Source organism: Numenius arquata, chromosome Z, assembly GCF_964106895.1.
Source record: "Numenius arquata chromosome Z, bNumArq3.hap1.1, whole genome shotgun sequence".
NCBI lineage: Eukaryota > Metazoa > Chordata > Aves > Charadriiformes > Scolopacidae > Numenius > Numenius arquata.
The window spans coordinates 45636044-45780222 of NC_133616.1; the positions used below are offsets into that span (position 1 = coordinate 45636044).

Here is a 144179-nt window from a genome sequence, read left to right on the forward strand (position 1 = left end):
GCACTTTGCAGAGAACACTGTCCTGTGAATGCTGCAGTATGGAAAAAAACCTGAGAGCAGTTTTATTTTGGAAACATTTTCAACAAGAACTAAGGAGTTCAGGAAACATTGCTGTTTTCCTGAGAACATAGAGTGCGTTCACCATGAATCACTAACTCTCACTTGAGATCATCGTCAGTTTCATAAAAGCAGAATTATAGAACAAAACATTTTACCAACAACTTACCAACCAAGCAACTGGGAACAATTTGCTTATAAAACCAAGTGTAATTTGGGAGAAAAACTAATCTTCAGCCAGATAAACAACAAGATGAGTGAACTGCTTTAAATGACGTAGGTCTCTTGTTAAAGAAGGTGCTCAGAACAAAATTTTCAACTATGTTCAATATTTCATGTTATGTTCTAAAAGGTTAAAATTTCCAAACAAAGGATTATTTTCAAATATATATGAGGCGCAGGATATCCTTCAGTAGATATTTTTCTACCCTTGGTAACCTGCGGTGTAAGATGTTAATTAAAGTCTGACACCTGGATAAAGATCTGATTTGTTGCCTTAATAAATAGATGACATTAAAAATCTAAACTTTCAATGTTAGTTTTTGAAGAAGTTCATTCAGCAGCTTCACAGTCCTTTGGTTTTCTTCTCCATTATGGTTAATTCTGTATGCAGTACGGATAAGAAGACTACAAACTTCTTTGCTGGTATCAGTTGCCTCAGTAATCTGAAGCGAAACAGAGAAAAAGGGAAATAATGCAATTATGTTGATAAGTACTGAGAAGTCTCCATTAATATTTGCAACAAAACCACAGATTTGTTCCTCACCACTGAACACCTGAGATGCTCTAAGTTCAAAAGCAACTTCGCCCAAGGCATCTCTTTTTATACATCTTGGTGGAACTGAGCAACTTTGAGGTTTCTACTGTTCTTTCAAATTTAAGTGAAGCAAATCAAGATGTCAAAACGTTTTAAAAGGAAACACAAATGATCAGACAGTGTAACCACTCAGAAGTTATCTCCGTAGAAAACAACTAAAAGCACATGAAGGTTTTGGGTGGGTTTGGGGACTCAATTCCATTCTGTAAAGCTATCAAAAAGTAAAAATAAATCCCTCCCCCAAAAGATGACAAGTACCAAAGACCCTAAGTTGCAATTTTTGCAGATCAGGAGGGACTTGACTCCATGTTATCTTTGCTGTGTTAATCCCGAAGTTTACTATGCTAACCAAACCCACCACTGCCATGCATCCCACATTGGTTTCATACCATTCTGCCTTTCATATATTATCTTCAGGCCTTTTCAGACCACATGGAGCGCCTACCTACACATTAATAGTTACACATATACAATCAAAATTAATCAGACTGACATACTCTGGCCTATGACAGCTCATAAGCACCCTGCACTGGGGAGTACTCAGAGTTTTAGAAGTTAGTTATATTGCTTTCTATAAAGAAACAAGAAATTGCCTTTGGTCTTCCTGAAGAGTTTGAAAGCAACACACTGGTATATTACAGCATCACTGCTCAACAGCCACACTCCTCAAAAAAGAAATACTAAAACCAGTAGACTGTAAAAGTACATACAACTCCCCTAATTTTATCATACATTCTTATGCCATGAAGAAATTCATTATTTGTGAACTTAAACCTAAAATGATAGAAATATCTTAACCCTTCTTAAACAGAAAAATGTTATGTCTAGTCAGCCAGAAAGAATAACCTCTAAAACAGTTTTTCCATTCCATGTCATGAAATCAGATTTCATATACCCTATACACTGCTGCAGAAAGGAAAAACTTTTGAAGCGCTAAAACCACACACTGAACCAAGACCTGTTGGCACATGAAGCTTGTACTTCTTAGAAGTTTTGTATTTAGAGAGGAATAAATTCCTAATCTCATCCTGCAATAGCACTATTTATCTTGAGAGACATAAACACATTACACTGTTTGCACCAATACCTGAAGGCTCTCATGAAGAATAGCAAGATATTGTGGGACACTTACAACATTTTACTCCTCTTCAGCTTTTTTCACACACTAAGTGATGCTCTCTCAGGTCTTTGTTCTTTTTTTCTCTCAATTATTATATCATTTTCTTCTCTGGCTTTGCTAAAGCACCAAGCTTATGCCTCATCAATGCTAACACTTAGTTACTAGCTGGTTTAAAACAGAGAGAAGACAGTTCTATCATCTCTGCAGCAGCTGGATAATTAAGGGAGTGACCTGTAACTGGGAAAAGCAAAATGTTTGCACATGCTATCTATGACAGGTGTAAATGAACTGTAGGCATTCCTTAACTGCAAGCTACTACTCTATCTCTGCAACTGTATAGTCAGGACAATAACCTTTTCAGAGACATCTTGTCAAGAAGTGTCAATAAGTAAAATATTTTGACTGTAGCTGAAATAGATATGTAGCAGGTTAGGCATGACTAGGGCAATTATGCCTAGTCATGATCTTCTTTAATTCTCTGTTATGCATTTTCTTTATTAAGATGTAGGAACTTAAATCCAAAACAGTAAAAAAAATCCAATATATATTCTACTTAAAAACTGAAAAAAAGGAAGAAACACTCACATGGTAAATAAATTCCTGGGCAATCATATGTCCACCAGAAGAAAACAGCAAAAAGTTGGTAAGAAGGTGTGTTATAAGATGCTGGTTACAACATTGCTCTGTATTTGTTACAGTGTGTACAGCAGCCTCCAGATCTTTGATGGAAAGGACTGTACAGCTGAAGAGCATCATTAGATGATTGTAGACTGCTTGAGCTTCCACCTGCAGAAAACAATTTCAATGATGCAGGATCAGAGAAGAGTAAAGGTCATACCCTATGGTATTTTTCCTTTGGATTTATTCACTAACAGGAAACCAAATCCTTGGCGGAAACTACCCAAACATTAAAAGTGCTTCAATTTAGGCAGCAAGGAGAACAGGGAAGGAAGGGCTGTACGCATTTCTTTTATACCTATTCACACACACAGAGGTGGACAGAATGGATTTTTAAAGTTTCTTTGGTCTTACAAACTAAGCAGGCAGGGCATCAAGCCAGGATTTGACCTTTTTTAATAATAAAAGGAAATGGAGAAACTCCCTCAGCAGAACATGGTCAGATTTTTGCATTGTGGGAAAAAGAACAGAGGCTCCTCAAGGGCTCATTTCAGTATTGCTGCACAAATCAATTAAATCCCCATGCAACCTGACCTCGGCTGATAAAATGTTCTGGTAAGAATGCAGTTTTTTCCTTCTTCCTGTGTTGTTTGTGTAACTTATGGTTTTACCTTTTAAGTTAGCCAATAAAAACTAATTTTTACCAGGAGTAGGAACAGAAGATTTTGGCACCTACACAATGGAAAAAGAACTATAAGCTACTATTGCAAAAAATCCTAACAATAATTCTGTTCACTATATTAAAAATAAACCAAACAAACTGGTAGAAAAAAACACAAATGAGTAAGTGCAGGAACAATGGAAAAATATACCACTGCAGACCCAAAGGAAAAGGACACCCATTTCTAAACAATGTTCATTAGGACAATTTGATTCAGTCATTTACCTGACCTTGCTTTTCTCATCCCTGCCGTATTAACAATGCCACGTAAAATAGTCTGAAAAGTCTGACAATTCTTCAATTATGTCCACAATTACATGTCAGGCAGCAAATGATACCAGAACCTAAAGGAAGGTAACTGGAATTCTTAACGATTCTTTACCCCTCTGCGCATCCTGTTCTTGGTGTGCCAGATACCATGTACCACTGGAGACTAATGGTAGCAGGCTCTGCTCTATGAGCTCATGTGCCCTAGGAGACTGATGCTTAGTGGCAAAGTTCGTATGACCAGCCTCCAAGTTTTGTTCCTCCAATGTTTCAGAGTCTAAACGTATGAAAGGACTCCAACAAATGAATAAATATTGAGGAGCAAAATACTCAGTCCTGCACATATAAGTGAAGTCTAGTGAACAGCAAAGGTGGCCATTTTCTTTTTTAAATAATTTTAACCCTATGCATTCCACTCTTGCTGATATGTAAGCTCCTACCTAAGGTAAATACTGGGAAGACAAAATCCTAAGTCATGAGTGCAAGCCTTTCCACACAAAAATATGCTGCATTAAAAGTCCTCCAGCCTGGCATCTGCCAGAAGTTCCCATTCCATCTTAATCCTCAACTGGTGAAAGGTGTAGGAGTTGGGGAGAAAACCACTCCATTTGAAAGAGCTGAGAGCTAACCTGCCAAGTTAAAAGAAAAAGCAAATATCTAACTAAGGGCAGAAGCTTTGCATGAACTGTGGGAATGCTTCCGAAGTAGCCTGACCTGTGAGAAAAAAAGATGTCTTACTTGAAGTAACTAAAGAAAAGAATCATAATGAACTGAAATATTAAACCTCTGGGAACAGACGAGTAACTGCAGGGACTGTCAGTGGAAGTTTTTTTTCTCACTAAAGTTTGTCACACATTATGAGAGAATAACAAACTGATGGAATAGGGGACACACAGAGATGATTCTATACATGGGACAATGTGATTTCATTCTGTGCTGCTGGAGTTAAAACAATGTTCCATACGTAGATCTGCACTTACAGCTCTTCAGTTTCATTCACTCATGTTTATTGTTCGAGTATCACGTTCTTTCCCAAAACTGCATTCTGAAACCAACCCTGGTTTCCTTACTTTGCTGTAACTCTAACCTAACTCTGCTTAGCCAACATCCCACACCCACTCCTAGACTATAAGAAATTAAAGAGAAAAAAAAACCAAAACAGTGATTGGGTTGTAAGTTTGCATTTGTAGTGCCACGTGGGTGGTGACAGGGGAGGGGAAGAAAATAAAATATTGCAGAACACACTGTTGTACATTGACCATTAGATGTAAAAAAGCATGATGTTTTACTAGTGTGGTGTACTGAGCTACATTTTTGTATCAAACAGAATTAAGGAAAACTAGAGACGGTGCAGCCAGATTTTGAATCTGGGCTTTGTACATCAGATTGCTTGGGCTAGTTCAAACTTGCAAAATAGGTCTAAATTAAAGGCTTTCGTGTATCTGCATGCATACACAGACACACAGGACTCTTAGAATCATAGAATGGTTAGAGCTGGAAGGGACCTTAAAGATCATCTAGCTCCAACCCCCCTGCCATGGGCAGGGACACCTCCCACTAGAACAGGTTGCTCAAAGCCCCATCCAGCTTAGTCTTGAACACTTCCAGGGATGGGGCATCCACAACTTCTCTGGGTAACCTGTTCCAGTGCCTCACCACCCTCACAGGAAAGATTTTCTTCCTAATATCTAATCTAAATCTCCCCTCTTTCAGTTTAAAACCATTACCCCTCATCCTATCACTCCACTCCCTCATAAAGAGTCCCTCCCCATCTCTCCTGTAGGCCCCCTTCAGGTACCGGAAGACCGTTATAAGGTCTCCCCGGAGCCTGCTCTTCTCCAGGCTGAACAATCCCAACTCTCTCAGCCTCTTCATGCAGTACAGTGTCTGAGGTTAGAACACAGCTTTCTTCTGTTAGAAACCTAGCATGTGGGAATATAACATACTTGTTACAATCTCACATATGCCAAAAATCAGTAAAGATATGTAAGAGAAATCAGAATAGAACAGCATGGTTACGATTCAGGACTGTGGCTGGTAATTATATTTACTGCTTCGACTGCTGTTGTGATTTCTCTTGGGTTTCCTTCTCAGGAATTGGGTTTCCTTCTCCTTCTTCTCAACACAGGAATGCTGAATTCTGCCATACAGTGATTTAAAAAAATGCCATTCCTAGAATAGTTTTACTTGTGACTAAAAGCACTCAAGATATCCAAAAGAAAGCGAAGAAGGTGCTAATCTACATAATATACTTTAAAAAGAAGAAAAATGTTTTCTAAATGTCACCAAGAAAACCCACAATAATAATCTTTCAGCTTCTCCACTGCAACACAATTCCCAGGAGACCTTGTAAAGCCAATACCTTCTCCACTGTGGACCTTTCATTTTTCTGGTGTGCACTACTTATTTTATAGCAATATGATATAAGCAGGCTATTGACTGCTAATTGCTAGTTACTATCACTGCATTACTCACCATTGTTTTAGTCCTTTGTTGATTTTCATTCTGAGGACAGTAGTAAAATGCCAGTAGCCACAGCAAAGCATCAGGTTCTACAGGAGCCTTCAGTAATTGCTCGGCTGCAATATCCAGCCATTCTCCAAAACGAGCAACCAAAAACCAGATTTCAAAAAGATCAGCAAGAGAACTGGAAAATAACAAAGATACAACTAAGTATTTCTTGTTATTTAACATTTTTAAATGCTTTAAGTAAACTGCAAAAGGTACTGGCATGAAAATAAAAATAATTAAACTTCTCTTCCACAGATAAATGCCTTACCTGCTAAGCATACAGCCATGTACTACTCTATTATCTGCAGTCACTATCAAATGAGACACATCCAGTGCTACTAAACAGATGAACTTTGTCAGTAGAATAGACAATAGACTATCCATAATGCTAGTTTCTAATAAACTGTGATGAAATATTATGTATTAAAATATACATCATAAAATTAAACCTTATCATTTATACTCTCCAGTTTAAGGATTTTCAAAACTTTTAAGTCCTATCTCAGGTGTTGTATTCTAACGTATTGTTGCCTTCCAGTTTCTCTCTTGTGTTTTCCAGATTATTTTCAAGTTTTTGGTAATTCATGAGGCACATATTTTATGGTAATTCATGAGGAATTACTTTTTCATGGACTAAATGTGAAGTTTTTAAGGATATTCATCTGCCCGCTCTTAAAATTCAGGTCCTCTTTAATGAAAGTTTTGAAGGTATTTACAACTGGATTACTTCAGTCAGAAAAAGAAAGGTGAGAATAGACCACAGCTCATCTCTTCACTTTTTCACATGTGCTCTTCTAAAGTTAAGACTAAAGAAAAGAGAAATAATGGGGAGATGCAAATTCATGGTAGGTGTCTCCAAAGCAAAAAGTCAAACTGAGTGCAGAAGGAAGGACAGACAGAAGGACAGCTGGAAGAAGATTAAGAACCAGGAACAATTATTCCTATTAAGTTTGGCAAAAGTTTGAAGAATTAGAGGTTTTTCTTATGTTTTATTCCTGGGGACTCCAAGAGCTGCTGTACCACCCTTCCCAGGAAACTCTGAAAGATCTTAGAAATTTCAGGAGTTGATGAAGTTGTCTGAGACCATCATATCATCTGGGGAATGATAATTGGAATAAACTGCTTTATCTTTAAGACTTTCTGAAGAAGTGGGAAGCACAGTTTTGTGGATGAAAGTGTGATGTGTGCAGATATTATTCTATGTCTGGAGGACAGTGGTGACTGATATTGTCTACAGGTGTCCCAGAAAGTATCGATCCTGTAAATTATATTTGCCTATATGCCACAGAATCTCAGGGTCTCAAAATCCCATTCCTAGGACACAAATCCACCACATCAGTGTTTTTGGATAAGCATGATCACTGACATCAGACATAAGAGGTTGACATAGAGTCATAGAGAGAAAATAAGAGTACTGAGGAGATTGCTATAAAAATCACCCTTGTTGATATTTCAGAGCTTTTGGAGTGGCAGCAGCATGGCTCAGACTGTGGGGAACTAGAGATGTATGACAAAACCTGAGACTAAAATTCCTTAGCTAAAGGAACATAATCAGCACTGGTAAAGCCTTTGAAGATACTAGCATCTGGAAATGCAACATTAAACACCTTTGAAAAAACAAATGTGATAGTGACCAAGGACAACAGTCCTCCCTTCAGCAAAATAATCTACTTATCTGACCATAATTCAATGCTGTGACAATGTAAGTGGATAGGCTAGCTCTGAAACCCAGTCATCAAAGATGAAATGTAATTAAAAGTTAATTACTGAGAACAGATAACTATACTTATGGTAATATTGACAGTACTTAGGACTGGAAGTGTTCATAGCTCAAAAGGAAATACAGGTCCCTAAACTTTAAGCATTAAACTAATTTTAACAGGTACTTAGCAGAATAGAATTCAATTCTTTCCTGGAGAGCCTAGGCACCACTGCACTTACAACTCAACATAACTCCTGTACCATCACAGTGTCTGGTTTGGAGTCGTGTACCCTCCACTCCTTTCCGCATTGTTGTTTCTGCCTGCTTTGTAGTGGTGCGTATGCCAACTGCTCCACTGTCATTGCCAACTGTGACCCTTCACTTCTTCTGGTACTTTTCCCCGCAAAATGTACATCAGTTGATTTCTGGTTTAAAACGTCACATAATATTTACTGTTCACTGAGATGACTACATATAACAATAAAAAATGGCACAGAAGCAATCTGTTAATCAGAAGCACACAGAAAGCACCTTGCTGTAAGACTTACATTTGATGTAAAGTAAAACCATTGAAAAACAAGCAACATAAACAGAGAGCACTGATTATATGAAGCAAGAGGATATGCTGTATAGTAGTATTTTTGCTCCTCTGTTAATCTTACAAGGTAGAAAGTATGCAAAATGAGGAATAAAGCAATAAAAGAAAACTGAATACAGTTTCCTCACGGATATTAGTATTTGAAACATTAAGCCAGATCCATTTTCTTTGTAATGGAGAGTGGTTTGTTTGGTAGAAAAAATAGTTGTTGCATGAGTTCTAAAGGAAGTAAGAGGATACTCTGGCAAGTACAATACTATTCAAACTAGCGTACTATCAAAGCAAAGGGGGGAAAAGACAATATAAGCCAAGAAACGGCTAGGCAACAAAAGGAGAACAGACATGCTTCTATTATTGTAACACATTATGATTGATGATATTTGTTTTATTTGTTTGTTCTAAGTTTGAGTTACTGTTTCTTTAAGAAGTAGGGTCAGCTACTGGTCACACTCCAAGGGCAGAAAAGTTTGACAGACTCCAGGGATGAACAGGTGAGACAGCACTGAACTGCAGCTCATACAGAAAGTGAGAAGCCGCCAGCAGACAGCCCAGCCTCAGAGGGAACACCAAAAAGCTTTTTTCTGCCACTCAACAGAAATAAAGGCTCCCATGAGTTAACTGAAACCAAGCATGGATGCAAGTATCTGCTTTCCAGGAAACACGGGGGACAACTAGGTATCTTGTTTTGCAAGTCGATCTGCCCAAGGCATTCCATATTTCTATTGAAATATTTCAAGTTTTAAATCAAAATGAAATTGGTTTCCTTGAATTTAAAAGCTGTTCAATACTCTTTGGAAATCTTGGATCTTGGAGCAGATCTAAGCAGACTCATATCCAAACTCTAGATGAGTCAGGTCTCATCATGCACCTGATAAAGAAAGAATTACAGGGCAGCAACAAATAGAGATGTATCTTTTTTCATTCTTTTCATATAGTCCTAGAGCATCTACTACCAAAGCAGAATTCATGCAGACAAACACTATCACTCATTACAGAAACTATTTGGACATAAAAGGCTAAGGGTAACAGGTCAGAAAGATGGCGTGTCAGCTCAAAGAGTAACTGAACAATGATACTGCAGTCTAGCGGTCCTATCTTTATGAAAAAAAAAAAAATAAAAATCAAGAAGTTTGACGTTTGGATGTTTGCACAAGCTTGCAGAAAGCCAATACAATAATCTCCTTCATAAAACAGTACCGCTCACAACAGGTTCTTTCCAATACTAGCTGCTTTTCTGATTGGAAGAGTTGTCTTATTATTAAATCCAGAATAATTTTTTAAAGGTTTTGGGGAAAAAATAGGAGCGTAGGCAAGTAAACATTTCTGTTATAGAGCTAGCCATTTGCTGAAATGAATAGAACAACAAGATTTTGTTTACCCACTGGCTTATTGGTCAGGTGTACTGGTGCTACTAAATTCAGGTTCTTAGTAATTTAAGTCCTATTCTTTAAAACAAAGCTCTATTTAGGTAATAAGAACATGATGAAAATGTTCTTATTCTTATGAAATAGCCACTAAAGACTTCAAATGACATGACTTTTCACAAAGTAACATATGCAAAGGACAAAAAGTTAGAAAATAAAATACTGCTTACCTAATGTTTGTACCTTCTACTAATGCTTTGAGCATATCCGAAATGTGTTTCAAGTGTTGAGAGCAGTGTGTAGTTGGCAGCTCTGAGGAGGGAGGATGAAAATAAAACTCTTAAAAGTCTAGTCTGCCCGACTGGAACAGAATAGTGAAATTAAACATATGAAGCTAGCATTAAAATTTGTGCAACTTGATTCAGCTGTTACAAAGCATTAAAAAATTAATTTTAAAATTTCCCAGTTTTCAACAATACCTAGTACTGTGTTTCTTAGAACAATTCGTTTACAAAGCCATGTGAGGAAGTACAGCTAGGAATATTCAAATGAGGCTGATATACCCTTGTGTAAATGCTACCTCAATATTACTACATAATCAGTGGAGTAATACTCTCAGAGGCTCTTGTACTGAGCTGAAATTATTGCTCATGAAAAATTGTACCATATTGAGCAGTGGTGTCTTGATCTATAGAAATGGAAAACCTGAAAAAAAATAATATGCTTGCCATCTGAAAGATAGCAGAATTCAAGCTTCAGGGACAAACGGCAAGGCTACTTCTTGTAATATACATATGAACCTTTTCATAATGACAATTACTGACATTGTAAGATGAGAATATTTAGGTTTGTTACAATCTCAGGAACTTGTCTTCATTCCTACAAAATTATGTACTCTTTGTTGTTAACTTCTGGTTTAGTTTTCTTTAAAGGTACATCTGTATTATTGTTACATAAGAATTAGATGTTCCTGCAAAGAAATACACTTAAAAAATATTATGAAAATTGCTAACTCAACACAGCCTGTTTAGGAAATAGCAAAATTTTGCCTTCGTTCTTTTTAAAGTTATTTTAGGACATATACAGAATATGCAGGTTGGCTAATGCTGCAAATATTTCATTAATAAACTTACCAAAAGGATGTCTGAGTAAAGCTGTTACAAGAGGCTGGTGATGGTAAGGGAAGTAGGCCTTCAGTGGAAATTTATGCTAAGATACAAAATCATTATTTTAAGAGCTTTCTGGTCAGTTTACAAACAAACCCACCATGGACAATCTTATGTAAGGTAATAATACAGACTGAAGCAAAAGAACACAAAAGTAACTCTACACTTAATTTTAAGATTTTGCATAAAGAAAGAGGGGGGATATTTAGGAAAAGCTTGCTTAGAAAAAGTGATTATTTATGGATTTTTTAAATAAATGCATTAAAAAAGATTCAGAGTATGAAGAAAATTACATCTTAATATTCTTACACTTTTTCCATGTAATCACAGAAGTCTTCACTTTTAATATTCAGAGGTTAAAAGAGACGCTAATTTGTTTAATTTCAGTTACCAGTGTAAACAAGTTCAGAGATCATATTAAACTAGGAACTAGTAACAGCTACAAAATCTGAGGGGGTGAATGGAAACCTAAAATTCTTCAGATCTGATTCAGCACACTGTAGGGTAACGCAGATAACAGACTTGTCCTCTATCTGGGTACATGCAATTTGTATACTGAGAACATTGCTGCTTGTGTAATTGAGACTAGCAGCAGCATTCCTTTCATCTTTTTGTTCTGCAGACATCTACTACAGGCATGTCTAATGTGTAGCATGCATGTGCAAGGGCAATATGAACTCCCTTTAAGGTGGATCATGAGACGGTGGTAATCATTGACACAAATTCTAGCTAGAGGCCAGTAACTATCAGTATAACCCATACTGGGTCCACTCCTGTTTAACATCTTCATTAATGATCTGGATGATGAGGCAGTGTTCCCTCAGCAAGTTTGCTGATAACACAAAACTGAGAGAAGTGGCTAATATGATATGCCAGAGGGTTGTGCTGCCATCCAGAGGGACCTTGACAGGATGGAGAAATGGGCTGACAGGAACATCATGAAGTTCAACAAGGAGAAAGTATGAAGTCCTGCAGCTGGGAAGGAACAATGCCAGGTATCTGTACATGCTGGCAACCAAACAGCTGGAAAACAATTTTGTAGAAATGGACCTGGGGGTCCTGGTGTACACTGAGACAAATGTGAGCCAGCTATGTGCCCTTGCTGCACAGGCAGTGAATGGTATCTTCAGCTGCTTTAGGCAAAGGATTGCCAGCAGGTCAAGGGAGGTGATGCTTCCGCTCTCCTCAGCACCGGTGAGCAGCCATTGCAGCAGCCAAACATGGTGTACTATGTCTGGTTCTTGGCTCCTTAGTATAAAGGAGAGATGAACATACTGGAGAGAGTTGTTCAACAAAGGGCCACAGGATGACTAAGGGACTGGAGCATCTCTCCTATAAGGAAAGACTGAGAGCTTGGAGAAGAGAAGGCTCCGGGGGTTCTTATCAATGTATCTAAATAACTGAAGGGAGGGTGCAAAGAAGATGGAGGTAGGGTATCCTCAGTGGTACCCAGTAACAGGGCTAGAGGCAATGGGCACAAACTGAAACATGAGAGGTTCTATGTGAGTATCAGAAAACTTTTTTTTTTTTTTCTTTTTTTTTTACTGTGAGGATTATCAAGCACTGGCACAGGTTGTCCAGAGAGATTGTAAAGTCTCAGTCCTTTGAGATATTCAAAAGCCAACTGGACATGGTCCTGGGCAACGGGTTCTAGATTGCCCTGTTTGAACTGGGGGGTTGGACAAAATGACCTCCAGAGGTCCCTTCCAACCTCAACCACTCTATAATTCTGTCATTTCAGTCTTCAAGTCTCCATACCAATGGCCTTAGAACTCTTCTATCTCCTGTCTTTAGGAATACAAGACTATTAAGCAAATAGATCATCTCTTGAAACACAGACTGGGAATACAGACTCTATAAAATGTGATAAATTTCTAAATCCAATGAAGACCGTATTTAGTAACTCATTTCTTTTGGGATATACATGCATGCATCTTATAAACAAATGGAATGACACATTCTCTCTCTACTCACTTTTTTGCTTTGTAAGCAACAGTTAATTGAAATTACAGCACACTAATATATAGTATTCTCAAACAGTCTATGTATCACTGGTATGGTAAGACTCTAAAATCTACCCGTCAAGTGGAATTAGGTTAATTAAAAATTAATAATCCCTATACTAAAGTATGTACATAGCTAATTAGTTTGCACCAAAAATCCCCATGAAAAAGCAGTCCTTGACACAGTTAGTAGTAGCCAAGACAACCCACAGCATGAGTTACATATGAAAACAGTATTGTAAAGCAAGTGAAAACCAGTTTTCAGCATACTGTTTAAGCAAAGCAAAAAATAAATACAAAAACAGTATTCTAGGCAGTTCATTCCTTACATAAGCCATCACAAAGTGCAAAACAAGGTACAAAGAGACAGGACAAGTTTGGATGTGGCTGGTTATATTAATCATCATGGTGTATAACAGAAAATCAAAGTTGAACAGTGGCTTAAAATGTTTATCCAGCAATTTAAAACAAAATTCCCAGGTGAAAACCACTGATAATTCTGAAATTCTCAAGGTTAAATAATCCTGGAGGAATTTATCATTTCCATCAAACAAAACCATGAACTTCAAGTTAATAAATTTACAAGTAACATGACCCAAATATCCTTAGGTCAGCTTTCACTACCATCAAAAACTCGAAGGAAATCTGCTTGTATAAAACATGGATCTCAGTACACTCATTCTTAAAGTTCTTATTCAATGACTACACAGTCTTCACCATGACTACACATACTCCAATTATATCTTTTTCTGTCTCCCAAAACATAGCTAAACCCTATAGCACTATTTTTTCACACTCTGAGAAACCTCAGGACCAGGGCAGCTGCCCCTGTGAAAAATCACAGTTTAGCGTAAAGTCAGGTAAATTGCTCTTATGTATTGGTTTCATTCTGTAATTTTATTCACAGGTGAAAATGTTTGAACTGAACTTTGGCATGTATATATAGCTGTAGAGAGATGCTATTATTCAGCTTATTATACTTAGTCACCATTCTTAACAGCAGAACTGTTCTTTTCTTGTGAAATTTCATATCTTCTCACTGAAAAGAAACATTAAGAAATAGATCGTGACTAACCTGCTTGGTTTCATTCTGATGAGACTGAAGGAAGAGCTGTGTAAACACCTGTACTATGGTCAAAACTTCTGGAGTTCCATCAGTTTCCAGCAGTACGTTCCTAAGTATTGAAAAGTTAGATTACGACAGATCAGATAATTGGTCTGCCCATGACACTACTGTTAACTGAAATGAAGAAAAAAAAGGTACATTCTTTGTATGCTGTAGATTCAAGCTGTGTTTGAGCTCATTATGCCAGTGTGGAAACTGATAGAAATATTAACTTTGCAGGCTTTTTAGATTTCATTTTTATTTAAAAAACCCCAATATATGCAACTTCTACAAATAAACTAGGTTTAGTAAGTATATACAATATACATGCAGACACACACAATTTACCCTACCAACAGGGGAAAAAAGTGTAAAATTAAAAAAGAGACTACCACAAGTTTATTAGGCAAATTTGGCATTTGAACATTCTTACTGTGTTCAGAGCAACTATTCCCATACCTACAGTTAAGCATACTTTAGTCTTTGTGGGACTGCATCCCACAGGCATCTCAAATTAGATAGAAAGTACAGTCTAGTACAATATCCCAGGATATGTAACCAGAGGGGAAAAAAACCCCACAACCCCCTCCAAAAAAAAACCAACCTTACTTAAGCTGATCAAATTTAAAGGCTACATATTAAAAAATTACAGAAAAAGACTGAACTTAAATAATACAGCTGCTGTTCAGTTGCTGTGACTCCTTAGTGATCATTAAGCAATGAATCAGAAGCACAAACAAAAGTGAGTGCATACCAAAGGTGTACTTTAGATCAGTAATTGCTACAGATTTTAGTGACCAATGCATTCCAATGTGCTTTCAATGGTGACATTATAAAATCCATTCCAGAGGTTCAGGAAGGTGAACACTTTAACCAGCCTTCCATAGGGCATAATGTAACCTTGAGCAAATGGTGCAGAAAAACATAAGGGCAGCAGAGTGTAATTTTCATTCTCTTATTTGAGAGGCATGTAATAGTAAGGAGAAAAAATGTTAAAAGTAAGCTGCCACTGAGATACAAGTTTTTTATTAGATAGTTTATTCTTTCCATAATGATCTGAAAGAACAGCTAACATCTTACTGTAAAAGAGACATTTCACAAAACTATAGGCACATATAATCACTAATATAAACACAAGAAATGGTACACAGAAACTGAAGACAGTCTAGGTGTGTGGAGTTATGCATAGCCATACTTAGCAACAAAATAAGCTTCTACTTGGGAAATAAAAACCCAAGTTAATATTCCTAAGAATATTATCTATTCCTAAGAATATTATCCTAAGATAAAACAATTTAGTACAATCAACATCAATAAAAGCATGCAAGTAGCAGGAAAGCTTTTCCTGAAAGAGAGACAATGCTTAGATCTATGCTTCTAACAGAATATTAGCCCCCAAAATAAAAGTTTTCTGCCAAGTGCAAAAACATAACACAGTTTCCAAGCAATGAAGTACAAGTTCTTTATCAACAGCTCTCTAAAATCTCACATGTGACTACATCTGGAATAGTATCTTAGTGTCTGCACACCACTTGATAGTTGGAAGGATGTCAGAGAAATACAACAAAAATGAACACAAAGCTGCAGAAACCAAATGGTCTGTAAAAGCCAGCTAACATATACAGCTTCACTTAAAACCAAGAGGACCTACAACATAGTATTTTTAAAACATATTAAGGGTTTAATGTCAACAATGTAGAGGAACAATCATTAGGTAGAAACAATGGAAAGCAAATAAGGGAGCAGAAATGAGGACTGAGAAACAGGAAAACAAGACGAATTTCTAAGACGATTTGGAACAAGTGCAAAGTTTTATTAGGAAATACTCTGCTTGACAAGGTTCTGCATTATCTGAGATACAGCACCGCATCCCTTTCTACTGTCTACCGACAGAAAGGGTGCAAAAAAATTATGCAATCTCATGTCATTTTTAGAAAATATTTTATATACCATGACCCTAAATAAATTTTGTCTCCCTATACCATCACAATATACAGCCTCCAGCCTAGGACATTAGTACAGGTCTGTTGAAGTCACATCAGTTTTCAAGTGCATTTTGCTTTGGGAAAGCAACTGGTCTCAGCTCTTCAGAAAATGCTATCTGTGCTCAGACACTGGACCACCTCAACAGAAACGACTGCTGTAACAATAGCTGCTGGGTGGTTTCACTCTCCCAGTACAGCAGTCTACACTTTCTACAGCAAAGACATGCACACAGACATACAGATGCTCCTAAACACTTGCATCTGGGAGCCCTTTTTTCTTAAGAAGGAAAACACTTGATGAACAATGTCAGTCACTAAACACATTATTGTTGTATCAAAACTGTAATACTGATAACCCTGGCAGTAGATTTACTTAACAAGAATGATAAAATAGTAAGTCAGGTGAAACGAGGAGAAAAAGCCACTGAAAACTGAGCACAAAGTTCTGGAAGCCCCCATGTGGTAAACAATACCTATTGCTCCAAAATAATCTTAATGCATTCAAAATCAAACTCATTATTAACAGGCAGATCAATAGTTTAATGCCATTAAGAGCATATCTGATATCAACCCTGAAGACTTAACATGATGTAAAAGACATCCGACTGCAAAAGTTTTAGCTAAATTCCATCTTCATTGCCGGCACAGGCCAAGCCATTTCAGCATTTCTATTTTACACCTCAAAATCATATTTCAACTACAAATCTCTACTTAAGTAGAAAATAAATTATAATCTTTAAAGACTACAATACAATGTGGTCAACTGTATCAATTATATTACAATGTAACTTTTATGTAAAGTTTACAAGATTTTTAACATTTTTCATTATTTGCAGTATATTACACAGAAGGGGACACTAAGGCATACAGCTAAAGAAAGACATTCTGAAATTATAATACATCCCAGATTATAATACTGCTTCGTCTCATGAAGAAAACCTCAATGTTTAAACTGATCATTTGAAACACTTCCCGCTGTAATTTCAAAACTTACTTGAAAATTTCATTAACAATTCTGAAAATGGCAGGATGGCTTGCTGCTTGTGGCTGTTGATAAGCAAATGAAAGAAAATTAGTCATTAGCAAGAAGCAACTCAACTGCCATTATATAGTTTACAGCTTAACTCATGGATGCTATTACACTGCTATTACTAAACTGTAAATTTCAGATCAACTCTTACTAAACCTTCAGGTTTTCTCAGGATTAGGTTCTTCAAAACAATTATGTCAGAGTCATGGAAGGAGATCACAGCAATACCAAGCAGGCTAAACAGCTGATAAATGCAAATACCTGGGATCCCAAACTGTTTATGACAACGATCACTAAAAATACTAAAGGTGGCAGATAGAAAGAACAGGCTGCTGCATGCAATTGCTGGAGGCAAGAGACAGGGAGCAGATTTACAAAAAGCATTTCTCTCCTTCTCACAGACAATCCCTTTTGGATATGCTTTGAAATTCTTGCTACATTTTCAAAATTAAATTCCAGAAATTGAATTTATTTTATCACCTTTGTCTTTAACACTACACATTTTGGTCCAAGACATTTTTTCACAGTATTATCTTCTGTGAATTTCAGAGTTGCTAGTACAAGCTAAATATCTCAGTGCATCAAAATTATTTTTTTTTAAACTAGTGAAGATTTTTATCATGCTACGACACAAAAGACTGTTTAAAGAAAGTTGTTATGTTAAACATGCACTAGTAATCACACTACTTTCTAATCCCATATTCTAAAATTCTAAGATTTATTAGCCTTTTATAGAGCTATATATAGAGCTAAGAATGAAAAACTACTTACACATTCCCCAAAGTCTATGTGCCTAAGCTAAAAAACAAATTCACATTTTCTGTTTCTGAAGTTAGCACCTGAAAATTTGATAAGAATATAGTTCTTAAACAATCTAGAGTAATGCATGTTTAATAGCATGCATTCGATAAACTTCAGGAGGCATGGAAGGAATAGTGTTTAAAAATTGCATATATTCTAACAGCTTTAAGTGCCTGACACACTATTCCAAAGAAAATATTTATGCATTTGTTTCAAGCTAAAAAGTACCAAATAGAATTGAATTTTTTCCTTTTAAATTGCACACAGGCAGAATGAGAACTTCACTTTATATGATCGCTAAATGATAATCTCAAAAAATAAAGAGACAACCTTTAATACAAACTGTCTAGAAAAGCTTCTTGATTCTCACAGTTGTCTTTGCCATACTGGAAATATTAGGTGGCACCTCATTTTCGTGTTTTACCACACTTTTTCTCTGTCACATGGTTGTAGCTAAGTTGTCCTATTGAACGTATGCCATCTAGTGTTCGAGAGTTTTTGCAGCCGGCAGTTCGGAGGTGTGAAGAACACCATGCAGCTTGGTGCAAAGCTGGTCTCCAAACTTCCACTGCTAGAAGGAGAAAGCTGGCTGGTTGAGACAAAAAGGACACATTCACCTCTTTTTTTTTTTTTTTTTTAAAAGGAAAACTTGGACTAGACTATCTTCAGAGGTGCCTTCCAACTCCAACCATTCTGCAGTTCTATGAAAACAGTGGAAAATGAGAAGTATGTTTTTCAGTCCTGTGGGCCAAATGGTTGAATTCAGCCATTTCTCCACTGTCTTTTCAGATACTCTGCCTGCCTTTGCATACATACCTCTACGATGACCTACCGACCCACTGTTGCTTAAGACAGGTTGAGTGAAAACTAGAAAATGTCCATCATTGCCACACAGATCAAGATCAAATCATAATTCTTTTGAACAAGAGCAAAATAAATATACTGTATGCAACAATTAAAAACCCTCCACCCTTTCCTGCCAGACAGCAGCAACCTACAGTACTCACTAGAAGAAACCACAGTTAATAGCTGCTAGTATTTAAGCTACACTACTGAAAGCAATCAGAATTTAATCACTGGTATTCAAAAGGGAAAACATAAAAAACCACAAACCCCACCACTGTTACCTAATTCCACAAGATTTTGATCAGTGGACTGCATGGAATTAATTTGCAAGCACTCAATGTAAGAATGCTATTATAGCGCAAAAGTCTCCAAGGCAATTTGAAGATGCGCCTGTTAAGTAGCAGAACTAGAGCACAATTCTCCTGTGTCCAGGAGCAATTCTGGAGTTTGGGGGGACTACCAATTTCAGGAGGGATTCTCATAGGGTTTTCATTTTGTGGCCATTATCTCATTTTTTTGAAAATGAAAAGGCATTTTACAGTTTAATAACTGTCTGCAACTATGCAATATTTTTCACAGAAAGCTCAGCAAACCAAACATACTATCTACCAGGATCTTGTTCCATCACTTTTAAAACATGCAGAATACGTATGGCACAACACACACTAAATCGAAAAGAGCCAAATACAGGGAACTGGAGCTGCAAGTGTGGTATCATGATTACCTATTTTAAGAATTTGTGCCTCTTCAGGAAAAAAAACCAAACACATGAAACTACTGGGATGTTTGAAAGAAATAAAATAGAAAAACACACTGTAACATAAAGTATTACATACACAAGTTCTATAGAACTACACTACTTTTGTATCTGTATTATCAGAATGAAGAATCCTAAACAACTAAATTATAATATGAAGCCAGAACTGAATAAAGACATAAGAAAAATACATTTGTATCTACAGGATTCAAGTAAATGGCACAAAGAGGAGTATACTAATAATCATATACTGTGTTTTATTCACATCATAGAATGCTCTGTAACAAGCGCAAGTAAGAGTAAACATAGGGAAACAAATTGTGCCCAAGATCACTCTGCAACAGATTTGAGGTGGTAACACCATAAATACCAGTTCTCTTCATTTCCAGACTCAAATGCAACTAATTGCACACAACATTTCTACAGTTAAACACATCTAGCTTTAAGAAACTACTACACGGCTGTATTTCAAATGTTATCTGTATTTCCAAATTGTATATTTACCTGCATTCCTGAATTTTATATTTACCAATTAAAAATAAGAAGTGTCACAATTTTTTTCTAATACTAAGTGCCAAATATTTTTTTTTTAAACATACACTTATTTTGAAAGCACAAATATCTTTGTACAGAGGTTTAAAAAGCTCCTGAATTCATCAACATTATGAATAACTTAGTGTGCACTATTTAAAAAATTTTACCATAACAGCACAGGTTTTGAAGACAGGCAATACTGAGAGGACTAACTGTAACTTAGCTGGAGTGTATTACAACAAGAAAAAAAAGCTTCTCCTTTTCCCTCTATCCTTGCTCCTTTCTCTCTTGTTAACGCCATTGGCACAGCTCCCAGTGACAGGTGAGTGTGGATCCAGCTAGACTCAAAACTTGGGGATAGGGCACAGCAAGAGGGCAACGCAAGGGCATGGGAACCAGAGCAGTCTCCAGCTTGGTATCCTGTCAGTGAATGCAAGAGTCACCATATCACCCACTAAAACGGTATTTGCTCTGTAATGCTGTAGCAAAAATAACAAGGGAGATCCCACAGCTAGAGCTTGAATTGCCGTGCGCAACATTATTTTGATAGTGAGCTGGGCTGGGGAAAGCTGACAAGCAGGAAAAAACAAATGCAGCAATAACAGATGGTTTATAAAGGAGACGAAAGAAATTTTAAGCGCTCTCAACCTATTGCACTTTTCTAACATAACTTTGAAAGAAATAAAACTACTTTGGAACGCTATCTAAGAACTGAACATAAATTATAATTGACACTGATTCATTTGCACCTCTTTTTACATACACGTGCTTTAAAAATCTAGTGTTTATACACATACCTGTGCATTTCTGGTAAAGCATAAAATTCTAGTATGTGTATTTATTTACATTTTAGTTGTTAATGCACACATAGAAACCTTAAAGTTACTTCAGCAAGGAAGACATAGACTCACCAACCAAATTCTGAAGAAGCTAAAAGATGATTTTTGATGGTCACTGCACTTGTTTTTATTACTTCTGAATAACTATAGAATTTCCAATATTAGTTCCAGTTTAGCCCCAGACCCACGAACTTAATAGCATACAATATATACACCATCACACTACAATTACTCTTGGAATTCAAATAGAAGAGTATTGCTTATCAAGTTTCTTTCATAATAGAAACACAGTGGTTTACAAGTATCTGGGTACTATAGATCTCTATGAAGTTTATATACAGTTTGGTTACTGTATTTTATTTAGATAAATTACTCTGATAATACAGTTATGAAATAGCTTACTGAAATGTCCTTCTTATCATATACTATAACCAAATCAGTAACATATTTCTGCCTATTTGTACTCTAGAAGTTTTCTTCCAAATAGGAAAAAAATATAAATCCAGTTTTGTCTCATGATTCCACTTTTTATTACTATGTCCATAAGGCAAACAGAGGTTACATCCTACAGGTACCATAATCCAACTACCAAAATACGAATATCCATATTCCTAAATAAATATGCAGATGTCTTTCATTTGAATATTTGTCAAATATTCAAATGTCTTTACTGTCTTTCTAACAGTAATCATCCTGTTGGATTCAAAGTGCTGACTGATCTAATGTCACACTAATATCTTTATAGTACCATGTACTAGTTGTACAAAATATGATTCATTTCTGGATTACAATATCTGGATCTAATCTTTTCCTTCTGTACTGCCTCTCTGAAGCTGCTCATCCTATTATTTTTTTTAATTGGTATTCCATCTTCCATTTATGCACCCTCCCTCTTATTAATGCCTACCAATCAGCAATATCCATCTTCCAACAGCTCTCTTCTTCATGCCTCCATTCATTCCACTCCTTGTCCACAGGATGTCCTCTCTAAACCAGCATTCAAAGCCACTGCACTGGCCTTTCCTCTCTGTGGATATCTTATTTTGAAAGCCCAAAGCCTTTGGAGCAGGGGCAAGTAAGGACAACCTAAGAGTGCTAGCACAGCAATGTTCCATTCTTCTCGGGGATCGGGATGTGAAGACAAGGTAAATATGAACATTGTTAATGAACAACAATAAACCAATAATTAAAGATTTACTTCTTTTTATATAACCTAGATATTTATTTTTTTCCCTTAGCCACACGTGGTACCAGATACTGTATTCAATTCAGTGTATCTAATACAGAAAAACTAGGCAGAGGCCTTGTATACAGTCTTGTCTTCTAGAATACCTAGATCCTGAGCTGACATATGAAATGCTGTAGATCCCAAGCATTTACCGGATTTGCAAGTACTAGGATGGATCCCTAAAATAGAAATCTGCAGAATCATTTAAAGAGGAAGAATATTTAAAGATATCATTCTTTTCCTATCTAAGATATGTAGTCTGTAAGCAATTTTATACACTGAAAATAAGACACCATGTGCCATTTTTTAGCTCTATCCATTTAATGAAATATATAATTTAAGTGTATAACATGCTATTTCACACTGTAATTAATAATTAAGTTTACATTTAGTGTGCAAACTCGCCCATTATTTTGGAAAAGGTATTGTGTCACGTTTTCTTATAGGAAAGGTTTTTGGTGCACTGTGTAACACACCATTTGAAAACAAACTAATTACAGTTTACAAAATGTTTTGTGTTAAGAATTTTGTTCAGATTTGCAAACAAAACCAAGTAACTAAGCAATCCATAATAAAATGATCTACAAGGAATTTCAATTGTTTATACTGCTGAACTCCCCAGGGCACAGAGATTGAAGTAAAAACAAATACAAATCCTTCCCGGCCAAAGTTTGTAACTTTTTTAGGACAGAGGCAGGTACTCAGCACCTCCACCAATCAGATTCTCGTCTTGTCGTCCGTTTTTCATCACTAGATGAAACTTTTTTTCTCTTCTACCAATGCAGTGTAAAACCTAAAAATTTAGTCACATTTGTAAGACTCAAAATTTACTTTTGCACTAGCAAGTTGTATGCCACGACAGCCATTTCCCTCAAATACACTGATGTATTTGAAAACTCCCTGAACTTCTGAAGCATGAAAGAGCAGTATCAAAATGTATTGTATGTTGCACCATACCAGTAGTGAATCTTTTATGACACAAGCCACTTCTTCCAGTGAATTCAACTGAATGGAAACCAGCTGGTCTATAAGATGTAATGTAGCTTTTTCGAGACTTGGTAAGTGACGAAGCCAGAGGCTGAAGACAGCTGATTCAGGGAGGGAGATCTTCTTCCTGGTTTAGAGAGAAAAATACTGTTTTCCTGAGAAACTGGAAGGAACAAAAAATGTACTTTTTTTTTGTTTTTTAAAGCACATTGGGGAATAAGAAGATACAAAGATCAACCTGCAGGAAGAGAGAGAAAAACTTGTTTACAGTACTCTGTTCAATATCAAATAATAACTACAAAGAATAACAGAGAGTCACCATCATCTACAAATAAAACCTTACTACATCTTTAAAACCTAAAAATTTGGTTCTGATGGATCCCAGCAAAAAGAAATGGAAGGTTTAAGCCTGAAGTTCCCTTCCTCTCTAGAGAAAGGTCCTGCCCCGCACTTGTGCCCTCTCAAACCCAGACTGCTTCCTGCAGACCAGTCAGCTCAGCAAGTGTCATCAGCTGACAGACAGGCAGGAAAGTCTGGCTAAATCAAAGCATTACCTGTCTTTGCAGAGAAACTAAAAAAAACCAAAAAATAATTTTAAAAAAAGAGGTAGAGGCAGGTAAGTTTTCACACTGGCCTGAGCCTTTTAAAAGACAAATGGTTAAGAAGGTAATTATCTCTTCACCTAAAGCTTTCAGCTATAGCTCAGCTGAAGTATAGTGTTGTATCACTAGGAAATACAAGGCACAGTTTATTTTGAGACAACACCGTAATTTGTGTAGACCAGCACAAATCAAAATATACTAAAGTAACCATCCAAGAAGAAGAGATATCACAGCACAAAATATCCTGGAATATATCTGCAGCTATCATGATAATTGCAAATTTAAAAGTTTTTTTTTAAAAAAATACATAATTAACAAGAAATATGTGCCTTGATCTTAAAGCAAGTTAAGATTAAAAAGACTAAAATTAGGCTGGAGAGTACATGCAAACTAAAGCTACTGATAAAAAAAAAAAAATATCAGTAGAAAGAAAGATTTAACAGCATTTTAGGATTTATTTTCAATATATGTATTTTACCATACATTCGTTTCAATACGAGCCTTCAGAATTCTGATTTCCATTGAAAAGCTGTCTTTTTTCCATGCAAAACTATGTAATAGCTTAATTTAAATGTGTACATCTGCAGAATGTAGAATATCAAAATTGTAAAGCAATGCTCAATTTCAAGATGCTGTTTGATTAAGGATCACTATTAAAGCACATATGTGTATCAGAGTAAATTAAGAATGACAAAAGATCATTTAATTTAATTCTATTAAATTATTAAATTAAATTATTAACATTTAATTTTGCCACAATCCTCTTTGCTGTTGTTTTTGTGGTAGCATGGTAGATAATACAGAGATTACGCCAAGAAAATAAATCTAATAAGCTTCCATAGAGATGGTCCAACTCTGAAATTTAAAAAACATATAGGAAGTAAACTGTACTCATTATCCTTATGTGACTGAACTTGCAGATTGTCCCACTGGAACAATGCTGAGTTCTGTGGAGCGCTGCAAGTCTCAGTATTTAATAATTCTATTTCCTGAAGCAGGCTTCACCCATGTTCAGAAGGAAAATAAGCATTCAGAACACAATGACAGTTAGGGAACAGAGAATTCAATTGTTAAAGGGGGGAATCAAAATAAAAATACAAGCACATTCATGTTAAGATCACATGAGTTTCAGTGGCAAGGCAGGAGTATACCATGCAAAGCACGTGTGAGCCTACATCTGCTCTCACGGAAACCATACGCATTTGTCAAGGACCCTGCAAGAGCCACTTAGTCAAAAGCCATATGAACTGAATTATTTTTGCTCCCTGTGATAAACAAGTAGCTCAAAAGTTAAGCAAAGGGATGTTTATTTCAGTCAGAGAACCTTTTATGATCACCTAAAGGACTCAGACTTACATTATTGAGTTGCAAAAGTATGTCATGATAGCCTGCCTATTGGCTCACTGACATCAGTATAGACCATCTATGCTGAATCTGTGAACTTGCTCTGGAAGTTTTCCAAACTGCGTTACCGCTTGTGGAACACATCCAGTCTGAAGCCACAGAAGATGGACAAATGCGAGATAGTTCTCTCATTTTGGGACACATCTTTCACTACAGAGTTTCACGTTCTTTTTTCACTTGTTTTCCTCACCTTCTAGTAACATGTACAAATTAGTAATTGTACTTTTCTATTAATTATTTATTTTTGCTGGAGCCCTCAATGGAGCAATATAACAGTCTTCATTGGAACATATCAAAAATTACAATGTTGAGTACAAAGGAAGCAATTAAAACTTTGATTAAAAAGCAGACAAATGGATAATTGAGGTAAAGTGTTCATATAGGACTTTTTCTAATATATAAAAAAATTTGTTCATAACACAGCCCCTCAGCTACAACTTGAATAAAACAACTCTAAACCAAGAGTAGGCTGTGCTTTCCCTAACGTCTTTCCTTCCCTGGCATAGCCAATCTTGCTGATGTTCACCTTCACTCAGCTAGTTTTTTTCCATTGGCTGATTTTACCTAAACAGTGATTTTAGTGGCAGCAAAATAAGCAAAGTTGTATTTCCACAAATTGCTTCTATCAGGCTCATTAAAAATAAGCTGCTGAAAAACACGAGAATTTAAAATCTTGAGAAGCAATTTCACTGAAAAAAATAAGATAAATATGGAACCACTTAAACATAAGGATCTATCTTGTGCACAGAAAAATGAAGATGGCTCTCAAAATGTCAAGTTAGGAATGCTGATACATTTATATGAAAGGTAAATAACATTTCAATGATAAGTAATCATATCTTTCACAAAATTCCTAAAATCTATTGAAGAATTTAACCTCCATTTTAGAGAGAAGATGGGAGAAAGTTCCAGTCAATATTTAAAGCTGTTATGCCACACTTTGTACATCAGCAATTTAAAAGTCAGCTTTGGTCTACAATCCAAGTTCTGCTATTCAGCTGCAAGGGAAATATTTACTAGAATGAAGATGAAGTACAGTGCATTCAGCACACAAACCCAGAGAAAAGACATTTAATTGAATTAATAATCTTTATGAAAAGAGTGTAAAAGTCATACAGACCATGATACTTACTTTAAAAAGGCATCATTCACAGCCTCTAGAAACTCTGAACTGAGAATTTCTTTTGGTGCACCTCCTTGGTAAAGAAGGAGAGTTTCCAGCAGTGGAGTTAGATCAGGCAAAGTAATGAGAGGGAGACAGAAAAGGGACACAGCATTCACACGACTGCCTGAAACCCTGAGGAAAAAATAAATACAGTTCATATTTCAGAACAGTCAAAACTTTAACTTCTAAACTGATAAGGTAAAAGAAGATTAAATTAACAGAAGGTTAAATGTAAGAGATACATACCTAACTGCAGAAAAATTACTTATTGGAATGACTGTTGACATGTCATCACTTACTGTCTGAAGAATCTTAAGAAGTCAGATAAAATTTTGGTATTTTAGTGCTCAAGGCAAACTATGATATCAACATAATTCTGAAGTGCAGCCAATTGTGTTTGCTCAGTAATCACACCCTTGCTAACAGGGAACATGTTGTCTTTGCCAGGATCAGCGAAACACAGGTAAGGAAGACTACGGATTCACAGCTCCCATGTAGGTTTGCTAGACCCTCACAAAAGACCACCGCGCTGCTTTTAAGGCCTCCTGTTACTTCCTTGACTTCTCTCAACACAAACTGTTTCTATGAATGGAGCAATATGAATCCTGCTGTCTTTAAATGCTCAGTTGAAAACTTTTTGTCTTACAGATCTATAGTTGAAGGACTGTAGATCTTAATATACTTTCGGATCTTAATATATGAACCAATCGCTTGACCTGCTTACTAAAACTACATACTTGGAAATGACTAGAGGCAGTGGAACCTGGCACATAAACAAAACATGGAACCTTTGGAACAAAAACAAAAAGGAAAATGGCACACAATATAAGAGATGGCATTAGCAAAAGGAAATCACAACTTTCGCAGAGTATTCATAGTTTCTAGCACATGAAACTGCAGATTTTTCTAGATGCAGTTTTGACAGGAAGACAATTATGAAGACCAAGAGCTCCAATATATTGAATTCTAGCAAATTAAAAAGTGGTAAGATTACTTGTAAAAGGCTTCCTTGAGTTGCTGCCAGATTCTCCTGATTGCATTGCTCACTAAAAGGGATGCATTCTTTGCAAGAGCCCAAAACTGTTTTCTTTGGGGAGCCATCAATATAGTCTATGAAGAGCTGAGACAAGAATCAGCCTACAGGCTGCTCTAAGAGCTAACTCTATTGCACTGCATGTATTAAAGCTGCTCCCAAATAGATCTTGCCTACTGGTCACTGGTATATGCTGTCACAGAAGTGCTATGGAGATGAGGTACCATTATGGTTTCCACAATGAGAGAAATAAAACACGATACATTTTCAAAGACTCGAATTTCTGAGTAAGTGCCTAACCAAATATGTGTTTAAGGTTTCTTAAACTGAAATACTTTGAGACACAGTTTTACTATGAGAAGTGTTTCTCTAGAAATGGTAATTATTGGGCTGATATTTATTGTGCAGTAGTGTTTTCCGGGATACACAAAGTTCACAGATCTGAGACTCTTTAAATTAGTCCCCTTTACAAAATTCTGTTTCTAATTTTTTATCCAGGATTAGCAAATTTTAGCAGTTTACTCCACTTTTAACTTTGAAACAAAAACCCTGCAAAGGAAATTTTCTTCTTCTTCTACATAATCTTCAAAATACGTTCCTGAAGAATACCTCACAGTGCATTCCACTGTGTACAATGAATTTGCACAGACATTCTCATCTGTGTTGCTGTAAGCACCACTGAATTGAGAAATGAGATACCTGCAAACTACATTTGTCTCTGCAACTTAAATAAAGAGCCATATCATAACTTCTACATTCAAAAATCCACTTAAGTTCAAAGTTTTCATTTTCTCCTGATGGGAAGAGAAAAAAAAATGATGTCTAACAGCATCATTAGCTTTCCAGCTAAGTCTGCTTCACCCTACTTTATAAAATGTAGGTGTTTGTTTTCTACATTGAACAAAATTTTGTTATGGTCCTCATTAACTGTGTCAAGGATTTCAGTAATAAAGTCAGCTATAAATGAATTCAGATCATTTACTATTCTTGCAAGAAGGAAGAAAAATAGCCAAACTGTTGGATCATGATACAAGGAAGATATTTCAATCACCCTTCTCTTTCCTGTAACTTTACAGGTTATGTGGTGTTAAATAGGTCATAAAACTCTTTTCATCATGTCAGCAGTTTTGACCCTGAAGACCAACAGAATATTCACAGGAGAGTCATACATTTAAAAGAAAAGATACAATTTGAAAATATCTATCCTTATTATAGAGATTGAATAATATTTAATATCATTAGTATAATATTAAATTAATAATATAATATAGGTATTCAAAATACCTATCCTTACTTTTGCTTTTGTTTTTTAGCTGGAATACACTTAATACACTTAATTTACATGCAATCAAAAGGATCTACTGACATTCAAATACAATAATTTTTGAAGTATTGACAAAAGACTATGATCTGCTCTGGGCCCCCCCAACATAAGGACATGGACCTGTTGCAGTGAGTCCAGAGGAGGGCCACAAAAATGATCAGAGGGCTGGAGCACCTCTCCTAGGAAGACAGGCTGAGAAAGTTGGGGTGGTTCAGCCTGGAGAACAGAAAGCTTTAAGGGGGAGACTTAAGGTGGCATATCAGTACTTAAAGGGGGCTTGTAAGAAAAACAGAGAAAGACTTTTTACCAGGGGCTGTAAGTGGCAGGGCAAGGGGCAGGGCAAGGGTTGTTTTAAACTGAAAGAGGGCAGATTTAGAGCAGACATAAGGAAGAAATTCCTTGTAACAAGGGTGATGAGACACTGGAACAGGTTGTCCAGAGAAGGTCCTCACTGAACTGTAATGATACAAACCAAACTATATCAAAATGATTTTTAGATAACACCTACCTCCCCTGCATGTTAAGTCCATTGACCTGATCTCCTCTGAGTTCTGCTACTAACGAAAAGACCATCTGTTAAATAAAATAAAAATAAAATAAAGTACATGTATTGCAAATAAGCAGTCATTAGTTGCATGGTTCTCCGCGTGACTGACATACTGTGAAGGTTAATAACTTTCTCTGTTCACTCATCCTGATTTTTTTTTAATTATTACTGCGAACTTAAAGCTGTCCAGATCACTGAATAAACTATGCTGCAAAATGTTTTTTAAACACACGTTATATGCCCTCCACATTTGAAAACTAAGCAGCTTTCAGAAGAGCATTGTTAATAATAACTAATAATTTTTATATGCTTTATCTAAGTCAACATATTATGAAATGTTATTCCCATTATTTTTACACATTAAATGTAAAATACACTTTTCCTAAGACTTAGGGCTTACCTACCACTTTAAATGCAGTGCATACAGTCAAAGAAAACATTCCAAAAGTTATGTTCTAACACACAAAATAATATATATAATTTAAACTTCACAGGGAAAAAAAATTATGATAGGGTAGACATTTTTTTGTTACAGCAACAGGAATTTTGTTTTTATGAATATCTATTACAGTATAAGCTAATAATTTTTTTTCTCTTTCGTCCAGAGATCTCCCACTTCATTGTTCCCTTAAAAGGCTGTAAAAGTAACTGAGGTAAGAAAAGATAAACAAAGTTCAGTTCATGTTCCTTATAACAATGACAGCTACATATATGTGCTTAGAAATTGGTGATTTATCATTAACAAAATCTCAGTTGCACAAAATACTTACATTTTTAACTAAGTGACAATAATAATCTGCTGACGTGTAGCCAAGAGTTGATATGAATGTGCTGGTTTCAGCTTCATTACTTTCCCACTTAGAAGGAGAAAGGAGGTGGCACAGCAAACTCTGTGAGAAATCAACAGAAGGGCAACAAAAAAAGTATTAGGCTAAAACACTCTGTGTGAAAAGAGCTGACTGCTATTAAACTATATGTGGGGTTAGATCTTTTGATCAGTTGTGGCCATTTTACGCCATGTCATCAACACAGAAGAGCACACAGCTCCCATCAACCATAAGAAAAATGCTTTACCTGCTATCAATCCCTCACAATCGAACGTGGGTTCACACATCACACAATTTCAATAGTTGTGCAATAGCAATGGAGGCCATCTGTGTCAAAACCATACACACTTTAGGTAGGTTTCAGTTCTCTGGGAGCCATTTCAGTTTGGTATCATCCGGATGGCAGTAATCATGTGGCTAGACAGCAAAAAACTCACCTGTAGTCTTGATTAGTACCATGATCAAGAAAAGAAAGCATGAAATTAATGCTTACTTTTCCATATCACTCCCTCAAGAAGTCCCAATATTTTTAATGGAATTCAGGCCTGGCCTCATAATTTCATTTGCCTAAATTCCTCATTATCTTAAAAAGATAACGATAAGATTTTAGTTTAACATTTACTTCTCTACCAATTTCACTATGGAATGCTTCAAGTCACGTTTAATAAAACCTTTTTAATGCATCATATAAAAATAAACAGATTCAGACTGAAGTCAAATCAACACTTTTCATACACTGATCCTGCAGGCGTGTACAGAGGACTCTGAATATAGTACTCTGGTTTCATGCCTTCACATTCTTCCATGCTGTACTACAGTCTTCTGGACAGATCTTACACCCCAGCATCTTCCCAACAGAACGCATTTATGGAAACTGTTGTATGAAATCTTGAGCACAGTTTTGCATCCTGCTGTCATACCTGAGCAGAGGTATCTTGCTTATCAAATGACCTGCTTTGAATTTGTGACAGCTTTCTTTTCTTCCTGTCCACTATTGCTAAATGCTGATATAATAGCTACATTCCCTTTCCAGAGGTTCATTTCAGGGCTTAATATATCAGTGACACTTAAAGCATAAACTAAATTACACTTTGCATGGCAGTAAGTATAAAACCATTTGTAACAGAGGGTCAGGATTAGCAAACACTGAAATAATTTTTAAAATTTAAAATTTAATTTTAAAAATATGCAATCAGAAGGAAAGTTCAGACAAAAGCACTGTGACTTTCATGGTCTTAGGGGGTTTCACTCAATCTATTATTTTTAAAAGATGGATATGATGAAAGATTCCAGACTAAAAAATTAAGAATCAGTTAGCTCATTTTCTGCTTTGAGAAATCCAAACCAAATATTTATGCATGCTTTTGTTGAATATCTAAACAACTAGTCTAAGCAACTGCTTCAGAAGTCCCTGAATTAGAAGTATTCCATGTATTCCATGGATGATTAATTTGAGAAAGAAGATACAAAATGCAGAAGCATACCAGAAGTCAAAGAAAATTCATTACTATCAAAGTAAGCAACAAGCATTTCAGAGACCTTATTTATTGTACTTTCGTTTAGGACTATTTTACTACCTTGCAGACATGTTAAATGCCTAAATAACCTTTTCTTTCATTGTAAAACTGGTTTCCTAAATAACCCTCAACAGGCGAATCTGCTGTTTTACCGCCATCTAGTGACTTCCCTAAAAATAAGAAGAAAGGAAAATGCTGTGTCAACACAGTTTCAAGGAATTAATTTACATGCGACTTTTGTATTTTTAAGAAAAAGATATAACAAGGTGGATTTTCAAAATGTACAAGCATCTTAATCAATTTACTAATATGGAACCATATGTATTTATATTGTCCTCTGCAACCATTGCTAAAGTTAAAATTGGTTTTCAGAACACTATCAAGAGTTCAGAAAAGTAGTTGTTACAAAATAGGAGGGTTTGCCCAGTAGAATGAGATAAGGGATCAGGCTGCAAGTTGAAAACAAAATGAAGGGGGAGTTAGCTACAACAAACCTGGGATGCCACTTTTGCTAGAGGTAAGGAGGGGGGCTTGAAAAGTACAAAGTTTCTTGCATTGTTCAGTGAAAGACTTGCAAAAAGCTTCACCGGTGAGAAGAACAAACAAAAAGCTCTGAAAAGGATTTGACAGGCTGACATGGCAGCTAATGAGGGAGTAGCTGAAAACCCCATATATTCAGCTGTAACACTACAAAATATATTATCTAGTGACCCTCTCTGTAACCAGAATTTTCCTAAGCATAAAACTAATCAAACACTCTTTATGTGAAGAGTAATTTCAAAATTACTTTCCCCCTATCCTTGTGTAAGTCACTGTTACCCAACCAATAGATGAAAAGACAAGACAAAATTACTACACATCATCAGAGTCTGCATCCAGCCTGCAACCCTTCCCTGGGTTTTTTTGTTTAGTTGCCTGGTTGGTTAGGTTTTTATTTGTTTTTTCTTTTCTGAGCACTCTACTACATCCATGCTAGGATTTTCCAGATCAACTCAGTTATTTTTTTGAACACACAAAACCTCTGAACAGCCAGAAGGGGGCAAGGGAAACAGGAGTAAGGAGATACTGTAGTCAAGATGAAAGGAGGTATCAGGTATGCATAAAAGAAAGGTATGTATTACAGGTGAAAAACATTTAGAATTCAGCTCTATGTCTTACATATTTCATTTTACAAATGCTATTGCCAACACAAAGCCTGTGACGTACCTACATGCAACAAAGACAAGGAATTTGATAACAAAATTTTAAAGTATTTATCTTTTAAGGTTTAAATGCTTTCTTTCATCCAAAACATGTTCAGAAAGTTCTCCTTCTCTCTAGAAAAAGTAGCTCACTTACTGCATGCAATTCTGGCTGTAAGTGATAATATTGCATTAGCAGGGAGCTGTCTAAAAGAAAAATAAATATTGACAATTCACACATTTGACAAATGGACTGTTAGATGGCTAAGAAATTGGCAAGATGGCTATGTGTAAAACGTTACAGTCAACAGCACAGTGTCCAAGTGTGATCATACTGCAGAACTCAGAACCAGGTCCGAGGCTGAGTGTAAAATAATGTTTTCTTATATATGAGTTTCTCCTTTCACTTTTGAAATCAACTCTTTCAGAAAATACTATAGAGAAATCTAGAAGGTTTCAGAAGATTTTCTCACAGACGATCTTATACACAGCTATAGAAATATTCAAAACTAGCAATAGGTTCCATTATTGCATTATGAAGCCCCCCAAAAGCATTTTGGAAAAGAAAAAAATAGAACATTTTATATAGCCAGAGTGTAGATTCCTGCAGTCCGAGAGATCAGTGATTTGAGACTAATGACTTTTAAGGAATCATTTCAAACCCAAAAGAAGGTATTCAAGAACATGATGGGAAAGTTGTCAATACTAAATTCACTCCTGTATTGATGATGAAACCTAGTCATGAATCCTAGCCTACTCCAGCAAAGTACGAAGATTTGACATTTACATAATCATCAATTATTTCTAGCAGTAAATCAATTAACACTGTCTAATCCATTAATGCCATATTCTACAAGCCAGAAAAATGGTGGCAGTCTGTGGCAGAAGTGCTGCATTCAGCAAAAATAACAAGGTGTCATGATTCTGGAAGATGAACAGCAGTCAGACATACTATGATATTAGAAATTATTTCTTTCTTGATTTCCCTCACCACTGATTAAGTAGGAAGCAGGGAGGAAACCACCTTGGTTCTAGTTGCAAGAGAATACACTCATCCCCATGGCCTTGTATTAAAGTTCTTTGACATAATCTCTTTCAGGCTGAAACGGAAATAATAAATTTTCATAAAGCTGTCAAAATGACCAACTTCATTGAACAATCTTATCTGTGGCTATATTTTATTGATGCAATTTATACTGAGTAATGTTCTTAGCTAACTCAACATCCACTTTGCACCAAGGTGTCTAACATCTTTAATAGGCAGATAATCCTAGGAGCACTTGCATGAAGACATGAAACCATTTACTTTATCAGTGTAAATACAGTGCTCCCTATCTACCAGGTTTTGTAGCGAAGGAGGCCTGATTTAACATTTACTTCTCTGACTTACAGATTAGCTATAAGGCTGTCCCTTATTAATTCACTCAGGGAAAGTGGAGGGAATGAGAATAGACTTGAAACTGAAGACTTCGGAGAATATAAATGGAGAAAACAAGTCACTATGTTCCCTGGTTACTCTACACCTGTATCTAAAGAGGATTTAGCAACTGAAAAACATTTCTGACACAGGACTTTTCAATTAAGCTAAGCCAACTCTTTTGATACTCCTCTTTAAATAACAAAGGCTAATTTCCATGTACTACAGGGGATTTGTTACTCCATGGAGTTTGTTTCTCAGAGACAACCATCTCTCGGAGCACATGTGTCTGTAAAAGCCTGGAAATTATTTTCCTGGAGCAGAAAGGGCAGGAGGTGCCTGCCCCTCCACAAAGACAAGCAGCACAGCACCAGGCAGACACCAACTCAGCTTGTGTCCATAACTCCACCAAGGGGGAGGAGGTGCCTTAGTCTCCTGATACTACCTTTGCTAAGCTGGGATCCAAAAGCTCTGAAGCCTTTTTTCACATCTTTCTGTAACAGGAAGAATCTTCCTGCTTATGTCAACAGGGAAAAATATAGAAGCCTGAATTAAAGGCACAATTACCTCTGAAATTAGACATCAACACAGAAATAGCACTTGATTTTTATTACAGGACCACGTGACAAGTTTTATGTTAGTAACTGTATTTGTGTAGCAACTGTCCTGGAATTTACGACGGTTTCAAAGACATTCCAGGGGAACCAGTTAAACCAATTTGTTTCTGGAAACTTCACAGCGCACTGTCTCCAAAGTATTTATGATTCTGAATGTCCTCAGAAGCAGATGTGAAAATCAACAGGGGCAATATATTTTGGAGAGAGGAGATGGATGGTTTCAGTGGGATGAGCCATTCAAACCTGATACTGATTAGGACTTCCCAGTGACATTACTGGGCTCTTATTGCCAACTGGATGAGTTGGTCAAAGCAATAAGTAGAGCCGGATGGAACAGAAGGATCTATCATTTATCCTAAAAGACATTTCTCTTTAGTATATTCTCCTTGAAACAGAGTGCCATTATGTTTTGAGAAGAGATAATTAATGGCAATTTGCTGAAACCTATATATGTGAATTTGTTAGAATTCGTACAACACGGATACTCAAGTGTAAATTTCTGAAATCTGGTCAAGTAACAGGTTTATTTCTGACCTTTCCATCTACTTCAACGGGAACCAGTTTTCCTCAGCTCTGCTAAGAAAAAGCAAGTAAAATAAGAAAAAATAAATTTTATTCAGAGGAAATGTTAGACGTGTTATTTCCTCTTTGCATTTTATCAGATTTTGGAATGAGTATTTCTTGTATGGCAATGATTTCAAGGGTATGTACATCAACTTTATTCTTAGGTGTTCCCTGTACAGTCAGATGGCCCATTGTTATCAACAAAGGTCTAGAAGACAAGAGATCTAATTCTATTTCCAACCTGCCTTTGAAAATACTTCAAAACAGTGTAACTACAACATTAATAACAAATTAGGTAATATGATTTCCAATTATTATTAAATAAATAAAGTGCTATACCATATGTACTATTTCTCTCTTTAAATAGGTAGGAATCTAATATCCCAAATTACTTCCTAAATTATTTAAACAGAGTCCATAGTAAGCAAGGTATACACATTGCTCCGATTTGTTTAAATGTAAATTAATTTGTTTGTTTGCTATCTTTCAGCAGCTCAGCCTAAATGAGCCTCCTCCAGATATTTTTTAGCAGTATTTTCTTAAAAATTCTGCCTGAAGACTTAAGAGTTTTATTGTGTCCCATACCTTCTAGATTAAATGATCGACAATAAAACACAAACAGGTCTGGTATTTTTAGAACCCTTTTACTATGAAAAAAACGAGCCAGTTCTGGAGAACTGTAGTGGCAAAGTCTGTAAATGACAAGGCAGCATGCTCATTCAGAGACTGACTCAACACCAACTGTTTATGAATCCAATTCTATGAGTAGGATGCTGACGTAACACGATTCATATTCTTTCCACACACTTATCCAATCATAACAAAGTTTGTGACTTTTAATTTTGCTTACAAGACCTCTTGCTCACTTATTCCTTAGTTCCAGGAAAAGACAGAAAATTAGTTTTCCACAAACCAAAATGTAAAAGAAAATAAAGTAGTAAAACACCATTCATATTTAAATATAATGTAGTTTTCAAAGTACTGTTTTACTCCAAACAATTTTGTTTTCTCAACATTTTATAAAAATCTCCGTGTATAAATTAAGGGAAATTATATGGCACGTGTTTGCTAACAATTATTATCAGCATGTAAGGGTATATTTGATAAGCTAATAAAAAAATTAACTCTTTATCATCAATAATCTAATCAAAATCTCCAATTTCTGCTATAAAACTAAAATTGTTTAAAACACATTTCAAATAGACAAAATGTTATACTACATGCACACATGCATTTCAATGATTAGCTAGTCTACATACCTCCCACTTTACCAAATTGAGTCTATTCCAGTAACTGCTCAGAGGTTTTGCACAGAGAAATCACTTCAGTTTCAACTTAACTTAAAGCTTAAAATATTCTTCAGTAATTTACTGGATCAGGGCCAAAGTGCCTAAGTATAGGGTGGGGAGGGGTTTTCTTCCCACATTTCTTTCTGACATTTACTGTCAGTAAGTTTTTTTTTGTTTCAGCAGTTTATGGATACACATTCTTTGCATTTATGGGATGGTTTTCATCAACTGAATTCTATACTAGCACACTAAATAAAATTGTTGGCCACAAGTACATGTTTAGGAATTATCAGAGCTTCTAATTTTTCTCCTTATTCACTTGGAATGACAATCTCACATCTGCCCACAACTAAATATCCATTGATAACCATGAAAGACTAGTTGATGATAAATTATTCTGCTAAAGACTCCTTCAAACAAGGGTCTTGCTGATACATGTAGCTTATTAAGAAGACTAGGCTCATACTCTTACCTCTATTTATTAAAATGGAAGAAAAATGTTACATACTTCCAATACAATTAAAAATTAACCTGATCCTAATTTCCAGATGATATGCAGCAAAGAAAATTAGGGGGCAGGGGAGGTGGGGGAAGCTGCATTGTTTTTCCCTCACCAATTCAAGCTCAGTTAACTTCTGTGAAACTAGTATAGGAAAAACATGTTGCACTACTACTGTGGCTAAGACCACACAACTTTTTAATGGATGAGTTCCAAAGCCTAAGCTCCATCTGCAAATCACTAACAAAACCCTTGGAAATCATAAGAAAGAAGCTAAAGAAACGTGGGGCTGGCAAGCTTTCAGTCTGCTCTTGGCCTCAGACAGGAAAAGCAGTTTCAAATCTCCTCCTCTTTTCTTTCTCCTCTCTCTTTAAGAAACACCCACCTAGAAAGTGCTATCACTCTTTGCATTAAAAAGGGGAGACTTTTGCTGCTGAAATAAAACACATATTTACACTAACATACAAAAGGAAATTCAATAGCTTTACCAGAATCAACTATAAATCTTTTTTTTTTTTTTAAAGCCCTCTGGTTTAACTTGCCAGAGATTTAGAATTAATTTCCCTCTTCCCTCCACAATTTTCAAAAGCCAAAATGCAAGCTTCCCACAGAATAATTCCTTAAATCAACAAAAAGTTATGTGGAACAGAGGGACGAATACATTTAAGTTTAGAAAGAGTGGATGAATCACAAAAGTGTTTTATTTTTAGTTTAAATCTCAGTTCAGTAATTTCTAGAAAAAAAGATAATCTAAAACTTACACTTTTTTGAATAAATGTACATGCCTAATGTCAGATTTTTCTACTTCCAATAGGTACACACTGCAAAAACCCAAAGATCACCTAACCTAGGAAGATATTCAGGAGAAATTAATTTTAATCACTTGGTTTTGGACTTCATAAGTTTAAACATGTTAAAAGTTTAAAAATGTTCACTGAACTTTTTAGCAAAAAAAGCACAGAATACACCTATAAAGCGATGCAACAAGTGCTGGTCACTAATTATATTAGGTTTAGCAAAAATATCTAAAGCCAATAGAATTTCTTCAAATAGAGAACTCTGTTTGTTAGTAACAAATCATTATTCTTTCCTAGAGCCACCTGGCACTGCTAAAGTGCTCTGAGAAATGTCAGCTGGCTAGCAAATTGTGACACTTGCTGTTAAAGCTCAAACAGCTTTGCAGGAAAGCAGAATCCTTCGTTTCTCATTTGTTCTTTGAGATACTTAGCTTTTGCTTATTTTGGCTCAGAAGCCATGAAATTATTTATATTCATGTTAGCTTGGCATTGTTAAAGAATTATCTACTTGAAAAAGAAGAGAGGTCTGTTTTCCCCCAGCCCATTCATATTATCATGCTATTTTTAGCCAGAAGAATGGTAATACTTTCAAATTTGAAAACATTGCAAATTCTCTTCCATCCTGCCAATGTAATTATCTATAGATGACTAGAGAAGGTCCAAATCAGGTTAGAAAGTTGATTCACAAAGGGGTTAGTGAGAAGGCTAGCAATTTCGATGTATAATCTTCAGTAGGTTAGAAACGACCAAGAACTCTCTCCAGTTGACTTTCCAAAAACTGAAAAAGCAACAACAACAATATACTGTCAGTAAACTCAGTAACACTTCGTGACAATAAGCATCAGAAATTCATTATGTGCTGTATATGAAAACCCATCTTCATTCTTAAATGCTCTCTCACTACATTAAAAAGAGCAAGCCCCACTCTCTTCTTCTATGAATATCTCTTAACACCTTCAAACACCCTCCTGTCCTTTATGAATAAAATTGTTTTATTAACATATTCTATTAGAGTTCTTGAATATATGCTATTGCTATATCAACTACTTACTCATTTTGAATCATCGGTCAATTCAAATTTTCACTGCTGTCTTCTCCCTCCCCCCAAAGGGGCCACCTCTAACTATGCCTTGCTTTTTAATCTTGCTTTTTAACCTACTAGAGGCAGAACTGTATATTAGCAAGTTTAAGAGGCAGATATCTCAAATCTTAAGCAAGTATTTCTGGGAGAAGTGAGTTTCCCTAGGTGTGTACCCAGCATAGTCACACAAACTTCAACAGCTGGTGCAGCTGAACAAAAGTGTTAAACAGTGATTCTGAAATAACTCCATCTCTGGCCCCATGTATTTTGTGCATGCACAGGACACACACACGAGGGACAGGAATAAAGAGGGCCACAGCAGCTTGAGGAGCCCATTTCCCTTTCCAGGTTGCTGCCCAGGACACAAACAAATCACACATGGGCCTGAGAAATGTGCCTTTGTCACTCATTAGTGCCTTGGGACACACTGCAAAAGAAGCAGACTTGATTCTCAAAGCTGAATTTTAACCAGTAATTTAAAAGTTGAAAGGTCCCATATCACATTAGGAGTTCATTAAGGCTCTAATTAATGATGTCAGATCTTAAAAGCGTGCACATATCTCATTTAACTGTCTTTTGTTTTCTGTTTTGATCCAAAGGAAAATTGACTTTGAACTATCAGTTACCCAGTGAAAGTTAAGACATTTGTTTCAAGCTCATTTACATACTTAATTCCACACATGCTTAAATACAATGTAAAAACTCATCTATCAAAGTGTATCCTTTCATGTCCATACACTTATATAATAGAATTACACTGTTTGTCCTCAACTGCAGCTGATTAACATATTCCAAAATGGCCTGTAAATGCTGCATAAGCATTTGCATGACATGAAGTTTAGCCTTTTAAATATATTTCATGAAACTTAAGATTCCAGATGAGTATATATCAAACATTAGGGTGGTGAAATCAGTTTCCAAAGCTATAAACTGGCTGGCAGGTTTAAAAAAAAAAAAAAAAAAGTTCTTCCTCATTTTGGTTGGAGGAAAAGTGCTGTGCTAATGGCTAGAGCAACAGTAAAATACTTTAGAGGAACAGTAAAACAACACTCAGCATCGAAGCAAAAAAATTGGGAGAATGAAAACAATGAAGATGAAAGGCTTTTAAAAAATTATTATCATCATACAGCATTTAATATAAGTACAGAGGTTACTTCCTACTGCCAAAAAACATCAAAACATTCAGACTTTAAAGTAACACACATTTTAACCAAAAAAACAAAACCAAACCAAACAACTTTTTGAAGAGTCTATATATGTTACATTATATACTATTTACTTCAGGCAGAAGCTGACAGAAGCAAGCAGCCAAAAGGAGGGACTAAGGGAAACTTGTACTTTCTCAAAATTAAAAAACCCTAAAAGTCTGTGGAATGCTGTTTACTTCAGCTCTGTTTTACAGCACTGCTGCACAGAGAAGGGATTGACTGAAATGTCTGCAGCCCATGGCCACCCACACTATGGGATGCACTATGATTAAAGACAGTGCTACGTTCTTGTATCTGCCAGCAAAGCCTGCTCCATACTGTAATTATTATACTTGCAGTTCTTATAATGTATTGCATCTGCTGCAGCAAGTCCCCTTACATTGTCCAACAAGAAAACCATTGAACATGAATAGCAAGTTATTTTTAACGTGCACAAATGGCTTGAAAAATGGGTACTTTAAATACTTGTCTTTAAAGTTTATGAAAGCTTTGCCCTATAGTATAGCCAGTGCCATAGCGAAAGCAGATCTACCACTGAAACATTCACTTTAACTCACCTAGCAAAAGATACAGCCTGACACACCACCCTTTCACCCCACAACGTTATCATGAGCTAAGTCGGTGCTTTAGGTCTTTAAAGCCCAAAACTTCTGTGCATTGTGGATTAGATATGTATCTAGATAGCATTAAAATAGTACAAGTCCATCTGTCACTTCATTAAGTGATTACGCACATTGAACATTTCCGATGATCCTATGATTTAAATGCATTATAATTTCTCCCTTTCTCTTCAATAACATCTAATATTTCACAGTAACAGCAATTTTGAAAACAATAAAATAAGCCCTAGGTCAAAATAAGTAGCAGTTCTCTTCAAAGAAAATTTTATTTTGAATTCCGATCTCTGCAATAAGTAGTAAAAAAGTTCAAAACTTATACTCCATGCATTTTCCTGATGCTGTTTGGTGCTCTATCATACAAAATTAAGCATTACACTGTTGTTGGAAGCACAACACATAGCTGTTACTGCACTCTTCCCTACAAAATTTATGAGACAGTCTGTACCATTTCAAAAATTTTGCCAGGAGTTGGCTGCACAGATGCTCCTGTGAAAAGCACAGATTGTCTGCTGGCTATAAATACGAAGTGTTACACTAACTAGTGTGCCACTACCTAGCAAAGGAGGGAAGAAGGATGTACCAAAAGCAATGCTGAATGCAAAAAAAATCAAGGACTGGATAAAAGCCCATTCATCTCCACCCACTCCAGACCACTTCCTGAGGAAATGTCTTTAGACCCTCTTTGATACAAAGACCTTGCCTTTGATTAGAGGCAAGGGTAAATTCCACATAAAGTGACTGAGGAAAACTGCCACAAAGACTCCTGAAGGACTGTGGAAAAATAAAATAAAAAAAAAATAGGAAAAGTATAAACAAGATACATACTTTAATCACCATCAGATGACTTTCACTTGAAAGAATACACTACAGTCTTTGCAGTGATCAAAGTTCCTGATGATTATTTGCACAGGTTAGAGGAGGAATGACAACTCCTCTTTTCTAAACATACCAAAAAAGCCATAAGATCCCTAAAACCACAGAAGTGAGTCTCAGAAAGTGATTAAGTAACTTTGAACTACTTTGTCCTCAAGGAGACTTAACATTTTCCATTTCATTCTTGGACGCATGCCCCTGGAAAACAGACCTCTCTTTTCCCACAGCTGCTAGCAAAAACCAGATACCCTGCTCCACACCTCCCCTTCCTTCTTAAACTGGCCTTCTCTTCTAATTGTTATGTATTTTACCTATCATAAAATATTATAGTGATACTATTACAAAGACAAGAAATAGTTTAAAGCAACTAGTTATATATGTTAGTCTGAATATTACTAAAATTAGTGTTCTCCCCTTAGAAGGGGGAAACAACAAAAACAAAGTTTCAAACATTTTATTTGTAATAAAGCCATGCTAAAACCTATGCTCTATGACACACATTCTTTCTCCTCTAAGTTTCTCAATAATAAATAGCAGGTGATGTATGTTCATAATTTTAACTCCAGTATCTTAGTTCAGCACTTAATCTCCCTCTCTCAAAACTGTCATAGGAAGGATAATAAGAACTGTCATAGATAAGAAGGAAAAAACGTGTTTCTCAGTATGACGTCTAGCAACTCATAAGCCTTTTAATAGATGCATTACCCATATATGTCATTAATATAGTATTCTTATCTCATGGAGACATCATTTATTGTAAATCCAATATTATTTTAATATTTTTCTGCATCAAATGGTCTTGGGGCCCATTTACCCGTGCAGAATGACAAATTATTTAGGCTTTTCCTAACTTAATAAAGCAGACTAAAGAACAGAACTTGAGGTTCCCTATAATTTGTGTACTAAATATTTTCTTCATGTTACCTTAAAATTCCAAATCCTAGAAAAATGTGAGCTTGTAGATATGCTTCTATAAAGACACAAGAATACTCAAAAGAAACCCAAAACTTTTTAAATTACATTTCAATAATTCTTAACATAACATGTTCTTTCTTAACAGCATTTTCTGAGATGGCCTTAACCATCTGATAAAACATGCATATAAATAAAAATAGTATGTAGCAAATTTTACTAAAAGATGACGAGCATAACGGCCACAAAATCAGATCAGCACTCTTCACCTAAGAAGAGACTATCATAATTCCAATGTACATCTTCATATATAAATTAATGCATCTGTATTAAAGTTGGTAACATTAGAGAGAGAATGAAGAGATGGAACAATGTCTCCTTAAATCACAATGAGCCAATTTATATTAAAGCAAGCTTATAAGCAACAATAGTAAAATCAAGCCAAAAAAATGTTCTTTAATGATGGCCATACTCTCCACTAATGTAGCAGCCTGCAATGGCTAAAAATTATCCCACTAATCAGACTGAATCAAATCATCTAGAGTCCCTGTGTGGACCTCTTACTTACCAATTAGGCCAAGCAGAGAATGCTTGGATGGAGAACATTCTCTGGGGTTTCACCTGTGAGGGATTTGGAAAGTGTCTGGAGAGCAGATAACGCACTTCGCTGTCACACACTTTCCACCCCAAAAGACACCCCTTTCATCTACCAGAATACTTCCAGTTCCAGCAAGTTTATATTAAATTATGACATCTCAACATCAGTTTATTCTCAATCTCTAACAAATGCACTCAATTCTGTGTTTCAGACATTAAATGAACAAACTTTGCATTTGCCGTCTGGGAGAAACACACTGTGACCCTTGGGCAGAAAAAGATTCACACATAATAATCTGTCCCACTTCCCCACTAAAAGGCCTTTCTGTCACCATTTGTAGAGCTCACAGTGAACAGATTGTCCAGCTACCTCTTGTATAAAAGTGGCAACTAAAAGACACAGGGAAATTAGCTTAGCTGCATAAGCCTTCCTAGGACTTTTCATGCAGAGTTTTAGAAACTGTACTCCTAGGTCTTCTAATTCACATCTGCAGAAACCTCATATTGTATTACCCAAAAATAATTCAAGGCAAAAGTATGACCAAAATAAAACTCAATCAGAAAATAAAGCAAAAAAAAAATAACAAATTCACTAGTGTGGCATACGTCAAAAACAGCCTACTTATTTGTGGCCTACTAATATACCATATAGAAAAGTAATTCAAATGCTAAACGTATACACTATATGCTATACTAAATATAGTATCTCATAGGGAGGCTATCTCTGGGAAATACATCAATAATCAAAGTACTTTTCTTTTTCTAAAAAGTAAGAAAGTCTATGCCTACCCAGCTTTAGTGGAGTCTCACATGACTTGGCCTGCAATTTCAGCTTCTGAAATAAGTCTTAACAGATTTCTTTGTATCACGTCATATTTGTTTGAGACCAGTCTAAAACATCTCTGTCAAAACTAAAAATTCTTAAATCTGTGAATAAGCTTTATTTTTCTTTTTTAATATATTTTTTCCAGTCTCTTAAAGGAACCACCATGACAAGTCTTAAAGAAACCACCAAAGTACTGGAATACCCTTCCCTTCACCCTCTCAAGCTGAAAACAAGTCAGAACTACGTTGTTTTCACTGAATTTTCACTGAATTTCACTGAATTTTTAGAGTTGGAAGGGACCATAAAGATCATCTAGTCCAACTCCCCTGCTGAAGCAGGATTGCCTAGAGCATGTTAGAGCATGTTACTCAGGACTGCATCCAGGTGGGTCTTGAAAATCTCCAGAGAAGGGGACTCCACAACCTCCCTGGGCAGCCTGTTCCAGGGCTCTGCCACCCTCACTGTGAAGTTTTTTCTCATATTTGAGTGGAACCTCCTATGTTCCAGCTTGTGCCCGTTGCCCCTCGTCCTCTCGCTGGCAACCACTGAAAAGAGTCTGGCTCCCTCCTCCTTCAACCCACCCTTCAGATACTTATAAGCATTGATAAAGTTTCCCCTCAGCCTTCTCTTCTCCAGGCTAAAGAGTCCCAGCTCTCTCAGCCTTTCTTCATAAGGGAGATGCTCCAATCCTTAAATCATCCTTGTTGCACTTCGCTGGACTCTTTCCAGTAGTTCCCTGTCCCTCTTGAATTGGGGAGCCCAGAACTGGATGCAGTATTCCAGTTGTGGCCTCACCAGTGCAGAGTAGAGGGGGAGAATGACTTCCCTCGACCTACTAGCCTAACTCTTCCCTATGCAGCCCAGGACTCTGTTGGCCTTCCTGGCCACAAGAGCACACTGCTTGCTCATTGTCATTTTGCTGTCTAGCAGGACCCCCAGACCTTTCTCTTCGGAACTTGTCGCCAGCAGGTCCACTCCTAACCTGTATTAGTGCCTGACATTCTTCTTCCCCAGGTGCAGGACCCTACACTTTTCCCTGTTGAACCTCATGAGGTTCTTCCTTGCCCAGCTCTCTACTCCAGCCTGTCCAGGTCTCGCTGGATGGCAGCACGGCCCTCTGGGGTGTCAGCCAGCCCTCCCAGTTTGGTATCATTAGCAAACTTGCTGAAGATACACTCTGTCCCCTCGTCCAGGTCACTGATGAATATGTTGAACAGGACTGGACCAAGTATTGACCCCTGGGGGACACCACTGGTTACAAGCCTCCAGCTTGAACCTGCTCCATTAATCATTACCCTTCAGGTCCTGTCACACAGCCAGTTCTCAATCCACCTCACTGTCCCCTCATCCAGCCCACACTTCCTTAGTTTCCCAATGAGGATGTTATGGGAGACAGTGTCAAAAGCCTTGCTGAAGTCAAGGTAGATGACACCTGCTGCCCTCCCCGCATCCAACCAACCAGTTATAGCATCGTAGAAAGATATCAGATTGGTCAAACATGATTTACCCTTGGTAAACCCGTGTTGCCCACTTCCAATAACCCCCTGCTCCTCAACTTGTTTGGAGATGACATCTAGAATGAGTCTCTCCATTACCTTCCCAGGGACGGAGGTGAGACTAACTGGTCTGTAGCTCCCAGGGTCCTCCTTCTTGCCCTTTTTGAAGACTGGAATGATGCTGGCCTTCCTCCAGTCTTCAGGCACCTCTCCTGTTCTCCATGACCTTTCAAAGATGATAGAGAGTGGCCCAGCGATAACATCTGCCAGCTCTCTCAGCACTCGTGGGTGCATCCCATCAGGGCCCATGGACTTATGAATGTCCAGTTTGGCCAAGTGGTCCCAAACCTGGTCCTCCTCTACTGGAGGAAAAACTTCCTCTCTCCACACCCTCCCCCTTGCCTCCAAGGCCAGAGATTCATGAGGGGCAGCCTTAGCAGTGAAGACTGAAGAAAAGAAGGCATTCAGCAACTCTGCTTTCTCTGTGTCTTCCACCACTAGGGTGCCCATCTCATTCATCAGTGGGCCCACATTATCCCTAATCTTCCTTTTACTGTTTACATACCGAAAAAACCCCTTTTTGTTATTCTTAACTGTAGTGGCCAAGATGAGCTCAGCTTGAGCCTTGGCCCTTCTAATTTTCCCCCTGCATATCTTCACCGCTTCCTGGTATTTCTCCTTGCCTGCCAGGCCCCTTTTCCAAAGATCATAAACCTTCTTTTTGTTCCTGAGCTCCAGCCAAAACTCTCTATTTAGCCAGGCTGGTCTTCTTCCCTTCCTGCTTGTTTTCTGGGACTTGGGTATGGCTCTTTCCTGGGCTTTTAAGAGTGCCTCCTTGAAGTACGACCAGCCTTCCTGGGAACCTTTGCCCTTCAGGACTGTCTCCCAAGGGACACTTTCAACCATGCTCCTGAAGAGGCCAAAGTCTGCCCTTCGGAAGTCCAAGGTGGCAGTTTTGCTGGTCCCCCTCCTTGCTTCAGCAAGAATTTAAAATTGTATCATTTCATGATCACTCTGTCCAAGACGACCTCCAACGTTTACATTCCCCACAAGACCTGAGTTAACTATCGGCAGGTCCAGTAGGGCACTTTCCCTAGTTGGTTCCCTCACCAGCTGCATTAGGAAGTTGTCTTCCATGCACTCCAAGAATCTCCAGGACTGTTGCCTCTTTGCTGTTATATTTCCAGCAGATATCTGGGAAGTTGAAGTCCCCCATGAGTACAAGGGAGAGTGATCGTGAGGCCTCTGCCAGCTGCTTATAGAATATTTCATCAGCCTTTATATCCTGGTTTGGGGGTCTATAACAAACTCCCACCACGATGTCTGCCTTATTGGTCTTCCCTTTGATTCTTATCCATAGACACTCAACACTGTCATCATGCATATTGCTAAGTTCTAGGCATACAATGCTGCTCTTAACATAAAGGGCCACCCCACCACCTCTCTTTCCTTTCCTGTCCCTTCTGAAGAGTTGATAGCCATCAATCACAGCACTCCAGTTATGCGAGTCCTCTCACCACGTTTCTGTGATGGCAACTAGATCATAGTTTTCTTGCTGTACAATGGCCTCCAGCTCCTCCTGTTTGTTGCCCATGCTGCGTGCATTCATGTAGATGCACTTCAGCTGGGCTAATCATCCCACTATTTTGCTGGGAGGGCAAGCACTAATTCCCACCTGTCCATGTGCAGACATTTCTGCAGTTACCATCTTATCACTACTCCTCATGTCTTCACTGCCACATATGTCTTTCTCTCCCACATCAACTGCTGCAACAGGTTGCAAGGCCTTGTTGTGACCCTCTGAACTAGCATTCTTAAATTGCATCCTTGTACTCTTAAACTACATCCTTGTATTCTTAAATTACATGCCCTAATGCTACCTCTAACACAATTATTAAACATGGTATGTTTGAAATGAGACAAGTTTAATTACACAGGAACAGAAATACCATAAAAATAGCTCTCTATGTAGCTAGCATCCTGTCTCTCACAACAGTCAAATGCAGAAGCCTTAGGAAAACCTGTACGAACAGAGCAGGCATCCAGTTGTATCCTCCTTACCCCTCCTTCCTAGGGGCTTGGCTGCCTGTGCTCAAGCTAAGCTGTCATACAGTGTTGCGTGAGCAAGAGTTATAAGAAGCTGGGTCCTTCTGGCTTCACTTGAGAACTTCATTTAAGCACAGGAAAACAAGGCTCTTGGTCCTTGTCTGAGCTGTGTTGCAGCCGTGCCTGTGGCTGGTCACGCAACTCACTGCTCTGTGGAGCCTGACCCATGGCCATGACTCCCCAGCTTGACCTTGGATCTGCCTCATCCCTGTGAACCTGGTCTGGCAAGCCCTGGACTCATGGCTGACCCTGGTGATCATCACTGGACTTGCTCGGCTCTTCTTGTGCAACTGCACCATTTCTGCATAAAGCCAGAGCCACACCTGCCTTCTAGTCACCTGCGGATCCTGGCTCACCTTCCCCCGTGGAGCAGTCTACCCTCAGCGCTCCCTCACACCAAGTGTGTCACTGCGCATTTATCTATACTCAACTTCCTCTGTCACACAGTGACCTCAATACTCAACATCACAAGGTGCCATTAACAAGTCTTTTCAATCAGCCTCTAATACTCTCGGATCTTACATGAATTAAAATAGTTGATCTACACCTACGTTTTGCTTCACTGAGGTTTTTCCAAATGCTTGCCGGATTTTCCAGTAAACAGCAATTCTGTCCAAGGTCTGAATTTACCTTTTCAAATGCTATATTTAGAGGTGAAAAGTGTTTGATTACTAAATTTATCCTCAGACTTTTTTCCTGAATGGCCACAATTGTTTAATTATCATTTCAGCTGAAGCTCAACTTCCACCAAAAAAAACCAAACCATAAACATATTTCTGCATGAACTGAGGCCAGTGAGGTCAGTGAAAGAGTAGTTTTTACTCTTGCTTTTGTTAGGCCCATGATACAAAAAGCAGCATTTTCCCATTTTAATTGATATGACTGTAGTGATACCACCTCTGGTTCTTTTTTTTACAGAGATGGTCACAAGAATTGTGGAATTTTTTTTCTTAAACTAATCCCTTCTGTTTCTGAAACTCTTTTAACAAACTGCACAGAATGTTTATTAACCAGTTTTGCACATCAATACACTCATAAGGATGGTTCAGAAAGCTTGATTAAGTGCATAAACTGCATTCTGAAGACTTCTAATACACTCCATCCATGTACACGATATTCTTCCTCAGTACAATCTATCTTGCTATAAACTTCACAGGTATGCTACATTTAGGCAAAGGCATTTTTTGCTTGTTTCATTTAACTCAGAAGTTCTGCTTCTTTCAAAAATGGCTTGGACCATATGGCTTCTGACCATATTCTTTTACTGTTGAGTTTGGGTAGTTTTTATTATTTTTTTTTTCCTTCCAGGTTCACAGAACTTCTTGATTTTTAAAAACATACTGCTGCATTCTGGTAAGAGAAACTGACTGCTGTACCCAACCAGAATAACAGCCAACGAAACAAAAATGTTCCCCATGGACAGGGCTGAACTTGCAAACATTTGTTCTGTTTTCCTAAGAGCAACTATTAAACGCTGACGTCACAGCAAGCTTAATATCTGGTACCAATCAGAAATGTCTCTCCTTGCATGTCATTATCAGATATTCTGTTTAAAAATATTTAATCCAGCCATCCTTCAGTGGTTGTGGTTGGTTTTGTACATGGCCAACAAATGTACCACAAAGAACAGCCAGCCTTCAGGAAAGAGTCACAAAATATCTACACCTCTTCAGCTTTATTCTGCACTTTGAGTAATACTTTTCTGAATCGGAAGATTTTTATTCTGTTTTTTGTCCACTGCCCAAAACCACAACACCATGCTTTAGCTTTGACTAACACAAGCTTTTTTGTTTTCTTTTGACAGAAACTCTAATTGTCAGATTGCTGCTTAACAAATATAAGGCATCAGAAACTAGATCTACACCAGATTTGTTCCTGATCACACTGTGATCTCTTACCTGTGGGTCAGCTCTTAAGTTTGTAAGACTGGGGGTTATTCAGTCTTATTTACAAACTGCTTTATAGGTTTTACTATTTTCACTTTCTTTATGCGTTCTCTAAAGCATCTCATTTTTCTATTTCATTTTACACAAAACATGGTTGTATAGTTTTTGCATAAATGTCTGAAATAACAAATCAGCCAGCTGGTTAACTAAAAATTGGTTTAAAACACAAGTTAATTTATCTCAAATAATTACAAAGAGGAAAGTTGCCTTCTGACTTTTCTGGGTTTTAATACCATTGCCTTTGACAAAATGGCACATCAGTCTGTTATATGTCCTATACAGGTGCTGGCATTTAACACATTCTATTTACAATCAGAACAGTTTTTTAATTTTTGCTAGTATACATATGCCCCGGTTTCAGCCAGGAAAGAGTTGGGTTTTTGCCTAGTGATTGCTGTTAAAGGAATTTCAGTAATGCATATTGTTTTGTTTGTTGCTAGGTGATGTTTATACTTTTCAATGACTATTTTCAGCTTCCCATAGAAGCTGAGACAGAACATAGACAGAACAACAGAATGGTCAATGAAATATTTCATACCTTAGATGTTGTGCTCAGTATATAAATGGGAGTTGGCTGGGGGAGGAGGGGAAGAGATCCACAATCACTGCTTGGGAAGGTACCCATTCACCAGGTGTCGAGAGAGACGTGTCATCATTATTATTATTGCTATTTTCCTTTTCTGTTATTGTTCTATTAAACTGTCTTTATCTCAAGCCACTTTTTTTTTTTCTTTTCTCTCTTTTTCTGTATCTTCTCCATGCCCATGTGCAAAAAATAGGGAGAACTGCACGAGCAGCTGCGTGGTCCTAGCTGCCAGCTGGGGTTAAACCATGACAATGTAACTGAAAAACCATTCTAGAATAAATTGCCCTTCAGATATCTGTTTCATTGTGCTCCTGAGATCTAGTCTAAGAGCATGCATACGTACTGTGTATCAAGAGAGGTGACTAGGTGAGCAAAACAGAATTTTATAGTCACTGCCATTATTACATATTTAAACTTCCTTGTACAACATGGTGGACTGAAAACTATCCAGAAGCTAGGGTGGCATAAACGCTTCTGATGCTTTATTGCTTAAATAAACAATGGGAAAACTGTCAATTTAAACTGACAGTTGTGCCAATTACATTCACGTGTTTGCTGTTTAGTGAACTTCGTTATTAAACAGATAGGTCAAGTTTAAAACAAAAAAACCCCCTTGTCTACTTAGTTTCACACATAAAAAATAAAACAATGTAAACAGAATTTTAAACATAGAATTGAGAAGCAGCATGTTTTGTGTTTTCCCCTTATATCTGAGAAACATCTTAAAAGCAACTTTACCTATTCAGAAAGCTAGTGTGCTTCCTCACTAATCCTTGACTCACAAGTCAAATACAACATTCAGGTTTCTTGGATGCAACTTTTACAACTTGTGTGAGAAACTTACAAATGCCATCAAAATCTGCATTTCACATCCTGTCTACAGGATATAAGTCTATGTGGGATTTAAAATGGGATTAAAATTTTCATGAATGATGAGAATTAATAATTGCACCACATAATGTAATTTTAGAAATTTTATTGTTAAGTTCCAAGTGCTTCAATGCTCTGACCATTCATGAATTATAAGAATAATCTAAAAATCTCCAAACATAAACAAAACAGTATCAGAAAAGGGATCATTAGCCTGTAATTATCCAGAATTTCTTGCATGTTCGCAAAAGCGTTCAGAACAGGCAACCTTTAGCAGCAGGATACTTGGTAGACTGTTTTAGTTTGTTCCCATTTTTATGAGGCATACTTATTAAATAGTTGTTCCTAGTTTTAACTAGGAATGGAAAATTTTATAATACACAACAGTTTCAGTGGACGTGTAATGCACAACAGCTAATTCCCAGCTTTTATTTCTCATTACCAACTCCAGTGAATGGCCTGTTCATGCTTACTCTGTAACAGCATTATTTTATACCCATCAATTTGGTTGCAGAAGTCAAATTCAACTTGGTCCATCCTTAGAGGAAGCACTCATCTTTATTTGTCATCCTCATGACAAATTTGACAAATTAAAGGCAAGCTACTGCATAATACTGCCTTTCTAACAAAACACATCCATATGGAACCAACGAAAGGCTGTAATGTTATTACTGTTAGTTTAATCCCTAACAACACCTAAACTACCCTACTCTAAAAACGGTGTGTGAGAGTGCATGTTTGTGTCATGTACATACTGGCAATCACTTAAAACAGAGAGTGCCATCTACTGGTATTTACTGGTATAATTTTTTGCAGCTTATGTGCTAATGCACCGCAAAAGGCTTACTCTTAGCAAGGTACCAGAAACAAAAGAATGGATGCTTTGATGTACCCGATATTGCGGGGACAGTCTCATGCCTACAGCAAACAAACTTACTATCATAACAAGTGAAACCACAGGTATAATTATTCCACATTTCTGGAATAATTATGGGCAAGAAAAGACAAAAATCAGTTCAACTGCATGCACTGTGCATACAGGAAACACAAAGACTGTGAAATTAATTTTCCTATTAGTGAGTATCCTGAGTTGCTGCCAACAATTTCAGGAATCTTAACACAGAACTCTCACTAGGGCAACCATCATTATTCAGCTAAAACTCAAAATAGTGCCACACAACCTGAGCAGCAGTGAAGCTGGCTTCCAAACTAGAGACTCTTATTAAAAGAAAATGTTCATCTTCCCTTAGAAGAAGAGTATTAGAGTGCTGTGAAATGGAAAGCTATGTACATATTCATATACCATACATATGTGTACCTGTATATAAAATGGAGAATGTCATCTACTGGTAGGTAAGAATATACACCACCATTCATAAGTTAGTAAACAGCTACCATAAAATGCAACAAAGTTGGCATTACTATGTATTGCAAACAACTGTGTCCAGTTCCAAACTCTTCCTCACATACTTGGCATAATGCATTTTAACAAACACATATGAGCTATATATCCTGCAAAATAAAATTCTTCCCATAAAACAGACGGGGGAAAAAAATGAGAATTATAGAGTCTACTTCCCATTTTCATCTTCCATTTCACATAAAAGCTATGTTGGATACTTTACTAAGATATGATGAGAATTCCTATATTTCTCAAAAATACTTCTCAGTTCCTTCATGTTTTACTGTGATGCCTTACTATCCTTGTTACGATAAAAATATTGAAAATGCTATTGAATGCTATTGAAAATGGCAATTCATTCCAAATAGAAGACAAAATACATGAAAGCATGCACACACACGTACCCTTCACACTTTCTGACCTCTTTGTAATATGACATCTTTCCAGTGTTTTTTTTCTCAGCTATTCTCCACAATTTCCCCATAGTTCCACCAGTGTCAACTCTCTAACATTTTTCTTGGAATCTTTCTATTTCAATTTGTATGAGACTTACTCTAAAGTAACTAAATAATCTTGCAAAGTCCTAGTAAATCAATGAGCAACTCTTCCCTGGCATACAAAAACAGTAAGTCCACTTAAATCCTAAAATTTTAAGAAATTTCTAGGTGATCTTAAAGGTCCCTTCCAACCTAGACAATTCTATGAATCTGTGATTCTAAGTAAGTCACAAACATTTCCATTTTGAGCCATCACTGAGAGACTGTCCTTCCAGTGGTAACTCACCACAGACTTAAAAACCCGTTTTGCTGAAAATTCTGGCACAGATTCAGAAGTAGGGGTGAAAGGTCAGTGTTTCATTAACTGAACCAACTCAATTAAAACTGCAGCTTAATTAAAAACTCAAGACGATCATAAAGAAAAAACAGTTCATCCGGAGAACATCACTAAAAATCTCAAATATCCTATGCTTAATTGGCAGTAAATTTTTTGATCTGGTCTATTTGAGGAGTATCAATCCACTGCAAAATGCTTTAATACAATAGATAGAACTCCATCAAACAATCTAAATAAATACAACCTCACTGTACATCAAAAAGCTGGCAAGTAGAGGACAGGTATGTGTCTTCCATTCTTATGGAAAACAAGAGTTACATTCAGATCCTTTAAGGTGTCCTCCACAGGAGGCAAGTGTAACAATACTAAAGGGAAAGATCCCGCACAGAAGGCCTTGACATTATATTTTCAGATTTATAACTCAAATTTTTAAAAACTACAAAAAACATCCAAAACAAAACAATAAAAAAACCCCACAAAACCATTTTTTCCAGAAACATTTGAGCATTGCTGTACAAGCAGGGGTTCTACTCAACATGTACAATATTCGATTAATGGTTTTCAAACACGTTTGCATGTTTGCTACTCAAAAAATATCAAGATGACACTGAAGTTCTGGTATATCTCCTACTTCCTTGAAAAGCAGAGAAATCCCAGCAAGAAAATGCTGCAGTTTTACTGCAAACACTATATTTGGCAAAATGGAAATATTTACCTGAAAGGACTCCATTTGCATTCTTGAAGAGATACCCTCAAGTGGTGAACTTTGTTCACTGAGTGCTGACAGTGTCCAAAGGAAATAATACAGTCTCTGCTTTCCATTGCAGACATTTGGAAATGTGGTGTCCACCAACTTTCCACCAACACTGTTCAGCCCAGCAGAAAATGGAGAAATTAAACTCAAAGACAAGAGGGGAGGCAAGGACGGCAGACCATAATTCAAAACCTTGATCTTACAGCAGAAATAGCTCAGCAACATTCACAAATGATTAGTAGATGAGACAGTTTGACAGGCTTTTCTTTTTCTCAATAATTTTATTTATTTTCATAGGAACATTATTTTTACATAGTTCTGTTGAGGAACTAGAAACTCACTGACACAAAAAAATTAAAACTTTCTGAATCAAAATATTTACATCATTTTGTCATCATACCATCCTCAGTTCAAAAATTACTCTTGGAAAGAACATCTGTTACTTTTGCGTCCATTAATATAATGTGGCCTACCACAGGATGCAGATACCCAAAACTACAAATTTCCAGAAAGGAAAATTTGGCCAAGCCTGGAAACCACCTCTAAAAACACGTATGATGACTGACAGGCCTTCCACCCCTACGTTTAAGCTATTAGGTATACACTGTCTTTTTCTTTTGTAGAACATTGAAAAAATGCATCTTATATTATAAAAAAAAAAATAAAATAAAATAAAGAGGGATATTAACTGTTCCTGTTTTATCCAATTTGAAAAGGGACAGGTTGTAACGCTCTCATAAGTATGTATGGCCTCCCAAAGCAATGCAACAAAAGCACTATTTGAAACAAATTTCAAAGCCATAAACAATTCATAAACACAGTTTATAAATTAAGAGCAGAGGAAGAGGTGCAACCAAGTCAATGAAATGGAAATCTACTTCAGAAAAGCTCTCCACTTGCTGCAATGTGATTGCAAGAGGAACACGCAGTGAAAGGAAGCTGTTATAGCCCCACCACACAGAAGCCGATGTTAGAGCCACATTTACTGCACAACTCCAAATCTCTCTGCTCAGAGAAGGCCAGCTGGAGAGACTAAATCACGTTCCTTCTTAGAGACCAGTTTCACTAGGTCATGATTGATTTCCATCAGTGAGAAATCTATGGCAGCATGTATGCCAGCTTCCTACAGCTTGTATAGAAGATCTACGGAACCTAGATTCCAACACTAAAACTCAGAATCATAAAAAAAAGTTCTACCATTTTAAACAGCATCTGATCCTAAAAACACTGCAGTCTACATTGCACATTTTAATTAAATGCCAAGTAATTTCTTTGCACATTTTATTCTTTCAGAGGACTTACAGACCTGCACTATCTTGATTTCTGAAACTTAATAATGCAGTTCAAGTGGATGGCTACCCTTCTTGCCATTAAAAACAACACAGCTTTTCTATGACAATGGCAGGAAAGTTAAAAAGTAAGCAAGCATCAAAGACATTTTTTGCTACTTTGAAAAAGCAACTTAGTAGCTGAAAACAAAAGACTTGTAATCAGCTTTCCTGTCTATTACTTCAAGACACACTGAAAGGCCACAAAGTGCCTTTGGGCTTGCCATGCACAAAAAGCAAGGTGTAATTTAATAGTCTATGTACATAACTATAAAAATAAGGGAAAGAAGAATTTTCACTGCTAACTTGACTGAATAATACCATTTTCCAACCACATATAACTTTGCATTTTGGGAGGAAAATTCTCATGTAAGTCACATTTAAAACCCATAGAACTAGGAAGCAATCTTAAACAGGGGTGGGGGTTTTGTTGTTAAAATTAGACAACTTTACCTGCTTACTGTTTATCTCCATTACACACTCGTCATTTTTTTGTTGTTTGGGTGGGGTTTTTTGGTTGGCTGGTTGGTTGGTTTGCTTTGCCTTTTTACATTTTCTTTTTTCTATTGTCAACAAAATGCACACCCAAATGTCCCAATTTATTTGATACATGCTGGTTTACACAGTGAAATACTTTACCTTTTTAAAAACTGAGTATTCTTCCTCAGTGCATGCTGAAGTATTAAGTTGAGGAGACAAAATTAACCCTCGGCTACAGGGCCAAAGGAGAAAGCTACTGTAAAAGTCGCTTCCACAGAAGCTGAACAGCAGTTCCTATGTGTATCCCATGGCTCCTGTGTCAGTGTGTATGGGCCCAACACAGAGCTCGGTTCTGTGTGATCATGGATGCCTTTCCATCCACACCACCTATCGAGAGCTTAAATACCTTGGATAATCTATCACTTCATTCCAAGTACGGGCATGTTTTCCACAATACTATAAAACTTTTAAGTAGCATTCAAATTTCAGAGCTTTATTTAGAACTAATTTCTGGATTTCAATTCCGTTTTCATTGTGTAGCCACAAAACTACCTTCCTTGCCACCCCCAAGAATTTGTTTCAACTATATATATTTCAGACTTTTGGCAATTTTTTCCATAGTGTAGCACAGTCTATTTGGCAGCTTAGCACCAGAGAGTGAATATCACTGCTGTATAGAGCTCCTGACATACTACAAACAAGAGGTCAGGTCAAACCACTGCAGAGGTTGGTCATCCAGTCAATATGAAAACAGCTGATGCAAACCTCAAATTATGGATCCTATAGTAAATGTGTCTTGATCCCTTTCTGTGACAAGTTCAGGAGGAAACAACGAAGTATGCACTAGGTGGGTGAACAGACTTACTGTATGGTGGTTTTTTTTGAAAATATATATCATTATCACACATGGCAATAGAAACCCTTCAAAAGTAGCAAAATATTTAACTTGGGTTCTGTACGAACAAGAACGATAGTCTTTATTATATCACAATTGCTGGTGACAAGAATTACAATGCTGATGAGGAAAAAGGATTTTTTTTTCCTTCAAAAACCTTTGTGATGATGCACACTGGATACTAAGAAACGGAAAAGAAATTCTAATGACTATGAAAAACAATTTAATAATACTCTTTCATTTAATCTCAACTTTTGTATCCTTATGCTGTGCATTTTACAACCTTCCTTACCTATCCTTTTTTTTTTTTAAATTAGAAATTTTCCAAGAGCTGTTTCTTTCCCTCCAATCAAAATATGAAAGTATAACACTTCAGATCATATTATGCTACACCTGCTTTAGGCAACTAGGGAAGTGCTGAATGATAAAAATAGCTAGTAAGACCCGTTTGTGCTTTGAAATCCTCCATGCCCTCTTCCCTATCACTTTTAGGTTAACTCTTGACCCATCACGTCACAATGACTATTAAGGTTGATTCATACACACAGAATGGGTGGAAAAGTTGCTGCAGACTACAGCAAGACTTGAATCAAATGCTTATGTATTAGTCCCAGTCTAAGACAGCTTCAGACGGCAGTGCTGCCAAGAGCAGCAGTCCCACCTTCACCCATTCCTCAACTATTTATTCTGGTTTACTCGATACTTTTTCTAATATCAGCAACACCATCAGTTCAGTTACATCAATCAGATAAGGCAACTGATCTAGACTAAAACAACTGTTTTTTTCCCTCCCAGAAATGGAAGCTATCTGTAGAAGATTGGGTACAACTCTCCCTCGCTACTTAACATCATTAATGCATATGCTGCTGCTAATAACAAATAAAATGAAAAATTTTGCTCTGTTTGATAACTAAGTGCATGCTATTGTTCATCTCCTATGTCATTATGAAGAATATATCCAACCAGCAAGACTGTATTAGAATGGGCAGACTTTTATTTTGCATCACTTCACTTTGGTATTCAAGCATTGCCACATTGTGAATTCCAAGTATATCGATCTCAGGAAAAGCCTCTTGAAAAAGGCTAAAGACAGGAAGAAAATAAGGGTGATTTTAGCTAGTATTAAGTTGTTGAGAATTTCATGGCGCGTGGTACCATCCACCAAATAGGTACATGCAGGCACCCAAGGGCATCTTAAAGTTTGTGAGAACTTAACGCTGAGAATTACTGCATCTGAATCAAGAGTAGTACACAGTTAAATACACTTATTTAGTAACATAAACATCTACCTATCTTTATCTATTTTATAATAATTTGTACATCCTAGTATTACACACATACCTGGATAAACTGGTACATACAAAGTCAACTAGTGAGTAATAAATTAACTACATAGAAAAGCCTAGAAGTATCTTCAGCTTTAGCAGACGTACATAAATAATGATCAGGCTCCTACATTCTCACTAATTGTGAGGACTGTAAGATATTTTCAAAAATACATTAACAATGTTTTTAACCATATTTTGATATGGACCCACGGTGAATGCAAGGACATACAATTAACAACACTGCACCCTCAAATTGCTACTCAGTGATGTAAAGCATTAAGCATCAATGTGCTGCAAGTTATTTACATGCTGATGTGCTTTGCTAGTTCAGTGTGGAAATATATAAAATATTAACAGATGTGCCATGCAAAGCCCTAAATTTGAGATTAAAGCTACAGATTCATTATTCCTTAAGTGACTAAATATAAATCCACACACAAGCACTATCCCTCCCCTCTCTGACAGCCTTTGAAGAAAGTTTGGATACAATTAAATTCTTCATAGGCAGTAGATTAAACAAAAGCAAAAAAGAATAAAATTAAAGAGCGAATACAAGATGTTTTCAAAACAAACTATGGCATTTCTCCAGATTATTTGTTTTATCCTAATTGAACGGTTCTTTTTTTATTATTTAATAACACTTGCTTCCCTTCTGATTTGTGGTTATCGCTCACTATTCAGTTACTAGACTTGGTGAATCAACTCGGTTAAAAGCCATCAAAACAACCCACTTTAAAATGCCACATCTTTTTAATATTTAAAATGACAGGCTAGCACTGACTGTGTTATAATTAGAGTGATATATACTTCAAGACAATATGTATCGCAAGTTGTGTTTGGAACAGTTTCTTAAATGACAGTGTCTCTATGCTATAGATGTAGCACCTTTAAATAATCAATTTAATTCAAAGCAGCCCTGAGAAGGATTCATTCACTTACCCGTATCCAGCTGTTGGCCTTCAATTCCACAGGGTTCTGTGGTTCACTGCTGTATAGACAATATAAGCACCACATCAGAGTCTTCTGGCTTTCATCTGCAGGGAAAAAAAAAAAAAGGAAATAAGGATACATTTAGAGAAAAAAAAAAAGAAAAATCAAAATACAAACAGAATTACACACAACAGTCCCTACCTGTCCACAGAACTAAAGCCCTAAGTATCGCTCTCAACTCATAATGCTTCTATTCTACCAGATTCACTCCACACATTTAATATTATTCATATGTAGTTTTTGTGTATTCATTTCCTTCAATAGCAATTTAAAAGGTATCAAATAGTTCAAAATCTATACAATATTGAAACGGTCTTAAGTAACATGCATGACCTAGTGTTGCATTCACATATTTGCAGCTATCATCAATGAACCTTCAATTCAGTATCTAAATAACATCATTAATAATAAACACTGAGCAACAGCAGTAAAATAGTTATTACATCGTGTCCAAGGTTTGCAAAATTAAGAACACTCACTTCTGAATAATTTAAGTTTGTGAAGTAGGAAATAATTCATAACAAGAATGTAAAACATCAAGTTTTCTCCAAGAATATATTAACTTTCTCCATGATTCAGGAAAATGACATTTCTGCAGATAGCAGAAAAGCTAAATGCTGATGGAAAAAAAATCCTATCGCAATCTTCTGTTCAGGATCAGATCAGGTTTTACTTAATTCTAACCCACTGTTGGAAATGAATTGCCTTCTCTGAAAACCGACTATACTGAGCAATACTGTCACCACTGAGATGCACAGATACTATTATAGTGGAACTGATTGATTATTTGGAGTAAGCAGTTGAAAAGGCATTTAATTCATTATTACTTCCCACAACTATGTTTTCAACAGGCACTGTTTTTTTAATATTCTTTGGCAGATACCAAGAGTTTCTGAATTTCATCGCATTTATTTCATGCAATAAAATTGCATGATTGTAGTAAAAATTATGAAAACTGGATGTAATATTGTAGCTCTGTTATCATATTCACTTAGTAAATGATATTATTCTTCTTAAAAATAATACAAACAGGGAATACCATGAGTTTTAGAAAATATATTAGAAGACAGTATCAAGCTCAAAAAGTGATTTATTTTGTTTTCTGTGTATTTGTTATCCAAGATGCAATAAACAGTATTATTTAGAAGTGCTTTGTTGGCAAAGCCTGAAGAAAAAATAAAAGCTCTAATAAGTAATGCCTGTATTTTCACCAGGTGATCAGAGATGTTAATATTGATTTAAACCAGTATTCTTCAATAAATGTCCAAGAAGCCTGTAGGCCATTACTGGCCTCCCACTGACTAACATTTCTGCACAGAACTGGTTTCTCAAACATACACATTTAAAAGACTAGAATTTTGGCTATTCTGCCATTGTGTGTTTGGGGATTCTTTTATAATATGGATTTTTACAAGGCAAATAATTTCCTAGGTTGTTTAAGATTGCAGTTAAAGGAGACATCTTGCACACTCCTCTGCAGAAATTTAAAGTATCCATATACTTTGTAATTATATCCAACTAGTATTCAGACATCAGCACTGAGGCAACTATCTCCCTAAAAAAACATTTCACCTAAACTCTAGTATGAAATTATATGCAAGGAAAAAATAAACAAATACTGTTTTATTTGTTTAAATGACTAAATGATAGCCACTTGTTTCTGGAAAACAAAGATTTTAAATATTATTAATTACTAGTACTAAAGTATTGTCTGTTTATAAAGTCTGGCTTTTGAAAAAATTTTAAATTATATGAACTATACAGAAAGAGAGGGCAGGGAGGAGAAGAAAAATCAAGTCCAAATCGCCTACCCAAACAAAGTATACAGATAAACAGAATGAGTCAAAAGAAGGAACACTTGAACTATGTGTATCTACAGTACGCCATTAAGTCATTTTATTTAAGTTATGGTTGTCTTTTGACCTAAAAAAAATAGAGGAAAGAAGTGGAAAAAAATGCATGTAACTGCTTAATTAAACTTCTGCATGAAAAGACTTTTTGCTATACATGATGATTTGCTGCATACTATAAAGTAAATTGCATATATTATTGCCTGTCAGAAATGTAAATCATTATGATGAAAGCTAAAATGATGAAAACAAGGCTGATGAAAACAAGGCTGATGAAAATGACATACTGGTGCACTTTGCCAGTATAATGAGTTTACACAGACTTAGCTAGGTACATTCAAACCTCAATCTAAGTGAAGCAAATTTAATTTGTGTCATAGCTACGCCAACAGTTCCCAAAAAATAAGGGACTTGTACAGCTTCACAATTTTCCCAGTCAAAACTACTTTTTGGCTATAACCAAAACTGAAGCAGCCTCCCATATTTCTGTGAAAAGTAGAAAAAAGGACCATACAGTCCTCTTGCTGAAGTACCCAGTGACGCTCTGAAGGCCACTCTCAGGTTCTCTGTTTTCTTTTCAGCACTGCTTTGGAACTGGACATGAAAGATGGGAAGATTAAGAATAAGCGGGTACAGATCTTAAAATAATTGTCGCAGCTGGAAAAGATAATCACATTAAAAGACCAAGCACAGAGAGCTACAGAAAACTTACTGGTGGGTTTTTTCCTCCCATTTTTCTGGTAACTGTGATCCCCATGGAAAACATACCACCATGGTATGCACTGAAAATCATTATCAGGATACCAATGAAGGCATCTGATCTTATTATGGCACTACCCAAATAAATACCCAATTAATATATTCAGAGGAATAAAATTAATAACTCAAAGGTGGAAATTATATCCCAAAAAAGGTCACCAACTATCTACTGGACTAGGCTGATATTGTAACTCCAACTAAAGGAATGAAAATTTTCTGTAGGAAATTTAAGACAGCTTGGAAGTTATTTTGTTAAAACAAACCAACAAACAAAAGCCCGATCCTTTTTGATGAATCAGACTTTCTTCCCTGCCAGTCTCACATCAAAAAGAAAAAAAAGAAAACAAAGAAAAAAAAAAAGGCAATGCTTTTCTCATTGTACAGTGTGGTCTCAATCATGCTATGACACAGTTAGTTTACAAACACCCTGTTATGAACAGGGAACTAATTAGTTACTTGTCATATGCAAGGAACTAATACAAAAACCCTAATCTTACAGCCACAAATATTATTTTTAGAGCTTGTTGTAAAGTTTTATTGAAATATATCAGAAAATGTTGATTAGCTAAAACAGAACTTTCTGTGAAAATGAATGCATACATAAGCATACACGCTCACACACATACACCGACGTAAAGAGTCACCAAGAAATTCCCCGGCATTTATAGTATTAGTTTGGGATTCAAGACACTTGGGCTCAAAACTCAAACCAGGAGGGTCCTATTGAGGAGATAATCCCCCAGTCCATAGAAAAAAACACTGGAATTCCTTACCAAGTCTGAATTCCTCATGTATCCCTTGTGGTTTAGGACCACAAGTACAGCCATGAGATTTTATTTAGTCGTGCTTCCTTCACATTAGCGTTCTAAATAAGGCTAACTCGGTCACCTCCTGCTCAGGAGTGTTTATGAGGAGATTATTTTCCCTTAGAGACCATGCTTCCTGCACTAAGTGGTCAGCCATATCAGCCTCCAGCACCAACAGACATTCATCTAAAGTGATAGGTATTGTGGTTTGGACATGATGCAGAAGCATAATGTTTTTCCTCCTCCATTCATTAGTACAAAAGACTGAATTGAACAAAATTAGTTCCTTCTTCTGCGAGGGTGGCCCGGTCTCTGACACATGTCTGAATGAGCTATTTATCCAAATGAGAAATTACATGAAACCCACTTGAGAGTCAGCATCTGCTATAGCCAGCATTATCTTAAACAATGTCATCAGAAGTAGTGCCAAACAAAATGAAAATCTGCTGAATCTAAAATGCCAGCAGTTCAAAAAGCACTCAGGTGGCTCCAAGAAGAGGAAGTGGTGGGAATGTATACGCATCTTCAGGTCTATTGATGTCAGAAAAACTCCTTGACTCATCTTTAATGCTTAAAGTGAAGCATTACATTTTGAGCAAGTGAAGTTCTCTGAATTGGCATCCTTGCAACTTTGAGACCCATAAAAAACCATATAGTAAAACTCCATTCTCTTGCAGTCTTCAGAGGTAATGATCAACTTGCAGGAAAAGTGCTTTTCTTGCTTTAGAAAATGCTGAGGGATACCAAAGAAGAGAAAGGAGTAGAGGAAACCAAGAACATATTGCTGGGGTTGTTGTGAAAAGGAGTCAAGAGCAGAAATAGATGGCTTTCAATTTTGATGAAATATACAGAAGCAGCTACTTTATATACCACAATCCATTTTCAGCTCAGAAAAACTGATGGTCTAAAGACTTGTGTATTCCAAACAAAAACTTAGAAGAAAAGCATGTGTGTAATTGTTAACATCAACAGTTATCAGCATTCTCAAAAACAGGAACTATGATTAAAAAGGGAAACATTGTAAAAATAAGTCTATCAAGTATGAAAATGCTTTTCTCAAAAGGTGCCACAAAACCATGTTTGCTGCTCTGCAAAAGTGATCACATCTAAATCTATGGATTGTTCCAAAATTTTCCTTTCAGAGAGGAAGTGCCGACATAACATCCATTTACCATGTGTTTTGCAGACAAGTTAATTCTGCTTGTGCTTGGAGCTGTCTAGAAGAAGATAAAGCCAAACCAGAAGACATATCATCACATTAGCCTAATGCTGTGCGTAACTTAATAGGTGAACTTCCAGGTGAACACAAAAATTGTCCTTTGCTGTATTTCCCCAAAAGGAAGTATAAAGCAGAGGAGACAAAATGCAGCCATTCTTTTGTAGTTGTAGTAGTAGCAGAAGACTGGCAAAAGATTATTTAAGGGGCTTACAAGGAAGGTCATAATTAGCTTTCTGCTTAAGAGTAGGTCCCAAGTCATTTATCAACATATCAACTTCTCATTTCCTGAAAAATGTACTGGAACTGCTGGTGAGGTAGCACAAGTAGTGTCTCGTCCCTCCCGAGAGTTTTCCTGTCCTGAATTTATTTTCTTTATTCTTATCTACACACATATACACTACCAGTAACAGGCTCTTGAGTTTTTGTACAGTTTTTTTTTCCTATGTCACCACTTCACTGTTTTGCTTTTTATTCCACATGCATTTTCACTGGTTTGTAAGATGGGGAAAATGCACATTCAGAACAAAGTCAATAAAAACAAACACAATCATAACTTAGTATAGTTTTACACTAATAAAAAACCAACCCAAATATCACAAAAATATTCTGATATATAACTGGAAGAAACTTCTGTTGAAAGTAATCTGAAACACTAGATTCTGTACATTCTGAAAACCTAACAAAAATGTAATTAATACAAGAAAATAAGAAAAACAGAAATCAAGACGCACATAAGCACTCACTGCTTTTAAAACCCACTGCTCCGAAATCAAGATTCTGTACTAAACCATGAAATTAATTAGCTTTAAAAGTAAATTTAAGATTTCTCAATGTCACATCTTTTAAATAACTTGGCTAACATTTCCATCTCAAAATTTTACTTACGTGAAAAAGAATGTTGTGTTTTTATGGAAAAAAAATCAAAGTCTTTAACAAGTTGCATTTTTCTAATTCCTACAGAATAAAATTTACAAAACGGCTGCAGAAATATCATTACACATTCTTACCGTATCCCATAACAAAAGGATTCCAACAAAGTCTTCCTAGAAGTTGGCCAATTAAAGGGAACTGCTGGATTGCTACAATTGAATCCTGTTAAAACAAAAACAAACAAACAAAATAATAAATATACTGCACATCAAAAGTAGGTTAGGAGAACTGTTAATGACACAGATTGTTGTAAATTACAATCCCAATGATTTTGCTGTGAAATGCTCTGGAAGCAAAACACCTGCATGTATGTAATAAAAGCAAAATTTCCTGAAATTGGCTATAATGTCATAATTCAAATAAGTTAAAGCTTAAGTAAGTAATTTCCTCACCTAATACTTAATTATGGTAGAAAACTTGTTCATTTGCCTCACATCCAGTAATCAGAAAACAGCATTAGGAACCAAGATTTCATAATAATAAAAGCACAATCAAACTGTATTTGTGTTGATCGTCATTGCTTTAATATACTATCTCACAGAGTTTCTGAAGAAATGAATACCTACTATGGCATAAAACTAAGTACCTTTCTGTTACTCTCGCTTGCTTTCTTTAAATTCAATTACATAATGACTAGTCCATAACAAACTGCTATTTAGCTTTTAACCAAATAGAAAGCAGCTTCACTATAAAAGCAGCAGACAATGTAATTCATGTACAACCCTCTGTAATCAGCCTTATTTTTCCATTTTTGTAGCTTTACTATCTCATAAATGAAGGCTTTTAAAAATGGTGCTGTGCTGAGGTAGCATGCAAGTAGCAGGAACGATAACCATCTCCTGCTGGTGCAATAAATTCCTTACATTTGTCTCACATTTGGGGCTAGCCCTAGACTTTCTGGGGCCGTATTCACAAGGTCCACTTCAGGCCAAGCCTCAGATTACTTGAAGTAGCAACATTAAGGTAGATATTTTTTCCCCTCTTAAGAAAAAGATATATATAAATACAGGAAGAAACATCACTCCCTAGAAATCTTTTATTTAAAAATTAAATTCAGTTCAGAAAAAAATATCAACTCTGCAGTCTTTAGATAAGAAGAAAATTTAATAAGAAGTACTTCCAGAAGAAGTCAGTCTCATGCCATAATGCAGTATTTCTAAAGCTAATTATACTGAATACATATACTGAAAAAGCCAAGCTCAGAAAAAGATACACAAAACTAAATATATAAATAACAAAACTTACTTTTAAAAAAGCACTCTAGTGAGTGCAGACAATAATTAAATTACTAAACAGAACAGCCAGTAGCATCTGCCAAGGATCTGACCATGCTGCTAGAATTCACTATGTGTGCCATAACACTGGGGTTAATGTGTCAACAGACTCTCTCTAAGATTTAAAGGATCAGTTACAGTTTTGCATGTTAAGGCCTTTAAATAATCCAATTTATGACCTGACAACCAGAATCAAATTCTTGTTTATTTTAAAGAGTTTTTTAAAGAGGCTAGAGCATTGGCTGGGAAATCTCACGTGACAACAACCAATCAAGAAGAAAAAGCTCCTTTGACAATAAATCAGGGAAACAGGAAGCACACTCCTGTTTGCATTACCTGTGACCGTTTCCCCAGTTTGCCTCTTTGATCCAGCAATACATTAGGTCAATAACACAAACCTCTTTGCTACTGTTAGCTTCTGTTTTGTCAAAACACGGTGCAGATTACTTCTGAGGATGTCTTCACAACAGGTCACTCTTCCGTTTAAAGTCACTTACCATATGTTTTAAAGTTTCATAGACCTGATGCAGAAACTCCTGGAGCTGAGGCAAGTGAAGGCACACATCCGTCTGTGACTCCTGCGTGGTGGCTTGACCCCATTTAATAGCTTTATCCAACCAATATTCAAAGTCCAGTTTGGGCACCGAAGGGTCCTGGGCCATTCCACAATCCTGAAAAAATGATTGTAACTCCCCATCAGGCAGCACTGAACACTGGCTTCAAACCAAAAATGAAGACGGGAAGAAGGATACATGCTAACTTTTGTTATGTTCACATGTGAAGGGGGATGCAAGAGGTGTCTTTGCATTTACATCTCAGAGGGTAAAATTGTAACACCGTTGTAACAAAGTAGGAAAAGGGGCAGAGTAATCCGTAAATTACCTTATTATTACTTTAAAATACCACTCAGCTGTGTTTCAGGCTTTTGTTATTTGAATTTGTGATCACCAATATTTCACTCAAAGAATATTAGAATAATGAGTGTGCATTTATTTAGATTGCTTTGCATGACGAAAAACTGAAAATGTCCATTTCAAGATAAATGAAAGCATTAAATAAGGCTCAATCAAACCAAAAGGGGTTAGGTAGCTTTTGCTTGTTTTGAGTTCTATATTTGCAATTGATCATTGGTTTTAAGTGCAAAAAGAGTACTCTCCTTAAAAGAAACTGATAAATTTAGTATTTCAGCTCTGTTTTCTTATTATTATACAAAGGAGAGGGGAAAAAATATGAGCACATGCAGCTTTACATACAACTCAGTACTGAAGAAAAGCTGTACTGTATGTAACCTATATCCAATGGCACACTTTGCTGTAAAACCAGGGTCTTTGAGAGATAAGCATTATTGCCAAGCCAGAATGTTAAAATCTAACCCAGTAACTGCCCCAGTAAAAGACAGCAAAAAAAACCCACCCCACACTTTTTCTGCTTCCCAATAACATTTTTTGTTGGCAAAAGGACAGAGAATAGCACAGCAGGCACTACACCAACCTTTAAATCTCTCTGAAAGAAACACCTTGTAGGCTGAAACAGCAAACAAGCTCTTGCAGGCATTCTTCGTTCTTTCTGTCAAGACAACTGTCAATTAACACACATGTGGCAGCAGTTTTCAGAAATGTACTGTTGCCCACTTGGAGACAAATTCACACACCCATAGAAGCAAGAGAAATCAGTGAAGATTTACCTTTGTAAGCTAAAGAGCTATAGATCAACAAAATAAACCTGAACCTAAGCAGCAGCCCTTCAAATCAAGCTTGCTTTAAACAGCTAACCCTTACAATTACATAATTTATATAGCATGCTAATCTGAGCCAGATAAGAATCTGAAGATCATTATTAAACTTGTTTAATTTCTACAAGTAATAAATAAATAAATGCCCCATAGTGAATCTCAACTATTATTTGACTTTGGATCCTGTCCAGCAAAAAACAACAAAAAAAAAGAAAGGTAAAGCTGGCTTGCCAGAGTTCAATGCATATTTGTCCTAAACAAAAGTAATGCTTTTTGTGTCCTTTATCATACCCCTGTTTCTACCTGCAACTCGTGCTGCCAGCAGAACTCATAACAGACCTGTGCAGTGCCAAGATCTTACTGATCTTCTGTGAGTATCAAAAACAGGCTACAAGACTTCATCACCATAGCTCTCTGAAGCGACATAGGTCAAACACCCAGCAGCAATTAGCCATCAAACACTCTTATCATCACAGGGACATAATAAAGCCTTTAAGAACAAATCCAAGCCAGGAACTGAATTTACACATTTAAGTAAATTAATGAGCCTGTTTGATGTTCCCAGGTAAGATTAATCCTCCCAAATAACTGAAAAATAAGTCCTCTGACAAAATGGCTCCTAAAAGTTCAAGAAAAAGGGAAGGGGAAAAAAAATGAAAAACACAGATACTCCAGCCTTTTGGGGCCATTCACATGAGTTAACTACATATTAACAGAGAATCTGAGGTAAGCAAATCAAGCAGCCTTATCTCCTATACCAGGTACCTGTAATTACTATTCCAGGATGCAGAACGGCACAGCCATCACAGGCTGAGGATGGTCTTTTTCCAGAAGTCTGACATCCCAGCTCCATAAGAATGGTGTTTTACCTCCCTTTTTACTTATAGATAAATAAACCGGATTGCTGGTTCAGAGAGACCCCTTAGCAACTCCTTAGCTGATCCAGAGCCATTGCCTTACAGAAAAAATTGTCAAAGACTGTGCATTCTTTTTTAACTACAACAAAAAAAAAAAAACAAACCAAACCAAATGGAGAACATCAGCACAAATCATAAGAGAACGGAAATCTTAAAAGCATATCTATTCTGTGTGCTGCAAACTGCAAGTATGCATTTTTTACAGTTTCTGATAGTTAATTCCCTTAAGGTATCTGTCCTGAGTATCCTGGATATGAGCAAAGTACTGTCCCATCAACAGACTTGTACTACTCTTGAACCTGTCTTTCCTTCACCAAAAAAACAAAGTCGTTCTGTGTTCAGTGCTATTCAAAATCCTCATCTGAGATGCAGTTTATTTCACACAGTTGTCTTGCTGTATGAAAGCATAAGCAAAGGACTTGCACCAAAAAAACAAACAACTCTACATTCTAGAGTTCAGAGCTTATCTTCAGAATGATCAATCCTGAAGTTGTTCCTTTCACATCATTTTCTGCAGAAACAGAAATAGCCTGTTTCTAAAACCAAGTTCAGAAATTTTAGCTGCAGTCTAACGCTCACTCATGGACAAGCATATGGGTAAAAATGGAGAACTCAGTTTTCCATCCCATTTCTGAAGTGGATTAAAGGACAAATAAATGTATTTTCCTGTTCAATGAATTTTCTGAAACTCTTCAAACTACCATCAGAAATTAGGAGCAAGTGTTCTATATGACTAACAGAATGGGTAATCAGCAGTGCATATCTGTAATAAACTGTGCTATATACACTGAAAAAAATGGGAAATAAACTATTAAGAGTGACATGAATAACAATCATTGGTTTTAGGGGGAGGAGGTAAGGTTGAGCACTTCTGTAAAGCTTTATACAAGAACTACTTGTGCCAATCCAATGGTAGCAGAATCCCCTACAGCAACTACAAGGAACTGAATGCAGGTTTTCAAAAATTATCATCACAAATTCTGTTAATGCTAAAAATATCACTATTATCTGTTTTGGGACACAATCAATTCATGGTTTATAAAACTTATCATAAGATCTACAGAAGAGTTAATTAAAGCACCATTTCCAAGCACTGCTGCATTGTTCATATAGGCCATTGGCCTTTGTTTAGCATTTTATATGTGCTTCAGTTCATCCTTGATCAAGAACATGCTTAATTCAATAAGCACTAATATCTAGCTGCATTGCTACATTGCTTATGACACACTAAAAGAAAACCAGAGAAAATAATTATCCCAATCACCTGTTCTATTTCCAATAGCATGATTTTTTAAGCTGTACTTACGTGTTTGCTTTCTTTAGAAGCCCCCAATGAAATAGTTATTTTATTGATTGTTATATTATTATATTGTTGTATTATTGTTATATTGTTAATAGTTATTTTAACTACAGCATTTAGTCCTGAAAAGAGCAATTTTATTCATATAGCTTATACTTGTCTTCACCTCAACATTATTGGAAAGCATACAGTATAATTACTGAATGTATAAATAACACAACTAAAAAGAAAACATAGCATACCAAACCTGACACACAGATTTCATCTCAAAAAACTGTCACAGGTTATATCGTCTATTAACAAGAGAAATATCAAGCTATTAGCTAATGAAATGTAATTTAAACATTCAGATCCCAGTCAGATACAGAACATATTAATAGACTTACAGAAACTATAGATAATAAAGACTTGATTCATAATTTGACTTTTCATATTTGCCAAGTATATTCCTAGTCTCTCTCATTTCCACTCTCTTCAGTTAGTTGGGACTCCTTTTATTTCAGCTGCCAAGAATGAAATACTGTTTCATATTTGTGACTATTTATTCCACAATATGAGAAATTCAGAAGCCGTATTTACTGTGAACCACCTTAAAATACCCTTTATTCTAGAAAGAAGGGGAAGAAATAGTCTTCACCCATGCTCTCTCAGAACCCCCAGTCAAAACCTCCTTGTCTTGTACTTTCAGGCACAGGGAACCCTGTGGAGCTCAGGCATGAGGGTATTTGTTATGTCTTTCAGAAGCTGAAGGCAGCATTTCCAACAAGAAATGGATTAGCTTTCTCTGACAAGGGAGCTATCTGGATTACTGTCTGAAATGTAACACTTTAGTCAGTAACTTTTGTTAACGGATCTTCAGGCAAAGTCCTATAGTACACCGGGGCAGTCCACTTAACAACAGAGTTACTGCTACATTCTCCAGAACACACACATACAAACACCATACCCTCACAGCCTTCCACGTTAAGACATACCTGAATACCATTCATCTGTGACAGACAGTGACTTATTTGCAAGGGTAGGAGAGATACCAATAAAGTTTTTAGAAAACTTCTCACAACTATCTCCTTATCTATAGTCTGAAAATTAAATACTTTTGCATTCAGCATGTAAGGTAGTAAAAGAATGAAGTTTTTTCTCTAGAACTGTCCAAAAAAATCTTTTTAAGTAAAACCATAAAGAGAAAAATCAAGCGAAAGCAAAGTAACTTCTTTACTATTACAAATTCTGAAACTCAGGACTCAGCTGTAGTAAAAGGGGAATATGTGGTTGCTAAAACATTACAGCTCCTCAGAAAGCATTTCTGTCAATCATAAGAAATTCAGTAACAAACTTTCATAGCTTTCAATGTCCCCAAATCTGGCTTTAATAGATTGCCAAAAATTACTACTAAACTTTTATTACTTAGTTTGTCTTTAATCTTGTAAATTCAGTTGTTATTTTTAAATAAGTAAAAGAATTTCAAATAGAAGGATTTCTGAGATACCATTAAGGTACAATATTGCCTTATGTCACAACATTTCAAATAAATGTGACAAAAACTTGCATTCAAGATATAAAGCTCTAATTTTATATTTTTCCTTGAATGAGTGATAAGTAATTCCACACTCCAAATGAACACTTCACTTGCCATAACTCCATCTCCTCTCTCAAACCTTGCCCATCAGCAACTTCCACTTGTAAGGAAAAAGCAAAACAAGAAAACTGTTAAAATACTTATATGACACCAGGTTTCAAAGGCTCCAAACAGAACAGGTCACCATTGAGCTAACAGGACTCATAAACATACATTCTAAATTACAAATTATTTTTAGGGCTGTTGACGCTTAGAAAAGCAGTAGAACAGTCCTTTTGTACATGTTTATTACTCTAATAGATATTAGGAGACTAACACTAGGCATTAAGAGACTAGATATTAGATAAGCACTTCAGGATATTATATAAACAAAAGATAACGTGATTCTGACTCCTTAGTTAATCACCCTTAACTCAGTTATGATACAGGATGGTTGATACTCCAATAGAGCAGAAGACTAATAACTTACTGTTTCCATGTTTCAAAGATTATGATAATCATGTCATGAATTTAATATCTAACAGATGATAATTTGAGGTTATTTAAAAAAACAAACAAACAAAAATAGTAGCAGTTATCCAGAACATAGATATTACTTTCTTATTTATTATTTCTCTACATAATATGTCCTATTAGATTCTTTCACCTTGTTCCCACAAGGGTATTTTTCATTTTCACCTTGACAACTCTCCTTTTATTTGCCAAGAACAGAAAGAAAATGTAATACATACTTACTTAGGCAGTAAGATCAATCATGACTTATTTCCTACTTCAAAGAAAATCTATTACTAGGCCCCCAAAAATTAATTCAGAAGAAGTTTATTAGGAAAAAAAGTGAATATTTTTTAAAAAAACTCCAGAAAGGCCTAAGAATAGTAAAGACTATGTGAAAATTAAAAACATATATTATTTATTCCTGTCATCTTTATTTTTCACAGTGTCCCTTGTTGAGAAATTATTTTCAGGGTTGGTTTATTAATTGGTATTAAACCTAATCCACATGCACTGGTAGTTCAGCAGTCTAGAATAATCTAGAGAACAATTTCTGTCTTGATTCTAGACTGTGTGTTTACATCCAGTGTTGATTTTTTTTTTTTTAATAACTTTTCAGTTAAGAGCAAGTTTGCCTATTCCTCTTTGTGCCTACATCCACAGATATTTTACAGGAAGAATAAACCACTATTACAGAAAACTGCCTGTTTATTTGCAGACTTTTCAAATTAAAATAAATTGCATGCAAATATATCTTCCTCTGGAAACAAAATGAAAGAACTGATTTTTAGCAAAAGAACAGAACCAACACTGGCTAAGCAATGTTCAAAATCTGGTAAACTAAAAAAGCAGATGGGTGGTATTATCATACAACACTTAGACTAACAATTCTCCTAGAGAAATTAGGTTCTCTATTCTGGTCCTCTGACTTTCTTTCCTCTGTTTATTCCAATAATTAGTATTTTAACAGTTGCCAGATCTCCTTTCTGAACTACCTCATTGGGTCTCACAGGAGAAAGAGACCAATTTTCATTTTTAAGGCATGATGGCTACTAATAGGCCTACTTTCATGGACAGCATATGTATTAAACCTCTGGCACAGGTTTAATCTGAGAAACATTGCAAACAGCAAAATGATGTTTCCAGTTGCATTCTGTTGCCCTGCAGGACTGGAGAAGACTTGACGCCCTGACGAAGCATGCACTGCTGGGATTCATATAAGAACTCCCTTTCTAGAAAGCATGGAAAACATTACATCTCCCTTTCCCCCAAGAAGGGCTATATGATCATAATTAAGCCTTCTCCTCCCCATTCATCAGGCTATAAGATCCATGACAAAAAAAATAATATTATTTATTAGCCTTTCCTGATAATAGTAACCACTTCTCACAAAAATTAATTTTAAAACTTTCTGGTTCTAATGGCAGGCTGCTCTTGCAGAAGATCTTTCTTCTGATCTAGCCCATTTCAAGAGGCTAAGAATATAACGTTCTTCAATGGGAAAGGCAGAAATAACATCTCAGTATATCCATCTAACTCTTTTGCCCAAGTGAAAGATGTGAAAGACATTCAGGAGTGATATTGCTGAATTTTACAGATCTTATTTGTTACCTTTAAATAATGAATCTTAACATGACAACAAGGCAATTAATTATCACTTCCATCTACAAAAGATGCAATTACCAGTCCACATAATGGATTAGTATGTTTTCAGGCACAAACTGAATATAAAGTTTGATCACAAGCCACCGCAAGTCACTTCTGCAAGAAACGCACAAGCTAAATTATTTAGACTCAAACACCACAAGTATTTTGTTCTTTAAAAAGACAAATTTAAGAGGAGAAAACAGACAATGTGGTAAACTACCTTTATATCTCTGGCAGAGGGCTCTATGCAATTCAGCAAAGTACCAAACCATACAATGTCCTAATTTAAAAGAATTTCAATGTCAGGACTAGCCAGATTAAAATCCAGCAAGGCCTGCATAAAGCTGTCCATATCACTAGGCAGGGAATCAGATGCATGTACAAAATGGAAGTTTGTTTCAAGGCAATAAAGCAAAACCCAAATTTGACCAGTGCACACTGATGTTAAGCAGATCAGCATGGCTTTCCAAAACAAAAGCCAGACTTGAGGGAAACAGGGGTCTTCTAGTTCACCCTTTAACTCAGCGCTTGTTCTTCCATATCTGAATTGCTTTCCTCTCATCACTACACAGTGATCAAACACAGAAAGATAACAAAAATATACAACAAAATGTAGCAGAAGTTAGAAATGACATACTGGGCATGGTAAACAGAAATACAAACAAGTACACACCTTCATAATCTTCTAGAAATGGTGTGTGCGTGTGTGTGAAGAACATCTCCTTTCAATATATTTCCTCAATAAGGCAAAAACTTAACATATTTTGCCTCGCACAACCTAAATAGTAAACCTTAGATTATTGTGGTAACAGGTCACAGCACCACAATCTCTCCTAGTGCTTGAGGGATAAAGATTTTTTGGGATAGCTCTAATGAAGATGAATGTTAAAATATTCTTGGATTTAGTTTGCCGAGCAAAGCCTTTTCACTCAGCCTAGTTCATTTTCAGCTGACTTCTGTGACAACAGCTGTAACAAAGGCCACACAAAGGAAAATACAGCTAAGATGACAATGCAAACAAAGAATAAATGCAACTTGGGAAAGAGTCATTAGGTCTGATTCTGCCTCTGAACTACAGAAGGCAGAACTGCTTCTGTAGAGTATCTGGTAACACAAAGATAAAATTAACGTATTTTCACACCATTTCATAAAAAGTCTGATCATTGCTAACACCAGCTTAGCTTCACTATAGCTAGTACCATCACAGACCAATTGTGCATGGGCCTCCATTTATCAGTAGTCTAAACACTACATAAATTAGAACTTCTTTTACAGGTTACAGGAAGAGGAACAAAATCCTTATTCTATTTACACCAGCAGCAACATTTTTGTTAGTCATGGTGCATTCAAGACACTGAGCAGCTTATCCACATAAGAGCTCACCAAGTCACTACACCAGAAAAAATAGTCCTATTAGCAACAATGGCAAATTCTTGTTAGATGTAATATATTGTTTGTACCCCTTCTCCTATACCCAATCTGCCAGCCAATGATTCACTCAATATCTCATAGGCTATCTGACATGAACTTCAGACTATGAAGTTTTCATTACCTCTTCTCAAAAGTATTATGGTCTCACATAGCTTCATGTAAGCCAAAGCAGATATGTGAATTAATTATAATTACCTAGACACAGAGTCATTTTTGTACAACTTTTGTACAAATTGTACTTTTTCAGTTAAACTTTTACATCTGGTTACCACTGTCTCCTGCAGCTTAAATAAACTACTAGACATTTTTGCTGTAACGTCACATGCCTAAAAGGCTTTCTTCAACCTCTTCCCTACATATCAAGACTCCTTCAGAAAAAAAAAAAATTATTTGGGGTGCTGGTTGACATCAGGCTTAATATGAGTAAGCAATGTGCCCTGGCAGCCAAGAGAGAAAACCGCATCCCGGGGTACATCAAACACAGCATAACCAGCCAGTCAAAAGAGGTGATTACCCCTCTGTATTTAGCATTGGTGCGGCCTCACCTTGAGCACTGTGTGCAGCTCTGGGCCCCACCATTTAAGAAGGATATAAAGGTCCTGGAATGCATCCAGAGGTGGGCAACAAAGCTGGTGAAAGGGCTGGAAGGAATGTCCTATGGGGAGTGGCTGAGGACCCTGGATTTGTCTAGTTTGGAAAGAAGGAGGCTGAGGGGCGACCATTGCTCTCTACAGCTTCTTGGGGAGGGGAAGTGGAGAGGGGGCTGCTGATCTCTTCTCCCCAGTACCCCGTGACACAGTGCATGGGAATGGTTCAAAGCTGTGGCAGGAGAGATTCAGACTGGACATTAGGAAGCCTTTCTTTACCAAGAGGGTGGTCAAACATCGGAACGGGTTGCTTAGAGAGGTGGTCAATGTCCCAAGCCTGTCAGTGTTCAAGAGGTATTTGTACAATGCCCTTAATAACATGCTTTAACTTTTGGTCAGCCCTGAAGTATTCAGGCAGTTGGACTAGATGATGGTTGCAGGTCCCTTCCAACTGAACCATTCTACTCTATTCTATTCTGATGTGAACATAAACAAAATCAATCATCCAAGCTTCCCTCATCATTGGACTTCCTCTCCAATTGTATTTGTATACTGCTTGATTGAAATACAATGAGATTTATTTCCTGAAAATTCAATTCCTCTGAACACAAAAACACCCAAAACTTTGACTAGAGATTATTTCAAAGTTTCATCATGAAGTAAACAGCATTCCTCTCTTTCCAGAGCTGTGATACGTTGAGCTACCACTAAGGAGGAGTTGCATATACACCAATCTTTGGCACTTTTTTTTTTTGCTTTTTAGACGTTTCTCTTTAAGTTCTGCAATTAATTCTGCAAGTAGTTCCTTAATTTCCAAGCATAAGTAGAAGAACACACATTAAATTGTACACAGCAAGTTAGAACATTAGTCCTCTCTTAGGAGGAGTCATATATGACCTGTAATGTAAAAGAAGAAAAGTGTATTCCTTTGTATATCAAGGAACAGCATTCACATCTACCTGTACATATTAAGATTAGAAGGAAGCTAGGGGGGAAGCCTAAAAAAGTTCCTGCTAGAATACCGTCTTCTTCCAACTAAGCTGTGGAGAAGATTCTGCAAATCAGTAGCATGGTCCAAAAATATTCACCTTTGTTTCACCATTTAAAAAATAAAAGGGGTGCAATGGGTAGACGACAAGACACAGGGACACAATCTTTTTAGACATAGAGAAGAATGACTAGCATTTCTTTATTCAATTAAATTGTAAGTTAACACTAAAGGACTTCATATTTCCAACAATTACGCTTCTTTAATAGCCATACAACTTCACTAAATTCAAGCTTTACCCTTAACTTACACAGATTTAAGAAAAGAAAACACATGGTTCAAATCACAACTATTTGAACATCAGATAAATACCGCCTATGGTATTGATGTCCAGATCTATTCATACAGAGTTGTCTTGCTTCTACTAAGTAAATTCCTTTCCCTGAAAATCTCTAAAACAGGTTTTTTTAAGAACCTCTAATATTTACTATAATAACGAAGGACATACCTTTCATTGAAATTCTTCAGCTCTACAGAGTTAAAGCATTTCTACATAAGCGTTAGAAAACAGAAAATGACTTGTCCAAAGTCACTGAGGAAACAAATGACACAAAGAGATAAAAGACACAAATCTCATATGTTATAGCCCATTAGACAACACTGAGTCTCAAGAATTTCCTCAAAGATAACCTGTTATTCAACCTACGCTCCTCAAGCATGACACAATGGTTTATGCGATGGTAAAGGGCAATATAACACCAAAAAGAAAATGACTGCACAACAATCATGGGAAAGTATTTTCTTTCTAGTTTTCATTATACATACTTACTTTTGTATGAACTCTAGTGAAAGTATAATAAGTGGTAAGTGATAATAAGTAAAAATGATACAGATTTATTCTAACATCAGTTGAGGCTGCTGAAATTCTGTGAAAAGTATTCACATAGTCCACAGACAATGAAAGCAAGTTTGCAAATGAAAGAATGCATTTCTCTTTGGCATAAAAAAAAACCTTACCGAAGAGTCTCATACTTTTCTCCCCTCTGTCCCTGACTACTCTCACCCAGAAACAGCCACAGAATAAAATCTTCTGAATAAAGATGTATTTATGGCACTAAGTACACCTGACAGAAAAAGAAAAATGTATTCTTCAGAAGAATAAAACTAACTTCATGACATCCACATCAACATTTACACCTTTTTGTTGTACATTATTTTAACACACTCCCACAGACACTTGTCCCTGGAGTCCATTGACAAGGTTTCATGCTATTCACAGGCATTAAATCAGGCTATTCATTCTTTGCACACAAGAAGAGATAAGTTTCCTCAGAAACATCTAGAGCAAAGACTTTCAGCTAGTCAGTTACCTCTGTGGGCATTTACACTGGAGACAGGGTACTGACATTCAAAGCCATGAGGCATTGATTTGGGGAATTTTCAGTCAATCATTCCTGCATATTCTATGCACATGTCCTTTTTAATGTGCTAATAGTGGTTTGCCACTAAGATTTTTGTGGCATCTGTTCAAGAAAAACCTCAAAATCTAGCAATGCCACCTTTGGCATGAAATTAAAGCTATATAGTTCTGGTATACCATGAGAAGGGAGTTGCTTATAAATTTTGGTCAGTTGATGACAGATAAGAACTTTTAATGTACAAAATAGGAAAATAATATTAGCTAGTGGTAGGTCTCCTGGCCTCTTCTCCTTGGACACTCATATATGACAATTTAGTTGTATATTACGAGACTTTATTACAGTCACTGTTTGAAATATTTCAATAGTGTCACATAGTTAATCAAGACTTACAAAATAAACGTGTCTAGTGAATCTACTAGAAGGAAGGATAGCCTTGCAGTTTAGCTCCAGCAGTCAGAAGCCTAAGAGTCTGATTCTCACTTCTGATGCATCTCACACATGACACTAAAGAAGTCACTTAAGTTTCCAAGGCCTGTTCTACTTCACCCCTACAGGAGCCTGATTAGTCCTGCTCTAATTTTAAAGCTTAATAATACAGTGTATGTTTGTTTTTTTTTAAATCATACTAAAAATACATGTTTGATGACATCAGATTTGTTCCATTTGCAAGGAAAAAGAATTTATTGCTCTCAATGATTTACAAAGTTACTTTTGCTGCAGTAGCCTCCTGGACTTTATTTTGCCAGATTACCATAACTGATGCTAAGCAAATTACATTTGAGCGGGTCGTCTGTCTTTAGATCGTGTACAATAATATCTGTATAATTCATGAGTAGTAAGCTTATGAAAATACAACAAATGGCATTGCTTACATACAGAATTTCTATTAATTTTTAATTTGTTTAATTTAACATTTGACTTGCTTTTTGAAAGCTGTTTATGCATGTAATAAGATCTTTACAACTGGCATACTTTCATGCATTTTTTAGACCAAGTTGGGACAAGATAAGTTGTATTCATTAGAAAAAGAATATGGTGAGTCAAAGACTGAAGATTTTTATTTGGGATTCATCTCATGCAACACATGCATCTTGCTGTAAATGTGAAAAATGATTTCATGTATATTAAAGGACTCCAAATTTTCTCAAATATTGTTGCAGGAAATAATTGTTTCATCCATCCTTCACCCTTCACAAGATCCTTCACCCACCATCTGAAAGACATCTTTGTCAAAAACAGCACCTTCACAAAAAAGTAAGTATAGCGAAACATATGGCTTAGGGAAAAGGAAAGAAAATAAATTATGGTTTAAAAGTACGCCAAATGCACAAGGCTGCTCCATTAACAAAAGAAAAACTGTGTCTAGTACGTTTAAATGGGTACCGTTTGTTGCTTTAACGCTCCATAACATCTCCCTTAAAACCCCAAGTCCCACTGCTGCCCCTTACACCACTTTCACCCATGGTATTCTATGGTTAATTTCATGCGGTGACCATCCAGCTGGCCCACGTGCATGTGCCAACTAGATGGAAGACTACTGCCAAATAAAACATGAAGCAACAGTCTCTCTCTTTGACACTGCCCTCATTTTCAGAAAATGTATAGGAATATAATTGTTTTCAAACCTTTATTCTGCTTTCAAGCTTGGTTAAAATTGACTAACATGTTCAATTCTTAGTAGCCAGAGACATGAAGATGTGGAATCACACAGCTCTCATTTCCTGTGGAAACTAAGATAGAAGAGCACTGAAATTATTATCAAAACTTGATCCATGCCTATAAGCGAAAAGATAACCTTCAGGGTCTGTTTCTGACTCATACTTTCCCACTGCCGTGTTCTCTAAGGACAAGTCTCGAATGAGGGGCAAGTACAGCAGCACTTATATTCTCTTCACAAACCAACCACTAGAGGACAACCACAAACGTTCAGCAGGCCTGTTTCTATCCAAGAGATGGCAGTAGTGAACAAACATCCAGGTAGAGAGGAAGAGAGACTTCAGCAGCAGGGAGGAAAAAAGGATAAACAAGTAAAAGAGCTTTCCAGCAATGCCAAGATTCAACAGACAGAAGATTTTCATAGACCTGTCAGTAGCTCACAATATACTTTGATAAATATCTTTATTTCTGCTTCAAACATCATATGATGATGAATTCTTATGACAAAATTTTTGAACCGTTAGCAAAGAAGGGAAGGTGAACATAAAGACAAGTAACAGCAAATAATCCATCTAACTCAAACTAAAGTGAATGTTACTTAGCTTAATGGCCGCAGACAAGAAAGCTTTCATTTTACAAAAAACATTCACATATATTGCACCGGGGGGGGGGGGGGGACGGGGAGGAGAAAAGAGATTCAGATAAGATGAATCATAAGAATCTCCTGGTTTTCAAAGGCCTGTCACTAGAAACTTATGTCCCACAAATTTTACTTAAATGATTCTTCATTGTGATATAGAGCAGTAACCATTGTAACCACTCACCCATTTTAGTTATTCTTCCACAACAAAAATGGTGATTTGGAAACTTTTTTGAGAGTAGTGGAAGGTTGTGGTTTAATGATCTACATTTGTGAACCAAAACCAAAAATAAAAGCTGCAAATTCTCCCAACACCTGGGAGGCATTAGTCTTCCCTAATCTTTAGTTTAAATGAAAGGCCAGATACTCTGCCCGTATCTGACAGTATACTGTAAAAGCACTGGAGTTCCTCCACTACAGCAGATGCCTGCGAGTGTCAGATTACACAGGACAAAAGTTGGCACATCTGTTAAATCAGAAACAAAGCTGTGAACTTTTTACTCCCTCTCTCTCTAAAGGGTTTAGGAAGGTATCTGTATTGCACTGAGCTCGTACACGTATCACAAAACGACATTTTATCACTCGGTTTCTGAAGTTCCTAGAACGAAGGGGAAGAGCGGGATGCAGGCAGCGCAGATGTGGAAGTCTCTCTTTTCAAATGTTTTCAGTACTACACGATATTGACCAAGCACCAGCTGGTAGCTGGGACGTGCACGCGGCATTTCCTTTATCGCAAGTGATTCCCGCCTTCGACAGCCCGCATCCTCACCGGCATTCCCACGAAAAAACTCAACACTCGTTTGAGGGGCTACAACACAACTGCCTCCCCTCCCTGCGTTAAGGCAAGAAAGAGGCATACTGGCAGCAAGGCATGAAATACCGAAGGCTACCTCACGGGTGAGGCAGCGGCAGCCGCGGAAGCCGCGGAGGCGAGGCCCGAGGCGGTACGCGGCACACAGGACGCGCAACCGAGGGCAGCACCGGCCTCAACGCCGCAGCCCCCTTCCCCTGCCAGCGCAGAAACATCGCGGGAGTGCCGGACCCACTCGCCCCCCACTCCGGCTAGTTCCCTGCCGCCAGTCCCCTCAGCGACAGAACCGAGGCCGGCAGCATGCCCGCGCCGCCGCGCCCGCCCCTCACCGCAGCCCACTCCCCGCCGCTCTGCTCCGCCCCGCCCCCTCCCAGCGGCTTACCGCGCGGCCGGCTCGCGCAGACGGTTTGGAATTTTCGCGCTCGTGCCTCTACGCGCCTGCGCGAGAAGGGGTTGGCGGCGGGGAAGCGGGGCGGGGAAGCGGGGCGGGGAAGCGGGGCGGGGAAGCGGGGCGGGGAAGCGGGGCGGGGAAGCGGGGCGGGGAAGCGGGGCGGGGAAGCGGGGCGGGGAAGCGGGGCGGGGAAGCGGGGCGGGGAAGCGGGGCGGGGAAGCGGGGCGGGGCCGCCTCAGGCACCGGTTCTCCGCCTCGCTGGCCGGGTCCACAGCTCGTCCCTCCCCACAGGCTTTTATCGTCCCGTCTCAAACATGGGACCCCAGCGTGAGCAGGAACAAAAAGCCTCATCGGTCTTCACGGCTGATGGGCCCGTGACTGGAAGCCGAGATACCTGCGTATCCAAAACTTTACTAGGTGGAACAGAGCGAGATGGGTCAAGCCGGCAGGATTCCGTGCGTGCAGCTAAGGTAGCAACTCCACAGAGAAATCAAAATGACAGGCACTTTATGCCCTGTGGCAGGCCTGCCGGAGAGCCTTTAGTGGTGGCGGCCCGGTGAAGGAACCTGCCCATGACCCACCATCTTGGGCTCTCAATCGACTGAGTGAATGAGACACTTTGTTTCTTCCCCTTGCGGTAAGGCTAAGGGCAAAACCCGACAACCTTTGTTTTCAGTTTTGCCAACTTCAACAGGCCTTTTCACCACCATGTGAAAAAAATGCAAACAATATGAGTACAGATGTACAGTAGATATGAAACCTTGCTTTGAATAAACTTAGGGTTTGAAAAAGTATCTGATTTATCCAACTGAAATTTGTGCTGGTGCTAAAATGAGAAATATACACACGGTGCACATTACTAGCCCTCGATTTGTTAAAAAACATCAGTAGTAAAATTACCAAGACCCATATTCTGTCAACCACTGTTGAGTTATGCTTGTCCCCAAGGAAATCCTGCTGAAAATACCAGTGCTACACAGTCTTGACTACTTAGTGCAGTGTTTGCTCATTGTCATGAGCTCATGAGCTACATGCTCATACTTTATTCACCTTCCTGTCATTCTTCCTCTCTCACTCATCTACGTGAGTCCTTTTCCTGTTCACCCTGGTAGTTTTTCTACTCCAGACTGATTTCACCTCCACATTCACTACTAGCAATGAAGAGCTGGTGAGAAATTATTACAATATTTCCACCTCTTTTTTTGAGACGCCATCAGCACTTGAAATTTTTTTCTTTCTAGCATCTTCACCTTCCCAAACACGTATGCTTACATCACTCTGTCCTTCTTTCCTCCTTGAAGAAACTATGGATAGTGAGGCACTCATTGTGATCCTACCTAAAGAAAACCAAAACAAACTATTTGAAAGAACAATGTCACTAAGGGAAATGTTCTCTACCTTAAACCTAGGTTGGAATGAGTCTTTTCAGGTGGATTTTAGGTTAAGTCCCACTGACATCATTCATCTGAATTGACAGGCTAGTTTGTATTAGATTTGTGTTTGAGATTTGTACTCTGAAAGAACACAGGACTACCACTGCTGCTAAAGCTGAAGTTGCTGGTTTTCTCTTTCCATTTTACCCAATCCAGCTGATGTCCAAACTACTTACTCTCATTCAGCTTTCATATTCTTCTATTTAGATTTTGTGCAGTGTGTGATCTTTTCTGATCACCACTGCTTTCAATTTTCTGTAAAATGAGACAAAATCCCCTTCAATACAAAGGCAAATTCAACCTACCCTTATAGTGCAGTCCCCATACATGAATACTTACTTTTTCGTTTCATCCTATCAAATCAGCCACACCTGATGAATTAAAGGCTTCTCTGTGGAAGTTTCAAAGTACTTTCTTGGGAAACAGCAATTGCTCATCAGGCAACCCAACAAGACAAACTGGTGGGGATGTTTCCCACACATCCAGCACATCTGCAGAGCACAACTCGGAGCTTTGGGTGTAATGCCCGTATTCACGCTGTGAGTCCAGTTCATAAGTCATGCAAGTCTTTAATCATTCTACTCCTTCTCTTTCTTGTCAAATGAAAACACAGGAGAATATTTGTTTTCTACCATCAATTGTGTTAACACTTCCTTAGATAACAGTATTATTAATTATTTCATTGTTGAAATGTGTAACTGTTCTGTGGAACTACAGTGGAAAAGCTTGAGTGGAAGAAGTATGGTAACATCATTTTTCATGTTTCTGATTGAACATAGTCCATTGTTGTCCAATATCTGTTTCTATCTTATATTCACAGAGCAGCAAAAAGCTGCTTCTGTTAATATTTTTATGTTTATAGCATCAGCAGAGCCAATTTTGTTCTTGCTGTGCAAGAAGCCATATACCAGTTCTCATGCACACCCAGACATATGGCCAAAGATCATTGTAATGTACCAGAAGCTGTGAAAAATAAACCCAGGAATTAAAAAAAAAAAAAAAAAAAAAAAAAAGAAGAAAAAAAAAGATATTTAAGAAAGTCCTGGGAAAGGGTATAGTAGACACATGTATAAAAATAGGAATAAATATAATAGCAAAGATGAAAGCAACTGACTAATATGCATAAACTCCAGTGGGTGGAAAGAACATTGGGTAGTATTACCTTCAAATGACCTACATTTTAAATAGTCACAAAATAAGTGGCACTGATGTGAATAATAAATTAGGTAGTACAAATCAGGTGAATGCCAATACAAATGTTATGTTACTTCAGGCATGTTTTATGCAGTTTGCCACTCCTCTACATTTAATAAATGCAAAAGATTTGAGTGTTAAAAAATGTTATTTGAACTATTTTTGTAGCCTTGATCTTTAATAGCAGGTACTACTATACATAGAACTAATCCAGCTGCCTAGTCTCAAACAGAATTACTGATAGTATATCTTTGAAATTTAAAAAAAAATATTTGAAACTGTTAAAAGTCCCCAGATGTAGTACTGCTGTAGGTAACAATGCCATGACTTCAAAACCCGAATATTCAGGAAAGGTTCTTCCAAATTCTGGAGAATTGCTGGCTGTTCCTTCAGAACCCTAGCAACCTCCTTTTCCTCAAGGTATGATGCAAAAACCCATTGTTAAGCTTTGCACTTTGATGAGATACAGCAGATAATACATTTTGGTTCAGGGCAAAATATCAACATTTTATCTTTTGGCCAGTATTAATTTGGTAGGAAAAAAGTCCTGCAGTAGGGGAAAAGAAGGAAATATATCTTTGACAGGTTTTGAAAATAAAAAAAGAAAGAAAAGAAAGAAGAAATTAAAAAAAAAGTCCCAGCTGTTTGAAGCTGCTCAGAGCTTTGGAATGTTAGAATAAATACTGCGGGAGATAGATTGATGGGATGAACTCCAGGTGAGGCACACAAAGGTGCATGGTAAATATAATTTATCAGCGCACATGACCACAACATATGTAATATATTTTATGCACATTATAGTGATAAGCTAAAGAGCACATACTGCTTTAAGAAACAAAAAAGCTTCTGCTTACACAAAGAAACACACAGTACCAAACAAAATACCCCCAGACCTCATAGCTGAAGTGAACACGATACATATCTTCATATATGTCTGTGACTAGTTCAAAATGGTTGTTCCAAGACAACAAGGAGCTAATGTAGTCGCTGCGTACATATTGTTGTCCTTTATGGATGGAATTGGAACTGTCCAAATATTAGAGTGGCAAGCAAAGCATCAGTAATATTTGAGAGGCTTCCTGTCCTCCCAGAGAAGACCACAGTGTGTAACAAGTCACCAGTACATTTCAGTTTACTGCTGTTTGCTAGCCATATTAGGGGATTTCTAAATAGGCAGATGTGTCATTTCTAGCTGGTGATTATATCTTTGAAAATTTCCCCACTAAAATACTGTCTTTTGTGCAACTATTAGCATAATAGCCAGGCCTACTAACATCCTTGAGTTCCAGGTATTCATTCTCTCCCATATCTCCAGTTCACTTTCCAGTATAATTTCATGGTCAGCATTGCTTATGCTTTCTGTGCTGTTCTAGGAAAGAAGCAAAGAACCATCTTTGGTAAGGAGAAGTGGAGTTGCTTCTTGAGGGCACTGGGCTCTGCAAATCTGGTTGTTAGAAGTGCATGTTACACAGTCTTTATGTTGCCACTGGAATAATTTTCCCTCTCTTTTTGATTGCTGATTTGCCTGTTGTTCCTTCTTTATTTTACACCCTCAGTTTACTTGCTCCTAAGAAGGGCAGGAACATTTGCTGTGTTCTGTGTCCCTAGATAGATGAATACCTTTGGTTTCTTCTTAATTCAAATCAAGGCTTTAGCTGGGGAGCCACTGCAGGGTTCTGAAAAATTGGCCTTGAACAGGCCAATGGTATTTAATGCTCCTTAAACCAGTCCTTAGGAGTTCTCCTAGTATCTATTGAAGCTGTGCCCTTGGTATTTCTCAATCTTGTATGAAACATATGTTCGCAAGGATAAAAGTTGAAAATTATACCATACATAGTCAATTAGATAAGATTTTCATAATTTGTCTTTCCAGTATGTGCATTATTAGAGAAGCTGAAGTATTTAGCTTGACTGATTATGTTTCTATGTATAATTTATAAACTTCCTCATTGAATATAATCCTGAAAATAATTCCTTTCCCTGTACCTATCTGCACTCTCAGCAGGTGCTATAGAAAAAAAACATGATAAGGTCAATCATTCCTAAGACACTGAGACAACAAAGATATAAAAATCTTCCGTGGTGTCCTGCTGCTGTTGTGGGATGGCTGAGAATGGGAGAGCATTTCTGAAGTTTGGTCTGCAGGAACAAAGCACAGTGCATAGGAGCAGAGAGCTTGCTCATTTCTATGGCATTCCGTGTGGATACGCTGAAAAGTTTCTATGGCATATATGGAAGGACCATAAAATAATCGCTACGAAATGGAAAGTTAATGACTTCGCCTTGACCTGTTCTCTTACTGACAGCTGCTAACAATATGATATACTTCAGTGAGAATTTCAGTTTCATGTGTGTAACTATATTCCTACTTGCTTTATATAAAATACTCTCCTTAACTAACAGAGGTATTTACACATTCTAGAACCTGAAAAGTTTTAGCAAAATTTAAGACAATAAAAAGGGAAATGCCAATTTTATTGGCAGCAAGCAGCAGCCAAAATAACAAATCAACAAAATGTGATAAAGATCATAGTTGAATCAATTTACAGAATTTTGGAGGTGTGGGAAACTGGCTGTTGAGAATCAGAATGCAACTACAAAACTTTATATTCTTTCATGACTTACATCATTATTTGAACTCATGTCAAGTTATGAAGCATTAAATCTTAGAAAATGAAGTTACCATGATAATTTAAAGTACATTAGTGAATTCAAAGACATAACAAAGTGAAAGTCTTCAGTTTTTTCCTTTGCAAACTTTCCTTTTTCTTCATTTTTTCCTTTGCAAACTTGATTATTACAAGTGAGATTTTTAAATTAAGAAATGAAATCTCTGTAAATTTGTTTTTCTTCACAGTTTTTTAACTGAGAGAGCTGATCACTACTTGAAACTAAAATTTAAAATAAGCCCACAATACTGTAAAATGTTGCAAGTAAAACAATTTATAAATTCTTATTCCATTAAATACAGACATTTTGAAATAAAATGAAAAGAAAAATTCACACACACAAAAGGTATGCCTCAACTTTCCATGGCATGATACAAATCACAGGTAAAAGTAGAATGCTGCCTTATAACATCCTACAGTACTAAAAATGCAGTAAAAAACAGTCACAGTCCATGGAGAAGACAAGTGGGAGAATACAAGGAGTAAATGTAGGCATGTAAGTGAATAAATTTCTTGTAGAAATGCCTTTTATCATCTGGATGAAATGCTTTTATTAAAAATGGAAGCACAGTTGCCAATCTGACATAGTTTTGTTTGAAACATGAAACCTTCTTTTCATCTGGAAGCCTTCCCAAGTATATGCCTCCATCAAAACCAAACAAATCCAAAGTGTAAACATAAATACTATACATCAGATGAAAAATGAAGAAATTATCAATATTTGCTCTATCCATGAATTTCCACCTACAGCATTCCTAATGCTGACTTCTATGGTGCATATTAAGAAAAAAAAGAAGTAATAATGAAATATCAAAAGGCCACAGAACATGGAAAAGAAGACTGGATGGGGAGCCAGTGAGAAGATACCTCTCTTTGGTATTAACCCAGTGTCCTGGGTTGAGAGACACAGGACTAACTTTTCTTCTAATGCTGGGGAAAATTACACTTTTAGAAGACTCTAGTGTCTGAATTTGTGAAAATATTTATTTTATAGCCAGCCAGGCTCTGTGGGATTCAAGGTTAGTGTTTTCGAGCCTTGCCAGGTGCAGGGACAAGGAGGAGCAAGGCCTGGGCATTTGACCCAGGCTGGCCAACAGGAGTATTTCGTACCATGAACGTCACATCCAATATAAATTAGAAAAGTTTGCTGCGTAGCTGGCTCTCTCCCTGATGGCGGCGGTCCGGACAACTCCTTGCCCCAGTGCTGGAGCCCTGAGGCCTTCCCTTCCTCCTGAAGCCATTGCGCTCGCAGTGTCCGATACTTGCTATCCACTGCTGGGAGTGCACAGCTTCCTGCTGATATAGATGGCTGAGTATAATTTCTGTATATCTTATATCAGTATCGGGATTAATACTGATTCTTTAGTATTATTGTTAATTATTTAGTCTTAGTCTATTAAATCTATTTATACTTCAACCTTTGTGTTTTCTTTGTGTTCCCCGATTCCCCTTTCCGGGTGGGGAGGGGTCATCGGGTGATAGAATAATTGTCTAACGACAATAGATTGTTATGGGCTCTCTCAAACCATAACACCCAGTCTCATGTAGGCATCTTTAGCCAATCAGTTTGAGAAATCATCTTCATGGTCTGCATTTTTCAACATTTGCTGAATGTTATATATGATCCTTTGTTTACAGCAAGATACGCAAGTCTGCTAGTGTAGCCTTCATGCCTTTGCAAATTACATGTTTTTTCAGTGTTGCAGACCCCTGCCTCACAAAAAAAAAGTCCCTAAGTAGGGATACCCTTCAAAATGGAATAGATCTCCACTTATTGACTATTAAAGTTGCTACCAAAGGAGTATATATAGCAAGTCTGTAGAACCACAGTCATTTCAGTGTTTGTCCAAACAAGGCTGAAAGAATACAGCTCCGTGGCAGAAAACAAGAACAGCGATTCATGGATTACCAACTTTGCCCCCACATTCTATATACATTAACCGAAAACCTCATATTTCTCATTCCTTCGTTTAGTTTATTGGACACTACAATATGGTGCTCCTTTGACCTCCCAAAGGAAATATAACTCCAATATTCGAGTGCCTTCACTGCTTCTTTAAACAGTTTGTCACCCACACTCCTTTGCCTGCTATACTCATAGTTGCAAATCTGTGGAATGCACTCTTTCATAAATCTCCTCTCAGTTGTTTTAGCAATCCTTCTTCCTTTATTGGTATTAACCTTTCTTTAACCTTGTCTATCTTCAGATTTAGTCCCTTCCTTGTGACATCCCAGACAAAATATCAATTTGTTTTACATCATTCTCTCATTTAAACAGTATTCCTTTGTTTCCTTAATTTCTTTGTTGCATTAACTGACTATTTACATTGCATCACCTTTAAATATTCTAGAATTTAATATGGTGAATCTGATTCGCAACTGATAATTATTTACATGCATATAGAGTATACAGTTCAAAAGTACTTTATATAGCTTTGTACAGATGGTGTAAAGCCTGGTTTAAAGGCATTGTTTCGGATATCTCTATAAATGAAAGTTGTATATGCAAATACATGATACATAATAAAATAGCAAATGCAAATATTATATTATGATGGAGATAAGGTTGAGAATATGTGTCTGTAAATTATAAATAAATAAATTCAACACCAATAGTGTTGAATTAACCCAAATCCGAGCATCACAATGCCAAGTTATTAATTAAGATCACATATATAATAAATCTAAATGTATTAAGGAACACAAAGTAAGAGCCAAAAATCTCTTAAGGCTGTTTGTGCACTAATCACAAGTTTAAGGCATAGTGTTTGTTGCTCTGTATAAGATTTTATTGATTTTGGAAATAGTTTCCTGCCCCCTGTTTCACTTGCACCCACAATGTCACACCCCTTGCTTTCTGTCAGCAGTGTCCCTGGAAGCTTGCTCAAGAGCTTTAGCTCAAACCTTGAATTTAACTATGCATTTCCTTACATTTACATACTTCTTTCTTTTCATAGGACATAAAATAACTCTGGGGGAAGCTACAATGTCATTAGAGGCTCTTTCATATTTGATCTTATAAAATAGTTTTTCTCATTAAATAATATAATATCAAACAAGAATATGAAGCTGAATCCCCTCCCTACTAAGTGCTATCACATGGAGCTCATAGTGACTTGAAAAGTGCAAGCAACCTTCTTGCCTATTAAACTCTTATCTGAAATTCACTGGTCTGGTCAAAGCATCAAATAAAGAAATTGTGCAGGGAGCCCTGTATATTAAGCCCTGATGTGTCCATGCTTTAGGTGCTCCCCAGTTCCCTTGTGTCAGTCTGCCCAGCTGTGAGGGCAGGACTGTACAAGGGAGCCTTTCAGTTACTGATACCTGAGCTGCCATAAAACTGCAGAATCTGCAGTGAGCCATAAAGCTAGTGTACGCAATTCTGCACCCATGAATAACAGCTCAGAGTCATGTATGTATGGAGTACTGCCGCAGACAGATAACCCAACTTACTATACCAGTGACCTGATCCATTATGGTAATTTCTTTGCTCCTAAACTACAGTTCATACAAATGAGAACAGAAGAATAATTAGTATTTCCAATCTTAAAATCTAAACATTTAGAAATACTAGCTAATCTTGATTCCCTAAATATCAAGAGTCCTAAAAATTTCTCAGTAACTTGGTTCTTACTTCAGATGATCAGATTGTACAAGTTGACCAAATGGCCAACAACATTTGGAAAAACTCAAGAAACAGGTGGTATTTGACTGTAAGAGAACAGAGGTTGTACCTTGTTCCCCTATGAGCTCCACCTATGGCTGAATGTAAAATGTGTCCAGCCTGACCACACCAAAAAGCTAATGACCTGAGCACCCATTTCTATCCTATCTGGAAATGTGACTGTTTCTCCTTGCAGTCACAATGCCTTCTGTACATATCATAGCCAGTAAAACTGTATTCAATATGCACCTAGTGGGTAATGAATTCTCTGGAGAGTGCACTGGATGGGTGGCTGAAAGCATTTTATTTCCTTCAAGTGGCAATTTTTCCCCATCTGGTAAATGAGTAAAATGATACTGGCATTGTAAAATGCTCTAGGAATGAGGACTAAGAAACATGATGCAAAAAGTAAGCCTAGTAAGTATTGTAGGGGAAAAAAGACATTCAAATGATAGGAGTCAAGAAACTTGGTTCCTCAGAGTCTTCATTAATTGGCTTTGTGATTCCTACGAATTCATTAATCTTTGCCTTTTCCATGCACTAACTAAATACTATAAGGCCATAATTAAAAGTAAAAATAAAAATAAAGTGTCAGTAGCTTTAGTAACTGAGTAGGAAAATTAAAGCATCACTGGGAAAGTATCTAGAATGCAAAAACGCTTTTGAGTGATTTCCCAGTGCGTGTATTTACTAGAAAATTATGGGATACAGCAGTGAAGTGTTCTAAACGTGATAACTGTATAAGGGTGTGATACCCATTAGTCACAGAATAAAGAAAGGCTAATCAGGAAGAAAACACAAGAGTTCTGTTCTTTTAAGAAAGTCTGCAATGACTGAAGAAAAGGTTTTAAAATGTCATTTTGCTAGCTTCAGCAGCAGCCTATTTAAAATTATAGTGAAATCTATTATTCCTTATTCAGAGACCTTGTAACCATGTTAGATCTAGAAAAGTCATAGTAAGCCAGACACAAATAATGATACAATTAAAAAGATCACTGCTGTGAAATATTCTCTATTAGAAAAACACTATTTTTTCTGTTAGATGGGGATTTGAGGTTGTGAAATTTCTAGTAGCTTTATCCTCATCACCAGTTTTCATTCATATCCATGATAAAATTCCTTAACCAACATGTGTCAAAAGTAATTTATCATATTATATTTAGTACTGTTACAAATCTGTAGTTTCAGTCTCCCCTTGTCCACAATTTTAAAACAGGAAGGTTTATCAGTGGCTTGTTATGAATTCATTTCTGGCTCCAAAAGCTCTGTGTTCCTGTATAGTGCAGCTGCATGCCTATCAGCTGCATGCTGCACAGCCTTTGCTGATGGCCTGGCAAAGCCTTTGGCCCGGTGCTTAAGGTTAGACAAGAGTACTGCAGCAAGTGACAGTACAACTGAAGTGCATGCTGCTAAACACAGCACACAGAGTTTCCTAGCATTGGGGCTAACTTCCTCAGCTTCCTAACTTCACTAATGCTTGTGGTTGAATGGTGGCCTTTGAGCACACCAGTGGCACAGAGTAAGCCAGAAAATCTGGCTTTCAGCTGTGTGATTCCTCTGGTTTATCTGTCACCGGGTCTGTCTCTTCATCCTTCTGGTTACTAATGTCTCTCTGGATGTTCTTGGGGACATGGAAGAAATCAAGACTTCTTTTGTCTGGCTCATCCCTTTCACTAATCAAATGTTCTCCTCCTAAGTCCCCTGCAGCATGCAGCCATTGCAGATAAGGCTATAGTACCTTAGAAGTTGTACCTATACAATAAGACTTAACCACAAACTACTTATATGAGCATAATTTTTTTTTTTTTTTTCCATGTTGGAGCTCTGGTGGCAGACATTTGCAGACTTTTCACATTTCCCCAGAAGACTGGTAAAAATCCACAAAATTCAGATCCTCTTGGCCAACAGCCAGGGCTAGGAGAGGGTAATGCTAATACTTTTCTAGTCTATTGCCAGAAACACCAGCACTGGGCAACGAGACAACCCTAAGGGTGTCTAATTTCTCAGAGATGTACTGAGAAGATGCATCTTCATAGCCCTGTCTGTTATGAAATAGGCTGTTTTCCCAGCAATGAAAATCATCTTTGCTTACTTTTTTTTCAGAACGCTCATCTTGTAAATATTTTGGAGTCTTTTCTGAAGGAAGGTACTATGTGCATTTGACAATAGTATTTTCTCTGCTAACAGCTATTTGCAATCTAGGTTGTCATGCTGTTAAGCAGTAACAATCAAGAAGCAGAGCATTTCCTAGGAATTAATGGCTGGCTGGGCCGAGTTTAAAGCCTGAGGAACAGCCAGAGGCTATTAACTCCAGCTGGTCATTAAAAATCCTTCGGAAATACCTTGCTCTAAGGTCAGTATTACTGTTAAAACAAATGTAGGCAGATGGATTTATTTCATGGGTTGCATTTTCAGTTGGTATGCATAGGGCATTTCTAGAGAATTTACACCTTCTTAGCATTAACCAGCCAATTACTTGAGTCACCTCTCAGCATTCCAGTCATACAGTTTTAATTATATTTATTATGAAAAATGGAAACAGAGCACTCTGACAACTTTCAGATCAGTTTATCTGATTGTCATTTCAGATCTGCTGGCACACATGGGATGTTTTTTGCCTACGAAATAATTCCATTTAAAAGATCTTCTGGGGAGACAGTGTAGCAGCAAAAGAATTAAAAAAATACATTTGGCATCGATTTGGTGGAACAGAAAAAGACCATTCAGTGGAAGTATTCCTGCTCATAAGTGGAGATGGGCACATTTGAGAATAAAACAGGAATTTATTTAAGCTCTACAAACTACTCAATAAATCTTGAAACTTATGTTGTTATAGGTCAGTTATCTTTCAGAATAGGCATCCACACATGGCTTTACATTTCTACAATATTCTGATTTCAAAAAAAAAACAAAATCCAAAAAACTGTAGAAACATTGCTATTGAAATACTGCTATTGCTGCTTGGGGGTGGGGGGGGGGGGGGGGGAGGGAGGGCAGGGGGAGAAAATTCTGGAAGCTTAGTAGAAAATATTTTTTTTTACTGGCTTACGTGTTCATACTGTGGTAACACAAATAAACCTAGATACAGATAAAGCTGAAGATTTTCACGCTGCCCATTCTATAATATCTGAGCCTTTTATCTCACTACTGATTTTCAAACTAAAATTCAGATGACTTACCTGAAGCTTCTGAGCTTGATCGGTGCATAAAACCAGTTCTGCTCTTGTCAAATGACAGATTTTTATTTCATCAGAATTTAACTACCTGGGTGATTACCTTTAGGGGGCAGTGGCAGGGCTTTGGGATTTAACCTCACCACTTTCAGTAAAATGAAATTAAGTATCAACACATCCTTCTCAGCTACTGTTAGAATCACTATTAGTAGATGGGAAAATTTCTAAAGCCAGTCACCCTGCTGGGCAAACTGTGTTTCAGCAGTGAACATCATTATTGTCTTAAGGTACTCAGAGCTGTAGAGCAAAAGATAATTCCAGCAATCCTGTCAATGTCCTGTTGCACTACAAAATCTTGTATTGCTTTTGCTGAAGTACTCTTGTAGCTATCTGCTTGCTTTCCACACACACCCCAACAGCTATTCCATCCTATTTTGAGATTATTTCCACTGGCATATCAGTTTCTTCCATTTTCCTTTCAAAAATATTTCAATGCCTCAACAATGTGCATATGTGTTACCTTAAGGCTTCTAAATTAGGGCTCAGTTTTGGGGCCAGTCTTGTTCAATATCTTCATTGATGATCTAGATAAGGGGATTGAGTGCACCCTCAGTAAGTTTGTGGATGACACCAAGCTAGGTGGGAGTGTTGATCTGCTTGAGGGTCGGCAGGCTCTACAGAGGGACCTGGACAGATTGGATCAATGGGCCAAGGCCAATGGGATGAGGTTTAATAAGGCCAAGTGCCGGGTTCTGCATTTCGGCCACAACAACCCCAGGCAACGCTACAGGCTTGGGGAAGAGTGGCTGGAAAGCTGCCCAGCAGAAAAGGACCTAGGGGTGTTAGTGGACAGCCGGCTTAAGCAGCAGTGTGAGCCAGCAGTGTGCCCAGGCAGCCAAGAAGGCCAACGGCATCCTGGCTTGTATCAGGAATAGCGTGGCCAGCAGGAGCAGGGAAGTCATCGTGCCTCTGTACTTGGCACTGGTGAGGCCTCACCTCGAGTGCTGTGTTCAGTTTTGGGCCCTTCACTACAGGAAAGACATTGAAGTGCTGGAGCGTGTCCAGAGGAGAGCCACCAAGCTGGTGAGGGGTCTAGAGAACAAGTCATATGAGGAGAGGCTGAGGGAACTGGGCATGTTTAGTTTGGAGAAGAGGAGGCTGAGGGGAGACCTCATTGCCCTCCAAAACTACCTGAAAGGAAACTGTAGAGAGGCGGGGGTTGGCCTCTTCTCCCAAGGGAATAACGACAGGACCAGAGGAAATGGTATGAAGCTGCGGCAAGGGAGGTTTAGATTAGATATTAGGAAGAATTACTTTACTGAAAGAGTGGTCAGGCACTGGAACAGCCTGCCCAGGGAGGTGGTGGAGTCACCATCCCTGGAGGTATTTAAGAAACGTGTAGACGTGGCTCTTCAGGGCATGCTCTAGTGCCTGGGATTGTTGGTTTGTGGTGGGGTGTTGTGTGTGAGGTTGTGGGTGTGGGGTTTAGTTGGTGGGTGCTTTTTTTTTTTTTTTTTTTTTCTTTTTTGGGGGGGGTTGTTGTTTGTTTGGTTTTGTGTGTTGTGTTTTTTTGTTTGTTTGTGTGTTTTGTTTTTTTTTTTTTTTAATGTGGTTGGACTCGATGATCTCAAAGGTCCCTTCCAACCACTAAGATTCTGTGATTCTGTGATTCTGTAAATATCCCAAACCTGACCTCCATTGAGCTTGGTAGGATACAGATCAAGTCCTAAGGCACAAATCCTGCAAACAGTTACACATCTGCTTAATTTTACAGACTTAGGAGTCCTCTGAGAGTTAAGGACTTAGTAAACATTTGCTGGATTGAAGCTTAAGTATTTCTTATTGTAATATATTATTATGCGTGTAGGAGTATGCTTATATCCCATGATTGTACTATCTGTTAAAATGTAAATTTTACCTCTCAGTCACCAACTCCTGATAGCAATAATCAAATGCAATCCATGAAGTCAGATTCCCAACTGGAATTCAAGGCAGTCTCAGAAATGCAGGTCTCTCCAACTATTTCAGTTTGGGCTGAAATAGTTGCAAATGCTGTTTGTGGCTGGGCATGAATTATGGACTTTAATACAGTGTTTGAAAATCTGTGCTTTTAGTGTAAGAGACAGTGTGTATAAAACCAAATTTTGTCCTTCTAAATGTGCTTTCGAGATGAAACATCCATCCCTCCGACATTAACTGGAAAAGTTGCAGCAGTTAGAGTGAAATGATGCCAAGACTAAACTATTTACTTAAAGGATTCCAATTTGTCCAAGCACCAAATGGTTTAAGTCTTTCAACCAGACAATTAATAATAAAATCCCATTTCAAAACACAGTTTAGCACCCCAGATATATACCCAAGTTTAGCAGTATCAGATTGTCCAACATGTTGCACATTGCTCTGAACAAAAATTTCTCACCAAATGGATAGCTTCAATCCTGAAATCCATATCAGATGTTCAGGAGGTATACTGGCAAAATATTTAAATGCCTCTAGGTTTTAAACTGCATCTTATCTTCCTTTGGACAAGTACTTGGGAAAAAAAAAAAAAAACAACAAACCTTTGAAATTATTTTTTTTTCACTGGGGTATTCCAAGAATTAACACATCTTCATATTCATCAGGTTTTAGGCAGACTTCTCTCCTTGTGAGGATAGCTAGATGTAACTCAGCTGGGTAGAAAGCATGTTTTTCCTCAGCTGAATAGGTTGCATCAAAATAAAAGGAAATCTTCTTGTGATACTACACCTTACATTTATTAGAGGGGCAAACTCCAGTGTCTCAGTTTTTTATGTGGACAGAAGGGGGAAATCGGGGCAAACATAGTAAAAATCCAAGTGAAAAACATAAGTGAACATACATAAGCAATATGAAGTCCAAACCAGAATGCTGGAAACCAGAAGCAAACACAAATTTCTGTATTTTGATAAAAGAGATACAGCCACTGCAGCAACTCTCAGAAGTCACGCACCTTAGTAGGCAACATCTACCAAATTCAGTTCACAATTCTGAAGTCAAGCTAATCAAAACAGTAGATGTTCACATGATAATGTGGTTAGATTCCCTGAAGGATTAAACAAATCTATGCCCAAAGTTCCTAGATTGTTCTGCAATGCCAGAACCACTAACAACAATGCCTGGAATAATAATTTGAATGCATGCCTACTAGAAAGATGAGTTATTGAATGTGGTATACACATCTTGGAGTCACAGCATTTCATGGGGAATGCAGCACATCTCTATAATAGGATTCCAAGTATACCTTTATTTATTCCCAGGGTCCTTCTCAGATCCATCTTTATGTGATCTCATCTACTGAAAAGGTATTAGAGAGAACCTAATAAAGGTGCTTTTGCATAGACTTCTTGGATGTGTATTAATTTGTATATATAGTAGCATACAAAGTTGCATGTTTCATAGAGGCGATGCCTTCTTTCATCAGCTTGCAAACAAGATGCAATTTCAAGTGTTGTATGCTCTGGAGTGCTGTATATCATTGTCCCCTGGCTAAGAAAATAAACTTCTCAAATGGGCACATACCTAGACATACTACTCATATCAGAGGGCGTGGGAAGGAGGATCAATATTGTGGCTATGTCTCTGCTGACCCAGTGAAGACCCTTTTCCAGCAACATGTTTGCAACACAGATGAAGCTCAAGAAGCAAATACCTGACCAGACTACATGATCTAAAGACACTGCATTAGCATAAATCGTGCTATCAGATTTCCATGTTCACTTCAGCTTATCTCAACTAGTTACAGAAAAAACCTTCCTTGGTTCCTTCTTCTGAGGTACTAAAGATGGAACTTTCCTTCCCTGGAAAAGCACAACAGAATTAAAACCCTGATAAAGATATGGAAGAGAGTTTAAGTCAAGTTTAATTGGATGAAGCTGGGAGTCACACAGTTTTTTTTATTAGTCTAAAAGATTACACTGCTGATCCATTTATCGGTTTTCTACTTACAGGACCACTCAAAATCCACTCTTACTAAACAAGCAACAAGCCATTTAGAAAAATGTAATGATAACGAGTTAATCTGTGAAAGCACGGAGACAACTAATCCAATAATGATAGTATAGTTTTTTGTTTAATATCCTGTAAAGGACAGATCACAAATCTGTGTTTTCCATTAGAGTGGCAGAACAAATCTTAATAAAAGGGCCTCATTATGACATATGCTTCAGCTCAAAACTCTCTGGAGGAAATGCTCTGACCCTACAGTGCCATCTAAGAAAATTATATTGGATCAAAGGCCCACTGCAATATGAAGCGTCTGTGGTGGATAATAGGCTTAGATTTTATCAGTTACTGTAAGATATAATCATAAGAGAATGGGGAAGGATTCATGGCACACAGTAAATAAGATGTGTAGCCACTTTTAATTTTATAACAGAGATGAAAGAACTCTTCAATATCAGTATGTTATGTAAATTACTACTATCCATTATGATTTTCATATATTTTCAAGTGACAATACAGGCACCTCTGTTCTCCGAGCAGTGCAGCACTGGGTGAGAGTCTGAAAACACAGAGCAGAAGTTAAACAGATGAACAAGTATTGAATTTAAGCTATGATTTACAACAGTGAATGTTTCCAGAACCCACTTCCTTTGGAACGAATTACAGCAAAGAAAAAAATGAGAAAAAACTTTGATAATTCTTTCCTACCTCTTCAGGGTGGAGCAAAGGGGGCAGCATGCAACAGAGAAACCATAGATGAGTTCTCAGGGCTGCTGAAAATTTGGTGTCCTATTTGGAGCCTAAATAAAATTGTACAATCCCAGAGAGGGCCACAGGATAAACCAAAGCCAGAAGGGACTTGTAGGAAGTCAGACTTCCCTATCCACTTGTCAGAGTTCCACAATGTTGCTTCTTTCTATTGTGGCTCCTCCCTCCTTGTTTTTAAGCGGTGTTTTGTTCTCAGAGCTTTAGAGAAACAAATATTTGAGATACTAACTGAATGAGAAGTATTCTTTGACTGTAGAAGTGCATCTATGAATTTGCAAGCAGAATTTCTGAGGTTAATATCTTTAATTGTCTGGGTATTCTTAGCAAGTTTATACTCTTACTGACAGGCTATCACAAAATCCCATTTACTTTTAAGTCCTTCTTTATAAAAAAAGCAAAAAAAAATTGAAAAAAGCACCTGCTTATAGTCAAAACAGGGGAAAAATGCATTCTTCCACATTGGTGATTTTAGTGTAGCAGAATTTTGACAGAGAAGGATCTAGGACAACACTAGCCCCGCCTATATTTTGGAGGGGTTTGTGTCATTGAGAATTATGAAAAAGTGACAACACAATGGGCAAAGAATCAACTGCACCACATTTATAAGAGGATATATTCCCCAGTTTGCCAACACAAGACTCCCTCTCTCAGTTCTATGATGGTGGTGCCTCCAAACAGTGTCCTAATCTTGTGTAGCATTTATTGTTATCATTGTAAAGTAGGACTCAAGTATAACATTTGGACTGAACAGATCACAACTATTCCATGCATTTAATGAGTATTTTACAAGGGCTGATTTCTTGTGATGAAAAGATAACAATTTTGATGATGATGTATTATATTTTAATTACAATTGCGTTGTTTTCTGTCTGGTTTGTGCAATATTTTGTTGATCTGTCACAAAGTTCTATGAATATTTTAAGTTTTTGAGTATTTTAAAGTGCAGAAGCTGGATTTATTCTTCAGCTCTGTGGGTTTCATTCACTTTTCTGTACATTTTCATTGAAAAAGTCCCCATTTCCCAAACTGATCCCAACTTCTTACTCACTCTAAGTCATCAGCCCATGCTCCATTCTCAGAAGACCCCTGCTTCTTCTAACCCACCCTCTCCTGGTTCAAGCCCCTTTTACCCAGCCGAATCCCCAGCTTCCCAGCACCTCCCAAGTCTTCCTTGTCACTGCCTGGACACAAAGATGGGCTTTCTTCCCCAGCTCCTGTGGCTGTTCAGGGGAATACTGCTGCTGCTGTCCACAATTCAGTCCCAGACAGTGCTCTTTCTGGCACTTTTCTCTCCATCTGCCACCCTCTTACTGGCTTTCATGGCTAGCCAAGTCCATTTGCTCTTTCATTTCTTTCTGACCAGAGTGCAGGGACTGAAGAATGCACACCAAGAGACACGTATCAAAAATCCCCACAGAAAAGCCAGGAAAAGCCAGTGTGACAGCCAGACTCCCAGCTGTCTCTTAAGCAATGGCTTCCTATACACCCCTACTGCAATGCTTCACAAGGGCTTCCACAGGCTTTGCTTTTTTACATGCTTAGCCCATTAGGTGGCATGTGAAGAATAATATGGTGGTTATTAGGCGGATGTGTGTTCTCTGGAACAGGTAAAAAGTGTCTGCTGGGCCACAGCCCACTTCTGGGTCTGATACACAATTTCAATGGGAAAAAATTAAGCAGCAGTCCAAGTATCCATGCAAAGAAGACCTTAAAGGGAAAGGTACTCTGAGGCCAGAAAAAATAATTCCAAATGACACAGTGGAGTGTCTTCCATTCATAGACTTTTGCTTCTATTACATGTATATTAAGGAAGCTAACTAGACCATTTCCAGTAAGTCAGTACCCTTCCATTCTGCTTAATCCTACTTGCACTCTGAAGAAATTAATCAAGACAATACGAGTGTGGAAAGGAGATCTAGAGATTCCCATAGGCTGTAGGACAGTGCAGAAGAATTTTTTTTAGGAAAAGTCTGTGAAGCCAGCCCCCAGACCAAGAAAAAAGATTTCTCTCTTCTTCTAAGCTTCCTTTCAGGAATTTTCCAAACACCAAAAATTAAAGCAGAAAGAGAAAATGAAGTGATGTGCACCAGGAATGTCAGCCCCAAGAAAATTGTGAAACCCCAGGTGCAACTTCCTGCATTTTGGAAGACTATTAAAACATTTCAGGACAAAAAAGCACATATAACCCTACCTGGTATTTATCTTGGACTTGGTGCTAGAATAACTTGCCAGTAGCAAATTCCACACACTGAAACCACAGTTCTTACTGCACACTCGCGTGTTTCCCATCATACACACTCACACACATATAGACACACACATATTGCATAGAAAAACATTCAAAAGGCCAGCATCAACATTATGAAAAGTATCCCCCAAAGCAAGTTATCACCTCCCCTGTGAGTAGGAACACTGGGCTCTTATGCTCAGCATCCAGGCACAGCCAAGCCTCCCCTGTCCAGCAGAATGACACCCCCAGACATTTTTATACAAACTTCAAATGCACCTTTTAAAGAAACTTTTGTGAGTCCTCCCACATGGGCCCAGGTATAGTTCTCTCTCATTTCTTTTTCTGCTGTTTCCTTTCATTTTCCACCGTACATCTCACTGGCTTTTTTGCTTCTCTGTGTCTCAGCATCCCTTCACCCTGCATCTATGAAGGCAAGCAAACAAGCACCACAACATGTGTGTGTGAACTACTGCATGCATAATATCCAAGTCCCATGTTACCAAGCTGAACCAAATATCATTATTAGTAGTAAAACTCAAACTTTCTTATCTGAATTTTATCAGTTGCAGCACTCACATCCCATTTCTGCAACTACTTCAGTACTGATTTAATATTTCCAGTTTGAAGAGTGCCAGCTACTCACTGTGTGAAACAAAGGACTTAAATGTTCAAAGGATCACAGCCCCTATCACTTTTTGTTAGGAGAATCTTGAGTTTCCTGTAATAGTATTTTTTCTGCTAAACATGTCTGATATATTTGCTTAGGGACATGTTTTAGTAGCAGACTTGGCAGTGCTAGGTTAACCATTCAATTTGATTATCTTAAAGATATTTTCCAACCTAAATGATTCTATGACTCTATGATAAATTCTTGGCTTTCAAAAATGTAAAACTCTTCATTAGACTCATGCAAAACCTGAACCATACTCTGAGAGGCTTCTTAGAGACATTTCTTTTTTGGGATTCCTCAGGCCTGCCTGGCTTCAAATTTGTACTATCTTACTGGTGCATGTGAGATCTTGTACTTCTGCACCAGCTCTTTTCATTGGCTTTCTGGAATAATTCCATTCAAACTGCATACCACAGATTCTCTGGGTATAGCTGCATTCAGCAGCTAGGCACGAGCCATAGAATCATGGAATCACAGAACTGTCTAGGTTGGAATGGACCTTTCAGATCATCGAGTCCAACCATCAACCTAACACTGACAAAACCATCACTAAACCATATCTGTAACCACTACGTCTACACGTCTTTTGAATACTTCCATCGATTCCAAGCAATTCCATCACTTCCCTGGGCAGCCTGTCCCAGTGTTTGATAACCCCTTCGCTGGAGAAATTGTTCCTAATATCCAATCTAAACCTCCCCTGGTGCAACCTGAGGCCAGTTCCTCTTGTCCTATTGCTTTTTAATTGGGAGAAGAGAATGACCCCCACCTCGCTACAACCTCCTTTCAGGTAGTTGTAGAGAGTAATAAGGTCTCCCCTCAGCCTCCTTTTCTCCAGGCCTCCCTCAGCCTCTCCTCATAATACTTGTGCTCTAGACCCCTCACCAGCTTCATTGCCCTTCTCTGGACCCACTCCAGCACCTCAATGTCTTTCTTGTAGTGAGGGGCCCAAAACTGGGCACAGTACTCGAGGTGTGACCTCACCAGTGCTGTTACAGGGGGACAATCACTTCTCTAGTGTTGCTGGCCATGTTGTTTCTGATACAGGCACATTGCTGGCTCATATTCAGCCATGCTGGATGCCACACTGACATCTCCATGAGGATATGCAAGGGGGAAAGCAAGGAAGAGGAAGGGCAAAGAGAGGATGAAGTGCTGTAGTTGCAAGTAAAAGCATATTTAAATGGGAAAAAAAAAGATACTTCCCTGCAGACATCCAGTTCCACGGAGGTAAAGGGTGCAACCTAGGTTACTGCACTTAAGTTACAGGAATTTTCTTGACTTTTAAAAGGGTTTGTAAAATTTGAAAAAAAGAAAAAAACACAGGTGATAATTTAATACGGAATGGCCAAAACAGAACAGAATTATAAAACATGACAGTCGTGAGAGAAAGATTGGATGTAACGGCAGTGACCTGAAGGCCTAGGACTAAGGGTCACAAGCATATTCCAGCATAGCTCTTCTGCATGTCTCAGATGAGTGCGAGACAGGTCACTTCCACAAAAAATACCCTCTATTTGTTGGTTTTCCTTGTGCAAGTCTGTTACAGACACAGCTCAAAAAGCCTCCTGAAGTATGCAAATCCATTCAAGAAGTCCTGGACTACCATTGACTAAATTACAATTTACAGTCTGAGGGGGAAAAAAACCTGATTTTGATTTTTTGACCTGATTCTCACGCTCTACAGTCAGAAATCTGCATACCTTTTGCTGTCAATGACAGCAGGGGCACATGTCCACAGGGATGACTTGCCGTACCCAAGTCATACTGTGAATTAATGGCAGGATATGAATAGCGTAACCAGGACCACACTTTTCACTGTATGCTCTGCGGACCAAACCATGCAAAGATTATTACAAATGCAGATTTACCTATGAGTAATCCCACCTCTCCTGCCACAGCTTTGAACCATTCCCATGCACTGTGTCACGGGGTACTGGGGAGAAGAGATCAGCAGCCCCCTCTCCACTTCCCCTCCCCAAGAAGCTGTAGAGAGCAATGGTCGCCCCTCAGCCTCCTTCTTTCCAAACTAGACAAATCCAGGGTCCTCAGCCACTCCCCATAGGACATTCCTTCCAGCCCTTTCACCAGCTTTGTTGCCCACCTCTGGATGCATTCCAGGACCTTTATATCCTTCTTAAATGGTGGGGCCCAGAGCTGCACACAGTGCTCAAGGTGAGGCCGCACCAATGCTAAATACACCCCCTCTTTTGACCAGCTGTTAGTGCTGTGTTTGATGCAGCCCAGGATGTGGTTTGCCCTCTTGGCTGCCAGAGATCCTCACAGGACATTCCTTCCGGCCCTTCCACCAGCTTTGTTGCCCTCCCGTGGACGCATTAAAGGACCTTCACACCCTTCTTAAATTATGGGGTTCCTGAGGAACCATAACCAACTAATGTGTAAAACCTCATTAGTTCATGGGCTACTGATTCAATGTACTGAAAGAGTTACTTTCGAGCATTATAGTCTATTGCATTAGAACATCCATTGAAATTGGTTTAAATCAATGTACTCTGTAATTAATTGGGAAAGCTATTTATGAATTAAATAATAATAATTCTCATTATGAATGAGATTAAAGCTTTCACAGCCAACGTGCTTAAATGCACTTTTTGCCCCCTCCAACATACTTTTTTTGTCAAAATTATGCCTACAACAGCGTAGAGATGCAAAGCGAAGAGTTAAATTGACTAAATGGAACAATGTTCAGTAACTTAAACAGAGGAGTTGGACATCACAGCTTATGTATTGGTATTTTCACCAGTTATATGCTTAATAATTAGTTATATTCATATGCAGACCTTTTTAGGGGCTAAAAATAGCTCAATTTATCGTTCTGTTTCCTCACTTGGTTCAATATGGGCCAGACTGAATGAAAGTATAAATGCATGGTGGTCACACAGCTCATGCCATGGATACTTTTGTTCCATTCATTTAGCTGCACAGCCACTTTGTTGACAATTTTTTGCAAATTTTGAGAAGACAAAAGTGAACCAAAGGAGCCTCCTCACTGCACTTTTTCCCTGTAGAAAGCTCCATACTATTAACTCCAAAATGAAAAGTTTTGGCTGTCTTTTAGATGTCAGCTGACAATTTGCCTGAGTGCTACACTCAGGTGTGTGATGCTGTACAATAACACCCTCCCTTAGTCTTTACAACCATTTAAAGTTGGGCCTGTCTTCTAAAATGCTGCAAAATGGTACAAAAGTGTGTTATATTGGCTACGAAAATAAACACTCTGAAGTTAAGTAGCCTACTTAAAATGATTGCATAATAGGGAAGCAATGAAGTGAAAGAGCATTTGAATTCTCTTACAGAGAATGCTAGTTATTTGAGGTGAAAATTGTGAGTTTCTTATTTACCTCAGTTATTCTACTGCAATAAGGTACTCAAATCTTTTACCTTTATTAGTCTTAACTAATAAAATATCTGGTCCCTTGTTTAATGAGAAGAAATAACCTGGTTGGCTCGGAGAGGTAAACTGTAATTACAGATGGGTTATTTGTTTGGTAGTGAGGAAAAGGTAAATTGGCATTTTAACCTCAAGATTATTGTTCTAAATCCAGCCATCTCAAAGGTAATTTGTCACCCATGTTTGAAGACCTACAGAGTCACTTTCAATAAAGCCACCTTAGTGCAGGAGCAGCACTCTATGGTGACAGGGTCTCCTAAAGGAAGCTCCCCACTTAAAAGCCCTGCCACAATCTGGCAGACCAGAGGTGCAACCTCTTGTCTTCTGGGCAAGACACAACATCTGCCACAAGGGAGAGAAAGAGGGAAGATTTCTCTTTGGCAAAGTAATAAAAGCTGGAAAAAGGAAGCATAATAATATTATTCCTTTGAGTCCTTTCTCTTTACCAAATAATTCTTGTTTAATTCCTTTCCCTTCCCATCTCAAAAGCTTAGCCAGACATTCCTCCCTACAAGTCTATTCCCCAATGTAAACTTCAGAACAAAAAATCCAGGGCTGCTAGAAGGGACACAACCTGGAACAGAAAAGTCAGTCTTACCTAGGCTTTGAAATACATTTGCAATACCATTTTGGGTCTCCTAAATCAGATGGTGGAGCTCTCCCTCTTCCAGAGCACCCAGGGTCTCTTGCTTCTGCCATAAATCACTTCTCAAACACTTCAGTGGTCTTTGCCCCTCAACAGATGGGGAAACCCATCTGTTTGGGTTCACCCGTGAATGAAGCTTGGCCCCTGCTTCTCAGGCCTCCCTCCTCAAATGGGGCAGAGCCCTGCCTTGCCTGGAAAGCAGCTTCCAACCCTCCCTCTTCCTGGCTGCTGTGGCTTACAGCCTCGCTTACACGCAGGTTTCACAAGGCAGGGTGTCTGTAGGCAGCTGGGGACCTGTGAAGGGAGCCCCACTGTGAAGGTTTGAGCTCAAGGGGTGGAAAGACCAGACAGAAAAGCCATGGGTTTTTGTGCTCTGTTGTGCAAAAGTGTATCTCCACTGTGTGAATGTGAGGTCCTAACTGAACTTAGTTGACTCAAAGACCCAGCAACTCCTAACTGGCAGCTTGAGTTAAGTCTGCAGAAGGGCCTCGGAAGGTGCTCTGATTAGCAAATTAAAATGCATGCTGCCTTGCGTTCCGTGCTTCTTGGGGCAAGCTGAGTTACACAGCACGTTCACTAACCCAGGGGAAAGACAACTTTCTCCACTACAGCCTTACCCGACATTAGTGGCAAGGAGGTAGAGCTGCCGTGGCAGTAGAATCACTGCAGTAACAGCACGCAGCAGTAACACGTGCAGTTACAGCTGTTAAAGTATGGGTGAAAATGTTCCTTAGAAAAGCTATTGTAGGGTGATAAGTGGCTCGGATGCTACTGAAGACAACCAAAAATCTGTTGTAAAGATTTTCTTTGCTTACATTGTATCCACAGAGGTAGAATTGTTTCTGTGGTACCAAATATGTCAGGACATACGTTTTTGGTTTTTTTTTTTGGTCAGAGCAGCAGTACTGCTTCATTTTTTTTCTTTAATTAGCGGCAATTAACCATGTAAAATTAAACTAGGCATGTGGTTTTTTAAGCCACTCAGACTGGGTAGTGCAGTTTCCTGGCATGCATTCCTATTCTAGCAGTAAAGTTCAACGTGTCTGCAACAAAAGGGACAAGAATGATTAACTGGAGTAGGAAAGTAGTAATTGTTCTCATTACTTGCAGCAGCCATTAAAAGTAATATCAATTTGGCAACGGTGGTTTGCAGATATAAACAGTCGGTGTCTCAGATGGTCATTGGGAGTGAAAGTTAACAAAAATGAAACACCTGTTCATACATCAGTGCTGCTGCAGTTTAGCAGCATGCAGCATTCCTGAAGCTGTTAAATACATGCAATATGCCAACAAAAATCTGGCCACATGTTTACTTAAGGCCTGAATAAATATTGCCAATATGTGACAAAAATCTGATTAAGGTCTTACCTGGGGTTAATATGGCTGACAGGAAGAAGAGCCATTTATAAGAAATCTAAACGTGACAAGTAATGTAAGGTAAATATCTTAAAGAAAAATCCTGTGTTCCGATTAGCAGAATGTATTGATTTATTCATATGTTTTATAGTCCTGTGAATGGAGCTGCTCCCATGACTGGCTGGGACACAAAAGGCAAAGTCAGTGGGTAGAGCTAACGCAAAACTTCAGTGGGCACTGTTCTCACAGGCTGTAAGCCACCAAGGCCAAATCTGCAACCTGACTCAGTCTGGCTAGTCCTGAGGATCTGAAGGAGAGTATTTTGAGCAGTGAAACCACATCTGTAGGAGTTCTGCAGTTCAAGTGCTTTAACTGTATTTTTCTCTTTTCTGGTTAAACTTCCAGAACCATAAAATAATAAGTTGTATTTGTATTTCCTCTGACCATGAAAAGTAGAGGCTGAATTACAAATTATCCCGAGACAAGTTTGGGCTTTTTGTTTATGAGAAATTTAGAAGACTCATGAAAAAATCTCCTAAGGGTTATAGGATAAAGAATTGCTGGCTCTGTGACACTATGGTGGATGCTCAGCAGAGTATGTTTGCACAGGATAAACTGCACCGAGATTTATGATGCAAGTAACTTCAGACAGATGGTGCTACTTAGAACCTTCACCCTGCTAGCCGCAGCAGCCTCTCCTCCTTCCCAAGCAGTGCTCATAGGGGCCATGGAGACCTGCACCCTGGCTTGCACTTGCTAGCACACTTCCTGGGAGGAGCTTTGTCTATGGAGTGTCTATTTTCAGAACTCCATGTTTACTTTTTTTTTTCACGGTGGAAAAAAATAGACTATTTCTCGAATCCAATTTAGGGAACAACCACAGAGATGGAAAAAGACAAAGAATTTCCTTCCACTTATAAGCAGAAATAACTTGTACATAAACTGCTTTACCCAAGGGTTCAAAGTCTACACAAAATGCTTCATTCAGAGTGGGAATGAAAGGTATAATCCCATCCTATACCTATCCCCCAAGATATAACAAGGGTAACAGAATCAACAGACAAGCACCAGCGTGTTACAATTTAGACAGGATTTTAGAATTGGTTCCTGCTCCGAAATGGGCAAATATGAATCTCCCAAACATCCTGAATACTGAAATATCCCAAATGCATGCTCCAGATCAGAATGATCGCATGGCTGTACCTGAACAGCTGACCAGTAGTGAATAAAGAAGCGAACAACCAACCAACCAACCAAATCCGTAACCTGTAAGTTATAATATTTTTATTCATGTTAGAATTTCTATCAGTGTTTGAACATTAATATTTAGAGAGTTTGTACAATTTCCATTCAAAGCTTAAAATGAGAACCACACTAGATCACAAATGGTAACTAAAACACAGTTCAGAATTGTATGAATATTCACACTCTCTTTCTCTCTTAACACTGTTAAACACTTTCTTTTCTGCCAGGGGGTTTCTGTTTTTCCAAGAAAAAGCGTGCACCGTAATTGTATCTCAGCAGTGTTCCAAAACATAATGGTATCATCATTACAAATAAACTCTTTAAAAATATACTTCTGTCAAAAGACTTGATGACTACTATGTACACTACAAAAATAGATTTTCATATAAATAAATTATATGGCATAATTTTACCTTTGTAACTGAAATGACACAAACCCACTCCTACCAAAACAGGCAGGCAGTGAGACCCAGTTGGAATATTTTTTACTTTTAACTCCTTATGCTAAAACCTACGACAAGTCCTTAATGTAAATGTTATATAATCTTTCCTATTTAACATTAGTAAGCACTCTATACAAATAAAAATCCATTAAACAGTAAAAACATAGCTGTAATAGTGTTTCCAATAGAAATAAAATCCCTGCATATTGTCTGTTATAAACTGGCATGACAAATACTGTAAGAAAACATTCTTATGATACAAAAATATAAATATCACCCATGATTAAAAAAGTTAAAAAACAAAACCAAAACAAAACAAATGTTGCCAGCCACTGAATTCTCCCCTTTCCAATGTGACTACCGGAGAAGAAGGTCTACACTGCGCAGGAAGCAGCAGACAGCTCACCCACACACAAGCACACAGGAGGGCTCGGGCAGGGGCACGTGGCAGACACCGTTGCTCGCCCCGGCCCCCTTCCCTCCGGAGCAGGGGAGGGAGCGCCTGGCAGTGGTGTCAGTGGGAGCCCTGCCGACCTCTGACATGGGAGCGCACACGCTTGGCGGTTGAAGGTAGCTTCCAATTAGTATCATACAGTTTTGTTGCAGAGTTTGTATGATCAGAGGTCACTATGCTGCTAGTGCTAAATTGGGGCCCCTCCTCTTTTTGTCATTAAGAGTTTTCATGTTAGACAGTGAACTGGACCAGTAGGCAGTTGCGACATTAACCCTTAGTGTGCATTGAAACAGTAGCTTATGTATCACGGGAATGACACCAGGCTCTCGCCACCTGCTCTTCGAACGTTCACATTGGAGATCTGTAAACAAGTGCCTCATATCAAAGTGTTTTCAAGTGAGCAAAAAAGGCATGGAAATTTGTGCATTCTAATTATCCCCATTTTTTATGCTGGCAAGGTCTGCGGGCAAAGATAGAGTCCCTGAAGCCACTGGAGAAAAACACTTTCCCATCAAAGAATTGGCCACTGCTGTTCAGGCATCATACTTAAAGAAAATCCCCACCACTGCTGTGTTTAGAAACTGAATATCGGTTGTGTTTGGCTCTGAACATTTACCTGCTCTAAAAAACAGCTGGAGAAGGGCAGAAAAAAAGATGAAGAAAGAGGAAGATAGAGATAATGAAACCTTTCGTTCTATTGTTTTAAATTAAGGTTCTCCATTCTTAGGGTTTGTTTCCAACTGGAACACTGTAGTGTTTTTTTCAGACCCTTCACCTGCAGCAATCCCCTTTTAGTTTAAAAACAATAATACAAAAAGCTAAATTAGTTTCGCAAAGAGATCCCAGTTTAGCTGTTTTAATTAAAAGTGCCAATGCAGCATGGGAAAACACAAACAATAGAGAAAAGAACACCCAGGCCTTATGTGTCTTTACAGTCCTGGATCCATCAGAAAGCCATTTATATTTAAAAAGCAAAAATAGATATTTCTTTTATCCTTCCATTTGATTTTTATCACTTACTATTAACTTCCTTCCTGCCATGAAAATAAGGTGACCAAAGATACTGCTTTCAATGCTGTAAGAACACAGCTGAGCTGTGGTTCACCGTCAAACAACTCACCTTCTAATGCCACTCATAGTTAATAGTATCAATATAAAAATAAGGCATATGCTCATTGAATTTCTATAACCACCAGCACCTCTCAATATCCAGCACCTTTGGAAGTGAAAAAATAACGGTTATAGTGTTTGCACTTACCTGGCACCTTTTGCAAAAAAAATACAAAAATCCAAGCACTACACAAACAGTAATTAAGCCTCACAACATTCCTGGGAGGTAGGTAAGTGTAATTATACCCATTTTACAGAATGAGCAACTGAGGCATGTGGCAGTGAAGCGACTTGATCAAAGTCATAAGAACCAAGTCATTAAGAGTGTGGGAAACTAAACCACAACGCCGAAACTCAACTTCCTGTCTTCTATTTCAGTTGGGCCTTTGATCATGGCAGTCTATGGTATATGCTGGTAAACACCAACACAGTTTTCACTAGTGCCTACTAACAGGGAAAGCCAGACTCACATCAGCATCAGTGGGTTTATAAGCCCACTAAGTGTAACCATACAGTAAAAGAGAAACTACAGTACACCAGGAACATACACACAAAAGCATGCACACTTCCAGATGCATACAGGGATACACACAGCAAAACAAAACCTGCACATAGCTAAATCTATTTAAGCCTCCCAGATTAACTTGCTGTTCTTCATATCTGCTTATTTTTAAAATTATCACGCATAGCGTGTTTGAAAGTTAACAGTAACATTTCATACTACCACAGGGTTGTGATACGCAAATTTAAAATATTTTAAACAGACATGTATCTTTTTAAAAAAAAAAATCCTATTACATAAGCAATATTTGCATAGAATTATACAAGTAAATTATACAATATTTAAGCAGCAGCAACTTATGCTGAAATTTAGAACTAGATTAAGCTTAGTTGTGGCACAGAAATCAACATACAAGAAGTACAAAGCGCACACAATATTGTCCCCATTCTATTGCCCAGAGGCAAATGACTCCAGATTATACTACTTTACATTGTTCTTTTGTATATTACATATGTGTACATCTTTTAAATACTTAAAGAAATATTTAACAAAATAATACAATAGGTTACAGTAACAGTGAACTGTTGTCCTGATGCAGCATGTCCTTTTCTACAACTTCAAGCAGTTCTCTTCAAGCAGTTCTGGAAATACAGTTTTCCATCTTTGGCCTCTTCTTTGCTTCAGTTATTACTCTTTACAAATAAAGAGAGAAGAAAAACAAACATTCACTAAAGTTCGAGAAAAACAGACAAATCAAGGTAATCCAAAACTCATTTCATGATTCTTGTGGTTACAGTTAGCAGTCAAGACGTGTGGGCTCTGCTCTCAGTCATGAACTTCCTGGTAAAGAAATACTGATGCCAATTAAAAAAAAGCAGATGCTGTTCTGAGTTCCCAGCTTTAGATACCTGTGACAAATTCAGTTAAAACCAATGAATACTTCAAGGAGAAATACACTAAATCAAATACTGCGCACAGTTAAGAATCTCATATTACCATACAGTTCAGCTGGAAAAAAGCTGAGCCCAAATATTTCCTTATTTTGAGGATACTATTACTTGTCATATTTCTAGACCGTGAGGCTGAAGGCATTCACGTCAATTTGCGCTTTGAGATGTTTGGAGAGATGTTTTATAAATCAGAAGGTGATTTTATTATGAGTCATCAAAAAATTTCCACCAAAACTCTGTGTGTGTGTGTGCATATGCACACCTGTGTACATGCAAAATTGTTCTACAACCAAAATAAAATGGCTTGCTCTGGTCAAACTAGTGTCTGTCACTGGAAAGCTCTGAAAAGCAGAGAGATAACAGGGATCTACGGCTAAGTAACTATTTTAACACCTCCTTTTTCCCCAAAAAGAGAGAAACAGACTTAAAATATCAAGAAATGCTTGTTCAGGCCCAAGCCCCACAAAGCTTTCAGGGTAAAAACTCAATTGGTTTCTTCCCTTCAAAGTATTCTCTATAAAATTACGCAACATCTCTGCTTCATTTTCCTCATCTGATAAACTGGGATTGTACAATGTACTTTCCCAGTTTGCAAGGCTCTTGGAAGTAGCTCATGTCTGAACCCACTATAATTTCTCAGTGTTGGAAAGTACAATCTTATTCAACCAGACTTCTAGTGCAAAATGTACTATATTCATGGCAAACAGATTTAAGATGGCCAGGGACCAATAAGTAAACTAACCTGAAGGAATGTACCTCAGAGAAATTTTATCTTTCCCCTTTCTTTTGATCACCATTGCCTGACACAGGCAGAGCTTGCAGCTACGGGAAATGGACCTACCTTACTGTGAGCTGTTGCCAGGTATCCTTTCCTCACATTCAACATCTTGAAGTTCTATAACTTCTACTTTAGAATTTCTTCTTTCACATCGCACGTTAAAAGGCACATGGGGGTCCTCAAATGGCCCATGGTCAGCTTCATGGTATGCGTCGTAGGACGGAAAGCTCCCTCCCCGAGAGCTGTGGCTGTGCACCGCAGGGTGGACAGCAACAGTCACTGAAGCTGAGGCAGTCACAGTAGTGATAGGCTGGCAGTACGCTGGTCCTGCAGCACCCACGGCACTGAACGCCGGGCTCCTCATGTTGTGAGAATGAGCCCTGTGGCTCAAGTGATCCCTATTGCTAGGTCCTGAATGCCCTTCAGTAGAAATTTCAAAAGCGTCCCTGCGAGGGCGGTAAGGAGGTGGTCGCAGCCCTTCCCTTATTTCACGTTTGGGTTGTCTGCCCTGACGCCACGCCTGCTGCGTGCTGGACTCTGGATTTGATTGTAATCTGGGACTTGACTGATGCCTTGTCTCTGGCTGAACCACCTGAAAGAGAGATGCACGGTTATGCCTCTGACGAAGCGAGGCAAACAAATACTATGCTCGCTTGTATTTTATGCTAACAACAATGATAAAAATGCTGTCCTGGCTCTAACTCTACAAAGGTGACATTCTGGAGTCTGACAACTGTTGATTTTTCCAGACAGTTTTTGTCTTAAGTTATTAAAACCTGGAAAGCGTACCATCAGAAAAACATGGGATGACAGCTGAAAACATTATTGTAAGCTTGCTACCTAATGGTACCTCTTTTCAAAGGGACGGGTGACAAGAACTTGATCTGAACTCGTTTAACAAGCAGAATTGCAGGCATTTGGAAAAGGTTCTATTCCACACAGGGTACATACACAGGATGTTAGTAGGGTAGTTTGTATAGACTGTAGGAATCTGTTTTCTGATTTCCGTAAAAAGCGTGAAGCGCAGCGGCCACATCAGTCAATAAACCGTGACCAACTTCAAATGTGGCTGTGCTTGTACCTATTTCTAGGCCTCTGCTGAACAAAAACAGATCTGCATTGCAGCTCAGCATGCAGCATCAGCAGGGGTAGCAGACACAGCTTTTTCACTCTTCTTTGAAATCCCAGTTATGCCAACCCAGTAGCAAGGCGTAGCAGGCCCAAGATTTGGTAGAACCCCGAAACTGTTTTCTTCTGGCTCTATCAATCTTTCTCCCCAAAATGTGCTGTCAGAGAGAGGTTTATGAGATGGTGATCAACAAGCAACTGTGTGGAATAAGTCTGGATCTTTTACCCTCTCCCTGCTCTCTCTCTGAAAACAGTCATCAAACAGACTGAGAGTTCTCTCTTGTGGCTGGTGCCAACATGATGTAACAGTAATTACAGATGCCAAAGACCTCCACTTTCCTAGCATTATTTTACCCCCAGCTTGATTCTGAAGGAGAGAATGAGGAAAGCCTTCACTCCCTGCTTACAAGTTTTGGCACAAAATCATAATCAGCCAGGAATATGAGAGAGCTTTCCACAAAAATAAATAGATTTAAACAAAAACAAACAAACAAACAAACAAACCAACCAACCAAAAACCAAAACACAAAACCACCAAACACTCTCCTTGCCCTCCTTCCAGCCAATATGCAAGCTACTTACAGTGGACCTTGCAAAAACAGGATTCTCAGTGGCTTCCACTATTACTTGATGGACTGGTGCCCCAGGGCCTTGGGTGGCCTCATATTGATGAAGCTCTTCACTGATGCCGGACACTGTGGTTTGAGAGCTGTACTCTGAATCAGAGGAATCTGACCCATTATTTGTGTGCCCAGGTGGCAGTGCAAACCTCACAATGCTGGGGGGCGGCTCAGGAGATGGTGTGGGCAATCTGTTTCGTCCATTGGCTGGAGAAACCTGATAATAACAACACATTCAGTAACATTAAGTTAGCATTAGCCTTTTAATCATTTGTGCTTGACACGAATGTTCTTCTGCCAAATACAACCTCCCCATACTATGAGAACCTTAGTACCAGTTTTCTGATGAAACATTTATACTGAACCAAAAAAATTAATGAAAGAAAAAGAGACATGATATGGATGTAAACAGGATTACACAAATTCTTCTGGGTACCATTGTCTCAGGAAGTGCATGCACTTGCACTTACAAATATAAAAATACTACATCGACTTCCTCCCCCTTCAGCATACATTAGCAATGATTTCATAAAATCACCTCAAATGTGTATATATAGTATGGTTCAGTGTTTAGTTGCAAAGAGAGAGGACATACAGGTAATAGCAATGTATGTGGTAATAACACAGGCATATATATATATTGCTTGAGTAAGGGACGTCATGTATACTGTTAGGAATACAAAAGATTACACATTCATCAAAATTGTTTTGCTAACACAAAAAAAATGCTTTTGAAATATTACTAGTACTGTATGGATAACCTATATTTTACTCTTATACACACATACACGTATATATATAGACATGTGAAGCACAGCACACTGATTCTACTAATATAAAGATTGCCCTCTGTAACACGGTAATTGTGTTAACTATAGAGTAGGTAATGAATAATCAACAACCAAAACCAAATTTGGTATCTATGAATACTTTTTTTGCTGGAGTTGGGCTTTATACTGTAAAGTCACCAACATCTAAGTGAAGGCTTCCACCCATTGAAAATGCTGCTTGAACCAAGAGCACAGCACAGGGAGGGGCAACTGGACAGGGGGGACCTTCTGGCAGACCAGTCATGGTTATCAAGGTGTGGTCTGTGGACCACCACTGGTGTATGTTGGTCCACACAGGCCTTCCTGGTGGTCTGCTTAGTTAAATATTTTGGGGAAAGCAACAGAGGCATTGAGGTAGGCAAGAAGAAGATACATGTACAAAACGAACTGTCTTCTGCAAAATACTGGGGAAAATCCTTATTTTACAAACTAGTTTGCATGTCACATTATGCTTTTAAAAGCATAAATAATCCTGCACTTGTATCAAGTTTGCTGATTGCAGCCTCTTAAATAATAGCTATTTAAAAAAAACTTCTAAAATGTAAGTAGATCATCAACTAAATAATAAACAGCATTTTTAATAAATATTTAAAAAAAACACCAGAGGAAACTTTAAAAAAATCCAAGAGAATTTAAAAAACAAAGGGTTTTGACAAACAAAGGGGGGTGATCTAGGAGGGCAGGGGTGCAGACGTGGTATTATTTCTTCTGTTCATCATTAATTTTACTGACCTCCGGGTACGGTCCAAAGAGTGAAAGAAGAACAGGAAGCAGCACCAATCCATTGAGAACTCCCAGAATGGTTAAGATTGCCAAAACAGCAAAGAAATACCTGAAGTAGGGTTTAGGGGGTTTGAAGGACAGAATAGCCACAAATATTGTTAGAAATAAGGGATAACAAATTACTCCTACATATGTTAAAGTAATACATATACTAAATGAAATCTAAAATATTACTATCATCGTACTAAATACTTATATCACTTTTCATATATAGATATAGGGTTTTTTACCTTTTGAATTAGAGAAGCTACATTCCACAACCCAAAGTGTTAGTTGATAAAGGAAAGAAAAAAATTACATTTGTTAATTTCCCAGAATCTGGAAGCATGTAATGTTATTTATGAATGTGTTACACAAACACAAAAATATGGAATGTGCAGTGAATAGCTGAATGGATTGAAAGCACAAATACAATGAGAAGGGGCCCCCATTAGTGAAAACCCAGCAGAAGCAAACAAATGAAGTGAAGGGTGTAGAATTTAGCCTAGAAGGAAAAGAAGCCCTCTTCTCCCAGCAGCTAATCCACTGTGAAATGCTTCTGCATCTTACAGCAGAATTTCTAATTAAATCTCCAGTGTATCAGGTAAGGGTTTCCCTTGCTGTTCATTAATCACAACTTTCCGCCTAGAATTCTGTGAGTTCCATTTTTACCAAATAGCTGCAACTGCAACTTTTTACAACACAGGAACCTGCTCTCTGCAAAGAAAATGCTGTCGATTCTATAGTAAGCTTCAGCATTGTACTGAGTAAGAGCACTCCACAATGGCAGAGCTGCATTGCAGGCTAATCTTTTGTTGAACAATTTAGCATCTCTGAATACTCTTGTTTTGCGTCAGCCAATTCAAACATAAAGGCTGAAGCACTATGGAAGAAGAGGAAAGTGCACAAGTGGTTGTCCTTTCCCACCGCTGAGGGCTAAGGTCTGGGATCCTTCATGAATACCAAGGTAAACCTGTCAGTAAAAGGAAAGCCTTGCTAGTTGGTATTCAGCACAGCTGGGTCTCAGACTAAACTTAAGGCTGCGTTGTAACTAACGATTTCAAGGACTCAGTCTTGGTAAATTCCTGGAGGAGAAGGCAAAGGAGAAGAACGGAGAGCAAGTTTGCTACTAATGGGTCTGCTGATTACACTGTCTAGCTGGCAACAAACTTTACTGCTTCTCTGTTTCCACATCTGATCAAATATATCAGACTCCTGTAAAACTACAAATATCCTGCTATTGTAAACATTTGGGAATTTCTGATCTGCATTAGCAAAAATCAGCAAGCCAATCTGCTCTACTAACGTAAACCATCAGAACTTTATACTGGGACAGAGATCAACAACAGGCATTAAAAACATTTGCATCTCATCCATCTAATGCTAGGATAAACAGGAGGATTATAGCTCTGACCACTTGATGTATACAATGTCTGTTAATTTACTTAATCTTCCACATTGTTGGACTAATCTATCGCTTTCCGGAAGTCAGGATCTTCTTCACCCGTTGTAACAATGCTCAGGCTCCCATAGTTTATTTTATGTTATTTTTTAAATAAGGCAAACTAAAGTCAGATTGTGCTAGAAAATGAGAAACTGATGGCCAAAAAAAAGTAGAATAACCTAAGTTGAAAAGTTGAAAGGCTCATTTTATAAACTGAGAGAGCACCCAATCCAAATTTGGTGTGAAGGGCTGCTACAACCTTCCATTTGCTATGACATAAAACTAGGCTTGCCAAAATCTTGTCTGTTAAGTAGGAAAGTAGCACAGCAAATGTACCCCTGTGAATTTAAGTTAAATCTGTAAGTAACATATATGTCAAAGTGTTCCAACCCTTAAAAGATCAGGTCCTAAAAGAATAATTCTACCTTATTTCTTCCATACAGACAAAAAGTAAAAAATACTGACTTGGGAAAAAAATACAAATTCTATTTTGAGACACACAACATCTGTACAGTAATAATCCTCATACAGGTTTCATGAGGTCTAACTGCAAACTGCCTGCTTTCTTCAATTTCTTAAATACATAAACAAAAAATCTTGATGAGATTTAGCAGCCATTCTCTCAGTTCCTGCCTCTGACATTTTGTTGTTCTTGTTGTCAAATGGATGTCAGCTAAGTCTAGTCATCTATCCAGCTTATGTCTACCTAAGTAGTTAAGTCATCTTTCAGAGAATTTTTATTTGGCCCAGTTCTACCTCAGTTCCCTTTTAGGGCTTGGAGTATTTTTTTTTCATGCTGCAGTTTTCCACAAAGAACCTGTGTTACTTCTAAGATTAGCCATTTTGCAGAGCTCCACAGGTTGTTTGTAATAGAATAGGATCTGTTTCATTGCACTTCTCAAATTCCCCTCAATGAAAAACTTGCTTTCCTCTCATACTTGACAAATTCACATTCTTAATTAAATTCACAAGAAACAGTCTGCCTGTACTTCTAAACAGAAGGGCCTTCAGGCTTTGCTTTACAAAATTTTAATATGAAGTTCTGTGTTCATACTTATGGTTCCCCAGCTCCCAAACGGGGTTGTTTTTTTTTTCCCTCTCCCTGTTATACATTGCTGGAAACCTCACATAATGATAGAAGGAGAAGGCCCAAAGAGAGTCACTTGCAGCACAGTTGCAGTGTGTTTGTAGGTTCACGTGTCCTTTGCATGCAGACTTTTGTGCACACAAGAAGTCTGGAGAACCTGAAGGTTAAAGGTCAAACGCAGCTCACGCTGGACAATACCAGATGCTTTGAACTGACTCAAACTCAGAATTAGAAAACTTTGCTAAAGAGGGCCACTTTTGTGTTCTTTCATGCTGGGTGTCAGATCTTCCTGGAACAGATTTTAATACCAGCATTGGAAACACTACTGTGTCTAGCATATAACAAGGAGTTAACAAAAGAGAGGGAAAACAGGACCATGACGTAAGCATGCTCGACACACCATGCATAGTAATAAAGTAACAGATATGCTGAAGTGATTAAAAATTTAAAGCATACTAAGTTTTATTTTAAAAACAAAGTCAGGACACACACAAATGCTTTACCTGACAATAAAATCAAACTCTGATCCAGCGAGCATTAACACTCCAAGCAGAGTGGACACAGCCCCATCCAGCACTGGCGCAAACATGTGTTCCAATGCAAGGACAGCCCTGTGATTCCTGTCTCCTATGGCAGTTAAAAATGCCTGTAAAACAATGAAATCCATTTCATTAGACAAATGCATACAACCTTCCAAACAGCCTCTCCCACAGCATGCACAGTTCTTCACCAGTTAATTACTTCTCTCTAGCTGGCTAACCTTCAAGAGTAGGCTGGATTCTGCAGTCATACCACACGGCTGCTGCTGAAGTCACGCTACCAGAGCAAGCACTGATTACAGAGTCAGACCGTAGTAATAACTTTGGAAACAATGCCTGCTTGCATCAGTATGCTTTTGTCTCCAGCTTTGCTTATTTCCACCTGCAAAGAATTCATTTCACGGTGAAAGCACTTCAGGTGTCAAAATTATAGGGGTACTCCTCTCACTCTCATGGGGATATGACTTCCATGACTTTTTTTTAACACTTCTATTTCACTCAAAAGAAATGTTTTTGCAGCTTCTATTACTTCAAAGCTAGGAAGCCTATACATATGAAATCACCCGAGGAACAGTGCTGAGCACAGTAGTGCCTGAGCAACAGTATGACTAGTGAAATGCCTTTCTCCCTCCAGCTCTTTAGTAAACAAGCCGTACCAAGAACGCTCAAATGCTTTTGATCTTCTTCCTGTGATTTATAAGGGCTCTTTCTTTGGCCTACTGCCTATTAAGATATGAGCTTAAGCAACTATCTTCCTCTTGGTCCTGGAATTTAAGTGTCTCTTCCCTAGTTGCTTATTTTCACTTATCTGACAAATTTGAAAAATTTGAAATCAGTCAACACTTAAAAAAGTTATTTGGTGGGACAAGCAGACCAAAAATGGGTACATGTGCAGTGAGATTCCCAACCCTCACTTCTGTAGATAGCCAAACAACGTATTACTGAACTTTACTATTGGACTAAAACTGCTCTGTGGAAAATTAATGTATCCAGGGCATTTTACATTCCCATATACACAAATGGATAAAGAATACCCCTCAGGGTAAAGGCAGCTGTCAATGAGACAGCTCACATGAATAGGAGCTATGGGATCTGATCCACAAATGTATTAACACATTATATAAACACATGTACGTATGTGTAATTAAAGGATACATAACACAAGTCTACTATTGATTCAGAAATTATTTGCAGAATTTAAAAAATGAGGTCCCAATTCACAAGCGGTAGTAGAGAACTGAGCCACAAGCGGATTGTGAATAACTCTTAAACAAGTTCAGCTAAGTTCTCTATCAATAGTTCCACCATTGCCTTCTTTGTTTATGCAACACTGGTTGACTGTTTACATGCAGGACATTCTGTGAAGGTCAGTACTGCTGCTATCATCTGAGGTCTACTAGGCAATCTTTTATTTAAGCCTACATTTGAAACTTTTCGACTCCAGAGTCAATGAGAAAAAAACACAACTTTCAGTTAGGTTGGCATTTTACCTTCAGCCATAAGTAACTTTTACTTCTTCTTTTTAAAAACTGTAAATTAGATTACTTTCTTCCCATTTAGAAACAACTGTTTTGTCCCGACAACGATATTGACATGATATTCAATGATAGACAATGACACTCTTAAACTATTCTGAAATATTGATTAGAATAGCCTTATAGGAAAAGAACTTATGCTGAGTGAGCAAAACATTGGAAAGATCAGCACTGACATTGTCAAATGTGAACACGGAAAAACACCCATTTACTCTATTCTTTGTCACCAAATAAAGCAAGATGATTTTTGCATACCTTGAACACCCAAAACTGCCCCCTTTGCAAGAGCACTGTTGTTTCTATGCATTTTTGTACATCAGGTTGACTAAGTTGGGTGAGTAAGTGCACGCTAGATTTGGACACTCAGCCTTGAAAAACACTGAAAATTTTTATATAAGACATACTTCTTTGCCCCTCACTGCTCCTCTCCATCACATTGGAAAACTGTTTTCCTACAGATTACACGTTTGTGCACACTATTAACAGCTGATGGGTTCTGAAAAGAAGGTGCAGATTTTTCAAGTGGAAAATGAATCCAAATACATTCAAATTTTAAGGGTTCAGAGAGATCAAATTACACTGTATGTGATTTTTAAAATCTCCTTTAAAGGCTTCTCCTCCACAAGATACAGAATCTACATGCAAGAGGGAACAAACAGCTACATAGCACTGAGGCAACACCAGTGAGGCTGCAGACAAGGACCAGTAGAGTCTGGACTGAAGTAAAGTGCGTTGAGAGCTCTGCTTTGTCTATATACTTGCATCACTTAGACAACTAGGTATCACAGGTAATGTGTCCCCTCTTATCTCCTGCGAGACTGATGAATAGTTAGGAACTACCTCATCAAGATCAACTCCACCCTATCAAGACAAACTGAATGGCACACAAAACAGCTTATGACCAATTTCTTTCTGAGAATCACGTCACTGACTTAGGAGACTAAGTAAGGATTTGTGGTCCTAACATTGCCACCCTTAAAAAAAAATTATTAATACTAAATATAAATAAATATTAATAGTATTTAATGATATTTTATTTTTAAAATGCTTCCTGATTTTACATACCAAAGCAACATGAACAGTGAATTCCACACCAATGCCAACAGAAGCAATCAGGATAACCACAGGCACTGCACTCAGCTTTATTCCAATTAGACCCATCATGCCAAACAGCTCCACAGTCATCAGAGCCAGCACCACCACCTAGATAATTTCAAACAGCTGTTAGTAACTTCTAATACTCCAGGCACATGAAGAGAAACATATTTCAAAACAACATGGTGCATACAAAACATACTCCTCAAAGCCATCCTATATTTCCAAAGACAAGCTGCTTTTCCTTGTTTTGTTGTGCTCAACAGCAATGACTTGCTGAAGAGAAAGTTTAAATTATACTCCTAAGAACCAGTTAACAGACCAAGCATCAATTTTATATTGGTTACAATTTATTAGTGAACAACAACTTATTAGTGAACAACAACAAGAAAAACAACTTATTCTTCCTTACCATGGATAACCCCCCCAAACATACATTTTCTCTTTTTCACCTGCTTCTTGGACAATCCTTCCAGAAAATGTAACTTTCAACTACCTGTATTGGAATTCTTTTTGTAGAACTGCAAATATAAGTGAGGATGACTTTTGAGTGCGTATAAAGCCCGGAAGAAAGTGAGTGGCATAATCAGCTGATGAGTCTCAGGTTACAGGGGTGCTCTGAGCTTTTAAGATACTTGGAGGCAGCATTGACACAAAGTGAACAGTTAAATCTAAGGGAAAGCTTTTATTTTTCTTTCATCTACCTTGTAAAAAAAATAGAGGAAAAGGGAGGGGAGGAAATCTGTAGAATTGACTTTAAAAGTTGCTAAAGCCAAGAAGGAAAAAAAGATAGACATAAAAGCAATGGTGGACTCTGAAAATAAATGCCTTCTCCAAGGGAAAAAAGCATGCACTACAATAAATGATTTTATAAGCTAATGAATCAAGAGTAATAACATAAATTGCTTGATTAAGTGCTATGAAAAATATTCTAGACTAAACATTTACCTTTTAACATACCTGTCGTATAAATGTAAATTACAAACACTAGTAACTGTTTTACGCTTTTCTACTTCTGGCATTTTATAAACCATATGATAGTTTATGGAATTTAAACATAGGAACATCATCATTCAATTTAACTTGAATGTTTACGGAGAGGCTTATAGTGCCTTTCAGAAAGCACGGAGGAGTATTCTCTTCAGTTTATAATTTTATGGCTCTTTCTCCTTGATAGCTCAGTTACAGTCTTTCCACAGTGTGTTCTGTACTACCTAACCATTTCAGTTTTTCCAGAAAGACTGCATTCAGAAATCATTGGGAAAATTTACGGGCAAGTTAGTGACAAGCAACTGCCATGAAAAATAACTATGTCTGATAAAAGAGAAGGAATATATAACTAGAAATAACTTTAATATTTAATAAAGCTCTTAATTTTCCTCTGTGTCTTTATTTCTCATGTTAGCATGCATATGAGCAAGGGCAAAAGTTTATGTACCTTTCTAAGAAACCTTTAAAGCTGCAAAAAAGGTGGCCAAAGGATTAAGGTTATTAAGGTTTGTACCTTTAGCATGAACCCTACCCCCTCAAGTTGAATAAATATATAATGAATGATGCAATATACATACTCCACCAGAGGCCCAGACATAAACAAAACCTTCCCGACTACACCAAGAGCTATGCTGAAAGGAATTTGACTTCAACAAAGACCCTTATAATAAACTTACAATGATCCCAGCCGTCCAGGGGTTTAGGAGGAAGAGGGCACACACCAGAAACGTGCAAGCCAAAACCACGCTAATGGATAAGAGAAGCCAGTGACGAAGCCCAATGTACTGCTCCCAAAACAGAAACGGGTAACCATTTGGGTAGCTGGCGATCCCCAGGCTGGTGTAGTTACTACAAATAGCTCTCACTTTCTCAATAGCCTCCACAAAGTCAGAAGTTTCACGCAATCCATTGAGGTAGAAAGGAAATTGAGCATATTCTATAGGCTCAGCTGCTGGAACTAGGAAAAGGATAGCAGTGTTAAAATCTGTGTCTGGAAAGAAGATACACAGCATGATTAACAAAACACTTTTTTCTCCACAGCAAAATGCTTAAAAGCGTTGAATTTAAATTTACTTCTTTGGAACAAGTGACATTTTAAAAATTCCCCAATAAATAGAAAGCTGAAGCAATACAGGTGATCACTATAATTTATCATGCAGTGCAATGGGATGAACACAGTTTACATCAAGTTCCCGAACAATTCTATATAATTTAACAGATATATTTCAATAGATGTATTTAATCCTCATTAGTGTTACAGTGGCTTTAACTGAACACCTGGCCAAAAATCCCTAACTGCAATATAAAGTAGAAGATCACATAATCTTAAAACATTTTATCCAAATGCTCTTCTTTTATGCAAGTGCAGTTCCTTTAAAATCAAAGGCCATTTCTCTGAGATTAACTGAGGTTCACTGACACAAAACTAGAGAAAAATTATGCTTGATCAGGGTGGTTGGTTTTTAAGATTTCCATTGAATATTTTGAAAGTCAGATTCAGAAATCCGTGTTCTGTTACTGATGCAAATGACTGGGGAAAAAAAAACTAATATAAAAGTAATGGTTTACTGAGAAAATACGTAACTTTTTATTCTTTAATAATTTGACAAACCCACACTCTCAATACTTCTTTTTAAGCATAATGCTAAGTCTACTGTATGACAAGAAAAAAAAAAAAAGCTTCCACAATAAGCATTTTGTTACTGCCGTTGTGTGTTCCAGACCCTGCAGGGTCATTTAGTTGACTTGCTAAACATGATTTGCCCTATTATAATCTCAACTATAAATTTTCATTAAGACAAGCCTTGGCTGACTGCCACAAAGCTCTAGGGTTCGGATACACTGAAGCACGGCTAGCTGGTTACCCAGTCACATTTCCAAGTACACCAGTCCTCCCCTATATGCCCTCTCCCCTTCCCCACTGGTGTCCAGCTAGCAATCTTCCCAGCAAATTGGAAGCCGAAGCAAAGCAATACAAACTGGCGTTGGTGCTCAGTAAAACAGTGAATGGCACGGAATGGCACTGCTCCCCTACCCAAGTAGCTCTATACCATTTCAGTGTTGGTAGCTTAGCATATAGGCTAACTTGATAAAAATCTCTTAGGTATTAAGAATTGAGGATAAACATGATATAATCTCAGTGATGAAATTTCAGAATGACATAGGCAGGAATTTCATGCAATCTCCAGGTTTCTCTCACAGACAGAACTATGAGGTGACACTAAAAAGCCATGCTTACTACAACTTTTTAGAGCTCTAAAATGTTACAAAACTCATTTTTCAACATGATAAAACCTTGCAGTGGTGCCACATTTGCTGTGGTGCATGGGTCTCCTATGATTACACAGTAATACAACATATTGTCCTGTTTATGCTTCTGAGCCCTGTGCAGCATCAGCCAGCTACGGAGTTACTGGTTCTTGAAGGAAGGAGTGGGGTATTTATATAAACTGTAAGACATTAAGATGAAATGCTACTTACTTCTCAGCCTTGTTTCTGGCATATAGTCTGCTTTGTCGTGGACCCACTCTGGGCGGTGAGGCCGGATGTTGGCTTGTGAGGCAGCATAGGCCACAGGGTCATTGCTAACCCAGGCTGTCAGGTAGATGTAGAAAGCATTTGGGTTAATGATTCCATCCGCATCCACCAGACGCTGTTTAGTCAACTGCAAAATGGAAAAAATTAGAAGCTTTTCAGAATGAGTTTTGCTTTCAGGGCTCCTGCTGCAAAACTTTCAACAAATGGCCTGAAGATGCAACACACATATAGGAGAGGAAAAGGAAAAAAGCGTGAAATTTCACTTCAAGTGACTCATCAGCCAACTATTGTTTGACAGCAAAAAAAAAAAAAAAATCTAAAAAACTACAGTGACAGTAGAAAGCGGTTATTTATAAATTAATACTCATATAATATTTATAATAACCACTAAATCAGCAGACGGTTCCAGAATAGACTGAACCAATTAAATTCAAATTCTGAAAGCCTGCAGCCAAGAGTGAAAAACAACCAAGCTGGAGAAACATATTTAAAGACAGGGAAAGAAAACCTGGCAAGAGTCCCTATACACGTCTGTGTGCAGTTAACCTCTGTTGTTAACACTGAAGGAAATGCCACCCAGTAAATGGAGGAGAGCTATAAAAATAAAACAACATCTGTATAAATTTTGCTAACACTTGCCTCCTATGACCTATGTATTCAGAAAATGCCCAGCGTCAAGAAAGCAGACGAGTGCCCTGTGTTATTTGGGTCACTGTGGGCAAATGCATCCATAGAGTAAACAGCAGCGGTACACTTCTAGGGTTCTGTACGCAAGTCCTGCACAGCTAGAGCTCTCACAGAGGACTCTGTGGGTGAAAAGTATTACTGGGGTTTTTTGTTTTGTTTATTTAAAATTCTGGCTCGGATCCAGTTTCAGGTCTTTTAATGAAATGAAAAACAACAGTGACAGCAGTTAAAAAAAAAAAAAAAAAGCTGGGTTCCAAGGATCTGGATTCAATTAGTCCACAGGATATGCAACAACTGTATGTCTTCAAGCTGTCTCTGGAACTGCACAGTACAGCGCTCAGTCCCTGTGGGTGCACCGCACTTTTCTCCCTCCCAGGCACAGGAAATTGTATCAGCAGCTGCAGTCCAATTGCATTTGTTCCACAGCGTACCTGGTACACTCTGCTAAACAAAATCTCACTGAAGGTTTTCTCTTCAACTCCCTTTCTTTGCTTAATTCATAGCTGAAGCTTCTTCATTCAGACCTGACAGCATGTTGCATGTTGCTATACAGCAGTGTGTTTTACACACCATAGTAACTTTGAACAATGTACTCCGTAAATCTGTCACCTTTAATGCCAGGAAAAAAAGAAAGACAATAAGCAGATCTGCTAAGAAGCTCGTTAGAAAGACTATTTTTCTGCCTGAAAGCACAGCAAGTCAATGATGGCTCTAGGAGAGGAGGTTAGGTTATTGCAGAATTTCCTCTTAGAGGCTTGAAATCTAATTTTAGTGTAAGGAGTCAAACTTAATGCGTTTCCACTTACCAGTGGCTACAGCAAATGGAGTCATATGCTGTGATAACCTTGCAAAAGAACCTCAGACGTACCTTATTTAGGCAGCTCAAACAACTGCCACTCTTAGTCCTATAGCAGTAAAGCTGTATTTAGTGATGATGGTACAAGAATATGATACAGCATGTAACGATTTCAGTCCCTTTCCACTATCATTCATCAACATATTCTTTAAAACGTTATGTTCTACATGAATTGGTAGGAACTAACCAGATGATTGCAAATGCTAGATCCAAAGCCACAGCAGAAAGCTGAGCAAAGGTCAACCCTATAAGACAATCTGATTCAAATCAGAAACAATGCCACTTCAGGCAACAAGGCTAACTTTGGTTTTGCCTGGCATGGACCAGACTCCATAGATCTACTTATGGATAGAGCAAAGCATTTTTTACAACATTTTCAGTGGAAACTGAGTGTATCTGACACTGGAGCAGCACTGAACACATGCCAACCAGTAATAATCAAGGGCAGACATTCCCAGTGTTGATTTTGAACACTTTGCAACACAGGCCAGTCTGCAGCTAACAAGTGGCTTCAGCAAAGTCAGTGAGGCCATGAAGTAAAGCATAATTCAGGCAATTCAATTCATTAAGATGAAAAAAGACTACGACATGTTCTTTGCATTTCCCCCCACTCCTGATAACTTGTGCATTCCTGTATAAACCAGTATGGATTCTGATACAGTACCTGGCTGATGTCAATGGGCTTTGCTTGGTTCCCTGTTTGTACCAAGAGTTTGTAAGCCAAAACAGCATCATCAGATCCATTTTTATAATTGTTGAAAGTGATCTTCCCAGTTTCCCAGTCGCTGTCAAATGCATCCTGGAGACCTGAAGAGTTAAGGGAGGCAAGGGGAAGACAGTACAAGCAGGTAAGCAATCACGTTTAGAAACAAATTTCAGTAGGAGGAAAGAATAATGACTCTTTTTCACAGCTGAATCAGGAATAAAATCACCCACATCCTGCCTTGTAAATTTGGGGCTCCTCATTCACTGTCAGTGTGTGGGAACATAAAAGTACCAGCTGCATGTCCAGTATTTTGCCCAAAAAAAGGCAAGGGAAGCAAGGAAGTGCAAAGGAGAAGCTCAAGAGAAGCCTACTACGTTGTGCAGACCACCAAAGCTGAGCTAGCAAGCTGCAGATGCAATGCGCACTGGTGTAAAGCAGCTTCCCCTCAAGGCAAAGAGGAGATCTTGGATGGGATTAGGACCCTCTAGTCCCGTGTTCTTCTCAGAGCTTTTGAAAGCAACCTAGCACTCTGCTTGGAGAAGTATATGGGGAAGAGTTAAGCTTGTCTAGAATAAGAAGTGCTTTTCCTTGTGAACCACAATTCCAGAATCATCACACTCAAGACTACATAAGAGTATTTTCATTTTTCACCTCTTTCATACACATCCTCCTCAAAACAAAGCTGAAGACTTCTCACCCTGACCTGGATGCTGCCAGGACAGAAAAGGGCTGAGTTCAGCCCTGATCCAACTACACTGCCTACCGTGGACTTAAAACCAGAGGAGGCATTTAGTCTGTTATGTAGAAGAGAAACACTCTCCATACTCCTCTGTGTCTCACCAAAACCCTGGCTGAGTGCACTAAGCCAGAGGAGGACACACACCACTCTCATTAACTGTTTTAGGCTACTGCAGAGCACTGAGACAATAGCTTCTACGATATAAGCAGAAATTCCACTACAGGAGGAAAAAAACACACGCTCCAACTTTCAACTTCAAACAGCAACTCAGCTGCTCCTTGAGCACAGTGTGAGCGAACACGATTTTGTCAATTTGTTCCATCTGTTCAACTTGTGCAGCTAATACAAGTCGTGGGATCTGCTGCCAGCACATGTAAAGATCACAGCCAACACCTATTCACTCTCAACTGTTATTTTCCTCCTTGCCACCCTTCAAGGGGGAGGGAATACCTCACAGCACAAATTTGGATCAGATTTAGTACAGGAAGCCACAGCCCAGTACAAGGAGGCTCTGTGCAAGCAGATGACAAACCGCATGTCCAGGGAAGGAAAGGAAAAGGCCGGGGGAGTGGTGGTGGAGGAAATCGCCAACCCACCTTGCAGCTGTGCTGAGGAGCTGTAACGAAAACCGTCCTTACAGATCAGATAGGTTAGTTACAGCTGTACGGAGATAAGAGCACTGGAAGACAAAAAGCACCTGGCCGACACCGCCTCCAGGCTGGAGTACCTGCTCCCATTTACAAATTCATCTCCTCTCCCTTAGAAAACTGCCTCCCGTGTTGTGCTGCCAAATTGTACCCACTCGTAAGCCAACAGGCTGAGAACCAAGCGATGAAAGAAGCCTGCCAGATCTCTGCACACAGGCCTCCAGCACCTGCCCAGGAGGAGGACAATTTGCCCTCAGATTTTCTGGCATCACCAAAGGACTTTGAGGCCCCACTTTAAAAAAGTGTTGTTTGCTGGTGCCCTCAGAGAGCGGAAAATATTGCTTAGGACATGCAAAAATACCAGTCTATCCCTCCTGTGCCAAGTTCAACTCCATGTGAGTCTCTCAGAAAGTGACCAGGTGAGAGCATTTGTGCCATTGTATCAGTCATGTGAGAGATGACTTTGGGGGGTTACAAGGAGGCTGTCAGAAAAGCACATGGGAAAGGAGACCACCAAAGAATAGCTTAACTTACAGTAAAAATGGCTCCCTTCAGCAAAAGGAGCACACACACTGCTGTCAAAGACAGCATATGGAGGCAGAGCTTCCAGACTAACATCCAGCCAGTGCCAGGGGGCTCTACAGACACACAATTACAAATGTATACATTGGCATGTTAAGATACCAATTTGTGGTTGCAAGGTAGATCAAAAAAGGGCATGTACATTTAACATTACTGCAGCGGGTGAAAACTCAGCTCTCCCACTTCTGTTCTCACAAGTTTGGTCATCCCTCAAACTCTGCTCCCTTTTATTTCTTTATTTCTCAGCTGTCTTAAGCACTTTACCCTCTGGGTTATTTTATTACTGACCTTGCTGAAACTGAAAGTCTGCAGGAAGAATATCAAGAAACTACTATCAGTTGCACTTAAATTTCTAAAGAAGTTCAAAATTTCAATAATTAAAATTTCCCATAACATTTTGAAATTAACAGCAGTTACTGCTTTCAAAGCAAACAGTACCTCTGTTATAAACTGTTCATACCAATGATTTTAAAAGACATTTAATCTTTTATAAATGGGATTAATTAAATGTTTCTAGGCAAAAAGATAAAAGTAACATGTTGACTTCTTTATACAGAAAAGTTATAAAAATTAAGGGAATTAAAAAAATATGTTCTATATAGGATTTTTTCATATCAGCAGTCACTTTTGCTTCAGAAGAAAATTAAATCCTCCAAAATTATGTGGGGTGCAAGAATGGGGGTGAAGAAGGAAATCCTACTGGCTCATGTGAACAGCTGGCACCATGGAACACCAGATAAGATTACCCTTGGCAAGAACAAGCCTAATTACAAGCCATCAGGGAATTCAAGCTACCTCATTTACATTCAGTCATCTACAAAAATAATGTTAACATTTCCAGTTTAAGTGAATGATTAGTGTTAACTCTTCTCCTGTTGCATTTTCAGTAACAGAAAATAGGCTAATATGATATTGATATCAGAAAGCAAAATATAAGGGAACCTCCGAAAAACGAAGTGCGTTAGGCTGAGGGCTAGTAAACAAGGAGAAACATACAGCTAAGACCAAGGATCCCTTCTTGATAAAAAATACTTTTATGCGCTGTTGCTTCCCTCATTCTGCCAGACAAACGTGTGCATGTCAGAAGACCATCTTGAGCCATTAATCTCTAGCCCTGAATTCCCAGTCAAATCAGCAGGAATTAGCCATGAAGTTCAAAGTTGTCCCTACTTGATTATCCTGCTTCTCTAGCACATAAAAATGCACCAAAAGAACTGTTCCCACCTCAGGGATCCTCCCTGAATCCAGCCAAAAGCTGTACCTTGTTTGTAAACTCTGTTTTCACCTTCCCTCCCCTTTACTCCCTCAGTGTCAGCCCTAGTTGGTAACGACCAGGCGTTAGTGTCTGCACCTTGAGATAATTCCCCAAGTATGACCAGTATGGCAGCTTCTAGTATAACAATTTAATTAGCCCATACTACATCAATGCCCTGCACCATTTTAAAACATGACTTCTTTCTATTGATACATCTCAGTATCTTTCTCGTTTCCAGCTTTGTAAATGCAGTATCACACTGTGAAGACAGCCCCACATCTTTACAAAGTATCTGCGTTGTATTAATTGTGCTCCTTTTGGGGAAGGTGGGGAGGAGGGGTAAGGACACAGACTTAAATGCTAATTAGTAATCATAATAACTAATTTTAAAGCTGTGGGTGATCAACGAGCCAAGCAATGCACCTTCTGTCACAGAGCTGGCACATCCACTTGAACCACCCCTGCAACTCAGAGCTTCCGGGAGTCTCCCTGACCATTCCAGCATAACATTTTAGCTCCATGCACCCCATCAGTATATTCAGGGTACCAGCAATACTCACAGCTCCTCCAGTGGAAGAAAAGCAGAGGACTAGGCAGAAGGACAGTCAGACTAATGTGGGCTGGAAGGGGAAATGTAATTATGGGCAGGAAGAAGAGAACAGGAACACCCCTAACAGAAGAGCAGATCTGGAAAGGTCACATATGAGCGTAGACATACAGCACGGAGAAGGAGATGTCTGGGCCTTTGGCACTGGGCCAGGGCCACACAAACAGTCCTTAGCATAAGGAGGTGATTACAAAGAGGACAGAGACATCCGAAGTGGAAGAGGTTTGGGAAAGTACTTGGTAGGCCTGAGAGAGGGGCAATGGGAAAGTGGGCACCACTGGGAGCAACACCAAGTTCTCCAGCGTTTCACTCTGAGAAGCCAGCAAGGAACCAGATCCAAGGACACCTCTCCCCAACTCTATTGTTGGCAGATTGTGCTGAGAGCATGATCTCAGATTTCTGTTTCCCCCACAGGTTTGGGGGAAGAAGGGAGGGAATCACAGAATCATAGAATCATAGAATGGTTAGAGTTGGAAGGGACCTTAAAGATCATCGAGTTCCAACCCCCCTGCCATGGGCAGGGACACCTCCCACTGGACCAGGTTGCTCAAAGTCCCATCCAGCCTGGCCCTAAACACTTCCAGGGATGGGGCATCCACAACTTCCCTGGGCAACCTGTTCCAGTGCCTCACCACCCTCACAGTAAAGAATTTCTTTCTGGTATCTAATCTAAATCTCCCCTCTTCCAATTTAAAACCATTACCCCTTGTCCTGTCACTACATCTCCTGACAAAGAGTCCCTCTCCGGCTCTCCTGTAGGCTCCCTTCAGATATTGGAAGTCTCCCCAGAGCCTTCTCTTCTCCAGGCTGAACAATCCCAGCTCTCTCAGCCTGTCTTCATAGCAGAGGTGCTCCAGCCCTCTCATCATCTTCGTGGCCCTCCGCTGGACCCATTCCAACAGGTCCATGTCCTTCCTGTGTTGAGGACTCCAAAGCTGGACACAGTTATTCCAGGTGGGGTCTCACGAGCGCAGAGTAAAGGGGTAGAATCGCCTCCCATGACCTGCTGGCCACACTTCTCTTGATGCAGCCCAGGATCTGGTTGGCTTTCTGGGCTGCCAGTGCACACTGCCAGCTCATGTTGAGCTTCTCATCCACCAACACCTCCAAGTCCTTCTCCTCAGGGCTGCTCTCCAGCCATTCTCCGCCCAACCTGTATTTGTGCCTGGGATTGCCATGTCCCAGGTGTGGGACCCTGCACTTGGCCTGGTTGAACTTCATGCGATTTGCACAAGCCCACCTCTCAAGCCTGTCTAGGTCCCTCTGGATAGCATCCCTTCCCTCCAGCATGTCGACCACGCCACCGAGCTTGGTGTCATCGGCAAACTTGCTGAGGGTGCACTCTATCCCACTGTCCGTGTCTCTGACAAAGATGTTGAACAGCACTGGTCCCAGTACCGACCCCTGAGGAACTCCACGCATCACTGGCCGCCAATTGGACATTGAACCATTGACCACAACCCTTTGAGTGCGGCCATTCAGCCAGTTCCTGATCCACCGAGTGGTCCATCCATCGAACCCACGTCTTTCCAATTTTGAGACCAGGATGTCGTGCGGGACAGGAGGGGAAGGTGGAAGTGGGGACACCAGACACATTTTTTCTTACTGTTTGGAACAACAACAAAAAATACCCACAAAAGAAATAAAATAAGCAGCAGAGGTACAAGAGAATTTGGAAAAGATGCTTAGAAATCTAGGAAGTACACTAACGTTCCAATCCAGCAAAACATCTAAGCAATGTTGAGTTTTATTCCTGCCAGCAATACCTTCTCTTACAGCTCCATATGCTTTTTTTAAAAAAAAAAATAAGTAAAACTTCCAGTTAGCAGACTGTAATGAATGGATCCAATATATTTAAAAACTATTTAAAAACCCAAAGCTAATAGCTGAAATACTGCTTTGCATGATTTATCAGTGCACTAAACACACAGGAAACGTATCACTTGGTTTAGATGCATTTGCTTTCCTAATATTGCGCAACAGATTTTCAGAAGGAATAAAATACCGCAAACACTGGCAGTTACCTACATGTTCTCTAAGAATCACTGGCTGCACTGGCAATCTGTAAACAGTTACGGTTAAAATTTGCAGTCTCACTAGGTCAGCACAATTTATTTTTCTGTTGGCAAAAGCTTCCTGGAGATTCTCCCAACAGAGAGACAGAGGTAGGACAGAAGGACTCCTGGGCAGAATTTGTTGAAATATAACAGTACTATTTATTTTAAATAAAAAACAGTTATTTGTCTCAACATGTGTAATTATAGTATCTTTAATATCTTTTAATAAGCTGACTTCAATATAATTATCATCACAGCACTTGAAAGGCCATGTCTCCTCTTGTCTTCCCCTGCCCCACTGCAATTCTGCACAGAAAAAGCAGCACCATAGAAAGAGTGAGGATACTTGACTGGAAATCTAGAATGTATAGTAAGTTCCCAATCCAGTAAAAGACATAAGCCACACTGAATTTTCTTCATGCCGGCAGTCCCAGCTGTTGCCAACAGGATCACTCGAGCTGAAAGTTAAGTCTGTGCCAAAATACATTGCTGGATGGGGACTTTTCATTTACTGTTCTCAAAACATGCAGCAAACACTTATTTTCCCAAGACAGTGGGCCATATTTGGCCATTAATTATAAAACTAACTCCTCATTGGCTGCTTAGAAATTAATGGCATGAGATGGCCTCTCACAGATATAATCTCTTAAAGCTTCACAACTGTCTTACTGGGGAGTAAACTTAGCCACAAAGAATTTAAGTGACCTACTGGAGAAACAGCGAGTCAATGTGCAAGTTTGGACCAGCACCTAGGCATTCTCCCTCCTGCTTGCAGTCCTTTACTGTGCAACTATATTCGAAGAGGGGAGCATTACTAGCAAGTGGTTACTACTGTACAATTAAGAGAAGTTCATGCAATTCCTTCTTACCTTGCAGCCAGTCTCGAAAGTAGTGCAACCACATTTTGGGAAGTTGCCTATCCTCTTCCAACAAAACGTATGTCACATTGCTGAAACTTCTGTGAAGTTCATAAAGTAAGTGCTGGACATTTGGATAGTCTGCTTTCTGTGTCACAATATACATGTTGTAGAACGAAAAGTACTTGAACTGTGCGGCAATAAAGTCATATTCCCGTGTCTCCCGTGGTACAATGTCTGTGAGATCTAGTCCATCTCTCACCCGGGTAGTTCCATAAAGGCTGAGCCCAAGTAAACCCAGAAAAAGAAAAATAACCACAATCTGCAACAGAAAATGGAAATGCATTTTGTTTTAGGTCTCTAAAGGAAACTAACAATTCATAATGGCACACTACAAAGCCAGGCTCAAAATTAACACCCATCTGTCTACTTTAATGCTTTTATTATTTTTTTTCTCATACACATGCACACTACAAGGCTAAGCTAATTTGTGCTTTATTGAAGGGGCTCTGCATCACAGATGAGAAATTTATATCATAACAAAGTTTAAAAGTGGCTTTAATTTCACTATTCACAAGCTTATTTTACTGAAAGTCATGAAAGCCCTAACTCGTAACTTGTATTTCAAAAGTATGTCTCAAAAGCACACACAAGATAAAACTTCTGAAATATGAAATTAGCTAGAAAATTATTAAGAACTGTCATTCCAAAAGAATTCTATTTATTCCTTATATTTAATACCACTGCCAGGATAATTTTACTACCGGGCAATGCAGAAGTCTGTTTTTGAAAAACAGGTAAAGAGGTCCCTGATTACCTTAGCTTTTGGTTTTAGGAGGAATGGAGCATAATGCTTTTCTGCAAAAGATGAGAGCGTCCACTTCGTACAGGGTGGCTCAAGGCAATGCATACTGGAGTCTGAGAATTGGGAAAGCAAATCCCTCGTCGAGCTTGTGCTTTCTGGGCTCTGGCAGCTAAGATTATCTTGCGTCACTGTCACTGGCTGCACAGATATTTCTGAGCGAGGCTCTGCTGTGGTGTAGTACACCTGCGTATGAGGATCGTATTCTGTGCGCAACTGCACTGTAGACTGCATTGTAATCTGAGTTTCATGTGCAAAACTGTGACTGCTGTACGGGGGCGGAGGACTGTAGCAAGTATTGTCGTTTTCTGCATATGCTTGAGGCTCAATCTGGATCACTCTAGTGACACATGGACTGTAAGAGAAGAGCAAAACATCTGTTCGCATTTAGATAGATCGTTATTTTTATCAGGCTAGATAGGATAACCTGCTTCCATCTGAGACTGCTTCTACTACTATTAGATGGTTTATATTAATAAAGTGTAATGCTTTGATGCAAATTTTACTCTGCAGCTTTAGGAAATATTTCTCTGAAGTGTGCATCTCTGAGAATATGTGCACACTTGCGCTCAGGAAAGAAGGAACCAGAATCTATCTGAAGACATTGAGATCTACCCACACCACTCCATTAATTACACATGCCGATCAGGTCAATACTCTGGTAGTTGCACACAGTCTGAATGCACAATATGTGTGTGAGTTTGCATTTAAGTGCCCATGCTGAGAATTAAGCTATTTAGATCAAAATGTAAACACCTGACAAACTGAGTTCTGCTGTTTAGAACTATTAAAGTAACTGTTAAATAATATTTGGGCCTTCTGGATAAGATCTCAGGCTTTTGTGAGGCAGGTTGAAACCACTTGCCATACACTGACTGAATGTTTTAAAAATTAAGTAAACATACGCAAGGATTAATTCCTAGGTAGTATGAGGAACACAAAGAGACAAAATTTCAGGAATAATTGAAGCATTCCCTTTATTTAGTCTATGCAAGACCCTAACAAATACCTAGTTTATAAAAAAAAAATCAGAGACAAACCTCCTCCAGTAAATGAGAAGTGACAAATTAATGATAGAAAACAGTGTAAGAGATTTTTCAGTAAGTGGACAAATGCTACAAAAACAAGTGGAATTCAGAAAGTTGCCTACCTAAACAAAGCAAGCTCTCATTAAGTGCATTTCTTCATATGTAAATGGGCCCGAATTCTGATACACACTTGGTGAAACTTGAGATAAGGAAATAAAGATAAGGTCTGATTGCCCTGTATTTCTGAGAATCAGGGCTCCAAAATTCAAACACATTAGGCCATCTACTGAAATTATTACTGAATCAGAAATAGAAAGCAGGAGTCCTCGCTTGGGATCAATTCCCTGTTCTAACCACTCCCTCAAAAACAAATTTAGGAAAGTGCTTTCTGTCTTTGACACTAAAATTAAAATGTCAAACTGTGTCAGCTGCTAGGTGGTTGTATAAGGCTAAGATTACACAAGGTGGATTCTCCACATCCTGGTTATGACAGTTGGGAGTACACGTGTAGAGATGTAGCTGATCCTCTTCATTGCAGGCAAAAGCAAAAACTAAGGTAGAAAACATGCTTAATTTCTAAGCAGAGGCTCCACTCATGACAGTAGGCTTCTCCTAGCCACACTCTATGCTCAGAGCTGGCTGTGTGTCAGCGTCTGGGCATACGCTCTTTAGAATGGCAGTATTACCATTCTGAATTGCTATTGCAGCCATAATAGGAACTTTATCGAGCATTATCCTGTTATGGTACTGATCATCCTGCATTCCTCATATTCCTATGAAAAACTCAGATAAGGGGAAGTCATTTTACAATTTATACATTATGTTTACATGTTTAAGTTTAAAGGCATAAAAAGCATAAAAATTAGCACATAGTTATTAACTGTAAGTAAGGCTTTCAGTACCCTTAGTTATGTACAGTCTTCTAAGATTACCCAATACTACCTAGCACTGGACACCTTGCGGTACCCCGTAACATTCTAAGAAATATTTGAAGATATTCCTAAAGCATGGAATTTTTATCTGCTTTCAAAATCCTGTCTTCCAATGGTCAAAATGAACATATGTATGAATGAAGGATGTGTGTGTATTTTAACTTTTCCTCTCAGTCAGGTAAAAACAAAGGTAGCAAATGAAAGTCAATCACTAGCAATGAAATCATAACATAACATAACAACATACTGACCCTGCTACAATGAAGAACTCCCACTCCTGACAAGGAATGGTAGCACTGATTGCTGATCACAAAAAGAATGCACCTCATACATCACCCTATCACACGTTCCCACCTTGTAAAACAGCAGAATATATCCAGTCTCCTGTCTTCCCGACGATAAAGGTCCATGCTCAGGATAGCAGGAAAAATTAGCAGAACCATAGCAAAGTTGAATACCACCACAACTGCTGCCTAGAGATCAATCATAGGAGAAGTGATGTCATTACTAATCTCCTTGTACGGCATCAGCTTTACAAAGCATAAAACTTCCTTTCAATTTCTCATCCGTTCACCCATTTATCATGTCAACCTGACAGATGCTTTCAAGCTTTTCCCTGAGGAAACTGGCAGATATACTTTCACATTCCCATTCCATTATGGTAGGCATACTGTAGTTAATGAATTTCTTTTAATAATAACCTTCATGTTATTTCAATGCATCTGTGCCTGGAGATGTGGTGATGTTTTTTTAAGTGGAAAAACAGAGTCAACAAATCATACTTTTGCATGAGATTCTGCCATATTCAGAGTCTTACAGTAAAAAAAGATGGAAGCAAAAACAACCTGAAACTAGAACTGAAGTTCTCACATTTAAGGGATCTGAAGTAATTTAAGCATCACAGTAACGTTAAAGCAGGTTACTAAATCAGAAATGAAATAAAGGTTAATGAAACTGATCTATTTAGTAAAATATTACACGCTTGATGTACTTATTTAAAAGTCTAGCTCAAAAGAGCAACATTTTTGGTTTATCAGGGATTATTTTTAATGGAGAATCAAGATTAATCCCTTATCACACAGTAAATCTATATGCTAATATGCTTGTGTTTAACAGAACTTGATTAATGAGCCAGTCTACCAAAACCAGTCTTAAATTAGAACAAGAATACATCTTAAATTGGAACAAGAATACTTGGTTTAATTTGTAAAGCAAGCATTACGTAATTAAAAAAACCAACCTCCCCGCCACCCCCTTTCAAACCATACTTCAAACCCTTTCCCACACAGAGATTCCCAGAGAATCTCCATAAACATATGGGGTGCAGCATCTATCACTATTATTAATAGCATTTATTTGTAATGCAGCATTATTAGGAGCACTAGTCACCACAAAAGGAAAGCCCGGGCACAGATGGGACTGGAAGATACTTGTAAGAGGAGGAGAGACACTGTGGAAAAAAACAGTTGAGCCATCAACACGTGAAAAAAACCCTTGAAATCCTCATATTTTACCCATTAGATAAGCAGTAGCCATGTCAATAGTAGCCCAGTTTCATGTTTAAGGAAATCACACGAACTATCAAGTACCTCCACTTGTCACTTCTGATACAATGACCGCTTGGGTTAAAACAATCATAAAAAAAGAATAGAAGTTGAGCTACAAAAATGAAGTCACTGATCTGATATATGTAGGCCCTCATTTTTCTAAAATAAATGAATGGCTGCTTGTGGTGTTAAAAAATCAGGCCTCAAAATTGGCAGCTCAAAATATGTGATATCCAAAGTCCATGTTTTAAAAATTCCTGACTTAGATGTCAAACCAATAATATAGATTGCCTAAATAATGTGATTTTTATTTTTGTGTCTCTTTATCTTTAAAAATCAAAGTACTAACACACTGGATGATTTTTAGAGTGTTGATGTTGTCAAAGTATAATAAAAAAATATACTGTTTTCACTTTTCTGAGAATGACAGAATCAACTAGTTATGTAAATATTTTCTAGTTGTTTAAATCATAAATATATTGTATACAAGCTTGTCTTTTATTTGTGTTTCTCTTTTGTTGTCTCCAGCCTGCTTGAAGTAAGATTTTGGTCCTGCTATTTGTCTGTAGACATAACTACTAAAACAGAATTCACCTAGTACTTAAAGCCAAATCAGTATTAAGCCATCTTTGAGAGAAAAGATCCAATGACTATTTCATGATTTATAAATATCTACAAAGAAAGGTATGTAAGGTCATAGCCAAGACTTTAAAATTAAGTTATTTCCTTTTGATCCTCTCTAGAATTAATTGAATCTGTCAGAAAAACAAATGGCTGCTGTTGCAGGCAAGGTGTTTGTTGGACCTAGTTCATACAATTACTTGCTTTATTGCTGCTAAACCAGAGAAGGTTGAATCATCCATATAACACGAATAATTAGTTGTGCCTAACCAAGATCTTCTATCAAGGATCAGCTAAGATTTATTGAGATTTGGAAAAAACAGAGGAGGTCTGACTCAGTAGTTCTTACTCTTCCCAGCTCGGCTGAAAAACTAACATACGTCCTCTGTTCCTGCTCCATAAACTGCAAATATTTCAGGTCTTATCAGTTCCCTTTGTAGACCCCAACATCCTTGAATTGCAAATGTCACTAAATGTGACAACTAATACTTAAGTGTATGGTAGAGAGGCCATTAAAGTTAGTTATATTCACATTTAAGAATCATCAAAACTAATCCAGTAACACACAGTAAGTCTGCCTATTAGTACAGCATCTCTTTTTAGAACAACTAGACTTTCCATTGTGCCATCCCAGTGTTGATGTATTAACCCTGCAAGTAAAATATTTTTAAACGATCCTCTCTGTTCTGATTTGTACTTAAATAGATACCTAGAGTTTAACACCACATTTCCTATATATTGCATACTACCTCTCCCGCACCCACTTCCTCAGCATTTCAAGGATGTCACAGTTCTCAGTTTTCACAATTAAATACAGAAAATATTTTTCTTGTGTCAATTCTAACTACTTGTCCCATCAAAAAATACCCTGTGACTTGATAAGGAGAAGAAAGGAAGAACTGTTGATGGCTGACTCAATCTCTGACCTGATGCATCAGCCACCACTTCCCCTCCCAATACCATTCAGACATCTGGTGGGTGGGAGTGGGAACATACCAGAAATCCAATCAGGGTAATACCTGTAACAATTACATTGACTGGAAAAGCACCCACAAAAAACTGGTAGCAGAGCTTCCAGAGTACAGGAAATCTGTTAGTAGCACCAAAGCTGAAAGCATGCTTAGCATTTTTGCAGACGGAGCATCTTCTCTCACCCCTTCAGAGATGAATGGTCAAATGGGAAAGAGCTTCAGACCTTTTCCTTGAGAAATCAACAAAGGTAAGATTAGTCCTAGAAGGGATAAAATGGGGCCTACTCAAGGGTGTAAAACGAAGGCATTCAGTGAAATAAGATCAGAGAGTAGCAAAAAAATTCCATTAATCAGAAAGAAATGTTGGTCACTTCCTGAGAAACATGCTCCACTTTTTGCATCTTTTCATAATGCACAGCCTAAAAATATTATTGCTGCTGCAACTGTTAACGGAGACAGAAGAATGGCAGTCTGTGCTGGAGGCAGCAAGGGAGAGGAGAGCCAGGCTGGTAGGCTGGGGCCCCACTGAAGGTATGTGCTGCTATGTGCCATTCCTGGCAGCCCACCCAAGGAGAACGGGTGTGCTGCATAGCCAGAGGTGATGAACAGACGAGGAGGTCTGTCAGGGAAACTTCCACCCTACTGCTGCCTATCTGCAACTCCGGCATGACAGCCTACAGACTTGGATCCCCCTCATCACGCCCTCCCCCCTCCCCGCTCTGGCCCCTTTTCCCTTAGGCTTGTTAAATTCTTGTGTTAGGAGCAGGGAAAGGTAAATGATGTGGGCAACAGGAGGGGGACAAACCACTTCAGCAGAGTAAGGTAATCGAATGAGCTTGAAAACTTACATTTTTTCTCTCCACAAACCCACCACCACCACCTGGTAATGCACTTTCACATTTCAGGAAAAAACTTGAGATCCTTTTGGTGAGGGAAAAAGTTACCGCTAAGACTCATTGGGAAAAGTTCCACCCCTGCTCATTATAAAATCCACACCACTCCTCTGCTGCTAGAGGAGGAAGTTTCTCTTGTCAGCATGAAGAGTTAGATGATTTTTTGTGAAGCTGTACCTTCTCTTTCCTGCTCAGAATTTATGCCGTAATGGTGCCCGAATAGACTGTCTGAGGAAAGAATTCAGCCCAGGCAAGCCCACATTCTGCCTTCCCTTCCTTCATTTATACTCAAAACAAAGGGCTATGTTAAGACATTCCTACTGCAAACTTTGAAAACTTTCAGTGGGTTTCTGTGATAACTTCCTCCTCGGCCATAATTTTAAGAAATGAAACACATCTGAAAACTCAGGACGTACTCCTTCAACGTCCTACAGGTGGTTCTTGTGACTGAGTATTTGGGACATTTTCAGCATCTCAAAGCCCTAAAACTGCTTAAATTAGGGGCTAATAAGACCAAGAAATGAAAAAAAATTAAGATGGTGAAAAAGCTAAACCCGTCCCTACTTGCATAATGGAATTAAATTTAAAAATCTCACTTTCAAAAGGACTGATTCCCATTTTTTAAAACGCAGCATGAGCTAACTTAGCAAACTCCCAAGATAACATCAGACTTGGGAGTGTTTTAGTTCCATAAATAAATGAACAACTCACAGGTATCAATGAACTGCTCTGGCTGGCAGAAGAGAGCAGAAGCTGAGAAAGAAGAAAGCATTGATAAGCAAAACGTGAGTTTGTAACTAAAGTTGGCCTTGCAGATGCAGAAAACCATTTATTCTCCCTCAGCAGCTGGGTTATTTTACAGATATTTGGCCTCAGAAGTTATGGAAACTTTGACAATTATCTTGCAATGTCTTAAGAAAAGTGAATGAAGAGCAAAACAAGGTCAAGAGGAATCCTTTTTTTAAGCCCATCTGTTAAAAATCCAATATCTAGATGAGAAGGCGGCAGCATCTGTGAAAAGTAAATGCAGTATTTCATTGTTTCCTAAGTCTTGCTAAGAAGCTATCAAAGACAGCAAGGACTTCTTGTTTAAACAAGCCTGACTAAGTGGGGGAGGGAGGATGAAGACTGTAAATTAAGAAATCCATATATAAATACAGACCACCCACCCGAATCTCTCATGGTTATCTGATTCTGAATGCTGTGATTAATGTGTCACCCGATTTTGATTTTACTTGATGAAGCTAGGCAAAGGAAGTAATAGATGTTCCTTTCCAACAACAAAGGATGTTATTTTAATGGTTCCTAACTTATATGCATATTAGCTATGTATATTGTCTAGCACCAGTAAATCCTCATTGCAGGTCTCCCACTACCCTTTTTTTGCACATTTTTTCACCTTTTATATACATATAAGGGGTTACTATGTGCAAGCAAAGACAAATTACAGGTGCATGTGAGAAAAGATTGAGCAACTCAAACAATTTCTGGACACCCAAATGTTCCTACACATAGATTACATATTAATCACTGCCTTAAAAAGGACTTTGATCGTGATGTTTTTATTCTGAATAATATCAACATGTTCATACATGAGTATGTTGAAATCTCACTGGAAACTTTTTGTCATTTTGCTATGCAGACTTCATTTTCTGAACTTTCTGTGACTCAGTCTACAGCACGGCAGCAGGCAAAAAGAAGAGACTTTAGGAAAGTCGGTAACTGTAACTTTAGGAAAGCATGTTACTGTAACTTAGATTACAGTAACAGAAACAATTACACCTAAACAGATGTTCCAAAGGAACTAATCATGTCCTGATGTGAAGAGTGAAAGAGAGAAAGGCTGAGCAAAATTTGATCAGATAAGAAAGAATTCATTTGGTGGCTCCCACTCAATGGCTTAGCAGTACCATTAGGACAAAATGGTCCATCTCTGTTGAGTACTTCTTAGGAGATACATTTAGGCTGAAGTACTTCTCCAAAGCAGAGGTACTACAAAGCCTGACAAAACAAGCCTTCTCCTCTGACTCCTGGTGGAGATCTCCAGTATCCTGTTTGCTGCTTAAGGTACTTGTTGAATGTTTGAAATTGGGCCACAGATTGAGGAGACATAAATAACTTCTTCCAATAGGAGAAGTATACACTTGCAAAATATTTCATACATTGAAACTGGTCTTTGCCATAAAATAAAACAATTCGCTTCCACATCACCTGTAAGAGAAGATATCTGGGCTTTGGCAGATCAACAGAGCTAAATATTGCTAAACACTCAGGAGAAGTATCTAACTTTAGTTGCCACAGATGTCTGCCAAGCAACGCAGAAAACCAATGAAGTCTTTACCTTATTATTCACTACCAAATTGCCTATTCAGAAGGAAATGGTAAACAAATTATTAATGCTTATTGGAAACACAACTGCAATCGCAAACAGTTTACCATTTTACAGCTTAATGCAGGCATACTTAAATCTCTAAAAACAGCAATAATTTTCACATATATTATGAAAAATTGCAGCCCTTTCTTCCTCTGGGTAGCCAAGGGCTCAAGAGGCATGAAAAATGACTGGAGAACAAGGCTACAGCAGAAGAAAAAATAACTTCTGAAAAAGTACAGTTTCCCGGCTCTGCACCAAGGTCAAACTGTGCTATAAATTGCTGTTGTCAGGGAAGAAACTCCCAAAGCTTTCTTCAAAGAGCCCTTGCTTTTAGAAGAAAGCTTTCTCCAGCATTCCTAATATGTCGTATTTCTGAAGGTACCTTCTCACAAACAAATACAAGAAGGCAAGGAGAGAAAGGGAGAGGGAGCAATACATGGTTCAGCACATAAAATTCACATTTTCTCTCAAACCAGTTGGAACATAAAATTGTTGAAGTTTTCTCCAAGTTTGCTAAAATTACATTGGGAGTAAGGCAGTACAAATTGCTACAGTAATAACTAATATGGCAAAATCATATTCTCTGCCATCATTGCACTTTGGTTACAGTTTTTAAGAGCAGCAAATGGGACAAATGTGAATGAAATTATTAAATTCCTAATGAGAAATGTTAGAGTACACACTACAGGACAGTCTATTCCTCTTGGCATAAGAATGCAAATCTTTCTGGAGACTTGTTTCTGCTTAGTTCCATACATCTTGGCTTTTGCACTCAATCCATGTGTAATTGGGGCAGGGTATTCTTTCACCTGCTAACAGGATACACGGGACTGCAGGCCCGAGAAATGGGAGGAGCAGAATCAAGGGCAGACAGCAACTGTTATTACTCAGATCTGTGGTAAATAGTGATCACACACTGCTTTGGCGAACTGCAGCAGCACTGAACACAGACTTTAACACTACCACTAGCAGGTATCATCACTGGTCTTCCAAATAGGACTGTGCATAAGAGCTAACAAAATAGCGTATAAACTTACTTGGAGTGAAAATGCTCGTAAAGCAGGAATAGGGATTAAGGCAGCCATAAAGAAAGCAGTAACATTGCTGATAGATGTAAGGGCTACACTTGCTCCTGTTCGCTTCAAACATTCACCCGTTCTGTCCTGCAAAACAAATGACGTATCTTAAAAGTCAAGTGAATAAGATGATGTCCCACAAGATATAACACAGTAACAGTAAAAAATTATTACAATGAAATTCTGAATACAAGTGTGCACTTGAGAGTATATGACAATAAACAATATTCTCCTGCTGTTCAGGAGAAAAGCCAAT

The 144179-nt window shown here is 38.1% G+C and overlaps 2 protein-coding genes across 2 annotated transcripts in view; both read right to left on the reverse strand.

The window, feature by feature from the left end:
* Nucleotides 1-578: 578 nt before the first annotated feature.
* On the reverse strand, nucleotides 579-66477 carry FANCC (FA complementation group C). The gene is made up of 14 exons (XM_074166466.1): nucleotides 66307-66477; nucleotides 64613-64697; nucleotides 58921-59015; nucleotides 29902-30021; nucleotides 29093-29157; nucleotides 26195-26359; nucleotides 23027-23183; nucleotides 17029-17081; nucleotides 14020-14119; nucleotides 10909-10984; nucleotides 10006-10087; nucleotides 6076-6247; nucleotides 2580-2780; nucleotides 579-722 (listed from the first exon to the last, which is right to left on the reverse strand). The coding sequence occupies exons 1-14, from the start codon at nucleotides 66469-66471 to the stop codon at nucleotides 579-581; spliced, it is 1680 nt and encodes a 559-aa protein (XP_074022567.1). The 5' UTR covers nucleotides 66472-66477.
* A 45645-nt stretch (nucleotides 66478-112122) lies between these two features.
* PTCH1 (patched 1) overlaps nucleotides 112123-144179 on the reverse strand; it is a 64167-nt gene continuing 32110 nt past the window's right edge. The window contains exons 12-23 of the mRNA XM_074165991.1: nucleotides 143885-144010; nucleotides 136796-136914; nucleotides 134437-134836; nucleotides 133632-133941; nucleotides 126834-126976; nucleotides 124570-124753; nucleotides 122766-123046; nucleotides 121069-121206; nucleotides 118433-118575; nucleotides 115369-115468; nucleotides 113769-114023; nucleotides 112123-112650 (exon numbers count right to left, since the gene is read on the reverse strand). Coding sequence (XP_074022092.1) covers nucleotides 112123-112650; nucleotides 113769-114023; nucleotides 115369-115468; nucleotides 118433-118575; nucleotides 121069-121206; nucleotides 122766-123046; nucleotides 124570-124753; nucleotides 126834-126976; nucleotides 133632-133941; nucleotides 134437-134836; nucleotides 136796-136914; nucleotides 143885-144010 — 2727 coding nt within the window. The remainder of the gene's footprint in view (nucleotides 112651-113768; nucleotides 114024-115368; nucleotides 115469-118432; nucleotides 118576-121068; nucleotides 121207-122765; nucleotides 123047-124569; nucleotides 124754-126833; nucleotides 126977-133631; nucleotides 133942-134436; nucleotides 134837-136795; nucleotides 136915-143884; nucleotides 144011-144179) is intronic.

Coding starts and splice junctions, on each gene's coding strand:
- FANCC (XM_074166466.1), bottom strand. CDS start 66,471: ATGGCCCAGGACCCTTCGGTGCCCAAACTGGACTTTGAATATTGGTTG. Junction 17,082..23,026: donor TCATAAAAGATTCACTACTG/GTATGGTGCAAC, acceptor GCTTATCAACAG/CCACAAGCAGCAAGCCATCC. Junction 6,248..10,005: donor GTAGAAGGTACAAACATTAG/GTAAGCAGTATT, acceptor GTTATTTTCCAG/TTCTCTTGCTGATCTTTTTG.